A 144,179-nucleotide genomic window follows, 5' to 3' on the forward strand; every position below is an offset into this window, starting at 1 on the left:
CTGAAAATAATGGAGTGCGGGCACTACTGCCTGTAAAGTATGCAACCTCCCACTCTGGAGGATCAACAAACCGTGGCGGTCTATTTAAATACCATTGAAAGCGTTGTTTCGATGCAGGATTTATTTATTTGCCATTGTTTATTTTAAGACACTTTTGGCGTCATTAGTGGTCCAAAAACGCTAACGAATGACGACTTTCCAAATTTGGCATTTTAAAAATCGCAAAAAAGTTACAGGCGTTTGTCGCTTGACGATGAAAATTATAATAAAATGAAAATATCTGCAGATTAGACAAATAAATAATAATAGTGCTTTGTATTTTAAAAGAATAAGCTTTTATCTTCGTTAATTTTAGAAGAAAGAATTTGAAAATGATAAATTTTCCACGAGTTTTTGAATAAAGTGAACTTTTCCTTGCTGTTGGACGTTTTTGATTTTCAAATAAGTTGCTCAGAATACACTCTACAAAATTTCAACTTAAAATTCTTATTTCGATTTTCTTTAAATATTAAAATTTTTAAATTCGATCATTAATTATTGATAATGAAATATTATTATTTTGTTCATTTCAGTTGAATAAATGATTTTGTTTATTTTTTAGATCGCATAAAATTATACTTAATGGGAACTCAAAATTTAAAGTTGAAAGTGGTTCAAAATTGTGTAAGAGAGCATGGACAACATTGTACATATGTACTAAGAAATTCATGGCTCATTTTGGTTCGCCAATTCTTATTATACTATGTGTTACTGCTTAAAAGAACTGTATGTGCTAAAATAAAATTGGAAATTTTTCATTTAAAGACTCGTCATTTAGTATAAATGAATTTAAAATTCGATTCTAAGCAACTTGTCTTACAATAATACCTAACTTTAAATACATGTATTGCAAAGTTGCAAGTTGCATATAAATATTCCTAAAAAGAAACATTACAATTTTATCAAAATTTAACTTAATATGCCAAAAATTATAAGAGATACCTGTGGCGTTATTAATTGAAGCCACGATGAGAGATAAATAAAAGTAACGTAAGTTTGTTAAAGAACTGTATTTACAACTATCTTATGACGTAAGATGTGTGGTCGACTGATTAGATGTGTGGTTTACAGCAGACTGGTGGTTCGAGGGTGTCGAACCGCCCATGTCGTAAATCCTGGGCGAACCCAGGGCGAACATAAGGGAAGAGGGGAAATAAGTTCGAACATCCTCCCCCGCGAACAAATGTGAAATAAAATGTTTCATGTAGCATGCAAATGATATAAACGAATGATAAATAACTACAAATAGCAAGAAATGTTTGAAAGGAAAAACTTAATACATATGTACCATGCATATGCTTAAACTAACGTAAATAATTCCAATAATAATTGCATAAATCAAAAAAGCAAAAAAACAACTTAAATCTAACATAATAACAATGAGAAATTACGTTATAATTAATAACATCATATTATTTTGTTTCCTGATTTTCGTCCTTATTGTCAATTGGTAGCACACACACCCGGTTTACCGCACGTTTTGTGATGCCCGCATTACGTCATCCTTTCCGGGGTGACCTTTCACGACGCGGCCAAGTCTCCACTGCAGAGGCGGAAGGTTCTCATCGCACAAAACGACCATCGTGCCGATTTTCACGGGCTCCTGGTGTCGTTGCCTCCATTTCTTTCATGGTTGCAGGGACGCAAGATATTCCTTTGCAAAGCGCTGCCAAAAATGTTGGCGCATTTGCTCAACCCTTTGCCATCTCGACAGTCTGCCTTCCTTGATATCACATAATGACGGTTCGGGGGGAGCCGGTAGTGGCGCTCCAATTAAAGTGTCCTGGAGTCAGGGCCTCTAAATCGTTGGGGTCATCATTCAGCGGAGTTAGGGGACGGGAGTTCAGGCAGGATTCTATTAAAACTAGAATTGTGTTCATTTCATCCAATGACAGAATTGAAACTCCCGCAGTTTTCTTAAATTCAGCGTACACTGATGTATAATAACTCAAGTTTACTTGGAAAAAATAAGCGAGATGTCGATATCGGAGGTGGCACGGTTTTAGTCATGAATTTTCGCGAAAATTGCGTTTTCTATGTAGGTAATATACCTATTTGACGAACATTTTAATAACCACGGAAACCTTTCATAAACGCAACAACACTCTGGCGAATCTCAGAGTGTTAATCACACTACTCTGACGTCACACGCTCCAATAGACAGACGTCTGACTTTATGAACGCACTCCAGTGTAAGTACATCAATAATAATAAAATTTCTACACGATATTACCGTTGACTACATCAAAAGAACTAAGATATAAAAATATTTTGAATATTATGCTTCAATGTGTACTAATACATTTTTAATTTATTTTTTAACAACGTTAATTTCGGTTTCAAGTCTTTGGGCTAATGATTTTCACACTCCATAAAACCGTTTCCTTATTTTAAGTTGTAGTCTATTGTTATAGATTCTTTATAAATAATATTCGCACTAATGTGAGAAGCTATGCGTACGACAACCCCGAAATTCTTTGTTTACTGACGATAAGTGGCGGTTTGTGTTCATTTTGTTTAGAGAGGCAACGTTTTTTGTTCAAAAAGACATGTTATTATTATGAATTAATTATGAATTATTATGAAAGAAATTCTTCAATATATCATTTCGTTTAGACATTAATAAAACCAGTTCTTTAAAATTCTTTTTATTCAATGATTCTCAACTTTCGTTGTCTCCGCGAAACGATAGTTCCTGATTAGAAAGAAAGATACAAATGTCAACAAGTATTTTTTCAATTTCTCTATTTTTTTTAACTGAATTATTAAATTTTAGTATCTCGTTCTGACAGGCTGTGTCTATCAGAGTTGATATGTTGTGTGTACATATCTGCAAGTACAAGCGATGTGCTCTTGGCTTTTTGCATGCTTTTCTAAAGAAGGACCCAAATTTTTTATATTATTGTAACCCAATTTTGACCAAATAAAAATGTTTTGGCAATGTAAAAATACCAGTTAATAATTTACACTTATCGTAGCACGAATTTACGACACTGTGTGACGGTAAAAAATAAATAAACATGGTAATACTTAAATATTATATTAAAAAAAAGAAAATTAACAAAATGAATATAAATGTTACAACTTCTTGCAGTAAAATAAAAATGCATATACAGTGGAACTTCTATAAGTCGAATCTCAAGGGACCAGTAAAAAAATTCGACTTAGGGAAATTTCGAGTTGGACAAAATAACAAAAAATAATGATATACAAAATTATGTGTCTATTTTAAACTATTCAGTATTTTTTTTTTGAGTTGTGTTACACCATTTTTCCTTCTCTACAAAATCTTCGAGTAAATTTAAGGAATTATGTACAGAGTCTGGAACATGTTCTCTAAATTCCATAAAAGTACGGAACTTCTGAAGAGATGCATTAACTTGGTCGAGTGTGGGCATGGCAATACATTGGTATATTTCGCCTTCGTCACTATCATCATCGGATTCTAAAAAGTCTTTGTAAAAATAATCTAAGATGACTCAACGTGTCTAAATTATTACCGTCTGCAGTAGGAATACGACTATCTAAGACGCTGGCTAATATATCTTCGTCTGTTGGATAATCCATGGTAGATACATCATTATCTACGTTTGACATAATCTTCAAATGTTACGTCCATGTTGATAGCAGTGCTATATGAAGACCAAAAAACATTTAAATCGGACAGTGGCAAAAGGTCTTCGTCATCCCAGTCTCCATCGCAATCTTGTGGCAATTCGTCTTTGGTAAATCCTGCTTTCCGGAAACAATTAACAATTGTTTGCTCTTTTACATCAATACTCCACGTTTTACTAAGGTCTCTTATCGCGTCGATCAATGTTATAATAGTAGGGGTTTCTTCCTCCATATTCGCCAAAACTTTTTGCACAATCCTTTTCCGGTATAGTTGCTTTAAATTTTTTATTATAACCTGGTCCATGGGCTGTAGCACTGAAGTCATGTTTGGTGGGAAATACGCAAGTTTAATATTTTTCAGTTGATTTTCGATGTCCTTTGGGTGTGCAGGACAGTTGTCAACAAAAAGTAAAATGTTTCTTTTTTGAGACGAAAATTTCTTATCTAGCTTTAGCAACCATTGCTTGTAAATTTCACTTGTCATCCATGCTTTTTTGTTATGTTCATAATCCACGTCTAGTGATTTGATTCCTTTGAAACAACGTGGATTTCTTGATTTGCCAATAACAAGCAGTTTTAATTTATCGGTCCCCGTCATATTACAAGCAACCTTCACAGTTATTCTTTCTTTGCTGTTTTTGCCGCCAAAACATTTTTCATTTTTAAAAGTTAGTGTTTTGGTCGGTAAACACTTAAAAAAAGCCCTGTCTCGTCAGCATTAAAAATATCATTTTTATGATATTGTCTTATTTTATTAGATTAGGTAATGCATTGTCAAGCCAATCATCACGAGTTTGCAAATTTACTGCTGCACTTTCTCCACATAACACTTTATGCACAATATTATGCCTTTTTTTAAACTTATCTAACCATCCCACGCTAGATACAAAAGCTTCATGTCCCAAAGCCTCTGCGAATTCTTTAGCTTTTTCTCTAATTATTATTGTTCCCGAAAGGGGTAAGTTTTTAGCCCGTGCCGTAGTCACCCATTGAATCATAGCTTCGTCTATATCGTCGTAGACACAAGTTTTTAGTCTTTTCCGTTTACCTGCGTCATCAAACTCGCTGGCTTTCTTTAAGATTGTATCTTTGTTTTTTAAGATGGTAGATAACGTACTGGCGGGAATACCGAACTTGGCAGCAATGTCCTTTTTCTTCTTGCCACTTTTTTCTATTTCATTAATTAATGAAATCTTCTCTTCAAGTGTTAAGATTTTTAAGGTACGTTTCGCCATTTCATAGCCGCTTATATTACACTTTATACTACGGAGAAATCGACTTAACCTATGCAAGTGCTCGACTACACTGCAACTAAGACAAAGAATAATTTCTGTTGTAGGTATTTAGGTTTTTCCCCGAGAAATTCGAGTTGTAGAAATATTCGGGCAAAACTTTAGTTCGAGTTACAGAAATATTCGAGTTATAGAAATTCGACTTAGAGGGACAAAAATACATTACATATTGAATGAAATGTTACTGTGTAGGATAAAAATTCGAGTTAGAGAATAATTCGAGTTACGGAAGTTCGACTTAGAGAAGTTCCACTATATAATATTAATTTAATTTAATTGTTTTAATCGATTCTTTCCAGAAACAAAAAATGTAACAATTGATTTATTGATTTCTAGATTGGAGGGTGTAGAGGCCGATAGAGTAAACACGGTTTTTAGTTAGTAATGTTTAATGTAATATAAGTAGGATAATACAAAAAGTAAATCGAAGACCACGTGAACTTATGTTGTTCATCAAGAAGGAACGGTACGACTCGTTGTGGCGTGAGTGAAGCGCGTGGTGTCGCTCCAGTCGCTCCCGGGTTTCGGCGCCAACTTCAACACTCCCCCTCCAATGGAGCGTTATTTAGAGAAGAGACACCTAACTCCCTCAGGCATCTCTGGTGCTTTTCCTTTGATAGTCCCTTGGTCAGCACGTCAGCCGGCATTTTTTCTGATTCCAAATGCGTCAACTTGATGGTTTCTTCTTTGAGGACTTCTCTGATAAAATGATGTCTTATGTCGATGTGCTTTGTTCTGGCGTGGTGTACCGAGTTTTTGGACAGAAGTTGAGCTCCTCGGTTGTCGTTGTATATTCTAGTAGGTTGATGAACCGCTAAACCCACTTCTTGCAAGAATTTCCTCAGATAAATAGCTTCGCGTGTGGCCTCAGTTAGGCCCATGTATTCCGCTTCTGTTGAAGATAGGGCTACGGTGCGTTGTTTTCGAGATTCCCATGTTATAGCTGCTCCGGCCAATAAGAAAGCGTAGCCAGTGTATGACCTCCTGTCTACGTGACAGCCTGCCCAATCGGCATCGACATAACCTCTTAGTTCTTCTGTTGTCTTCTTATACCCAATTCCGAAATTGGCTGTTTCTTTTAAGTACCTTAAGACACGTTTTGCTGCGATCCAGTGTGTCTTATTGTAGCACGTGTTAAATTGGCTAAGGTGGCTCACAGCATATGAAATGTCTGGTCTTGTTGCCACTGCAATGTAGTTTAGTGCGCCTATGAGTTCTCTATAAGGCAGGTTCTCAGTATCTGTCGAATCTTCAGAACTCTTTGTTAACTTGGCACTTGTGTCAACAGGCGTAGAAACGGGATTACAATCCATCATGCCAAAACGTTTCAATACTTCATTGATGTAGCCCTTTTGTGACATGGAGTAACCGTCGTCGCCTTTCTTAATTTCTATTCCTAAACAATAGTTTACGTTTCCCAGGTTTTTCAGGTCGAAGTCTTTTCTCAGTTCATGGTGTATAAACTCTAAGTCTTCAGGGTCGTTGTAAGCCACCAAGATGTCGTCCACGTAAATCAACAGAACAATTTTTCCTTTGCGTTCGGTGAAATAAACGCATGGGTCTGCGTTTAAAGCTTTCATCCCCATGCTCTTCAGTTTATCGTCGAAGCGTTTGTTCCAGCAATTTCCGGCCTGTTTCAAACCGTAGAGAGACTTATTCAAATGGCAAACTTTATTCGGCTTCTTAATCTCTTCCAACATCTTCTTCGCCTTAATTATGATGGAAACGTTGGCTCTTCTGGAATCAATTATGTCGCGGAGGGATTCCGCTAACAATTTTGGTTGGTTCATGTAGATTTCTTCTTCTAAAGTGCCATTTAAATATGCTGTTGTGACGTCAAATTGATTTATTTTCAAATTCAGTTCCGTAGAAAGTGCGAGTAACAGTCTAACCGAACTTAGTCGAGCCACAGGTGCAAATGTGTCGTGGTAGTCTATGTCTGGACGTTGTGAAAAACCTCTTGCTACTACTCGTGCTTTTCTTCTTTGTATGGTCCCGTCCGGGTTGTATTTGTTTCTGAGAACCGTTCTACAGTCGATAATTCTTCTATCTTTGGGACGATCGACAATGTTCCAAGTGTCGTTTTCGATCAAACACTTTATTTCATCGGAGATGGCTTCATGCCTTCTTGTGAATCTGGTCCTTCCGTCGCCTCGCGCCAAGAGATTTCACCCATTAAAGCAAAATTGACTTCGTCTTCTGGTGTTTTTCTTTCGGTTAAAGATGGTTCGTTTACAGATTCTTCCGGTTCTGATTGGGACTCTTCATCTTCGGTAACGCTACTTTCGTTACATGTCGACCTCAAATTGTAGACTTTCTTTGGTCTGCCTCGCTCACCAGTCTTCAATTTCTTTGGTCTACCGGGCCCCCTTTTTGTTGTTTCTTGTGATGGACCCGGTGCATTTTCGTCTTCGGTTGGATCCGCATCAGTAGCAATTTCTGTTGGATCTGGATCAGGCAACGTTGTGACTGTCTTCGTCGTGGGGTTGAAGATGAATTCTATGACAGGTTCGCGTATTTCTTCGTCATCAGATGTTGGTTCTTTATACAAATTTCTAGGGGGTACATCTGACTTTTGCTGGTTCTTTGGCTCCCCCTTGAACATTCCCAAAAATTTAGTATCTCGTGAGATGATTACCTTGTTTGTCTCTGGCATCCATAGACGATAGCCCTTCGAACTTGCATCTACGCCGAGGAACCTTCCTTTCGTAGCTCGTGAATCAAATTTTCTTTTCCCTGGCTGCTTGTTTAACGAATAAACTTCTTCCCCGAATATTCTCAAGTGACTCAGGGATGGTCGTTCTCCGTGCCACAGTTCATAAGGTGTCTTCCCGTTCAAAGAAGTTGAGATGCATCGATTTCGGATATAATTCGCGTGGGCCACTGCTTCAGCCCAAAATTGTTCAGGAAGTTTTGACTGTCGTAGCATACATCTTGCCATTTCGACGAGTGTGCGGTTCTTCCTTTCGGCGACGCCGTTTTGTTGGGGGGTATATGCTACAGTGAGCCTTCGATGAATGCCCTCGTTCTTCAAAAACTTCTCGAAACTGTCGCTTTTGAATTCGGTACCATTATCTGATTGCAGCCGTTTCAATTTGCCTCCAGTCTGTCGCTCGACAGAGCGCAAATATTCCTTGAACGCTGCAAACACGTCTGATTTTCGTCGTAGAAATTTTACTTCCGTATACCTAGAATAATCGTCCGTAAATGTGACAAAATATTTTGCCTTTCCTTTCGATTCAGTTCGCATTGGCCCGCAAATGTCTGTGTGGACAATGTTTAACAACTCATCGCTTCTTCTTGAATTCTTTGGAAAAGGTTGCACGCTCAATTTATTCTCAAGACAGATTTCACATGAGGGCATATTCTCTTGGGTACCGAAGTCTAAACCTAAAACCGCTTCTTTTCTTCTCATTTCCAGAAGGTCTGATTTATTGAGATGACCCATACGCTGGTGCCAGACAGAAAGTTTCGACTGTTCTGGTGTTTTGTTGGTTGCGCCTGCAAACTCTTCTGTACATTCTTCCACGTAGTACAAGTTGCCTACCCTATCGGCCACCAGCAAAACATCCCCGTTTCTGTTCTTCACTGTTGCTCGTTTCTTCTCGAAGATGACGCTGTTGCCAGAGTCAACAATCTTCGATACCGACAGTAGGTTGGTTCTGAGATCAGGTACGTAGAGAGTGTTGTCCAATTTTACACGGCGATTTTTTGTTCCGTCGAACGCAACTATCTTTATGGTACCTTTCGCGCTGACTACGGTCGAAGCACTATTCGCCATGTTCACTTTGGTGTTTTTGGAAAGTTCTAACTGTTCAAATTTCGCGCGCTTGCCGCATAGGTGTGAAGTGCAACCGCTGTCCAAACACCATCTATCTTTTTCGCCACTGGTTTTGCTGACCCTGTTGGCTTCTTCATTCGTTGAAGCGAAAAACGAGATTTCTCCGACGTCTTCTTCTTCGGCTAACGCCGTCCTCTGCTTCTCTGTTAATTTTACACGGCATTCCGCTGCTTTGTGGCCGACCCGCTTACAACGATGACATTTGAACTTAAATGTCGACTCTTCAGTTCTTCGCAAGGGTTTCTTCTTCATGTTTTTCGCGAACATCGCGTTGTCACCATTTTGAACTCTCTGCTGTCGCGTGTTGTTTTCGTCGATAATCTTGACCTTTAGAGTCTCGGGATCTGGCAAAACGTCCCTGGATTCTATGGCACACCGGAAGTTATCATAGCTTTCTGGTAAACTATGTAGCAGCATTATTGATTGCAGGTCGTCGCATACTTCGATTTTTAATTCGGACACATCGACATTATTGATCACATCGAAAAATTCATTTATGTGTCGGTTCACTTCCCCGTGTTCTTCTAGTCGAAGACTCATTAGTTTCTTCTATAGCGACGCCTTTCGGGCAGGCCCCTTTGACTCAAAAATGCTTTCTAACTTCAGCCAAATTTCATTCGACGTCTCGCAATTCCTTACTTGTTTGAGTTCGGCGTCGTTGATGACCAGATACAAGTCTGCCTTCGCATTGTCGTCTTTTTCGCGCCATGATGAAAGCGCAGCCACTTGATTTGCGTCTTCTGGGTTCCTTATTTCTGGTCTGGGGGTTCGTCCAACCGCGTACGCCCATGTTTGGTTCTTGGTCATGACGGCTTGCATTCTCAGCTTCCACGTATCGTAGTTATCCCGGGATAACAGTGGAATGCGGGCCATGCTTCCCGACGCCGACGACGTACAGCCTCTAAAAATTAGAAACAAAAGTTTAAATTGCGTTAAAAAAATTACATATAATTTACCTTTAAGCACAGTGCTTAAATTTAATGCGTTAAAGGATTCTTTACCTCCTCTACCAGCAGCGCTAAACAGCAATGTTGCCTGTGGTGTAACGATTCTTTTTAATATTTCGTAAACCGTTCTGTGAATGTTTTCTCCGCCTATAAGAACCATGAAATTCAGCTAAAACAAATAATAAAGTAAACTCAAATAATAAAGTAAGTAGTAAGTAGTAAGTAAACATGCGATGGTCATTTTATATTAAGCTTGCTGACCTTAAACCAATTTTGAAGCCTAGAAAATAAATTCGTCAAACGCCCATATACGATTTTAAAAACATCTTTTCTCTATTTCGATTTTTATTTCTACAAACGCATTTGTAGGACTTTTCGATGACTGCCTGCTGAAGTTGTTTCTTTACAGTTATTACAAGCTGATCAGTACAGGCGCAAACTGTTTCATGAGAAAAACTGCGACCGACAGTGATATAAAATAAATTCAAAATTAAAAATATAAAATGCTTATTCTGTCAGAAAATTATAAAACTAATATAAAAAAACACAATTCTAAAAAATACTTCAAAAATTTGAGTTCATTAAAAATATATAAAAAAAATAATTAATTAAACAACAGAAAATAATAGTAGATTATGTAATAAGTTTTATAAACGCCACTTTAGTCACGAGTTTGTTTAAGCACAAGCGGAGCGAGTGTTTAATAAACGAGTGACTAAAGAAGTTTATAAACGTGTTGCTTACTATATTTTTTCTACGACCTCAAATTTTTCACCACAATAAATAGGTACTGAAGCAAAAATATGAAATACATACTAACTTTCCCAAAATTTAAAATATTTATTTCTCTATTGTTACATTAATAGTGATATTAGACACATTTGAGCAGTTATTGAACTGAATAATAGGCTTGCTTGAGTTATTAAGGCTCAACTCTGTATTATTGTTAAGTTGACAATGAATGTTGCTTCCGTTATTTTCACTTTGGATCATCTCTTGTATTTCATCACCCATCTCGTTTACGCTATTCCCATAATTATTAATTGACTGTACTGTAGTGTTTACGCTATGCCCATCATCATTAATTGACCCTACTGTATTTAATTTTGTTATTTAAGGAATGGTCGATATATCCTTCTGCAACTGTGGTGCTACGCCATCCTCCATGTCGTTTAAGAGCTGTTATATCAGCCTCAGAGTCCACCAGAAGTGTCGCGGAAGAACGACGAAAGCAGTGCCCCGTGTAACAATTTGCATCTGGTAGTTGTAGAAATTTAGCAATATTACATGCGAGACTACCAAACTTATTGATTCCAATGGGTTGTCTAGTACACGTACCACGTTGATAATTCAAAAAGAATCGTGAAATAGTTACATCGGGAGGACGTAATTCCATGCATTTTTTACATATATTGTAGAAGGTTCCTCCAACCACGAACTGGCGTTCGGTTTTTGTCTTAGTATCAGGAATATGAATTAACAGGGCTGTTCCCATATCTTCAACATGAGATGTTTGTATTTTCATTAATTCTTCTCTTCTACATGCCCCCATAATACCAAAAATTAAGCCAACCTACAATATTATTTTTAGAAATTTCTGCAAATGGATAATTTTTACCCACCTTCGTAAATAAATAAATTTCATCTGGTGCTGTTGTAATGAATTGCCTAATTTGTTCCGGAGTTAAAATTTTGGACTTCTTGGGCTTATAACCATCAGATGTTCGCTTCAGGAATGCAATTAATTTGGGATATTTTTTTATGTCAATGTTGTTTTTGAGGTTAAGTGTCATCTTTAGCATCGAATAAGTTGCCCATAAAGACGATGGTTTCATTCGTTCACATAAATTTTAAAAATATGCCAGTAAAACATTCTCCGAAAATGAATGCGCCTTCTTAACAGAACACCACTCCATGAAGAGTTTGTAAGCTCTCTCGTACTGGCATTTTGACTTTTTCGGCAATAAATTTCCTCTTGCATTGCGAAGGGGAATGAACTAATCTTGAATCACCTGAATCACCGAAATTTTTCGCAAACTGTCAACTGTCAAACTGTAGCTAACTTCAACTCGTAACTAAAATACAACGCTATCTTCAGTCTGTGACTATAGAGCTACTTTAGTTACGGGTGGCTCGATGTATTTAAAATGTCACTTAGCATCACTTAAGATGGCCATTTAAAACGGCATTTTAGATACGGTCGTAGAAAAATAATTTTACTCTTGGTCCCCTATAAACCTTTTGAATTTCAGTTTTTCGGAGCTTTGGTTGGGGACTTAATCTCCTTTTTCAGGTGTCTTTTCTAAGGAGGTCCACATCAGACGTCTAGCCAACGATTCTGTTAAAAGTTTTTTTCTAACACTAATATGTTATACTGTTTCTATGGTGCATAAGAACTCACCCTTTATATTGCTCTTAAAATACGCTTTTTTTTATAAAGTACGTCGTCAATGGCAACGTATCTTATAGAGTTATAAAATACGATTCAAAAATTCACTTTATTCATTGTGCTTACATTTTTCATAAAAGTTAAAAGTACAGTAATTGAAATTGTTAGAACTAGCACATTTCTCCCGTAACATCGTTAATGTGTTTTCAGCTTCTTCTGCAAATATTTCATTCACAGTTGCTCTTGTAATAGCCGTTTCATTGTTAAACTCTCTTCCAGCATATTCTTCTACTTCGACTACTTCATTCCCAATGGCGCTCGTAGTATTAGATGTTCCATTCCCAAAAACTTGTCTAGCGATCTTTAATCTTTCTCCCAGCGACTCTTCAATATAAGATTCTGCTACTTTTGCAGATTCCCATCCTCCATGTCTTTTCAAGGACGTAATATCTCCCCCTACATTGTAAATTTTATTATATGTTCTGAATAATAAACTGACTACTCACCAGCATTAACAAAAAGAGTCGCCGAAGTGCGGCGAAAACAATGCCCAGTGTAACTCGATGGATTTTCTAGTTTAAGATATGTTGCGATTTTCTTAGGAATTGCCCCAAAGGTGTTGATTCCCACACATTGGCAGCTGCACTTTCCCTTATTGTAATGTAAGAAAAATCTTGTAGGTGATTTTCTTGGGCGCAAAACAATATAACGTCTATATGATTCGATGGGACTAACCCCAAAACCTTCACTAACAATGGTGAATCGTCGTTCCTTATGGGTTTTAGAATCCGGAATAGTGACATTTATTGTGTCACCACAATCATGTACGTCACTGAATTCCATAGCGGCCAATTCGGCTTTTCTACAGGCTCCAGCAACTCCGAAGATCAGTGCAACCTGAAAAATTTCATAAAATTTATGTCTAAGTATAATTTATTCCTTACTTTGACAAATAAATATTCCCCTTCATCCGCTTGTTGTAAAAATGTTCTAATTTCCTCTTGTGTCAAGGCCTTGGACTTTTTACTGCGATAACCAACATTTAAATTTTTTAAGAAAGGAATAACAGCACCAAACTTGTCAATTTGTATGTTGTCTTTGGCTTTTAGTGTAGCCTTGAGCATGGAATACTCTGGCCACAATGAGGCTGGTGACAACTTTTGCGACTAAAAAGTAAATGTATTAGTTTTTCAAAAATGTTCCATTTCTATTTACGCACTTACCCTCATATCCAGGAATGCCAAAATGACATCTTCCGTTACTTCCGTGATGCCATTCTTATTTTTCCAGTCATGAAATGAATGATACACTTTCTCGTAGGCGGGTTTTGATTTTGCTGGTAACAAATTGCCCCGTATTTCCTTACCTTTTTCCTTAATTTTTTGAGGAACACTCTCGCACATTTTAACCGATGCAAATTGTTTTTTTCACAATTTGTTTACTGTTACTATAGGAAACCTACCACCGCACCCTTTACCCACCACAGTTTGACACATTTTGCTACAACTAAGAATTTTTTAATCAAAGAAGATTTTTCATAACACAAGCATTAGTGTTAGAAAAAAATCTTGAAGACAACTCGTGTTTTATAGTTAAAAAATCTCGTTCTATAAAATCCTCGCTCGCCCCGCTCGCTCGGATTTTAACTACGAACTCGATTTTTAAACTCTCTATAAAACACTAGTTGTCTTAATAGCTATAATTAATATATATAAATATTTAATTCCTTGCATACTTACTGCGCACTTTTTCAAGGTTAACCACTGCACTGGACCCTATTTTACCCTGAAAGGGAAAAAGTTTAAAAAACCCTAACTTTATAAAATTCTTGTTGAAGACTGTGGATTTTAAACGTGCTCGCGCATCCCACTTAATAAATAATTAATTGGATTATAAAAAATATAATGTAATTTTGAATTCTTGACGGCGAATGTGTTGAATACGTTTTAAGGGCACTAAATTAATATCTAAGTTTGTTCAGTTTAAAGTTTTTTAATGAGAATATTTATGCTTCCCTGCCCTGCATGTGTTAAGATTTTAATTAAACATAAGTACATATTATGTTTTTGTGGCGAGAAGTTTGGCTAATGAGAATGATAGGCAGACGATACTTTTAACAATTTTATTATATATTATTACATATTTTTATACGAAAGGATATTGATCAATTAAACACAGTAAAAATTGCCCGAAAATATTCGTTTTTTTAAATTTGTTTTTTCACATAAATTCATGCATATAAGAGGCGAAAAAGGCGGGAGGTGCCAAACTGTCGCCGCAACTTCATTTTCGCCCTCATCCACATGTTCTCTGCGTTTTGAGTGTGGACATCAGGATCTTGAGGATCCACAAAGTGGTGCCCTCCATCCATCAGACACTATCAGACACTCCTGGCAATATCATCCTAAAGAATTTTGAATTATAAATAATCATAAATTGATAACATAAAAAATAAAAATTATCTTTAAAAAACATACAATCCAATTTTGTTGCAAAAACAAGGGAAGTGTAATCTATTTCGTATGCCAAAATTTGGGCTCTTGTTAGAATTTCGGCCGGCTCAACAATGAATTGTGGGGCAAACCTTCTTCCAGCTAAAAATAATCCATTTAAAAATAAACAAAACTAAATAAAAATAAATAACATACCTGCCATTTTAAAAATTGTCTGAAAAATATAAAGAGCGGGGGAAAAGAAACAATAAAACAAGCACTAAACTACACAAAAGTGGTGAAAAAGCAGGCAAGCAAGAAAGCAATGAAGAGTTATTAAAACTAAATTTTTAATAAAACTATGAGTATACAAGTACCTAACTTAAAAAATATAATATAAACTAAAAATACTAAAACATACTCTAACTATAACACTAATAAACTTAAACCAGACAACACACTAAAACTACTTTAAAGATAAACTAAAGGCTACTAAAACTACAACGAAAAAAGCACTAAAAAATATCCGAGATTCTGTAAATTGTGTTAGAAAGGAAATTACAAATTACTATTTGGATCAATAGTTACGACTATAACGCACAGTTTGATATAAATAGCAATGACAAATCGTAATTTATCATTAAATTGCATATTCGTAACAACATTAAGACAAAAATGTGATTTTTCAGAGTACCTATTGTGCTAATTTTCTCATTACAATGATTTGTGGATTTAAGCTTCTATTCATACTTATACTGAAGTACCGCTGTATGAAAATACAAATTGGAAAGCTTGGGTCAATAAAATGCAAAAAGTGCCGAAATGTACGGAAGGTTCGCGTATTCTTTATCCCTAATCACTTTTCCATCTTTACCCAGTTGGGTTTTATTGCACTCCCTCGCCAACCAGTCATTCCGAGAAGCGCCCATTCAACACTCCAACTTCATTAAAGGAGATTTGGAAAAACCGGCCAATTCTCTAGTCTTTACTAAACCCCGGTTGTTTGGTACAATTATTTAAACTGAAAAGATAACCCATTTTACATAAACTCGCAATTTGTCTCTGAATTGCATTTTCAAAACAAAATATGCAAAAAGTGACTTTTTAAAATGTCTGTTTTGTTAATATTTTTAGCGCGAGCCAAGGACTGTCAACATAATTTGTCAAAGTAATGGCATTAACGAAATCCCCAATTTATGAGATGCAAAATTATTTTGTAAAAAACATTTGCTCAAGAAAACAAATTTACGCTTAAACATTTTTTTCCTATCGAATTACACGACGAGTGGAAGAACACTACTAATTGCAGATGTAATGTGTAACTGTAGTATTTAAAAGAATCAAACGAAAAAATTTATTAACGTTCAGAATAATTTTGTAATAATTTGCTGCCACTCTTCCATTCTTTCATTTTTGTTAAATTTGAATTAAAACTTATTTTTGAAAGTCTGTTTTAAACTTTAAAAACTGGATACACGAAAAAATAGCAGTAAATAGTAGTAAGAAAAGTGTTTTCCAGCTCGTGAAAAGTTAATTAACTCGCTGCACCCGTTAATTCAACCCCTTTGCACTCATTCGAAAACCAGCATTTTTCATTACTTGTAGAACAGTCTACTATTAATTCATAAGGACTCCATTTATTCCAATAATTAACGAATTTTAAAAATAAGAGTTAAATTCGAATCATAATAATCCTATTTTTATTTATAAATAGCTATTTAATAGCATGGTTGTCTTTGTTATGTGGACTATTGGTTTTTGTCTTTACTAATTTAAGAACATGTTATTGTCTTTCCTTTTTTATGGATTTGCTAAAAATTAAAACAAAACACAAATATAATATACATAAATGTATATGAAAAAGCAGTAAATGCAATAACATGTACTTGAAACAATTGAGTTATGTAACTGTGTTAACCCTTTCAAGTTTTGAATATTGTAATTCATGATTCATACAATAATGGTGAAGTCGAAATGTGATCATTAATCAATTAATTACTCAAAACGTTTTCACACCAAATTTCGTCAAAAAATGCTGACGCGCGTTCCGATAGCAATGCTACAATGCTACGTTCCGATAGCAATCAGAGCGATGATTAAACTATAGTATTGTAGATGTTCTTAAAATGCGACTAACCTTTAGTGCATAGTAATAAATAACAACATTTACTAAAATATTCATAAATGCTGGAACATTATCATGAACATAACATTATTATGAAAAGGACAAAATAGTGGCAAAGGATCTGGTATGTCATCCAAATTCAACAATTGTTTTCTTAGTTTATACTTTATGACCAAATAAGGTAAATGATTTAAACAAATTCTCGCTGTATTCCTAACATATTGGGTAAATTGAGTATTAGGTTGCACAAGGTTTTGTAGTCCATAATGTCTTCTGTGGCAGTTGGTTTTCCGTTTCATGAATTTTAAGACATTCAGAACATTTAGGCAATTGCTTGCGATTTTTTTTGGCTATTGCACCTGCCACATAAGCAGTCGCAAAGTCCAAATCCCTTGCCTCATCCACTACAGGAGCATGGGTGGCTAAAATTGGAGTAGCCAGGCGATTAACAATTATTTACTAGGCAAATTTAACGTGGGCAGAGAAAAATTCTTTAGTGTGTCTTCATAGAAACATCTGCTAGCGAAATGACCCAAGCAAATTGTATAATTTTTGGTGGACTCGCCAATCTTAGGATTATTTATCCGCTTCGGCCAAACATTCCTAATATTTTTGTTAACTTGTATGTGTACTCTGAAAAATTTAGACATATATCTTTAACTATTAAAATAATATTGATTCTTACTTTTTGGATATAGTATCACCACATCCAGGAATACAATACCCTCTTCCTCCTGGAGTCATGTTTTAATAAAATAATATAATGTCTGTTTTAACTATGTGATTAAATTAGGTACTAACACTTTTCTAGACACTATAATAAAACACTTAACTATGTCCACAACTAACACGAAATTTAGAAAATACACAAAACTTAAAACGAAACGAAGAAACAGGAAACACACTAAATAAAAGACAAAACCAAAATGAATCTGATAGTTTGCAGACTCTGCACAAATTTCAATTCCTACAGTCTGTCAACGACTGCGCTTGCTTAAAATAAAAATACCTAGCGCCACCTAGATCAGAATCCGCAAGTAGTGATTTTTGTAAAGGGGATCTTCGCAGTCGAACAGTATTCAGATTTTTTGTGTGTAATTTGGCAGAAATAACTTAAGTTGAAAATAAGCAATGGTGCAACCAGTATGTAAGAAAGAGAAAGTAATACAAACATTTAGAGAACTAAAATTCGACACTTTCAAGTTCCCTGTTATTGGTCGAAAAATGGTTCTGACCTGACCATAACAAATTAACCGGATGAGCTTTGAAGGATGAATGGGAGTTTACGATGCTGGTGTGTCGGTTTATGGTAAATAGAATTAATAAGCATAAAAAATACATATATTGAACAAAATTATTCTTTTCCCTCCTGTGAATTTACAAATTATTGCATTGAAACATTCAGCAGCATTATTTTTCATATTCAAAATTAAGCTGTGGGCATTTTGAATCAGTCTTTTTCCGCATGCTTCTATGTCTTCGAAGATTTCAGACTCTTCATCTGTGGAACTAAATTTGCTTCATTGTCTTCCTTTCTTTGACAAAAGTAACTATCACAACAATCGTGTAATCCAAAAACATGTTTTGGACTATTGATGATGTCTTTTGTCAGAAGAGCCAAAGATGTCTTCCAAACAAATTTTTTCTGTTCTTCTATACGAAATTGCCTTCTTTACAGCGTTATTAGTCTGAATATGTTATTATTGAGACATTTACACAGAGTCGAAGGTACTAAAGTCTTTTTCGAACTGAATCTTAGCTTACCCAGGTCTCTAAGTTTAGAGCAGTAATTTCTGAGTAAATGGTTAACACACTCGCAACACAAAGTTTTTTAAAAACGCTACTGTCTTCGTCTCCCACAAGCTGTGTATACATAAGTCCATGCATTGCCATACTTTGTCTGTTTGCGTTTCAGAAGCAATTATCGTAAATTAAAAATATTTTTAAGAATTATTAAATATCTCGCTACATCTTTAATTCACATTTTATTTTCATTTTCGTGCTTTTGGCGATAAAAGAAACAGGTTGCCACCGATTTGTCAATTTTTATTTTCGAAAAACGTCGTTTTTGGCGTTTAAATTACATATAGTTAGCACTAGATTAAAACTGTTTACCTGAATTTAAAGCGCCAAAAAATAATCGAGTTAAGACAAAAAACCGGTAGCCAATCCGGAAGCTGAACAGAATTTGAAAATCTGTAACTATGGACACATACTATCGTCTATTGGTCAGACTCGTTGCCTAGGAAATTGGGATGGCCTTTTACTCCATATCTAGAATAAGCTTTCGGGATTGGTTGTGAATTTTTTATGTTTTCTCGAATACTATTAAACTTAAGCAATTTTTGTTTTGAAATTTACCATCTGTATTGCTGTCGGCACTCTCCCTTGCTCTGTGGGTCACGAATTTTGGGACACCCTGTATAGAACAGATATAAACCCTTCCTGTCGAAGACATGTATGGAGCGCAATTAAGACCAAAACATACAATTGTATTCGTATAAAGCCCCATTACACTAAAAACGCAAAAAATGTTTCTTTCAATAGAAATGAGAAAATATGCATCTTTTAGATCGATTGTTGCAAAAAACATTTTTCATTGATTAGTCTTGCTACAGTCCTAGTGTCTTCAAGTTTGAAGTGTTTAGTTTTTAAATGTTGGTTGAGACTCTTTAGATTTAGAATTAGACCTTTAGTTCCGTCTGGTTTTGGACCCAAAAAACATTAGAAATAAGTTGGTCTCTACAAACTGCAACTCTACTAATAGCTCCCATTTTTGTTAATTTGTTTATTGAAACCTGTAAGTCTTTTGCCTCAGAAACCGACCATTTGGGTTCCTTTGGAGTAAATACTTGCAAAGGTTTTGTAAAAGTTCCAAACTTATACGACTGAATGTGAGATAAGATTTTTCTGTCACATGTGATAGCTTCCCACTTATGTTTATAAAGAGCTAATCTCCCTACCGGTGTAGTTATTGTCGCATTTGTGGGCGACGATGTGGATTGGTTCTCTGAGTTTTCTTTTAATTTCGGATTAGGCTTGGGTCTTAGGGCAATTCCAGACTGTTCGATTGATTTTGTTGCTTTTGCGCGAGTATCCAAATCGCTCCCAAAAAAACAGCCATCCACTGTGGCTTCCTGGAGAGTTGGTTTGATGTTGAGCAAAACAAGTTTTCTCCTGGCTACAGATTCTCTGAAATGCAAGTCGGCTAACATTCGTCCTGCATCGCTCAATGACTCCAGAATGGTAAGATCTTCTCCTCCTCCCCCCTTGTTTGTTCAAAACTAATATAAGGGCAGAGATACTTGCACCAATTTTGGATTGTAAATCTTGCAGTTTCTTGTCTTTACGACGGTTGGATTCAGCAAGAGCTACTGAGACCTCTTTGTTCAATTTTGGCGGTTGAATAAGAGGGCAGTTGCTGGGAGTTGGATATTTATCCATCAATGATTGTAGGTGTTCAGTGGCTAACCCATCTGTCAAAATGGCGGACCAATGTTTAGCAATTCCGGGTTGGATGGATTTATTGTGTAAATCGTCGTCTAAGCGGCAACATGCTCAATGTCAATTGTGAAAATATGTTGTTACTACTTTTTCTCAAATGTTTTTTTTTTGCGAAAATCTTACTGGTGGGGATTATCTTTTGTATTACTGACTAGGTCTAATCTTAAGCTAAAATTTGATACCAAATAATAATTGAGAAAAATTACTTACACTGGCAAAAAACGGTTTTTGTAAAAATTGGGATTGCGCATGTTGCCGCTTTTAGATGGACGAAATATTCACGGTTACATTTATTAAAGCTTTACAAATTTACAAAGAATTTACAAAGAACGACGTTATTTTTGGCTGAACTTTTTTTTATTGATAATACATAGATAAAACAGTCTTTTCTTGCATAAACTGTAGGCTTAAAATATGGTTCACTTCTATTCGATTTTGTTGGGTCCACTTCATTGCAATATTTAAATTTTCCTTATGTTCACGTAAGCGAGTGCTTCCACTGTTCACACTATACGGCGTTCAATATAAAAATTGTCATGTTCACACTATCGCATCGTTCATATGACAGGAAATTCATGTTATCGAGCTTCTACTGTATCTACATTTTTGCTCATATTTTAAGTTTGGAGCAACATGAACAAGTCCATGCTTGAGCTACTTGCGTAGGTTTTTACGTAATTATAAGGACTGTTCAAAAAATGGTACAAATTTGTTTGATATTTTTAAATTAAATTACTAAAAGTGAAATTCACCGGCTGATGAATAATTCTCACTTTCTCTCGTATAAATGATTAAAATTTTATTTCCGACATATGGCATTTAAATCATTCTTATTGTTATTATTAACGATCATAGATATCTGTTTTTTAGACAATACATATTCTAACAGTGTCAACTGAAGGATTTTGGCACGCGTGTTCTTTAAAGACACCTTACAAAAGTGATCTTTGCCTATGCAATCATTGTGAAAAATCGGTTCCAATCGTGGTATGTTCGTTCGTTGTTGGTATCCCTTGTCAAAAGTTTAGGAATTTATTTTTGATTTTAGAGCAAACACTTGGATTCCTCTTCATTGGACACAAACAATTTTGTAAAATTATCCATGAAATGTGAATTTTGTGTAGCATTTAATTGTCAAGCTCGTCATCTTACCTGAATAACCCTGTATACACATTAATTTCTAATTATATTTCAGTGGTTCTAAACTTGTTTGTTGATGCAATGTACAAAGTGAGTCACAAAATTGCAACACAAAATACACGTTTCACTTTGCAAATTTTATTTCTACGCAACTTGCAAACCTAGTTAGTGGATAAATTTGACATTAGCAATAAATCTGTTAAATAAACGAAGCAAATTGTTGCAAGTATTTGTGTTATGTGGATAGGATCCTCATGTTCAGTAAATGCTCAATAAATGCTGTTGCAGCCGCCAGTCCCTATGCACGACGATAGCCTGGTAGCACCATGTACAGCAAAATGTTAGGTTATGTTTTGTTGGATCTGCAATATTTCTAGTACTGAATTAGCCCCGTCAACAAATCGTCCATGTAGAAATGTTTACATATAACTCGACTTCGGAAATTGGGCGCTTTTGATTCTTTAGATTGAATCTTTAAATTGATCTCTTTAGATTTTGTTGGAGATTTTTGCGCCAAACATCTTTGCGAGGTTTGGGTTCAGCACAAATTGAAAAGTTCTGAAACCGATTAATACCGTGAATAGATCTGATTGCGATTCTGCCATAAACTTGTCGTTGAAACTTCGGCCGTTTGTAGTTTTTGAATATACGTGAAAAATCGTGCATATTGTAAAGTCCGTTTTTTTTTAAACCACCAAGACCGCAATTTTCCCCTGAATTACAACCGGCAACGTTGGCTAGGGAGATTTTTGGTGAGAAAATAATTGTCAAATTTTTGACATTTCTGATAATTAGGCAGTGTTTCCGTTAAAAACGTTTCTTATACTCCTCATTTATTTTGAATACCGCATTTCAAGGTCACAATTTGTGACAGTTGTGGAGCTTTACGACAAATTTAAGAGGATTTATGTATTGAAAACAATCACGAACAGGTCTTTGGGTGTTCCAGTACTCGTTTATGTTCAATTCAATGGATAAATCTTCTCAAATTTATCGTAGAGCTCCACAATTTTCACAAATTATGACCTTGAAATGCGGTATTCAAAATAAATGAGGAGTACAGCCTGTTGGATTTCACATCAAAGGATTTAATAATAAAAAGACTCAGCACAGCCGAAAAGCCGTTTTGTGTAATCAAATTGTCAATTAGGCAGCTAACCTATTTGATTTTATCACCAAAAAGTCACCATCGACGGTGACGTAACTGACGTGACCTGAGCAAGTCCGTTATTCGCAGTTATCGTTGAGTTCTTCTGTCTTTTATTGTGTTGTATTGGTTATAAGAAGTCTTCATTTTTAACAATTGAATAAATTTTAAACATTTTGAAACGTATTGCTATCATAATGCCTCCGAAAAAAGCAGCAGCAGCAGCAGCGACGAAGGCGGTTAAACGGACAAAAAAAGAAATGGCAGTTGAAGCAGAGGAGCTCCAAGAGAAACCACTACCCAAACGCTGAGCAGCCAAAAAGGAAGAAGAGGTCTCTGAGGAGCCCCCCGAGAAACAAGCAAAAGGTAGAGCAAAGAAAGAAGAATCTGTGGAGCCCCAGAAGAAACCAGTTAAAGGCAAAACCCAGAAAGAATAGTCTGAGGAGCCGGCAGAAGGGATGAAGAAACCGACTAAAAGCATAGCCAAAAAAGAACAGTCTGTGGAGCCAGCTGAGCCTGTGAAGAAGCAGCCCAAAAGAGGAGCTAAAATAGAAGAGGCCGAGGAGTTCGAAGAACTATTTCTCACCTTAAGATTAAACGTTTTTTTATTGAGGTACAGTTTTCGTTTCCGCTGCAGAACAGGAGGACCTGACCTGACCTGACGTTTTTTTTTTCTGTGGAGGGGAAATCCATCATGGACACCCGGAACTTTGGTTCAAACGCTCCGTATAGTGCCGGACTCTTACCGGCTAAAACCCCTCCGTGTAACCGTTCCATGCACCGGAAACACCTTTCGGCATGGCTTCAGTGCACGACACTCCCTACTATATGATTGCTAACTCGACTTTCTTTCCTCTTCCTCTTTCGCTTTCAGTATGTCCACCACGTACCTCTACAGCTTTCCAGTTCGTGGCGCTTTGAAGCGTTGTCTCCACAATGTTTTCCGCTTCCAGGTGTACGGATGTTGTCTTCCTGGCTTCTCTCAGTTTACTCATCCATTGCCTACATCTGAAAAATGTAAGGCCATCCTTTTCAGATAGCTACAAAGTTCCCGTGGCCGCTCAGGAATTTCCTCATGTTTCCTCTCAAGCCAAGGGCGGACCTTGGGTATGATTTTTTTCGTCCATTTTGCGGCGTCTGTCCGTGTCCATTCCTCTTCCCATTTCCTGATAGTCTCATTTCGTGCTGCAATCTTGCTCTCGGGCCGGTTTTCTTCGTTTCCATACCTACGCTCCCTCGCTAACAAATGTATCGAGATTGCGCCTGCAATTACCTGTATTGCCGCTGTGCTAGCAGTCCTATAGGCACTAGCGATTTTTCTTTGGGGTTTTTCAAGCACGGTGCTGTACCTCGCTACGCTCATCCATTCACTCCATATAGGAGCTGCATATAGTATAGTTGAAATCACCACGGAGCCGAACACCCTTCGCCTGGATGCACGAGTTCCACCTTTATTTGGCATAATTCTTTGCAGGTTCTTAACAACTTTCATCCTCCTATCCGCAGCGCTTCTAATGTGACATTTGCCCTGCCGCCCACTCAATAGTCTCTTCAATAATTTCTCTGGTTTTTCCGCAGACAATCTCGAGTCTGTGTTTCGGAAATTCCCCCTTTCTGAGGAAGTTGACTAGCAGTTGCCGTAGAATTTCCGGCTCTCGCACTGCGATTAGTTTGATAATTTCTTTACTTTAAATTATTATCTCAATTAAGACAATATTTCTATTTTTAAAGTCGTATTAATACATTTAAGGTCACTAGATCAAAGTGTCTGTTTTATAAGGTACGGCTATTAGTGACAAAAAGAAAGACAACGATATCTTCTGTCTATCTCTACATGCGCACTAAATTTTGTGTTGTTTGTGTGGACACATTGCTTTATGAACTGTCAATTCTTGTCAAATATCGTTTGTAATAAAATGGTTTGAATGTGCGATTTCTCAACTCGAATCGTTATGGTGTATTTGTTTCCTCCGCCGTAAGTGAATACTATTTGACGTTTTATGTACGACGACTTTCCACAAATTTCTGAAAACTCCAAATAGAAGGTAGATGGAAGTCCTATCGTAGCCGACAATCATTGTGACATTGGTTAAGCAGTACGTATTGGGGGAATACTAAAGTTGGTTTTTCTATATGAACCCTTGAGTACCATCGGTGCCCTTTAAAAATGGTACGAATTGACAACTGATTAGTGTCAAAAATTGAAAATTTGTATCGTGTTAATCTGGGTTTTGTGAGAATTATTAAATTAGGTTATAACTGCCATGACGTTAGATTACAACTTGTCAAATTGTTTTTCTGAATAAATAATTGTAAAACACAGAGTAATTCGAAAAATAACAAATTAAGCATTTATGAGTATTTAAAGGAACTGAACTAATATTTGGTCATAGCGCCGTTGCTGTCTATTACACTCTGGAGACGGCGGGGCATAGAAGAAACTAGGTGCGCTGTAAATTGGGGAGTAATGCTTTCCCAAGACTGAACAATACTCTGACGAAGTTCGTCTGCATTTCTTGGACGAAAATCGTTGGTATAAATGACCTTTCTCATACGTGCCCAAACATTTTCGATAACGTTCAGATCAGGGCTTTAGGCCGCCCAAGGTAAAACATTTACGCCTTGTTCTTCTAAATATTCATTTACTATCCGAGCTTTGTGGACCGGACAGTTGTCCTACAATAACACATTGAAAAAATATATTTTAAAATAGTAAATCAACACCAACGTGCTGGAATATAAAATTTTCAACATTATCAAATACTGGTAGCACCGATGGGAGCATTACATCTCGCAAAATGTTTCGGTAAACAGCCGCATTAAGTCGTTCTTCTATTATTAGGCAGACTCCAGGACCCATGCCACTAATCCAACCCCATACGTTAACGGAAAATCGACCTGATTTACTGTAGTCGTGCACATATCTCTCATTATATCTCATCCCATCAGGTCTATAAACCCTGATGTGTCCATTATTACACGATTGAAAAGTTTTTTCATCAGAAAATATTACTCTGTCCCACATGTCTTGCGGTTCATTAACATATTGTTGAGCAAACAGTATTCTTTGTGCTTTATTTTCTTCCGTTAAAAATATTTTGTTTGCCGCACATCGATTCCGTAGTTCAGTTTCACGCACTCGTTTACGGGCGGTTTTCAAAGATGCCGGAAAAAGAGTTGCTTGTCTAGCAGATATGACGCTTTCAAAAGAATTTTCTCTTAGATAATTCGTTAGCTGCAGATCGTCCTGGGGAGTGGTAACTCGCGGTCTTGCGGAACCTGCTTTTCTGACGATGCTCCCGTACTCATTAATTTTTTTTTTTGCAAGCAAAACAGTACTCTTACTCACACCTAATTCATTGCTAATTTGACGAATTGAAACCCCATCCCTTAAACGCACTGCGATTGTCTCTTTTTGAATGTTATTTAGTCTCGGCATGCTGACATTTACTGGATCTGACAAATCAACCGACGCTGACAAATAAATTGACAATAATTGTAAAGCAACATTTACAGCAAACAAATTTTTGCTGTACCAGTTTTTAAAGGGCACCGATGGTACTTATAAGGTTATGGAATTTTGTACCTGTTAGTTTACGAATTCCGTGAACTAAATTTAAATAATGTTCTCCCAATTTGTCTTCAATCGCTTTTGTGTTTCAATAGCCCCAACACCAACATGAAGTTCTTGCATTCAGACGAATAACTCGTTCATCTTATTGTTAATATGAGTTGAAAATCAAATCTATGGGCAAGAAAATGGAAGAAGGAAGACCACTCACATGTGGTACATCACAAAACCTGCGTTATGGACAGAAATATTATTTCAAATGCATAAAACACAAGCAATGATATTGTAAAGTGTAAGTATATCGGCCTCAACGGTAAACGTTCTCAAATGTGTTGTAGGACCAACTGACTGCTATCCTTAATGTAACAGCGGGGCCTCTCATAAACTAGCAGGTGGACAAGACACAATACTTGCACTCATCACTTGAACAGTGCAGATACACAGTCTCATGAGAAAGACACACCATCGCTTTCAACATCAGCGGCAGAAGATGGTTGGTTTGAAGCCGCTGCTACTTCCTCATAATGAATGTAAAAACTGAAAATGCAATGGGACATGAAATATACATAAGATATGCAAAACTGGTTCTATAGTTTAATGTGGCGTACGAAGGTCCTTAAACTTTGATGTCTCTTAACTACTGCTACCCCAGTTCTTAGTGAATACATATATTTCTCACCTACTTAGCAGTTACTCTACACCATCTTATTGTTTTACTCACAATTATGACTAATATCAGTCTCATTATTCATTTATAAACTTGCACTTGGTTCTTGTTACTTTATATGAAAATTTCAAGGTTTCATTGCAACAATCTGCATACAGTGTTGTTCATCCTTAAGTTCTTGAATTTCTTTCCACATTCTTTACTTCTTCTTGATTGCATTTGTGGTTGTTGTTTCAGAATTCTTCTTTTGACTATTTCATATACTGCTCATTTATTTCCTCACTATATGTGCCCCTTCTATTTTCCATGTTCCATTGCTCTCAGTTCTTCTTTAGATATGATAATTCTACATTCTCGCTAAAGTACACAATATATAAAGTATTTATAACAAATTACATTTATGCTCTTACTGTATACACGTCGAATCGTTGAAACACTGCCAAATACAACGCTGGAGGCTCAAGAACTCGAACAAAGCACTAAAATACATTATTCGCACTTCAATGGAATTGATCGAAATGTTAATTTACTCCTTACGTATTCAAATGGTCTCCTGTAGTGTTAAAAATAGATGTAATTTTGTATTTCAGGGTGATTTAAGTAAATAATTTAACATAACCTTAATATTTGTTCTTGATATTCATTTTGTTGCAGTTGTTTTGCATAAACTCATTCAAAATCTTAAACATGTCTACTTCTTCAAACTTGTAAATTCTTTCTTCTTAATAGCCCCTTTAAAATATCTCATGTACTTCATTTTCTGCTCATGTATTTGCTACTTCCATTTGTGCAATGCTTTCTCTCAGTTACTTTAACATCTCATCATTGTTACTACATCGTCGGGAGAAGCTACAATATAATAATTGCTAATAACATATTCTAATTAGGGCGTTACTGCATACAAGTCGTTGGAGATTAGAAAAGACAGTGCTTGAAGTCCGAGACCGTTTCTGAGTGTTGCACCTCCTTAACGTGCTAAAATGGAATCGGTTCTAATGTCGGTTCGCTCACCTCTTACGTATTCACATAGTCATGTTGGAACCAATTTTCTTTTTGTACCCACGGTTTATTTAAGTGTATTTTAAACAAATAAATTTAAGATAACCTTAAATTTTGTCAATGACAAATTTTACGTCAACAATTTTATGACAATTCCCTAGAATCTTGCGTCTCGTTCTAACCCATTGCTTTATGGACTATGTCTGTCTCTCTTGAATTGCGCACTGAAAACTAACAGCGGTACCTTATAAAACAGACACTTTGATCTAGTGACCTTAAATACATTTTTTATACAGTGCCATCTTATGTACTTTTTGTGCACCAACTACAAAATTGACAGAATTGACAGATGATCAAATTTCAGTTGAAAGAACACAAATAGTTAGGCAGTTTCTGTGGCCTAAACTACAAACTTATCAGGATTAATTTAGTTTACAGATCCAATTACTCGAAGTATTACTGCAAACCTTTTTATTAACTCTTCATCAATGCCCGTGATTTCTGAGGAAACTTTTTGAGTTTGAAAAAATTTCCGAGCAGTATTTCCATCATTTGTAGTGCCTTCTGCTTGCCTGACTTGATCAACCCTTGACGTTCACGAAATTTTTCTTGAATACTTTGTTTTGATGCAGATTGTACAATTTTGTGTTCTTGAGATTTGACTGACCACTTTTTAAAATCCAAATTGTACGCTATATGCAGAAGACATTCATTCAAAAAAACGAATTTTGGCATGCAAAGGGGATAAACCAAAGTTGTAAAATTTTTCATTACAGTTTTTCTTTTCTATATTTGACAAATCATTCAAGTCTTTGGGGCTTGCAGAACAAATGTAGCAAGGCATAGCTGAAGACGTTTGCGAAAGCACATTACAAAATTTTCCATCTACCATTGTCATAATCAAAGTGTGCTTCACCTGAGCAGGTCCAGTGCCAAAGTTTGTAGGAACAAGTGACTATATTTGGTTTGTGACTCTATTAACTTCACTTGTTATAACTTCTGGTGTCTCCTTGCAGAAACATCTAATTGGAAGACAAAAGTTAGTTGAAGAAGTTTTTTTATTTTTCCATATTACTTTTGAATTGTTAAGTAAATCAAATATTTTGATGGGTACTAAAGAAGCCACAAATACAGAAGAATCATCCCAACCATTCTAATCCATTTCTTGTTCCACAGCTTGCTTCTATAAGCTCTGCCCCGAAGCTCCATCACACCCCATTTGGTTACCATTTGGTAACCATTGTTAAATTTTAAACACTTGCTTCATCAAAGTTTATTGATTTTAAAATTCTTTTAGACGTGTGGTCAAGTAAATGTTGTAAAGTTATTTGAGTTTATATTTTTTTTTGTTATGATCGCGTCTGCAGGGTGAAGTGTGGCGGCTACTGCTTGACACTTCATCTCAATGATGGCGTTCTTGTCAATTAAACCATCAGAACTGGCGGTTAAAACGCATTTGTCTTCATAGACGAATAATCCACATATTTCTACGCACAAATTATATATTTTTTTCAAATTGCTTTATACAAGTGTGTTCATAAATGTTTCTAGCATCAAGGGTGGCTATGAAATGTCAAATAAATTTGCCACTCGTTACTAATATGGGTTTAGATTTTTCAACTGACATTTGTAGTTAACCTCAATCATTGAACAAAGTTAGTTTTGAAAACAAACTGTTCAAGTTGTGGTCTGAAGCCTGAAAATCTAAAATTTTGACACAAAACCGTAACTGAAAAGTCATAGACGTAAAGTGACATTTGAAATAATTGTGAACATAGTTATATTCAATATGAAAGCAAAGCGGCAAAATAGCGCATGACAGAAATTCTAAAGCCTCCCTTGATGCTAGAAACATTTATAAACACCTTGTAGCAAATACTTTATTGTCTTGCCCATACTTCGTATTTTTGTTTCCAGTGAAATGTAAATATAATATATTTTAATTTTCTTAACAGGGGAAGTGGTTTTTCGCATTTTACAAATTTCACCAAAATGGGATGCTGTTAACCGAATAGACCTTTCTTTTCATAGAGGATTTGATACCTGACCTCTAGTCCTTATTTTTTCCTTCGTTTTCATAACATAAAAGGTCTTTTTTTTCTTCGTATATATGGACCATAATCTTTATCTGCCGTAGCACCCTTTCTGGTTTTATTTTTTAAAATTGATTTTTTCAAGGACCATAGTTTTTTCTAAAATTCTTCTGTTAACTCTCTCAATATATTTTTTTTAAATCTAGATGGGCTTTTCGAGACATTTTATGGATTGTATAATGATAGTTACCTCAGTGATGTTTTTAATTGATGCTTAAATTCTATAATTAAAATTAATTCTCATTGAAATATCTGTTTATAACATTAGTGCGGGCTTGATGGCCTTCTTGGAGAAGATTATTGTTGGCACCATCCTCGATATTTCTGTTATGTTCATCATCCGGCAGTGGATCGTTCGCGTTTCTATATAAAGGGACCCCTTGCAAACATACATTGTGCAATGTTGCACTGTCACGAAACTACCAACGATGTGTGGCTTCTACCTTGCTGTCCTCTCTTTTAACATGCATCGAAACCTCATTTTGAGGAGACAAAACAACGTTCAATTGTGTTCCTCGGTGCTTTATGGGCAACGCTGAATACTGCCTCTGGGGTACCTGGTCGATCATGTACAGGTGTTAATAAATATGGCGGCAGGGGATATCCTGAATCACCGTAATTAGCATTAACATTAGTAATTACTAAATTATGTGTGCAAACCATTTGCATATTTAATGAGGGGTATCCCTTGCGGTTTATAAAATTGTGTTCTTCATAGGCCGGCTTAACAATTGCAACGTGCGTACAATCAATGGCTCCAATTACTCTTGGAAAACTCCAACTGTCCTTAAAAACGACTTTAATTTGTTGACGTTTTCCCCTAGTATCAGGAAATGTAATATACAGTGTCCCAGAACACTCGCACTTCCTTTTAATGGGAACTTCTCCATCAAATTCTGAGTTGACAATCAAGAAATACACATCGCATGGCTTTCCCCTTCTGTGTTTTCAAATGACTTCCATTAACACTATCAAAAAGTTTGTCAAAAAATAACAAAAGGTCGCTAGTTGTCAGAAGCTGCAGGATCTAAGTAATTTGGATTTTCTTTAGGTAAATACTTATCAAAATTACAATTTATTCCCAAACACCAAATTTTGTCAAAAAAGGCTGAGATAGAAAAGCTGGAAAATTTTTCCCGTCCCTTTGTCACTGAAGGTGAGTAATGACAAAAGAAGTCTTCTCAGGTGTTTTCTGAAAAGTAGAACATTCATTGACCAATTTCTTAAATCTAAATTTTTCAAATATTTTATCAACAATGTTGGGATCGAAACCGTTACACCTGGCAGCATCATTAACTAATTTTAATTCTTTTGAGAATTTAAATTTGTTTAATGGAAAATTCAAAAGCCTGTAAACAAGAAAATTTAGACTTGCCATCTTATGTTGAGGACAATGATGGGAGTCTGCATTGATGTAGTGAAGAGTACTGGTTTCCTTCCTATAAACATCAAACTTTAGTCTGTTCTTATTTTTAATTACAATTACAATGTCTGAAAATGGAAGTTTTCCGTTTTTCTCTATTTCGCAAGTAAATTTTATCGTTGGATAACGGTTATTTATTTTTATTAAAAAGTCAACAATATTGAGATGAATGTTTTTCAACAATATCAATGGCCTTCATAGGAAAACTTTTTCTTGAAATTTGTGTTTTGAGGATTTGAAGTTTCTTCTTATGAGAGAAGATCTTCTTTTTCAGTTTACAATCAATTGAAATGAACATTTTCCTTTGAAAGTCAGGCCAGTGTTGAAATTCTAAATTATTGAGACCTAATGTTAGTTTTTTCCAAAGTTCGTAAGCTTGAATTTCAAGCTATTACAGGCTATACAGATATTGAATTTCTGAAAAAAGCCACTTCCGTTTAGCAAGAGAAATTATTCTCTTACAATTTTTACAATTACTGGAAACACTGACTTTAATGAAATTTGGAAAAACAACGTGGTGTTTGCAGCTTTTTAGAAATTTAATATCTGCACCAATTAACTTAATTCTAGCACTTACCCTAAGGTGTACGTTAAGATCCTTGGACCGGGAAGCCATTTCTTCAATGAAAATTTATTGGATCAGTTCTTAGTGTTGACAAAAATTATCAAAATTACAATTTATTCCCAAACACTAAATTTTGTCAAAAAAATGCTGACGCGCGTTTCGATAGCAATGCTATCATCATCAGAGCGATGATTAAACTAAAAACTAACAAATAATTCGTCCTTATATACTAAAAGCGTGTCGGAGCCGTCCCTTTTGGCGCTGGTAGAAGGGAGTAGAGGGGGGAGGAGGGGATGGGGCGGTTGTCTGAGTTCATTATTACAATTTTGTTCCTAAATATTTCTAGACTTTCATAAATGTCAAGAAATTTATGTAAATAATTGCAAATTTCGGTCGTAATGTCGCAAAACTACTTATTGGCAGGTTAATTTTTGTTGTCGGACCTTTTAGTTGGTTTGCTAATTCTTTGGTCATCAAATTAAACTGTGATTCACAATCGAGCAGGGCTCGACACTCCATTAACTCGTTATCAGCTTTGGCGATTGGGACTATTGCAGTGGCAACTAAAATTGTATTATTGGAATTATTGCGTGATGATAATTAAATATTGTTGACAACGCTATTAAATTCATGTAACAATGTCTAACACTCATTTTTCGGATTTTGTTTGTCAAAACATGCTCATTAGTTAAACAAATATACTGACTGTATTTTTCCTGGGCTTCAGATTTATGGATTTTTTAAAACTTAAACAAAAAGCAAACGTGCAACATTTAAGTATAATGGATTAATCAAAGAATTTTTTTTATTAATAACGGGTGTTGCCACCATTAGCCCTAAGAACCTCTTCCATACGGTTAGGCATAGATCTAATGAAAATAACTTTTTCTGGAGGAATATGGTTCCACTCCTCGCAACTTTCAGATCATGAAGTGGCTGCGTCGCAGGATTTCTGCCTCGAATCCTATTTTTTAAATGATCCCATATGTGTTCTATCGGGTTCAAATCGGGGCTCCGTGCTGGCCACTTCATAACTGGGATTTCAACAGTATCAAGATATTGTGTAACGACTGCTGCAGTATGTGATGTTGCATTGTCGTGCATATACAGGAAATTTTCCCCGACAAATCCAGCATAAGGTATCACATGTTCTTGCAGAATCTCCTCGATGTACCTTTGGACTGTTAAACCTCTTCTGCGTTCACCAATTCGAGGACCAGTCACAAAAACAAGTTCTGTTTTTCCTTCACTCGAAATACCGCCCCAGATCATACATGAACCGCCACCATAACTGATCTGTTCGTTTATGCAGCATTGTGCAAATCGCTCTGTACACTGTACACTCTGTACACTGTACACGGTCTTCTGTACACTTTTACTCGTCCATCATTTCCGTGTAGACAGATTTTGGTTTTATCTGTGAACATAACTTTACACCATTGCTCAAAAGTCCAGTCCAAATGATCTCTAGCAAATTGCAATCGAGATTGTCGGTGAGCTGCAGTTAATTTTGGACCAGTTGCAGGTTTGTGAGGTGTCAGGTTCCTTTCCTTCAATCTTCGCCTCACAGTGACGTTGTGGCAATAAATCGATCATCTCTTTGAGATGTAGCACGAGGTCTTCCTGTTTTTGGCCTAGTTGTAAAGGCACCAGTTGCCAAGTACCTCTGGTGAAGTCTTTGAATAGTTGCACGACTCAAATTTAAGCGGCGAGACACATCTCGCTGACTGAGTCCTGTTTCAAGCAAAGCAACTGCCTGTGCTGTTTGTACAGCCGAAGTATACATTTTTTTTAACTCTAATTGTTTTTTGCTTGTTTGATATGTCAAACACGTCAAATAGAAGTTACCAGCAAATGGTTTGCTAAGCATTCTTAACCTAGGAAAAGCATTAAATTAGATCTGTAACAGTGAGAAAATATGAACATTTTTACTTTAAAAGTTGTTAATGTGGTTATTTAAACAATAAGTTTTGCAATGATGCCCTTTTTGTTCAAAACTGACATATAGGATTGGAACATTTTCCAGTTGAAGTGAAATTTTCAAGGTGGCCTGATACATTTGCACGCAAGTGTATATTGTCGGTACTCCGGCAGCAAGGGTTTGTAAATACATTCAGTTCTCGCTGTGGTGAAAAACCTCATCATCTGAAGGGTCACCACGAAGTCACGACCAGTTTCAGTTTTCCTTTGGAAGGGATTCCCGATCTCTTCTTCCAAGTCTTCCCTGTATTCGGGCGGGTAAAAGAATGCTTGGAACTCTCTCGTCCCATGTGCGGAGTCTGTCTTTGTTGTTACGGTGCCAGAGAATTGCTTGGTTTCGCAACAGCATGAAATGAGTTTTCCCGGTTTCGGAATCATGATAGTGTTTGCTAATTTCCACGCGGTTGGAAAGTAAAGATTTGTTAAGCAATTGTTAAAAATAGCGGTTACTGCAAGAAAGCCTGAGTCTGGTAAATTTGTCAAAATGATAAGTTTAATCTGATCGGGGCCCGGAGCTTTGGTAGTTTTTAAATTAAAAATGATTGATTTTACTTCGTGAACTGTAACTGGGTCGGTTAAGTGCTCATCGTTGTGGGGATATGGGAGAGGTTCGATTGGTGGAATATCGCGTATGGTTTTAATGTTGGCAGAGACTTTTTCGAAAAAGGGTTGATTGAAATGTGGGTCGTCGGGGACTTGATGAATTTGTTCAAGAAGATTGGCAACGCACTCGGCTTTGTCTTGGGGAGAGTGGTAAACGTTGGGGCCTTCGATTAGATTTTGATTGGGTTTAGAAAGTTGACCAGAAATTGCTTTGAATTTTGACCAAAATGCTTTACCGTCTCGGTAATCTAAGGATTCGCAGGTTTTGATCCAAGTTTCCTCTTTGAATTGATTGATGTCGCGTCGGATTTTGGCACTGAGTTTGTTGATGAGGGTTTTGAGAAAGGGGTCACGAGTACTGACAAAGTCGCGGTAGATTTTAAGTTTTTCCTTAATTAGTCTTAGAATACGCGCAGGTAGAGGGGTTTTGTCCTTTGGGATGGATTTAATCTTAATGGCTTTAAGTTTAGCTGAAGTTAATGACTCTACTTGCTGGTCGATTTCTACCTGAGAATTGACTGCGCTAATGAGTGGAAGGGTATTTATGAATTCTTCTCGGAAAAGTTCCCAATTCGTGTTTTTGTAATTGAAGACTCTGGTAATATCCGGAGCCGGCTGAGAGCCATTAGATAAGAATTTAGAATTAGTGGAAAAAGATCTGAAGTTGCGGTGGTTAATGGTTTTGGTTAATGCGGGTTTTGGTGCGGAGGACGGTTTTTGACGCAGACTCGACAAGTTCTGCGACTTTGGAGCGTTGATGGGGGAAGAGGTCCTACAACATTTTGGTGACGAAAGTGATCGTCTGTCGCACAGAAATGCACTGAGATTCAGGGTCTGCAAACTCGGGTGGGGGCAACAAGATGGAAGTTGGAGCAACGGGAGTGTCGCAGGTGACGACTGCGTCTTTAATTTTGGGACATTTTTTGGACCATGCAGGATGGTCTCCTTTGCAGAGAAGACAGGTAATTGTGTCAGAAGGATGGCTTTCGGGGCATTTGGGGCAGGCCAACTTGTTGTGGCAGGAAGAAGCGGCGTGCCCAAGTTTGAAGCACTTGGTGCACTGGAGAGGAGCGGGTTTTTGAGGGGCTTTGGATGGCTTACACTGGTAGCGCTTGCCAAAAAGAATGATTCCTTCCTTGAGGAGGAAGTCGACGGCCGAGGTGGAGGTCGTTAAAAACCGGAGGAGATTGCAGAAGTTGCCCGTTTGTCTGGAACGGATGCGCCAGACATTCGAGAATTGCAGGTCGAGATCGCGAATGGCTATGGCATTTAGGACTTCGTCGATGTCGTCCTGGACGTCTTTAACTACAGTTGACATTTGTGGTGCCTAAGGGGCATTTGGGGGAACGGGTTGAGCGGAAGCTTTACGGTGCACTTGCACGATCGAAATGATCGGGCAGGCGGAGGAAGTGCACAGGCGAGATTGGAAATTTGAGGGGAGAGCTTTAGTGGTAACTAGAAGAGCGGTGCGGTTCCAGTTAACCACAAGTTTGGAGATGTCCTTGAGAAGCAAGGACGTTGTCAAGAGGCCGTAGAGGGATTTTTGCGTGGAAAAGGCTTGGGGAAGATTTCGGATTGTGTACCGGAAGGGATACACATTTTGACCGATTTGTTGGATTTTAAGGATGAGAAAGAGAATGCTCTCTCACGTGGAGGAGAGCGAGGTGGAGATTGAGTTTTGCTTGAAACGGACTTACCCGTAGACGTTTTGGATTGCTCTGACGAGCTCGCACCACTGGCACTCACACATGAACTTGCACTTTTCACGGCGCGATGGCGAAGGTTGTGAGTACTCATCAACGGAGCGCGATGTTGAGTACTCAGAGAACACTTCAAGAATGTGTGTGACTGCTCCGCTGTTCGTCGCGGGTTTATATAGCCGCCGGGCAGCCGATGACGTCACAGCGGTGGGTGGGACGGCGTCAGGTGTTCTCGCGCGATTTCGGAAAACTTCGAGAAGCTTCGTTACAGTTTGTCGCTTTATTCTAGTAAGTTATTGATATACAATTTTTTTAAATGTTGAACCATGATATGCTCATAATAATTTAGAATTATTTTTTTTTAAATATTACCTTTTATCATAAATACCAATGCATGATCGGCAAATGCTGGTCTCCTGTTTCCATTTCCAAAATCGACAATTCCCTGCATAGAATCTATTTTGCAAATAGAATGCATTAAAATCCATACAAGTATCTATATATTAAATTTGCCAGGGAGATAAAGAGTTGGTAATGAGTACCGCTTCAGTTTGTGATTATCCAAACAAAATCTATGAAAGTGACGAGCAAAAACTCGATAATTGCTCAGCAGATCCTCGTCGCGATTTTGCAATTTTGTTTTTTTTTTTATGCGATCGAGCCAAATTTTACGTATGTCCATACATTTACATTTGTGGCAAAACCGAATCTACAATACATATAATTTTAATATAATGAAATAATTACTAACATGTTTATTATTGTTATTGGTTCAGATTCGGCCATTTTGTGGCCGACCAAGAATATTCATATGAATAAATAAATTATATTGCTAATATAATATGAAGATACAACAAATAACTTGTACATAACTTGGAAGATTTTTGTTGTCACATCCAGAACACAACATGGTCTCAGTTGTTGTCCTAAGATCATTTTTGTAATTATAAAAATAGTTCAATTTTACCCACAAAACACGATTTGTAAGTTACTATAATAACTGAATGAATTACAAATCCATAACATTCAAATGTAAACACAAAAAAGTCAAAGAAAGAATTCAAAAAGTAAAAAACACTGCCAGCAATAAATTGCGCAATATTCAGTAAAGCACGCTTTACTTTTTCTGCTGACTATAATAAATTTTTGTTCGTGTCGACATGGACCTTCCATAAGAAAGCATTGAATGGCTTGGAGTATCAATTTTATTGTAAAAGTGATTTTAATAAATTTAATTTTTATTAATAATCTCGTTTCCTTTTTTTATATAAATCTAGTGTTTTTAACTATAATTATAATTATAAAAATACTAATTTTTCCAAGGTCACAGACAAAAAATATTGTTTTCAGGCCGTTTAAATTTTCTTTAATTGTTATTAAATCCTAGTTTGGGGTTTAATAATCAATCTAACAAAACGGAAGGTTAGCCCGCTAATAAAATCCCGGCAAAAATTAAACTCGAAGTGAAATAAATATGAAAAATTTCACAAATATTTGTGGCTTTGACAACGAAATGTATAAATTATTTTGTGTATCATTTTCTTCGTATTTTTTCCATAAAAAATTATAATCAATTTTGTTTAAAAATTTATTTAAAATAGAAGAAATAGAACGTTATACTTTTCTAAAACAAAATTGTAGTTAATTGTTTTCACATTATCTTCTGACGATCCCTGATGGAAGGAGTATACAATGAGCCCAATCATTTATGAATAAATATTTTATTTAAAATAACAAAAAAATAAAAACAAACAAAAAAAAATTCTATAAAACAAAAAACTAAAAAAAAACTATTACAATTATATACAAATTAATTGTTGTAAATATACAACGTGCCACCACCATTAATGGTGACATAGAAAATAGAAAAGACATGTAAATAAATCAAAATTACACTTAACATAATAGTTTACGAAAATGTTTGTTCAATTAGGTACTCTATATATCTTCCCTTTTAAATTATATGTACCGGGTGTTCCAGCGATTGCTGAACATAGGGAAATAACATGGGAAAATTAATTTTATTTTTTTCCTGCTCTCTCGAACTCCCAAATGAAATTCGGTCAATGGTGAATTATTCTTTGAATGATTCTCAATCAGACCGTAATTTTTTATTTCGATACTTTTACAGCATTATTAAAAAAAACAAATTAAACACTGTTAATTTTAAACTTCCCGCTGAAATGTCGGTATAATTGAAATTTGATATTTGTCGTTGTGACAGCAGATCACCGTGAGTCCAAACTAACCTCACTTTTTAAAGATTTGAAGATTTCTTTTGGAGGACTAACCCTAGATGAAGAAGCTAATAGTCCACCTGAGGTGCTACATCAGTTTTACTGCAGTTTTGCACTACAAAATAGGTAGCATTCATGCTACAACTGAAATGCATCTCATTTGTCAAGATGCTCTGTTAACGGATTATTTGCTTCACAAAGAGTCCAGAGCATTTTAGAAACGACAAAAAATATATGGCAGGGAATGTCGAATAGAAGAACACAGCTAAGCATTGGTGTTTTTGTTTTTATTAAAAGTTCAAAGGTTCAAAGTTCTCGCAACATTTTGTTAAATTTTAACCACATTTTTGCACAGACTGAAGTTACCTATGTTGGAAACCAACAATTTGGGCTTAGAACAAGAATTTTGAAACGTTAGACATCGTTGTTAGTCCTCCAAAAGAAATCTCCAAATCTTTAAAAAGTGAGGTTAGTTTGGACTCACGGTGATCTGCTGTCACAATGACAAATATCAAATTTCAATTGTACCGACATTTCGGCGGAAAGTTTGAAATTAACCATTTTCAATTTGTTTTTTTTAATAATGTGGTAAAAGCATCGAATTAAAAAAATTACGGTTTGATTGAGAATCATTCAAAGAATAATTCACAAGCACATGTATAAAAAAACAAAGTAGTACAATTAACTACTAATATGGCCCCTTGAGAACACAGCTACTTTTTAAGGAAAACACCCCAATTTTCAAGGGTTAACAGAAAAGCAGAAAAATCGTGAAAAGACTACCGTTTTCAAGGTATATTTTAAAATTAACACTTTTTAAAGAATTTGACCGGTTTTTCAAGGTACCTTTGATAAAAGTAAAAATTTTAAGAAATATATCCTGTTTTATCAAACGTGAATACGGTTTCGGCCAAGAAAAGTTACCATTTAAAAAACACTAAAAATTCGTCTTTTGTAATGTTTTTCTGTTGTGCTACTTCAGAACAAAAATGAATACGGTTTTGGCCAAGCAAATTCGAACAAGCCCTCATGAGAAATCTGAATTCACCGTCCTGTGAAATTTTATAAGGATGACGACTTTAAAAGAAAATTGATGTAAAAACTGTATTTGTTATAGTTGCTTCATTACCTACCTGCTAACTTCTTCAATTCCCCTAATAAAAAATGTTTTTTTTTATTTTTAAATGCGACTTATGAGTTAAAGGTGAAATTACTTACGTTTTTAGACATTTTATCATTTGTTTTCAAGTACTTAATAGACAAATAACAACAACATTAATTCATACATTTATTTATTTGATATTCCTTTGTAATATGTATCACATTTCTATACTTAGGTACTTTTCAAAGTTCTTTTTCGGGACTCGGTGTCCACTCTGCAGAACTGTAAAAAGAAAATTAAAAGTGAATTGGTTGCTTTAACATACATACATTCTGCTCCAAAAGTCATCTTTTAATGCTCGTGTTTCAAATAATAAATCCATCTCAACAAGTCCATAAAGAATCAAAAAAAATTTTGACCCTCTATCAATTTCCTGGTTTCTTAATAAAACGTGAGTGTGTCCATATATAGTCACTTCATTATTTAGTACGAAAATAGTAGCTTGGCGCCTGCCAACAGGGCCTTCAATTGTTACGTTAAAATTCATTTTCCGTTTCTTCATTAACAGTAACTGAAATAACCTCAGTTCATTTAGAAGGCTGGTTTTTACACCGAAACGTTTTTCTTCCATTTTTTGCTATCTGTAATTGATAAACAGCCGATATACTGAAAAAATTAGGTAGAAAAAAATAGATCCCTAGATCGCTATATTTATGATAACGTGAGTGCAAAAAAAATACTATTTAAAATATTACGCACTTACGCTTAAATAAAATCAAGAACTGTATCGTATTCAAAATAGAGATTAACTCGAAGTAAACAAAGTTTTATACAATTTGGGAGGCTATGACCGGCTCTTAGCCAATAACCCTGCGATTGCAGTAACACGTGTCCTCATATAACCATGGAAATTTGACAAATATTTTTTTGTTTAGCAGTTTCTTATATTGAATCAGGTATAGAAACTACATAGAACGTTTTGTGCATAGAACGCTTCACAACTAACACAACTGCCATTTTACATTCGCCCTTGCGCATTAAGCATTATTAGCCGCATATGTGAGATGGATAATCCAATCCCAGAGTAGATCCAATTAACACAATGAAATACAATTTGTGTATAAAATAACTCTAATAATAATTATTATCACAATGTTATGTGATGAAACAAAACCATAAATAAATCACTCAATAGAACAAGTTAGTCCAGAGGCGATGTTAAATCCCATTTATTTTTTTAAGTATTCCATTTACATGTTCTCAATTAATTTATTATTAATTAACAACAAAAAGAATTATTAAAATCCATACGGTATTGTATCAAAATTTTCCAGAATAACTCTTGTATTGTCGTGTATCTGGCTTTTAATGATACACTTGCTTAAGTTGTATTACTTTATTGAATTTTGTGTTTATCCGAAGACGAGAACTGTCTTCTTCGGATGTCGAAATTGGAATGTGAATGCTTATACTAAAACTAACTATCTACAGTAATGGCTATTTACAACAGGGTCGGGGCAGGTAAAACCCTAAAATCCTAAAAATATGTTGGTACACCCAACATAGCTCGGGCGCCTTGAAAACCCTAGTTTTTAATATAATTCATGAGCAATGAACATACTTATACATATAATACAACATAAGATAACGAAAGCTATTTATTTGGCAAATATAATTGATGAGATAAAGAATGTTATGAATAATATAGACTAAGAACTAGATTACATAGATTTTTGAGCTTTTAATTGACTTAACATACGAGATAAACATAAAGGTGAGAAAGTGTTAGACTAAAAGCGACTTATGGTGCACTGTCACACGTATGTGGATGACGCACTATTGTTTTGATACGCACTCGCGAAATTGATTTTTGTACACACGGCACTTTTAACTGTCTATGGGAAGAAGGCACACCTTCGTAATGGGCCTCTTAAGTGTTCCTGATAAGGTCCCAATGGTCACCACCCTCACCTGGTTGTCTTTCCCAGGGTGTAACTGGAGAATACGTCCTAATTTCCACATCAGCGGAGGGCAGTTGTCTTCTTTAATGATGACCATGTCATCCACCTTTGGCACGATTGACTTCTTAACACACCATTTGTTTCGTTGTTGGAGATTGTTAAGATACTCCAAGGACCAACGCTTCCAAAACTGCTGTTGCAGTTGCGTCACTCGCTGCCATTTTGAGAGACGATTGGTCTTTATATCGATGATGCTTGGCTCTGGATATGCGGTGAGTGGGGCTCCAATAATAAAATGGCCGGGAGTTAGGGGATTAAGGTCATTTGGATCAGATGATAGAGGTGATAGGGGACGCGAGTTGAGACATGCTTCAATTTGCGTTAGAAGCGTATACATTTGTTCTGGAGTCAACAAGGCATTGCCCACAACACGTTTTAGATGAATCTTTGCTGATTTAACAGCAGACTCCCAGAGACCTCCCATGTGTGGAGCACCAGGAGGAATAAATTTAAACTTTATTGAGTTATTGGCTAAATTGTCAATGACTTGTTCATTAAAGGCTTGCAACTCTCGACCAGCACCGACAAAGGTGGTAGCATTGTCTGAGAATATTTGACGTGGTTTACCTCGCCGCGAGATAAACCTTTTTAATGCATTTAAAAAAGATTCAGTTGAGCAGTCCAAAATCAACTCTAAGTGCACAGCTTTTGTCACCATGCATATGAACACTCCGATGTAAAATTTTGAGATTTTTGGCTTGCCTCTGCCTCGATTTTCATTAATTAGTATCGGACCTGCGTAATCAACGCCTGTATGGTGAAACGCACGAGCTGGTTCAATTCTGCATTTTGGTAAATCTCCCATGATCTGATTTAGCGTATGTGGATGAGCGCGGAAGCAGTGTACGCATTTATGAAGTATGTTTCTAACGGTGCTTCTTCCCGAAATTATCCAAAACATCTGTCGCAATGCTGCGAAAGTGGCCTGGGGGCCGGCGTGTAAATGATCTAAATGTACCTTTTTTACTATCAATAATGTGAAGTGGTGATTTTTTGGAAGAATGGCTGGATGTTTTTGTGATTTACTAATTAATGTGCTGTTTTGGATTCTGCCACCTACTCTTAATATCCCTTGATCGTCTAAAAATGGATTTAAACATAGAAGTTTGCTTTTGCGATGAATGGGTTTTCCCTTTTGCAGACGATCTATTTCTGCCGCAAATTCCGTTAATTGCACAATTTTTGTGATAGTTGTTAACGCGCCTTCTAATTCGAAAACAGACAATTTACCAGATAACTTGCTCGTTGGATGTGAGGTGTTGGCAATAAAACGCAGAATCCATGCCATTGTGCGAATGAGGTCAGTGTAGTTCGAATATTTTGTTATGATGTCACAAGTTTGCTGATTTGTGGTGACTAGTGTGACTGATGATTTTTTGATTTCAGGAATTTCATTTCCCAAATTGCTTGACATAATTGGCCACTGATCGCTATGCTCTTGCAGCCATGATGGCCCGTGCCACCAAAGGCTTGAATTAACTATTTGATTGGGCATCATGCCCCTTGAAATTATATCAGATGGATTATCTTTAGACGGTACGTGGCGCCATTCATCATTTTTAGTAACTGATTGAATTTCGGCTACTCTGTTGGCAACGAAAGTTTTTAAGGAGCTGGGGACGGTTGCAATCCAGGACAATACAATCATAGAATCTGACCAGAAGTACCGCTTGCTAAAATTTAAATCTGGGTTTTTTGATAACGATTGGATTATTGTTTGTGCTAATCGTGCCCCCAATAATGCCTATTGCTTTGAGTGGCGCTACACGAGACTTGGCGCATAGCAGATTTACTTTTGTTGACCCTTCTGTACATATTGTTCGCAGGTAGGCGGCACGCCCGTACCCCTTTTCTGAACTGTCGCAAAATACGTGTAGCTCTGTTAATTTGTTTGGTACCGTAATGTGTCTGGGAATTTGCATAGCATTAATAAACTGTAATTGTTGAAGTAAAGTAGTCCAGGTAGAATGTATTGACATTGGGACGCTTTCATCCCAATCGCACTTTAAAACCCACAATGACTGGATTAAGAATTTTGCCAGGGCTATAACTGGTCCCAATAAACCCAAGGGGTCGTAGATTTGAGCTGTTGCCGACACAATTGACCGCTTTGTAACCCTCTTTTGAAAAACCGGCAATTTTATTTCATATTACAGGGAATCCCTGTTTGTGTCCCACAGTAAACCGAGGGTTTTGGATTTTCCGCTCTTAATGTCTACTTCAATAGGATGGTCATCGCGGTTTATGGTGTTTTTGGGTAAAATTTTAGTGGTATTGGCAGCCCATTTAGCTAGTCCGAAACATCCTTTAGACAGCACGTCTTGTATTTCCTGTCGTAAATTTATTGTGCTCTCAATTGTGTTGGCACCCGTTAACACGTCATCGACGAAAAAATCTTCGCAAATTGATTTACATGCTCTTGGGTGATTTTTGTTTTCAGTTTCTGCTAATTCGCGTAAGCACCTGATAGCTAAGTAAGGAGCACATGATGTCCCGTATGTAACTGCATTGAGTGTAAATACTTGTAGTGATTGAGTTTGATCATCCCGCCAAATGATTCGTTGGTATTTGCGATCATCTGGATCGACCATGATCTGGCGGTACATTTTGGTAATGTCCGCTGAAAAGGCGTACTTGTATGTCCTAAATCTTAAGACAATGTCAAATAATTCGTTTTGAATTTTAGGCCCGGTTAACAGAATCTCATTTAGGCAAATACCATTTTCCGATCTCGCGGACGCGTCAAAAACTACCCGTATTTTATTTGTTTCTCCGTCATCCTTGAATACTGCGTGATGCGGAAGAAAGAATTGCGGCGCTGATAATAAATTTAGATCTGCTAAAAACCCTGCTAATGTCATGTGGTGCGACTCTTTGTACTCGGACAGGAAATTTGAATATAGAATCTTAAGCTCCTTGTTTTGGAGAAACCGTTTCTCCAAGGAATACAATCTTTTAATCGCCACTTTTAAACAATTACCGACCGTGGATGTATTTGATTTGAATGGTAGTTTGACCTGAAATCAGCCAGTCGTTGCACCGTGTCGCAGAAATGATCTTCGCATTGCAATTCTTCTTCTGTGTAAACTATGGACCTTGAAGGATTACAGGCTTCTAGTTCCCAAAATTTTTGAAGTTCGCTATTTAATTTGGCATTTGAAATGTTTAGAAGATTACAACTGCTGGATGATTGATACGGTATGACTGATCTTGGAAGGGAAATGCTTCCTCCAACAATCCAACCTAACTGGGTTTTTTGGAAGATTGGCGATTCTTTTGATGTTTGAATTTGACCGACGCATAAAAGTTTCCAAAATTGTTCGGCATCAAGTAGTATGTCTACGGGCTGCGACACATTGAAATTTTCGTCAGTTAATCTTATGTTGGGCGGTATTTGAATCAGAGACTTTGCAATGGCCGTTGTTGGAAGATTGCCTGTGATTTTAGGCAAAACAAGACATTCCAACTTTGCTGCAAAATTCGTATGACGCGATTTGAAATGGATGTCTACCTTGTGGGTGATGACCGATTGACTCATGCCCATGATTGGTATTTTGATTGGTTTTAAGTGAAGTTTCAATTTCGTACCAGTTTCGTATGTAATGAGGTTTGACTGTGAACCCGCGTCTAATAGGACTTTGCAATTTTGAAAATCACCCGTTGAATCGGCGACTGCCACGACAGCCGTTGAGAGCAAAACATGTGTTGTTTGCGAGATTGAACAAAAGTTGGCCGATGTTGATGCAATTGGTTGAAGCACTTCGTCTTTATGCAAAAGTGTATTATGCAGTTTATTACAAAGAGAGCAATGGTGACCCTTGCATTGAACAGCAACGTGTGATGGCTTAAGACAATTTGTACACAATTTTAATCTGTTGATTTCGGCTTCACGAACATCTACTGCGAGCTTTAGAAATTCGCGACAATAAAAAATAGGATGTAGACCCTTGCACAAAAAACATGTAGGATTTTGTCTTTGCTTATTAACCGACACAAGTGACGAGACCGGTTGTGTGTTTTTGTGATATTGAAAAGGCTGCTTTTGATCAGACTTCTGATTGTATTTAAGGTTGGAGCTTGCAGTTGACGCATGATTGAATTTATTTGTCGTTTTGTTAATCTCTAGGGCCTCTAGAAGATGACACCTTTGAGTTAAGTGATTTTTTTCAAAACTCTTAAACTTTATCAATGATTATAATATGTTAATAAGATATGTTTTGGATAGTATTGCTTTCCTACTAATTTACCGCACTTGCATAATATTTTTTTACCTCTATATGGTTTATTCCAACATATGTTACACAAAGTTGAATAACCACCTTTGCTTTTTGTATTTGGATAAAAATTGTCCAAATCTTTTTCAGTATTGCAGTTTTTACAAACTTTTTTATCCATTTATTAGGAAGATATTATTTCATAATAAATGACTCATAATACCAAAAGGGAACAGTCAGCTAAACAAAAGTTAAACATAATAATTAAAAAAGATTACACATTAACAGAGTCTAGTATTCCGTCAGTGAAGAATTTAAATAATATCCGATCAAGACAATTAGCATTAAATTTTTTAGCACAAAAAGGAGACCCTACTTCTAAAAATATTACTTTAAAAGAGTTTGCTAAACAGAATAAAATTGGTGAAAATGCAATTAGGAATCAAATAAAATTTCTCACTGGTGAAACATTAATTAAACATAACAAAATATCAAACAATATAGAACAATATAACAAAAAACAGAAACAAATTAAATCTAAACACAAATCAAACACATCCCAATCAGATTACAAAGCGTCCCTGAAAGCTGGCAGTACAAAAGAAGCTGAAGAAGAATTTTAATAAGACTATGAATTCCTTGACTCTGTCAACGTCTTTGACTAGTGCTTCGCATGCTCATGAATCTTAGGAGAATTCCCTATCTAATAAATAATGGCACTAGTTGATGTTGCTGACAAAAATCAGGTAAAAATTATTCAAAATAGAATAAAAAAAAACTGCATTGAGTTTAATAATTTATCTGTTGGCAATAAAGTTAAAGCATTTAATCAACTGTATATGGAAAACAGAATTTTAAAAGAATTAGGAAATGCTGCAGTTGAAACAATAGAAAAGATGGATGAAGAAATCGAGCATAAAGATAACAAAATTAATGTATTGGAACAAGAATTAAAAGATGTAAATAGTTATGATGAAGAAAAAATAAATGCATTACTGAATAAACGTCCTGTTATTAGGTATAACAATAAAGAGCAAAAAGACGTTTAGCAAACACTCTTTCTCTAGTTAATAAATGAATACAGCGAATTTATTAATCAAGGCAAACTTAAAGATTGTTGAATTAAAAAAAGAATAGAAAAAAATTATATTTATTTCTATTTGTATTATTTCAATAATTCTTATAATAATGTTAGTTGCATTTCTGTTTCGTATATACACTCTTTAATTTTTCCACCATTAAGATCAGAAACTAAATAAATCCAAACATTATACACCCGTTTTTCTACAACTGTAAATATTTCTTCTGTCCAATTTGTTTTTAATTTGTTACGATATACGTCAACCATATTAGATAATCTAATTCTATCGCCAACTTCAAATTTTGGTTTTTTATTTGTTAAAGTAATCATTATACGGTTTCTAACAATTTTCTTTCATTTCTTTTATTTACATCTTTTGGTTTCATTTTAATAGTAGTATGATAAGAATTGTTATAGGATTTTATAATTTTTGGAAGTGGTGAAATCCAATCAAAACTGTCATATAATATTGGCTTGAATTTATTTCCTAAAGAACGGTTGAACCTCTTAACAAAGAAAGCTTTATTTTTTGTTCCTGTGCTGTAAAGATTGATATTGTATTTATTTAAAACGATCCTCATATCTTTATTATAAAACTCTTTTCTTTTATCAGCATGTACATTTTTTGGTGGATTATGTTTATCTTTAATCGCTTGTTGTATGATTTTTACAAATGCATTAGCTACTTCTAATCCTGATTTAGTTTTTAAAGGTTCTACCCATACAAATTTAGAAAAGGTGTCTTCAGCAACTAGAATATAGATAAATCCCTTGTTAATCTTTTTAAATTTATTAAAATCATTCGTCTTAGGCTTTGCCTCTTTTGGTTCTTAAATTATAACTTGGATCTTCTGATTTACCTTTTGGTCTATAGAAAACATAAATATCTATTTGCCAAGTATCATCAATACCTTTGTGCTGGAATGCTCGTGTTTCATCATGACCAACTGCATTTATTACGCTTGACGCGTAATATGGCCGTGCCATTTGAACAAGAATGGTGTTCCTGCATAGTAGGCCGTCGATACGATGAGTGGCGCCGCTAGTTATAATTTTGTCCGTATCATGCTACTCGAGTTTAATCGAGGCGGGGAAGGCGACTTTCAAATTTTTATTCCAACTTCAAGTTGGCTTTGGCGTATTAATGTCATTATTGTCATCATTTATTGCCTGTCAATAGAATTTTGCTGCTTTTTTTGAGTTCTTGTTGTTTTTATTGTTGAGTTTAGTTATTAGGTGTTGTTTTCTCGTTTTTGTTATCCTTGTTTCTTGTTCTACGTTACTTTTAAACACTGAGCTCTAAGACTTTCACTTTTAAAATGGTTAGGAAGTGTTTCATTTGTGGAAACCCCGAGAAGCCACTTTTTGAGTTACCGGCTAACGAAATTGCGCGAAGCAAATGGTTTGAAGTGCTCGCAGATTTTTGTGGTAGTTTTGTACCATTCATTTCTTATTTCAAATAATGTCTAAATTATTTTAGATTTGTCTAAAATTTCCGACCGTTCCGTTATATGCTCCAAACACTTCAGTGCGGAATGTTTGATAACAACGTCGAAGAAAACATGCCTTAGTAAAAATGCTGTTCCATTTATGTTGTCTGTAGGTAAAACACACTTCTTTCAAACAAACCTTAACTTCTTTCCTAACTCTAGGATCCTTCTCCTACTCCTAATCTTCGTGTAAATTTGGAAGAAGATATTCCGATCTATTCCACCCCAATCATAAGCACCGAATCGCCAAAAGATAAAGTAATTAAGGATCTTCAATATCAGTGTAAAGTTCTGAAACAACAGTTGAAAAGAACCAAAAGCAAGTATTCTCAGTGTTCATCAAAAATGAAAGATTTAGAAGAAAAATTACACCACTTCGAAACATTCAAATTTAATAAAATTGTAAAAGATGCGAACAATTCTGACGAAAGATCAATATTTCTTCTAGATCTAATTAGAAATCATTATAAGAAAAAGCCCCGATGGTCAGAAATTTCAATCCGGTTGTGTACTGTATGGAGGTTCTGTTCTCCAAAAGGCTACATCTTTTGTCATCAGAATTTGCTAAAATTACCATCGAAAACGACAATTCGTAGATATCTGGGTGAATTTCAAGGTCGCAATGAATTAATAAAGCAACGTTTATCTATGGAAATATCTCAGTTAAAGAAACCGATCGAGAGAATCTGCTCAATAATAATTGACGATATGGCCATAAAGGAGAAAGTCCATTACAGTCGCCCAGAAGATGAAATTTACGGACTTGATACAACAACACCGCACAATATTGGAAGTGGGCCTAAAGTAGCAAACAAAATGCTTTGTTTCGTCGTACACGGTTTATGTACAAAATACACCATCCCTGCAGGCTATTTTTTCCATGGTTCCCTTACCACTCAAGAGCTATATGTTTTAACTAAAAATGTTCTGCAACTTTTAACAGACTGTGGCTATATTGTAATCAGGATGGTGACCGACAATATGTCATCAAACGTAGCTCTTTTTCGGAAGTTCGGTAATGGTACCCTTCAGAACACTATTAAGCATCCAATTTTAGAGCACATCCCACTCTTCCTAAGTTTTGACTTTTGCCATGCTCTGAAGAACGCTAGAAATTTGTTTTTGGACCACGACATGCAGTCTTCTAAAGGAAGAATAACTTCAAGTTATTTAAAAGAACTATATGAATTGCAGAAAGGTCTACCTGTAAAACCTGTCAGGTACTTGACAAAAAAACATTTGTTTCCATCGAATTTTGAAAAAATGAATGTGCTGAGGGCCATTCAAGTATTTTCGCCCGCTGTGACTGCATCTTTGAAATTTTTGAATGAGGCTGGAGATGAAAGGTTTTCCAACGTTGAAGGCACGGTGCAATACATGGAAAATATGTATCACTTTTTCCAGGTGCATAATGTTTCCAGTAGACGACACTACATACATTCTATTGATGACTCGGTGGCTCCCTATGTGGATGTATCAGACGAACGTCTTTCATGGTTAAATATTACTTTCCCAAAATTTGTTGACGACATTCAGGCGAACTCTGCAAAAGCAGGTCTAAAAGGATTGAGTAAAGAGACTGCTCACGCATTACAATTTACGGCAAAAAGCACTGCCTTGTGCATTCAATTCTTGCTGAGTCAAGTAGGATTTTACTATGTTCTCACAAGATCATTTAGTTCAGATGCAATAGAAGGGATGTTTTCGCATGTACGATTAAGAGGGGGGTCCAATGATGCAACAGATGCAAGAACAGCAGATTATGCCATTCGACAAATACTTCGTTGTGGAATTGTCAAAGCATCGCAATCTTCGAATACTGCTGAACGGATCAATTTTGTTAGTTCTGCAAGCGTTTTAACATCTGACAAAATCGTAACAAATTCAAGAGTTACCCAAGATCTAATTTTACCGATTGAAGTAAAAAACAAAATTGAAAATCTTCAAAATAACATTGTACCTGAAAACAACATATTTTCCGCATCAATAGCATTTTTGTCAGGATATATTATTAAGAAGCTTAACGACGAATTTCACTGTGATGAATGTCTGACACCATTGCTATCAACAACCATCCCAGGACCTCTGATGCAACTAATTGCTCTTCAAGATCGTGGTGGATTGATATACCCCAACGATACTTTTGTGGGTATCATTCAAAGAATCGCGGAGCTTGTTCAAGAGATTTTGCCATTTCTACAACCAGAGAAGCCTTGTGAATATTGTCTTGAACAACTATGTCCATACCTGATTCGAAACCCCATTTTCTCCTGTGAAACTCATAAGGCTTCAGTATGCAAATTAATTGTTAAAGCTACTACCAAACCAGTCGTCAGTAATATTTGTGTAGAAAGGACTGATTCCATCAAACGTCTTCCTCTGAATTATAAACCGCAGAGCCGGAAAGTACTGAAGCTGTAATAATTATTGTAACCTACTGTTCCAATGTTTGAACAGTTTACCTGCTGTTAGTTTTCTTTGAATTCAGTGAAAGTAAAGTGTTTTTGTTAACTGTTTCTTCTCTGGTTTCTTATTTAACTCAATTTAACTTTGATCTAACATGTCTAGCTGAAGCTCTCTGTCAGTTTGACAGGAGATTGATACCTTAACGGTTGTGTAGAGGGCCCTACTAACCGTATGCCAAACGGAAACATTTTTGCCAAGAGTAAATGGCACGGCCATATTACTTGTAATAAATGCAGTTGGTCATGGTTTCATAGTTTTTCCTAGCAGGTTTGAATAATTCAATAATTAAAATATCTTCAGGTGATTTTGAAAAATTATTTTTCACTGATTGACAATTTCTGCAAGTTGATATTCTTCTCCAGCGTTTATATTTTACAATAAATTCCCTTCGGTCATGAGCGCTTCGCACGAATTCTGGTTCTCCAGTGGATTTAGTTTTCGTTTTGCATATTTTACAATAATCCATTTATTTGATTCTATTTCATGAACGTCCCTGAAAGGGACCACGGCTCCGCAGGCCGATTCTTTTATATGTACTTTTCTTTTTATCGCATGCAAGACATACTGATGAGTAATAATTCTTACCCATTTTATCTTCTTTAACAATTATATTTTTATTACCTGTGTTTGTTTTACATTTAACACAATAAGTATTCATTTATAATTATGAAAATTATAAAGAGTTTAAAAATGTTTCCAAAGTTCTTTCCGAGGTTCTTTCATTTCTTCATAAGGTAATTTTGTTAATAATATAATAGCAATTTTTCGTAAAATTTCAACTTCTTTATATTCTGTCAGGGTAAGTTCAATTTCTTCACCATTTACTATACAACAGACAGTAGAGATACCATTTTCATTTAAATTGATTACTATATTGTTTTTCATTTATATATATTTTATTTTGTAAATAATTCAGGCGAAGCCCTCATGAGCGAAGCGATTGTGCGTAGGTCAAAGGCGTTATACAGAAAACTTGACTAACATATAAAAGAAAATTGGAATACTTAATAGATATGGTTTATTATGGTTATAACCACCGACCTTTTCATCCGTGTTTACTTTTTCTTTTTTTATCATAAAAGATAGATCAGATTCTTTAACAATAAAGGGTTTAGAAACATCTATTGTTCCTTTATTATTACTGATATTCAAATCTTTCAAATTAGCCGTTGAGTAGAATTTTACAACTTCCACATCCATTGGCAATCTAATAAATCCTTCACCATTAAAATAAATGAAAAGCGAAGTAATAGCCTTTTGTCCTTCATGTTCTTTAATAAAACGAATTTTTCCTACAAACTGTAAAAAAGAATAATGTCCATAATTGGTTAAGGTATCATCTAATTGCCCTTTATTAACAACATCATACTTATTAATTGCATTAGCAGTTTTAACTAATCTTCTATTACCAATATCAATATATCCTCCTGTAGCGGTTAGATTCAATGAATCTTTTGTAATCATATTACTGAGTTCAGGTTTAACAATTTTTAAAATACTTTGAGAGTCATCTTTTTTTATCATATTATCCATCTCTGGTTTAACAATTTTTAAAATACTTTGAGAGTCATCTTTTTTAATTAAGTTATTATGGACTTCGTCCACTTGTAACCGAAACGAGTCAAGTCGCAGACCTAAATATTGTAAATTGACAGCATCACCTTGATTTTCAGGTTGCTTTACATTAACTAATTTGTGTCCTGAAATATCATAATCACCATTTTCTGTTAGATTAAATCCTATACCAGGTGGCCCTCTTGTTGATTTACCTCCTTTTTTTCTATTTTTTCTAAGAACGTATTCAGGCGAAGCCTTCATGATCGGAGCGTATTCAGAGGTCATTTATGGGCGTAAAATTCTTCCTATATTTCATTTCAGGAGATTTAAAATCAACAGTTAAGCAATCAAAACTTTTGATGTTATTTTCATAATATTCCCTAAGTTTCTCATCCAATCCCTTTTCTCTAAATATTAAACTTATATCATTACCATCACAGGAAGGAAATATTGAAATATAATTACATTGTAAACGAATTGATTTTGGTACTCTATACCAATCCTGCGTTATATAAATCATTGAAGCATTCATTTTTCTTCCGCGTATAGCTTAATCTATCAGTTTCTTTTGATCTTTTTCCGTTACGAAATCATCAACGACAATCAAATTTTGTTTATCTCTATCTATCGTGTGATTCATTAAATTTCCATTCTAGGTAGGCCGTGTATTTTGGACGTGCGTTAACTTCTTGTTTGATAACTAGCAAATCTCACAAATATTAAGTCGAAACTACTGTAATGGTGTTAGTTACGACATGAATTTTTTTCTCAAAGCCAATTGCGAATGGAAATTTAATGAATCACATAATAGTTCGCCTACATCGACAATGTCTTCTATATCTGATGAAAAGTACGATTGTCCACGAATTTTTTCATCATCAAATACATTTTGTAATAATTGATAATACGGTTCTTCTAAATCTTTTGCATACAAATAAAAAGTATGAAAAAATAAATATTTTAAAAGATTGACAACAGTATTTGTTTTACCAGAACCACTTCGTCCTATAATTATTAATATAAAAGGCCATTTTGGCGCTAATTTATTAATGTTATAATATTCTTTTTCGTCTGCTTTAATAAAATGAATAGGCAAAGAATCCATTTATTTATTTAACACAAATAATGCAAACCGTGGACACTTATCGCTAAACCGCGTTAGCGCAAAAGTTAAAGCGTCGTGTTCTGAACATGTGCACACGCTTTCGCAGCGTGTTCGAATCCCGATTAAATAAGACACCGATGCGAAATTCTCGCAAAGCGCTTATGACCGAAGGGAATTACAGCGAAACGTTTTTTTAAAATAAAAATTTCAAAACGAATCAATAAATTCAAAACGTATCCAAAAATTCAAAAAAAATTTGAAGGGCCTTATGATTAGTAGCAGACAGATTTCTATAAATAGTTGATGCAAATAATTTAAGATGGCGCTGGTGTTTACTAACTTACATAGAAAAAATAAAGGTTATAGAACGCCAACTTCCCGTAATTTTTTCGATCCCGTTCAACTCCATCGATTGAGTTGAGTGAGGTGCAAAATGACTGAAGCCTTCTATGACCTTAGGTTTTGTCGCTTTCACACTTTTTTAAAGTTATTCATGCCAAAAAAACTAAAAAGTGCGAAGTAAGTTTTATTTATACCTTTTTAATCTCTTTCTGTACATATTGATGGCCTTATCATAAATTTTATCGCTATGTTGCACTAAACGAGTGTCTTTTCCACTTAAAATTAAATTTACCCCCTTAACATAAACATAACTACTAAGATGGCCCCTTGAGAACACAGCTACTTTTTAAGGAAAACACCCCGATTTTCAAGGGTTAACAGAAAAGCAGAAAAATCGTGAAGACTCTCGTTTTTAAGATATATTTTAAAATTAACATTTTTTAAAGAATTTGCTCGGTTTTTCGAAGTCACCCTTTGTAAAAAAAGTCAAAATTCGGACAAAGTCCTCATGAGCGAAGCGAATTTTAAAAAATATAGCCTGTTTTATCAAAAGTGAATACGGTTTCGTACAAACAAAAATGTCCCTTTTAAAAACATTTAAAATTAGGAATTTTACCTTGTTTTCAAAGATTTTACCCTGTTTTGAATTTTGTACTAGTAGGCCCCCTCAGAGCACAACACATTTTTAATGCTTTTAGCCTGGTTTTCAAAATAACTTTTAAAAAGTTAAAATTTTTAAAGAATTTGCTCGGTTTTTCGAAGTCACCCTTTTTTAAAAAAATCAAAATTCGGACAAAGTCCTCATGAGCGAAGCGAATTTTAAGAAATATATCCTGTTTTATCAAACGTGAATATGGTTTTGGTCAAGAAAAGTTATCATTTAAAAATACTTAAAATTAGGAATTTCACCTTGTTTTCAAATATTTTACCCTGTTTTGAATTTTGTACTAGTAGACCCTCTCAGAACACTTTGTTTTTTTGATGATTTTACCCTGTTTTTATAAGGTAGAAGGCATGCTATAGAAACTCATGTAAATGGGTCTGTTCAGCACAACAGTTCAAATTTAATGACTCTAGAAATCAACCCATTGAACAAATTTCGGGCAAAGCCCTCATGAGCGTCCACACAGTGAACTAGTGCGTAGCATGCAAAGCGAATTTTAATAAAACATTAAGCATATAAGCCCCCCTTAGCACACTTTGTTTTTTTTTTAATCATTTTGACTTTGTTTAGCACATGCCAATTTTTTATCAAATCTACCCCGTTTGTTAAAAATTTAAATTTGCTTAATTCCTTATAGATTTAGAGTTTAGGCAAAAAACGATATAGTTAAATACCTACTCGTCTATTGATCAAATACATATTAAAAATATAGCGTTGTTAATTGAATCTTAAATCTGTGGATTCAGACGTGTCCTGTGGGTTCTGCTGTGCCTGTGGGTTCTGCTGTGCCTGTGGGTTCTGATGTGTCTGTGGAGCCCGACGAGGATATAGATTCCGATAAGTCTGTGGACTCATCCCTGCAAAAACACAAATATTAATTATGCAATTTTCATTTGAACTATGTACACAGTAACTATTTAAATCAAAAATTAAAAAACGGATTAGAATGTTTTCTTACCCTATCAAGATTCGAATTTTTCTCAAGACAAGATTGCGAACCTTGGCCGACTGTAAAAAAATGCTTTCCGAATCTTCGTGTAAGTTTGATCCCTGTTGCCCTAATTTCTTTTGCACCTCTAAGGTGCGATTCAATAAACACATGTCCGTCTCTCCTCTTATCGCACGGGACAATTATCAAATGCGTCTTATTAATTGTTACCTCGGCATAAAATGTAGAACCCTGAAATTAAAATTGATTAAATATAAATTTATATATAATAATATTAAATTACCTCCAATTTAACTCTCCCATTAAATTTTGTCATTTTGTCAAGGCGACCCTGCTGTATCTCAATCCAACTACTTAAAAGTTCTTCTATCTTACCTGAAAATTTAAAAAAAACAGGTTTTTTTCACTTTTTTACAATTCAAGAATAGATGTGTTCTATGGATTAAATTTACACCACACAACACTTAAAATTCTTCTTCTTCTTCTGTTTTTTTAGGGTCTCCAGGTCCTCAGACCTATATCACCAATACCGATAATCAGCACTTTACCACTTAAAATTATTACACTTTTACACTTATTTACATTATTGATATTGACACTATTGACAGGAGTGAGTTGACAGCACAGACGGTTGACAGTCAGTGTCCCCACTCGCCAGCAAGTTAAAATCTAAAATACCAATACCTATTTGGACGATCTGTATATTGTGTTGCATATATCTATTATTAATTGATTCATTAATTTTAATTAACAACTAATAAAAGAATTAAAATCCAAATGGTATTGTATCAAAGTTTTCTAGAATAACTCTCTTGTCATAAACAAAACCAAATTCCTTTGTTTCTATTTTATTTAAAAGTTCTTTAGTTTTAGTATCTCTGATAATTCGATTATATTGTGTACTGATTTTATTGTCTTTGTTCGTCTTTGACTCTGGACCAACCTGCGGAGCAATAGTCCCTTGCAGGGACGCTCTGCTGGACTTTTCTAAAATATTGTTTATACTATCGGAGTTAATCTTTTTGGACGTTTCATAGTTTAATGTAAATCCTTTAATTTTGCAAACAACTTTACCTGTATTAGTTTTATAACAATAACTTTTTGGACCTGTTGATACCCAATCAGCAATCCATACGTCCTTACCTAATTCATCGGTCCAATCTCCCAATAGACAACCTGTTTTAACAGTGTTTTTACAATTATCAATATATACAATGCTATCTGTATCATAATATATTACACTCTCTCCTAATATGTCTAACATTTCGTACAATCTTAGTCTAGCATTTGCGGTTGTAAAAGCCGCTATGAATATATTGGTATTGAAATCATTTTCTACATAGCAACCTTTATACTTGTAATCAATTTGTAACATATTTTCGTTTAATTCATTGATATGTATATTATCAAGTCTGTCGTCTAATAAGATCTCATAAAATTTCTTAATATCTGTAACATACTCTGTTGCCCCCATATTTTGTCTTTGACCAAATTTACCCCATAAGGAATTTAAACAGATTTTTGCAACAGCCCTCTTTCCAGGATTATTTTCTATTTTACCCAATTCAATACCTAGATTTTCTTTTACGGCTTTTCTATATTCTTCTTCTGATTCAAAATCATTTCTCCATTCACTTGTCTCTAACTTTATTTTCATAAATGCTTTTAGATATCCTTTAAACAAATAACTCGATTTTTGTTCAAAATGCCAAACTTCATTAATAGTTATTATTTTGTATCCTTTTTCAATTGCTTTTTTTACTTCGTTTGTACACCAGGTTCCTCTGACAATTCTTTGAGATTCCGTATGAGTATATTTATCTTTTTGAATATATAATTTTGCACACAATTGACTTAATGGAAATGTTAGTTTTTCATCGCCAGATTTCCTTTTATTTTTAACAGGTAAAACAGGGTGATACAAACCTCTTGGTGGTAAAATTGCACATTTTATTAAACCATACCATTTTGAATTATATGTAGGAGGTTTGAATATTTTAGTAGGATGTCCAACTGGATAATCATCATAACATTGTACTGTTGGATATAAACTACAAATATCTATATATTTCATTTTCTTTCCATTAACTTTTAGTTTCGTAGCATTAGTTCTTCCTCCGAAGAACGCATTTCTAGGATTAAGTTCTTTAATTTCTTTATATTTGCTTTTAGTTTGTTTCATTTCTTCTTTATATTCTTTAGATTTATTCCAATTGCATTCCCACATTTCTATTAAATTATAGCCAGCTTTTTTATTTGCTCGCTTCTTTCTATTGTTTGTTCATAAAGATCTTCCATAGTTGTTTTATTTTTATTATTAATAAAATCTGAACCATAACATTCTGTACAACCATGCCAAAAACAACCGTGATATTGATAGACTGTATTAGTTTTTTCATCAAAGCCATCAACTTTTGATCCACATATTCTCACTTCACCATCGTTTAATGCATGTTTTATATTTGGATTATGAAAACTATTCAACCAAGAAATTGATTGTTGAGAATATTGATCTTTTTTTAGATTATCAACAACTGCAATTGTATCTTTCTTAATATATTTCGATCTATATATAGCCATACAAACACCTGCAATTGTAATGTATCTAAAAGGATCTATGTTAGCTATTTCTAGAAATTGTTTTCTTAATTCAAGACATCCTCTTCTTAATATATCCACATCAGAATTACAGTAATCATAAACTCCATTTTTAAAATCAAATAAATAATTTTCTTTTCTTTTTTGTTTATGCCATTCTAAAAACTCTTGCCTATCTTTTATTTTCATAGAATTAATACCATAGTATTTTGTATTTGGTATTTTTCCAATATAGTTCTGATTTTCTGTTTGTATTGTATTGAAAAAATGTGGAAAATAACCTTTTTTAAGTTCGTTTAGGCCGAATGTTTTGGGGAAGTTTTTTAAAGGTCCTTGAACAAAATTACTACTATCAATAATTCTTAAATTAATTGATTTTATTTCCATAAACATTATTTTAGATCCATTATATATGCAGAAAGGTTTAATACCGTTTTCAACGCAATATTTTAGAATAAAGTAAGAATCATAACCTTTGCCATAATGTGCAATAGCTGTGTATCCTTTATGATCTCTAGAAACTAACCATTTACAGAAATCTTTGTTAGTCTCAAAAGAATCAACATTACCGAAAAAATCGTGAGCTATAACTAAATTAGGTACGTGTTTGCCCGTTTCTTGCATCGCCTCATAATCAAAGAATAAATATTTTTGTGTGTAAGAGCATTTAGTTGTATTAAATGAACATCCGCAATTAAGACATTGATAACCGTTTTCGTTCTTTCTTGGTATTTTAACACAATTTTTACATTCTTTACATTGATAAATGTGAGATTTTACTCTTATGTTTGTTTTATCAGGAAAAGTTCGGTACAACCTATTTTACTGCAGTTTCGGCATCCTTTTACTTTGTATTCTTCACCACCGTCTTCGGCTTTGCCTCTGGGCTGGCCCTGCCAGTCTTTTATTTTTGTGTGACAGATTCCACCTTTTTGCCGCTTCCATTGCATGTAACATTTATGTTTACGTATTTCAACCTCTTTATAACAATTTCTACATTTTTCCCAGCCACATTTGTGTTCTTTACTACCCTCTTCTATTATTTTATTACCTCTTTCAATAATTTTATTACATTTTTGGACCATTTTCGGTTTTGTACAAATTAATCTATTTCCTTCTTCAATCATTTTTTTACCTTCGTCAACCATTTTATCACCTCTTTTGAGTATTTTATTACACTTTAAGCATTTATGAAATCTTTCACAAACTTCAGAATGATTTTCTAAACATTCTTGATTAAAACAGTATCTATTGCATTTTTCGCACTATATTCTTTTAGCAGAGTCTTCTTTGTGATTAGATTTGAAACACATTATGCATGTTTTATCCTTTGTTTTGCATTTATGTCTATCTTTGTTTTGATATGGTTTATCACATTTTTTACAATAATAAGATTGACCATAGAAAGCTGTCATACTACCAATTGTATCAAAATGATTTCCATTTTTATATAAATATATTTTTATATCTTTTTCGGGCCCCGAATATAATATGGAATTAAAGCATTCCGCTGCTACGACTTTTATTTGAATATTTAATACTTTTTCTATACTTGCAATATAATGTAAGGTAAAATACTCTTCATTATATTCTTCAAGCTGATTACATAGCTCTTGAGCTAAAGTTGTTTGTAAATTTCTTCCCATTCTTATATATTTTAATTCATTATCATTATATTCCTTACCGAGTATAATGTTTGTATGATAAGTTAATCCAACAATAACGGCTCTTGGACAACATAATCTATCTTTATTTTTTATTTGTGTTATACTTTTCTTTGTTCTTGAGTCTTCTGCTATATTTAACAATCTTTTAGCGTTAGTAGCACCTCTAGGCATATTAACAACTTCTACATGAAATGTACAACCGTATATATCTAAATCTTGATTTGAAGTTAAGATACTTTGAATTTTGTTTAATAAATTATCAATTTCAGAAGTTCTTGATAACCCTGTGGAAATAGGGGACCAAAGATCATTGTGATTAACTACTATGTTTAATAAATCTCCTTCTTTGAAATTTGTTTTCTCTTTTACTATTTCAATCATTTCACTTAAACCCTCTCTAATGACAGTAATTTTTTTCATAATTATGTCTGAAAGATCAGATTCGGATCCTCGCCTGTCTTTCAATAATATAACTTTATAGTAAACTTTATGTTTCTTCCATTTTTTGCTGTATTCAGCTTTTGTTTCTATTATTTTAATTTTAGGTTTTTTTGAAAACTCTATAAAATAACTATCTTCGAATGCAAAAGATTGCTCACCAATTTTTTGTAATAATTCTGCCTTTTTCATTTTTGAGTAACCTTTAATATTTCTTTCTTTAGAAATTTTTCTTAGTTCTTTTAACGTTTGATACAGATTTGTCTTCGCCTTTGGCACTGGGCTGGCTCTGCCACTCTTCGGTTGTTCTTTCAATAATTCTTTTAAACTAGGCGATTTGATTTCGTTGAGAAGAATGTTTATATTATCATTGTTTACATTATCTGAAATTTGATTCAATAGATCTATTTTTTACTATTTCTCTTTATGTTTAAGTTTAGTTTGCTAGCAATTGATTTTAATTTTTTAATACTAATCCTGCTTAGTTTGTTATGCCAATCTCCAGCATTGAGTTCTTCTTTTTAAATTAATTTTACAAGATCTGATTTAGTTTTTGAGTTATATTTTGAGTAGTTCTTTAAACCTTGCCTTCTTGCAATGGTTTTTAATTTTTTCAAATTTAGTTTATTTAGTACAATTTCATTATCTGATGTTGGTGTTAAAAAATATTTATTCATCAATGACGATTCATTGTGAGACTTCGCTGAACTCTGCAAAGCTTCGTGAGCGTCCCTAAAAGGGACTACTGCTCCGCTGGCCAAAGGTGAACTCGAGGACGGGATATCTTTATTAATTTGTTCAATTATCTCACCCACTTTTTTTAAATCCCCTTTAGTAAGTTTTACAATTTTCTCAAAACTCATTTTAAGAAGTTGATCTTTCTGTATCTCCATTTATAAGAAAAAAGTTTTTGCAAAATATTTTTTTCAAAACTCTTAAACTTTATCAATGATTATAATATGTTAGTAAGATATGTTTTGGATAGTATTGCTTTCCTACTAATTTACCGCACTTACATAATACTTTTTTACCTCTATATTGTTTATTCCAACATATGTTACACAAAGTTGAATAACCACCTTTGGTTTTTTTATTTGGATAAAAATTGTCCAAATCTTTTTCAGTATTGCAGTTTTTACAAACTTTTTTATCCATTTATTAGGAAGATATTATTTCATAATAAATGACTCATAATACCAAAAGGGAACAGTCAGCTAAACAAAAGATAAACATAATAATTAAAAAAGATTACACATTAACAGAGTCAAGTATTCCGTCAGTGAAGAATTTAAATAATATGCGATCAAGACAATTAGCATTAAATTTTTTAGCACAAAAAGGAGACCCTACTTCTAAAACTATTACCTTAAAAGAGTTTGCTAAACAGAATAAAATTGGTGAAAATACAATTAGGAATCAAATAAAATTTCTCACTGGTGAAACATTAATTAAACATAACAAAAAATCAAACAATATAGAACAATATAACAAAAAACAGAAGCAAATTAAATCTAAACACAAATCAAACACATCCCAATCAGATTACAAAGCGTCCCTGAAAGCTGGCAGTACAAAAGAAGCTGAAGAAGAATTTGATAAAAATTTTAATAAGACTATGAATTCCCTATCTAATAAATAATGGCACTAATTGATGTTGCAGACAAAAATCAGGTAAAAATTATTCAAAATAGAATAAAAAAAGACTGCATTGAGTTTAATAATTTATCTGTTGGCAATAAAGTTAAAGCATCTAATGGAAAACAGAATTTTAAAAGAATTAGGAAATGCTGCAGTTGAAACAATAGAAAAGATGGATGAAGAAATAGAACATAAAGATAACAAAATTAATGTATTGGAACAAGAATTAAAAGATGTAAATAGTTATGATGAAGAAAAAATAAATGCATTACTGAATAAACATCCTGTTATTGGGTATAACAATAAAGAACGAGCAAAAAGACGTTTAGCAAACACTCTTTCTCTAGTTAATAAATGAATACAGCGAATTTATTAATCAAGGCAAACTTAAAGATTGTTGAATTAAAAAAAGAAAAGAAAAAAATTAAATTTATTTTTATTTGTAATATTTCAATAATTCTTATAATAATGTTAGTTGCATTTCTGCTTCGTATATACCCTGTTTAATTTTTTCACCATTAAGATCAGAAACAAAATAAATCCAAACATTATATACACGTTTTTCTACAACTGTAAATATTTCTTCTGTCCAATTTGTTTTTAATTTGTTACGATATACGTTGTCACACCTTTCAAAAAAAAGGTCGGTAGGTGACACCGCACCGGTGCTCTTATAGCCTTTGGTGAGCTGGTGTCGTGGGTCAGAGAGTCTGGGCGCCAAGAACTTAGTTTGATTTAAAAGTAGCCAAGTCGCTCAATGCCACGCGGAAGTAAAATAAATGGTTTAAAAAATTAGGCTTTAATAAAAAATATGAAATTAACAATTGGTGAAAATTGAGGTGATGTTGGTTAGTTAAATTTAAATGACAGGTTCGATACCGTGTCACAGCTGCGATTGGTTTACAGAATGACTATGTTAAAAAAAGGTTAAATATTAAAAATAATAATGATCAGTTAAATTGGACTCAGGAAATAAATTAAATCAGATTACAGGCAAGCGAGACTCTCGATGGAGTCGATAAAAGCACGCTGTCGGCGACGTCGATAGTACGACTCAGGCGGTGACGCAATGAAACAATAATATCGCAAAAAAAGGTACTTATCGCCGTCGGGAACGCTCCAGGTGCCTCTGTCGTCTGGTCCGGGCGGTATGTGGCCGCTCGGGGTGGTTGTTAGCGGGCGAGAAAGTCTCGGCTACTCCACGAGGTCGATCGGGGACTCAAGGCGACGGGCAAGGGTGTTGTAGGCGTACCGGCGAGAATCGGGTAGTCGTTGATAGACTTACGGGCGAGAATTGTTGGCGTATGTGCGAGAGTTGTAGGCGTGCGTGCGAGAGTTGTAGGCGTCCGTGCGAGAGTTGTAGGCGTCCGTGCGACCCTAATTTTCTAAATTAGTATATCGTCAAGAAAAAACGTGAAATATTACCTCTCTGAGGGTGAAGGATACCTAATGCGGTTCTGGGGTTCTTAACCGCAAATACGGGACTTCAAATAGTACTAGGAAGTGCTTAGACGGTAAAGATACGGTACTTTAAGGTAAGATACTACGTCTACTTCCTTCGAAGCCCAAAACGGAAAAGAGAGTTAAAATACCACGAGGAATCGTAGGTGGCACTACCTGTGATTTCGGGGATGATAAGAAGATTCCGACCTCTGCGCGAGTACCGCGGGCGCTCTCAATGTCGCACTTGTCAAAGAGTCGTGATTGACAGGTTATGTTAGTTTGTTGTTGTTGGTGAATGTCCGCAATAAACGTAGGTTGGTAAGTGATACTGTTATCTAACATAGTAGTCGTGAGAGGGTTGATCTTGAAAACTAAAATGGTTGTTGTAGGGATTTAGAGAAAGGTACGGGAACCAGTCATGACGAATTCCTGGACTGGACAACATAAAGGGGCTTTAAACCACACCGAGTCGCCCTTGGTTCGGTGCGACGATACAAGAAGGAACGTGGGCACTTAAATTCACTGGAAGGGTGCCAACACCTTCCAGAGGGACAGTCGAAAACGCTCAGGGGTGGTCTGCGCCTCACCAACCCCTTCCTGGCGAACACACGAAATTTTTGGGGCAAAGGCTTGATCCAACTTCCCCTAGGATTGGAGCCGAAGAAAAGGTAAAGAAGATAAACGCGATAATAGTAAGTTTTGAACTGTGGAGACTTACTAGACTATTATTCATTTTAGGTTGAACACTGATGTTGTCGTGTCAACGGTGGAAAAGTACCCAGGCATTTATGGGACTCTTAAATCGCCTCCCATACCAGCGGTGTCTCGCGTTTATTCCCTAATTCATAAAAATCTTAATAAATGACCTTGTTCTCATTTTAGAAACGTTACAACGTCAACCATATTAGATAATCTAATTCTATCGCCAACTTCAAATTTTGGTTTTTTATTTGTTAATGTAATCATATATACGGTTTCTAACAATTTTCTTTTATTTCTTTTATTTACATCTTTTGGTTTCATTTTAATAGTAGTATGATAAGAATTGTTATAGGATTTTATAATTTTTGGAAGTGGTGAAATCCAATCAAAACTGTCATATAATATTGGCTTGAATTTATTTCCTAAAGTACGGTTGAACCTCTCAACAAAGAAAGCTTTATTTTTTGTTCGTGTACTGTAAAGATTGATATTGTATTTATTTAAAACGATCCTCATATCTTTATTATAAAACTCTTTTCCTTTATCAGCATGTAAATTTTTTGGCGGATTGTGTTTATCTTTAATCGCTTGTTGTATGATTTTTACAAATGCATTAGCTACTTCTAATCCTGATTTAGTTTTTAAAGGTTCTACCCATACAAATTTAGAAAAGGTGTCTTCAGCAACTAGAATATAGATAAATTCCTTGTTAATCTTTTTAAATTTATTAAAATCATTCGTCTTCGCCTTTGGCTCTGAGCTGGCTCTGCCAGTCTTAGGTTTTGCCTCTTTTGTTCTTAAATTATAACTTGGATCCTCTGATTTACCTTTTGGTCTATAGAAAACATAAATATCTATTTGCCAAGAATCATCAATACCTTTGTGTTGGAATGCTCGTGTTTCATAGTTTTTCCTAGCAGGTTTGAATAATTCAATAATTAAAATATCTTCAGGTGATTTTGAAAAATTATTTTTCACTGATTGACAATTTCTGCAAGTTGATATTCTTCTCCAGCGTTTATATTTTACAATAAATTCCCTTCGGTCATGAGCGCTTCGCACGAATTCTGGTTCTCCAGTGGATTTAGTTTTCGTTTTGCATATTTTACAATAATCCATTTATTTGATTCTAATTCATGAGCGTCCCTGAAAGGGACCACGGCTCCGCAGGCCGATTCTTTTATATGTACTTTTCTTTTACCGCATGCAAGACATACTGATGAGTAATAATTCTTACCCATTTTATCTTCTTTAACAATTATATTTTTGTTACCTGTGTTTGTTTTACATTTAACACAATAAGTATTCATTTATAATTATGAAAATTATAAAGAGTTTAAAAATGTTTTCAAAAGTTCTTTCCGAGATTCTTTCATTTCTTCATAAGGTAATTTTGTTAATAATATAATAGCAATTTTTATTGGCCTTTTTTAATAGCCTTTTTTAATAGCCTTTTGTCCTTCATGTTCTTTAATAAAACGATTTTTTCCTACAAACTGTAAAAAAGAATAATGTCCATAATTGGTTAAGGTATCATCTAGTTGCCCTTTATTAACAACATCATACTTATCAATTGCATTAGCTGTTTTAACTAATCTTCTATTACCAATATCAATATATCCTCTTGTAGCGGTTAGATTCAATGAATCTTTTGTAATCATAGTACTCAGTTCAGGTTTAACAATTTTTAAAACGCTTTCTGAATCATCTTTTTTTATCATATTATCCATTTCTGGTTTAACAATTTTTAAAACGCTGTCTGAATCATCTTTTTTTATCATATTTTCTAATTCGGGTTTAACAATTTTTAAAACGCTTTCTGAATCATCTTTTGTAATTAAGTTATTATGGACTTTATGATCGGAGCGTATTCAGATGTCATTTATAGGCGTAAAATTCTTCCTATATTTCATTTCAGGAGTTTTAAAATCAACAGTTAAGCAATCAAAACTTTTGATGTTATTTTCATAATATTCCCTAAGTTTCTTATCCAATCCCTTTTCTCTAAATATTAAACTTATATCATTACCGTCACAGGAAGGAAATATTGAAATATAATTACATTGTAAACGAATTGATTTTGGTACTCTATACCAATCCTGCTTTATATAAATCATTGAAGCATTCATTTTTCTTCCGCGTATAGCTTAATCTATCAGTTTCTTTTGATCTTTTTCCGTTACGAAATCATCAACAACAATCAAATTTTGTTTATCTCTATCTAGTTCGTCTACATCGACAATGTCTTCTATATCTGATGAAAAGTACGATTGTCCACGAATTTTTTCATCATCAAATACATTTTGTAATAATTGATAATACGGTTCTTCTAAATCTTTTGCATACAAATAAAAAGTATCAAAAAATAATTATTTTAAATACTCGGAAAACTAAAACTAAAAGATTGACAACAGTATTTGTTTTACCAGAACCACTTCGTCCTATAATTATTAATATAAAAGGCCATTTTGGCGCTAATTCATTAATGTTATAATATTCTTTATCATCTGCTTTAATAAAATGAATAGGCAAAGAATCCATTTATTTATTTAACACAAATAATGCAAACCGCGGACACTTATCGCTAAACCGCGTTAGCGCAAAAGTTAAAGCGTCGCTCTCTGAACATGTGCACACGCTTTCGCAACGTGTTCGAATCCCGATTAAATAAGACACCAGTGCGAAATTCTCGCAAAGCGCTCATGACCGAAGGGAATTACAGCGAAATGTTTTTTAAAATAAAAATTTCAAAACGAATCAATAAATTCAAAACGTATCCAAAAATTCAAAAAAATTTTGAATGGCCTTATGATTAGTAGCAGACAGGTTTCTATAAATAGTCGATGCAAATAATTCAAGATGGCGCTGGTGTTTACTAACTTATATTGACAATATGCAACAGATAAAATAAAAACCATATAATGAGGTTTTATTTTCACTGTATATAAATGACTAGCACTGATAGTAAAACGTCTACAAAGCCTGGCAAAGCGTCCCCAAAGCGGACTAGTGCTTCGCATGCTGAAATAATTGACGCTATTTTAAAAAATCGTAAAATAATAAAAAACAGGATCCATTTAAAGCAATTTAAAGATCATTTAACAAAGGAAGAAATTTAAAAACTACAGAAGCCTATAACTGACAAACTTGATAATATTACTGAATTAGCTTCGCTCATTCATAATTCGGGCGAAGCGAATTTGGACAAAAACAATGTTTTAGCAATCGAGGAAAATGTATCAAAGAACGGTCCGCAGGCCAAAGGCTGGCAGGGCCAACCCAGAGGCAAAACCGAAGGCGATGATGTAAGCGTCCCTGAAAGGGACTACGGCTCCGCAGGCGAATCAGATCAATTATTATCATTACCGAAATCACCTTCTGTGCATACCGCAATTCTGAGTTTAGATCCGGATAAAGATTTAAATTTTGATATTATTGAAAAAAAATTTAAATTTGAAAAACCTTCACATTTATTATCGTTAGACATTAGAAATCGAAATACAAAAATTGATACAACTATACCCGAAATATCAACTAAATTATAATCATTAAATGCACGCATTACAAACGCAAAGAAATCACAAGAGCAAGAAAAATTGATAATTTACAATATGTGTATTCACAGTTGAAAAAATATAAACGTGCTTTAGAAGATATTCGAAAAATTCCTTTCTATGAAAGACAGCAAACAGGAAGCGGTCAGCCTTTGGCCTTCATGCGCACTGCGCGTATTTTTTCAGATCCGAATGAAATGGTAGATCGTCTTGATCTATTAATTGCGTCAAAAAATGCTGGAAATGATTCAGTTGAAGTATATAATGAATGCGTAGAAATACTTGATAAATTGTTTAAAATGAAACTTATAAAAAAGTCAGATCACAAAAAGATATTCGCGACACTTGGCATGCTTTTTTAAACTGAATAAATGAGCCTAATACACATCAGATCTAAAGAAAATGATTTTGAAATAAGTTATTCTGAAAATCCTATTAATTTATCTGGATTAAAAGGTGAAATTGCTTTAAAAACAGCAAGTCTCTGGTATAGTTGGGATAACATTACTGAAGAGTATAAAAATAATGAAATAAAATACAGGTCGTCCCTAAAGGGACTAGTGCAGCGCATGTCTAAAGACCCTCGTGAGCATAAACAAAATGAAATTAGAAAAGATGGGGTTCGGGTTGAACAGGATTGGAAAATATTAAACTTACCAAACGGTCTATACGATGAAAATGAATTAAATAATTATATCCAAGAATATTTTGGAACGTTTGAAACACCTCCGTTTTATTTTGATGTAAATTATGCAACTAATCGTTTTATGCTAATTATACGCGACATAGATTGTGAAATTGACTTTTCCCACGGAAAGATTCATGAGCTTTTAGGATTTGATAAAAAAATATATAAACAAGGAATAAACTATGCAACAAAAATTGGTAATATCACCAAAGATATTGATCAAATTTTGATTCACTGTTCCTTAATTTCATCTAGTTATCAAAACAATCTTAAAAGTGATGTTATATACGCTTTTACTCCAAATATTTCACCTAGATCTTTAATTAATATTGAACCAACGCATCCAAAATATTTACCAATTAATCGTACGGATTATATATTTCATATTCGCATTTCTGTTACAAATCAGCTAAATCAATTGATAAATTTTAATGGAGAGTGCTTAAATTTTGTTCTAGATATTCAGTAATTGTCTTCGGCTTCGCCTCTGGGCTGGCACTGCCAGTCTTTGCCTTTCGGGACGTCTTACCTGATTCTTTCTTGTAGAATAAATGGTACTTGTCGTTCATAGAAAACAATTATTTCCGAAACAATATGGGTTTGGTCTTAAATATCACAGAGATATTAGAGGTGGAAATATTTTTCAATCTATAAAAAAATTTGCTATACCAGCTTTAGGCTTTTTATATCGCAATATACTAAAACCTTTTTGGAAAAATAATAAAGAGGATATCATTCAAGGTGTAACTTCAGGGCTGAAAAATATAGCGTCTACATACGTAAAATCACCGCCGTTTTCTACATATAAAGAGGAAATTATAAATCCCATTCTAAACAAAATGAAAGAAAAATCGTTGAATGAACATTTACGAGGCGACGGATTAAAAACGGTTAGGTCAAAAAATCGACTAACTAAAAAATCAAAGGATACTATTAAAAATCTGATAAAGCCACAGAAAACAATAAGAACAACGGATTATACGTGGTATGAAAATGTAATTACAGATATACTCAAAAATAATCAATTTGAATATGAGATAAAAAAGAATAGAAAAAACTCTATGGATATTTTTATAAAAAATTATGATGAAGAAATATTTAAATATGGAGTAAACGAAGCTCTAGAAGATATACCAAACTGTGATGGTGATGGTGTGCAAATTAATAATCCACGGCATATTAGAGATATACATTTTTCGAATCCTGATATGACGTTTAGCTTTTACTAGTTTAGTTTACTAGGTCTTTGACTAGTGCTCCGCACGCTTCACATGCCTAATTCATTTTAAAAGAATGTAAGCCGGGCATGCCCTTTTTTATTTAAATAAATGGAAAACGTTGTAGACAATTTATGGCGTATTGATGAAATGCCTGTAATTGATGAATCAACAAAAAGTTATACTTACAATGAAATAAGTGAAAGTAATATCAATGTGATAGAACTTGAACAGTATACGCTCGAAACTAACATAAACGGATGGAAACATTTATCAGGTGCTTATATTTTTGTCAAATCTAAAATTAAAACGATCCAAATAATTATGCAACTATATCAAACAATGGAATCAATGATTTTGACTATGTGAGGCTATTCTATGAAGAGGTATTAATAGAAGAAACAAATTATGTGGGTGTTGCTACGTTAATTTCAAATCTGATTGAATTTTCAGGAGATGTATCTGATACTTCAGCATCACAATTATGTTGGTATCCAGACACAGCAGATTCAGCAGATACATCTCAATATTAATATGATGCGCAAAATAAATCTGAAAAATTTAAAGATTTAGATGTTGATATAAAAACTATTATTTCAAAAATCACAAATAATTCTGCATTCAATAAAGGATATTTAGAGAGATGGTTGTTAACAAAAGATGAAAAAACTATTACAAAATTTATTCCTTTATCTAAAATTTTCCGATTTGTACGAGACTATAACAAAGTTTTGAATGGAAAAATTTGCATTGAATTACGTAAAAATCGAGTGAAAAATATATTACATGCTAAAGTTGATGGAAATTATGATTATGAAATATCTGATATTAGTTTGTGGATCCCAATAGCAAAACCCTCACTAGAAACTGAAAAAATATTATCTTCGTTATTAGTTAGCAATTCTAACTTTCTTTGTGGATGGAATGCGCTGAACTGTTACCGTAGTAATTTGTGGTCTTCTGGTGGAAACTGGCGCGTTGTAAATAATCAAAATAAAATATCTAGAGTTTTTATAGTTTTTTCTAGAGCTGACCGAAATGATATTTTTACCAAGACAATGATGGTTTTTGATAATATGAATTTAGAAAGAATAAATATTAAAATCAATGGTACCCAACATCCTACTTATGAATATCTGGTGAATAATAAGGTTTTACAACGTTTGTATGCCGCATTCCTTTCATGTAATTATAAAAAAGATTTGGATGAAGGTACGTGTGTTAGCTATAAAGATTTTTGTAACCGATATTTAGTTGTTGCTTTTGATGTAACAAAAGAAAATGATGAAAATTTGTTTAGTAAAACAAAATCTTCTGAACTAGAAGTTAATTGGACATTAAAAGATTATCAAAATGTTAATTACTATATATATTGTAGCGTTTTTCGTGTTCGTTAGATTATTTATTAAACCCAAAAACCACTTTATAACAACTTTTCAACAACTCTTGCACTATTTTCAATTCTCTCCTATTTTTCTAATGTCAATCTCCCCTCGCCGCCTCCGTTGTTGTTCTCCCTACTTGATTTCGCTCTATCTGATCCGTTACATTGCCCCCTTCTTAAATACTCTTCGTCCCGAAGTGTTTTTCCGGTCAGCCTGTGAGCAAACTTGCATTTAGATCCTCTCTTGCATCGAGAGGTCTCGAAAAAGTAGCAGGGAACAGTCTTTTCAGGTGGCGATAAAGTTCTAACCACGCCTTCTTCTTCCCCAAAGTATGGTGATAACCGATTGAAATGGATCACTTTCATTTTGCCATTAGGAAGCTTCTTGATAGCATAGATGACGTCATTGATGCGGTTGACAACCCGATATGGCCCTTCCCACGAGGTTTGTAACTTTGGAGACAACCCTCGACGACGACGAGGGTTGTAAAACCAGACCAAATCCTCGGGCTGGTAACCACCACGGTCTGCGTTGACGTCGTATGCTTCCTTCATCCGATCGCTAGCTATCTGGATGTTATGACGCACCCGGTGGTGAATATCGTCCATTTTCCTGCGTAGCCCACTGACGTAGTCTTCACCTGCGATATCTTGTCCAGGCGGACATCCAAACATTAAATCGCAAGGCAGACGTAACTCACGACCCATTAAAATACTTGCAGGCGTTTGTCCGGTGGTCTCATGAACCGAAGAACGATATGACAACAAAAAGAATGGAAGATGACGATCCCAGTCTCTTTGATGGTCAGAGACAACTTTCGTCAGGTACCGATTCATTGTCCTATTCATTCGCTCCACCATCCCGTCAGATTGCGGATGTAACGGAGTTGTTCTCGTTTTGCGAATTTTTAGAACGCGACACATCTCCTGGAATAACGCGGACTCGAAATTTCTTCCTTGGTCTGAGTGTAGTTCAAGCGGCACTCCAAATCGGCAAACGAGCTCTCTTACTAAAACATCCGCCACAGTTACAGCTTCCTGATTAGGCAAAGCGTATGCTTCGACCCACTTGCTAAAATAATCCATAACCACGGCAATATACTTGTTTCCGTCGTCAGTCTCTGGAAATGGACCAGCAATGTCCACGGCCATTCGCTCAAAAGGACTACCAACATTGTATTGAAGCATGGGTGCTTTTCGACGTCTAGGCGGCCCATTACTTGCCGCACAGGTCACACATTTCTTTGTCCATTCCTGCACATCTGCCTTGCAGTTTGTAGCGTTTCAAAATTTGCCGGTGAAGAAGGGCATAATTAATAACGAAATACTTTAGGGACTTCTTCAGATGCTTGGGTTCATAACATCACGGCGTTAACATCGAACCCAGAGTAGAGCTATCATCTCAAAACTGAAACATTAGTTTTGTCAGTATGAGATACATTTTGTTTAATTACCGCTTGTTCCGTTTATCTGACCTTACATCCGTGTTAGGAATTATTTTTCTATTGTGGCCGCCTTGAGGCAGCGGATCAACCACGTGTTACCGCCTCAGAGTTTCAGCTAGTGGAAGTGCTACAACTTTCCACCCGAACTTCACGTTGGGTTCGGTAATCCCGTTTCAACTTTCCTATCTTCTCTTATCTCTTCACAACGTTTATGTTTCGGTCCCATTCGAGTACAATGGTCCGAACTTCTTCTTCTTCTTCTCCTTTTCTATCTCCATCTAAAATTTTATAATTTCATTATCTCCCGTTAGCGCATTTAGTTACCATCTCTTAATATCGGTCCAGTCGCACCTTACAAAATCTAACCTCAAATGTAAACAAGGTACCGGCTTGTCACCTGTCAGGTCATAGGTTAGAGTATCTTGGTACTTTCTTCGATGAGTGTTGGCGACAAGCGTCGAGAGTGCGCATAACCGATTGTGACTTTCGATATCGTACCACGAGGTGCGAAGAGTCATCCTCATTTCTATCGTCGATCCGCCAGTGGATGTCAATATAATCGTAGCGTACCGAATAGAAGTTTCTCTAGATTAGAGGTAATTATTGAATTTTTCGCAATACCCGTGTTAATTTTAAATTCCCGTTAGAAACTTCTTTGGGAGAGTCCCAATCACCGTCATTCTTTGGGAGAGTCCCAATATTAGCTAGCCACAATACCGCTTGAAACCACCTTGAGCACCATGAGGACGTAGGACAATCGTCCACCTTTTCGGGCGTCCCGTTCCTTTTTGCGGATGCCGTCGTCCTCGGCCCATTGCCAGCGATCCAGATAAGTGATACCCCTTAGTTTTTTGTTCAAGAACCTCGAGTCGAGTTAAGTTGCACCGACGCCTCTTGAGATTTAATTACCTGTATCTGTAAGTTCCTATCGACTTAGAAGGGCGAGTTGGTAGGCAGTTTCAATGCCCTTACCGACATGTGAGTGAGCGACACATGCCGTAGCGTTAAGCTCGTGTCTTTTGTGTATTTTCTTTTTATTTTCATTTTGTAAAAGAAACAGATCTGAGTCTTTAGTTAATAGATAAATTGTTCGATCAGGACCTGCTTCACAGATGTCCTGACTTAGCAATTTCACATTATCTTGAATTAGTCAAATTTAACCAAATATGTAGAGTTCATTAATAGACAGTTTTTGTATTAGTAATTTTCCTTTTATTCAGTCTTATTTCAGTGACCTTCTGCGGGGGTTGCTGATAGTGTTAAACCGCAGTGGCGCCCATTATCTTTATCGGCCTGTTTTGGAAATTTATAAGAGTCCTTACTTCGACCTGACTGCTCTCCGGCGAAAAGCTGCCGTTTGCTTTGTGTTTGCACAGTTCTGATTAAGAAGATGCTACCCAATAAAATCGCTCTCGCAGTTTACCGAGCATCTTGGCTACCCCCAAGTGCCCCCCTGTAGTACCACTATGGACCTCTCCTAGCACTTCGGATATTCGATTCTTCGGAACTATAAATTGCTTTCTGTCTTCCTGACTCTCCGATGTCCGCAATACCCTTTTCAACAATCCATTGTCGACGACAATGGAGTTCCATTGAGCCCAGTAGGATTTCACGACAGGTGAAAACCGCGCGACTTCCTCCCATGTCGGACGGCGGTCCGTTTTTTTCCATTGAAGCATCAGCCCCAGGTCAGGATCATTTTCTTGATCCCTTTGAAGCTTCTCATTCTCCCAACGGTCGTTCACTACTCTAATTCTGCGAGCAGATTCATCTTTCTCCTCCGCTCGCTGACAATGTTTACAATCCTCTTCGCAAGGTCTTCTTGATAAGACGTCGGCATTTTGATGGATTTTTCCAGCTCGGTGCTCGGTGTCGTAATCAAATTCCTGGAGCCTCTCAATCCATCTGGCCACCTGGCCCTCAGGATTCTTAAATTGCAAAAGCCATTTTAATGCAGCATGGTCTGTTCTCAGCAGAAATCTCCTTCCATACAAGTACTTGTAGAAGTGCTCAACAGCTTTAACGACCGCCAATAACTCTCGTCTAGTGACACAATAGTTCTTTTCAGGTTTCGACAAGGTCTTACTGAAATAACCGATGACCTTTTCTTGTCCGTCTTGTTCTTGAGACAGTACTGCTCCTATTCCCACATTACTTGCGTCGGTGTCCAGTATAAACTTCCCATCAGTCATCGGATAACTGAGCACCGGGGCACTAGTCAAAGCCTCTTTCAGCCTCCCGAAGGCTTCCTCACTTTCTTCGTCCCACTGGTATTTTCGTTCTTCTTCAGTTAGTCGTGTCAGTGGCTTAGCAATGTTAGCGAATCCCGGCACGTAACGGCGGTAATATGTGCACAAACCCAAGAAACTACGAAGCTCATATTTATTGGTGGGTCTTGGCCATTTCTTCACAGCGCTGATCTTCTGTTCATCGACGGCGACTCCGTAACTCGAAACAATATGTCCCAAGTACTGGACTTCTTTCTTAAACAGATGACACTTTTTGGGACTAAGTTTCAAACCGGAACTTCGTAATCGATGGAAAACTTCTTCTAAGTTTTTCATGTGGTCTTCGAACTGCTTTCCTACCACGATGATATCGTCGGGGTATACCAAACATGTCTTCCACGATAACCCTTTCAGCACTGTCTCCATTAATCTCTCAAAGGTGGCGGGAGCATTACACAATCCAAATGGCATCACTGTGAATTGCCACAATCCAGAACCGACGGTGAATGCCGTTTTCTCGCGATCTTCAACTGCTAACTCAACTTGCCAATAACCACTTTTTAAATCCAGGGTTGAAAAAATTGCAGATCCAGCCAAAGTGTCTAATGTATCGTCGATTCGAGGTAAAGGGTAGCTGTCTTTCTTTGTAACATTGTTCAACTGGCGGTAGTCGACACAAAATCTAGTTGAGCCGTCCTTCTTCACCAAGACTACTGGAGAAGCCCACGGACTATTCGAAGGTTCAATTACGCCTTCCTGCTCCATTTCTCGAACAATGTTTTCAGCTTCTTCCCTTTTGGCAAATGGTAACCTCCTTGCCGTTTGCCTAATTGGACGCGCATTTCCAATGTCGATCTGGTGTCGAACAATTTTTGTTCTTCCCTTCTTCCCATCTCCAACGTCAAAGATGTCTTGATACGAGCTGACCAATTTTCTCAGCTTTTTCTGCTGGAAAGTACTTAAATCCTGAGAAGATGTTGTAATCAGTGAGTTGAGCTGGACAGGTAGCCTTTCTGATGTTTCCTCCACAAGGCTTAATTGTTGGACAATTGAAGATACAAGAGAACAGTTTCCCAGAAAGGTGCCTTTCTTCAGTGACATAGAGTAATAATTCACATTCATTACCCTCACGGGCACCACCTTGCCTGCACAGAGCAAATTTTTCCCAATCGCTAGCCCCCGTCCAACTTCGTTGTCGTGGCACCTGGGTTCAAAAAGTAAAATACTGCCGTCACGTGTTTTTCCTTCCAGACGTGCACTTAAGATAACCTCGCTTCTTTCTGGAACCGAGGTATCTTCTGCTAGGACTACGCGAACCGCTTTTTCTCCAGCCCGGTGAAGTACAACCTCTTCGCCATTTATTTTTAGTGTTCCCTTTTCAAAGTTTAACTTGCAACCTTTTCCATTCAAAATGTCCATGCCTAGTATAACTTCGTCTTCGATGCCGGCTACTAGAACCTTATGTTTAAACGACGTACTTCCAATTGTGATGGTAGCTTCAACTTCTCCATGGATTACAGCTGCTTCCCCGGTGGCAGTACGTAATCTCCAATTGGTGGGCGATACTTTCTTGCCAGTCTTGATAACATCCGATCTTACAATTGTCTTTGTCGCACCTGTATCTAGCAGCAGCACGTGTAACTTTCCGTCAATAAGGCCATCCACGAAAGCGCTGTTCGGTTGGTGTTTAAGCGATGCAATTTGTGCTCTTGGGGCTTGCTGGCGATAGGTCGACGGTTGCCCCCTTTCCTCGACCCGCCTTAGTTTTCCGACACCGACGAAGTCGACGCCTCCTTGAGCTTTTCTTTGCAGTAACTACGTATATGCCCCTCTTTTCCGCAGTTCCAACATCTTATCGGACGTTTTTTTTTCATGACCTCATTCAAGATTTGCTTCACGGCAGCCTCCAGATCTTCTCCCTTACATTCCAACTCTTCGCTCTCAACCATTCGAATCTTTTGATGGCTTCTTGATGTCATCTTCGTTGTTTCAAATTCTAAAGCACGAGCAAGCGCATCCATTAATTTCGCGGGATGAGCCATCAGTAAAGAGTGTCTCGTATCGCTGTCACGAAGGCCGTCTATGAACGCGTCCACCGCTAGCCGTTCCAGCACGTTCTCTGGAGTTGCGGGGTATGCTAGACGCGTCAAACGAGCCACGTCGGCCTCGAATTCTTGTAAACTCTCATTTAGCTTCTGGGACCGGTTCTTTAACTGGCAGTGGTATACACGTTCCAGATGAGCTTGTCCATAGCGCATTTCTAGGTGTTTCACCAGTTGCTGATAATCGTGTTGTTGTTCTGGAGGAAGAGCTTGTAAAACCTGAGTTGGATCACCGCGCAGGGCCACAATCAATGCTGTTGCTTTCTCCGCTGGAGTCCATCCATTCGTTGCTGCCACTGCTTCGAACTGAAGAACGTATGTGGCCCATGAGGACTTTCCATCGAACGGCGGAGGTTTTAGACGTAGTTTTGATGTTTCAAATATAGGCAACGTTGCTTGAATATTCTTCTCTTCTATCTTTTCCTCTAATGCCAGCAATCGACGTTCTAAGTCTGATAGATCATCCAGCATGTTTTGCTCCAACTCAGTTGTTCTATCAAGCAGTTTTTTTCCAAACCCTCAAAACTTTCTAAAATTTCTTTTTTTACGTTTTTCTGTTGTTCTACATTTTCTCGAATGCTCTTGTCCATCATCTGAAGCATCGTAGTCACGTCGCTTGGAATTTGAAATAAAAATACTTCTGGATCTTCTCCTGAATTTCGTATTGCCTCTTGCAGCCGCTGTTGGAGTATGGTCTTTTTACCCTCGGCGTCCAACTCGCGTTCCTCTAGCTCCCGCCGTAGGTCTGCTACCTTCAGATCCTTTAACAAGACTTTCCTCATAGCCATTTTATGTCTCTTAATTCACAACCCCACACCTGACACCATGTAACGTGACAATTTCGAGTTAAAAGGGAAGGCGTTAGAAAGGGTTGATTTTCGTGACCTTTTGACGCCTGTAAATTATTGGTTGCCTATTTTAGTGTAACCGCATGGCGAGTTACATTGTCCGTTACGAATTCTGTTCAATTATGTTAATAGTTACCAGTTTGTTAGGTACCAGTTCGGAGGTGACTGGAGGAATACGTTTGAGCCTCAGAATTTTAGCTGGAGGACTCTGCTACAAGTTCCTCGGGGTGGTCTAGGTTGCAACTCTTTAGTTTTCATCTTTGCTTCAACTTTTCTAACTTCTATTTTCTTCCTTTTCACAACCACGTTAGCCTGCTTGGTGTTGATCGTGTCGTGGGTCGTTCTTCTTTTTGACCGCAACATCAACGGTGCTACTCTTGCTATTTTTTTCCTTCTTGCGATTGTTTATTTTGTTCATAGTGTGCGTTGAGGTCTACGATTGGTTGATGAATAATTTTCCAGCTGTTTACTTACCGTTGGCTTCGTTTTGCTACTCTTTACGATCACTTTCATTCTTTGTTTTGATTCAAATAACCCCAAATTTTCACCTGTCAAGGGGTCACCTTCTCAATGACGAAATGTGACGTAGAGCCGAAGAAGCGATAGCAGCCATTCTGGTTCCGTGGTTCTCTTGCGTTTTAGATCTCGAGGCGTACGGTGCTCCAGAGTGTTTCGGTATTTTGGAATTTGGAGTGTGACTTAGTGGCCTTTTTGGTTTGATTGGTACATTGGTATCGGGATTGGGTCACTAAGGTTCCTGGAGGCAACCGGAATTTGTCGGGTCTCGAGATCGAGTAAATCCACCTCGACGTGAACCACGTGGAAAACTTTAAGGCCGATTTCCATCGTAGTAAGTAAAGTATTCCAGTGTATTCATCTTCCTAAGGGTATTTTCCACCCCAGGGCCTTCTATTTTGGTTCTAGTCTGTTCTATTCGGTGCTGTTCGCTGTTTCGTTTTTTTTCCCTTTTGGTTGGGGGTGCGAACTGGAAGTTCGAAACTGGATTGCGGCTGACCGTTTTGGCCGAGCCGTACAACCTCTTCTCTGTTGGATTCGGGAAGGCTCACCAGACGGGAGCACCTAGAGGAGAGTCGGTAGGAGGAGCTGTAGGAGTCAAGGTCAGATCGTTTTATCCACGTTTTTGTTCGAGCCATCGTGTCACCGTTTTGTTAACTAGTTCCTGTAGGAGTTTACGGCTTCACCGTAACCGTCCTTGTTAATTGTTACTTGTAATTAGTAGTTGGGAGATTACAGCTTCACTGTAATCAACCGTTTCACACTTAGTCATTTCTTTTTCTGTTTCTGTTTTTTTTTTTTTTTTTTTAGTTGTACAGACGTCCTTAATTGTTGCGCGGATTTTCGGTGTGCCGTCGGCTTGCGCAAGCGTTCGGTCTACAGCGAATCGTCGTAAATCTAACAGCAACGATTGCCGGTGTAGAGACGACGTCTTTGTTTTTCCTGTATTTTTTATTTAGGTTTTATTAGTGTGTTTTTTTTTAATATATTCGTTCCTGGTTAGTATTCACTTCGTTTTCTTTTTTTTTCCGTTCGGGTAAGCTACACCGAGTACTTTGGATCCGGGTACTCGCAAGTCGTAGCCGGAGGATCCTGGCGCCCTCAAGATTGTCGGGTCGGTGAGTTTTAACGAACCCACCCCGACTGAGCTACCGGCGTAATTTTGTCACCAGCCGGCCCGAGCGACTTTAGTCGGTCAGTTTGTTTTTTTTTTGCGTGACAATTTTGGCGCCCAACGTGGGGCATTCAATAAAAATAATAATAGTCGGAATCATAGTTAGAGTCAGTTTGGACGATTTGGTAATTGATTTTCTTTGTTGTTTTATTTGCGAGTTTGGGAAGTAATTTTGTTAGTAATCAGTTTTCTTGGTGGTTTGAAATGGCTCAGTTAGTGAGCATGAATGTGCATCATCTGCGCAAAGATGAAATTCAGTTTGAGTTGAGGAGTAGAGGCGTCCAAGACGTTGAGACTGAGGGTAAACACGTGGCGGAGTTGAGGGAGGAAGGTTTTAAGAAATTATATGCGGACATAAAGGAACGGTTAAAGACGGCGTTTGAAAGGTACAAGAAAACGTATAACTTGCGGCACCGGGATGTTCGTTTTATGGTAGGCCAGGAGGTTTTTAAACGGAATTTCGCTCAGTCAAAAGGCGGTGAATACATAGCGGCCAAGTTTTTGCCCAAGTATACGGGACCGTTTGTTGTTTCGAAATGTCTCAACCCTTGGACGTACGAACTCAAGGATAGTAACGGGAAATCAGCTGGAACATGGAGCGCAAAAGATTTGAAACCAATTCCTCCAAAGGATGGTACAACGGTTATGGATTAGTTGTTTTTCCCAATGATTGGTCGGTAGGTCTGGGCCGATTTGTTGAGGGTTTCAGCCAGACCAATGGTCGCAGTGATCGGAAGGTTTGAGGGCCGGAAGTGAGCGTTTTCTCCTCACGTGGCGATGATTTGAGGGTTGGAGGGCCCAAATTGAGCTTTTTGCCTCACGTGATTTATGGGTAGTTTTGTAACGCTAATAGTAATTTTGGGTAATTTTTCTTTTCGTGTTTCTACACTTTGATGTCATTTCGTGTTGTTAGGTTATTGTTCGTTAGGTATAGGGTTAGTAAGGATTTCTTTTTAGACTGGGAAAGCGACACGAGTGTTTTTCCTGTTTTCTAGGTACTTGGAGTACTTGCTGTTATCCAATAGAGGTTTGTAAGGTTTGTTATAGGACTGGGTTCCTGGAACTGTTTGGTTTGGCTTCTTTTGGATTCGCTTTGCGGATTTTTTTTGCGAGTTCTCGACCATCTCGACTAAGTGCTGTGTTGGTGGAATGGATCGTAAGGCTGTGTGTCCTTGGTCATCACCACTCCTTCGTGGATTTGTTCAGCTTTCGATGATTCTTCTTTGACTGTGGGATTTCTCTAATCCTCCGTTTTCGGGTTTTGTTGTCATTTAAGTTTCATCATAGTCGGCCTGAGTTATCAATCCGGTGTTGTTGCTACTTATTTTGGTACGGAAGTAGAACTCCTTTTATGGATTTGACCAGATTTGATTTCTCTGTTCAAGGAATTATTAATGTGTTGCGTTAACCAGTTACGAATCCTTTGGTATTAGTTTTGTTCGGGCAGAAAAATTAGAAAATTGTATAAAAAGGGACTTTGCAATTTGCATTTTTATTATCAACGTTCTACAGTTTTTGGTGTAGAAATTTTTAAGTAAAAATTTCGTCCAGGAAAGGGTGGGATTTGTAACGTGACAATTTCGAGTTAGAAGGGAAGGCGTTAGAAAGGGTTGATTTTCGTGACCTTTTGACGCCTGTAAATTATTGGTTGCCTATTTTAGTGTAACCGCATGGCGAGTTACATTGTCCGTTACGAATTCTGTTCAATTATGTTAATAGTTACCAGTTTGTTAGGTACCAGTTCGGAGGTGACTGGAGGAATACGTTTGAGCCTCAGAATTTTAGCTGGAGGACTCTGCTACAAGTTCCTCGGGGTGGTCTAGGTTGCAACTCTTTAGTTTTCATCTTTGCTTCAACTTTTCTAACTTCTATTTTCTTCCTTTTCACAACCACGTTAGCCTGCTTGGTGTTGATCGTGTCGTGGGTCGTTCTTCTTTTTGACCGCAACATCAACGGTGCTACTCTTGCTATTTTTTTCCTTCTTGCGATTGTTTATTTTGTTCATAGTGTGCGTTGAGGTCTACGATTGGTTGATGAATAATTTTCCAGCTGTTTACTTACCGTTGGCTTCGTTTTGCTACTCTTTACGATCACTTTCATTCTTTGTTTTGATTCAAATAACCCCAAATTTTCACCTGTCAAGGGGTCACCTTCTCAATGACGAAATGTGACGTAGAGCCGAAGAAGCGATAGCAGCCATTCTGGTTCCGTGGTTCTCTTGCGTTTTAGATCTCGAGGCGTACGGTGCTCCAGAGTGTTTCGGTATTTTGGAATTTGGAGTGTGACTTAGTGGCCTTTTTGGTTTGATTGGTACATTGGTATCGGGATTGGGTCACTAAGGTTCCTGGAGGCAACCGGAATTTGTCGGGTCTCGAGATCGAGTAAATCCACCTCGACGTGAACCACGTGGAAAACTTTAAGGCCGATTTCCATCGTAGTAAGTAAAGTATTCCAGTGTATTCATCTTCCTAAGGGTATTTTCCACCCCAGGGCCTTCTATTTTGGTTCTAGTCTGTTCTATTCGGTGCTGTTCGCTGTTTCGTTTTTTTTCCCTTTTGGTTGGGGGTGCGAACTGGAAGTTCGAAACTGGATTGCGGCTGACCGTTTTGGCCGAGCCGTACAACCTCTTCCCTGTTGGATTCGGGAAGGCTCACCAGACGGGAGCACCTAGAGGAGAGTCGGTAGGAGGAGCTGTAGGAGTCAAGGTCAGATCGTTTTATCCACGTTTTTGTTCGAGCCATCGTGTCACCGTTTTGTTAACTAGTTCCTGTAGGAGTTTACGGCTTCACCGTAACCGTCCTTGTTAATTGTTACTTGTAATTAGTAGTTGGGAGATTACAGCTTCACTGTAATCAACCGTTTCACACTTAGTCATTTCTTTTTCTGTTTCTGTTTTTTTTTTTTTTTTTTAGTTGTACAGACGTCCTTAATTGTTGCGCGGATTTTCGGTGTGCCGTCGGCTTGCGCAAGCGTTCGGTCTTCAGCGAATCGTCGTAAATCTAACAGCAACGATTGCCGGTGTAGAGACGACGTCTTTCTTTTTCCTGTATTTTTTATTTAGGTTTTATTAGTGTGTTTTTTTTTAATATATTCGTTCCTGGTTAGTATTCACTTCGTTTTCTTTTTTTTTCCGTTCGGGTAAGCTACACCGAGTACTTTGGATCCGGGTACTCGCAAGTCGTAGCCGGAGGATCCTGGCGCCCTCAAGATTGTCGGGTCGGTGAGTTTTAACGAACCCACCCCGACTGAGCTACCGGCGTAATTTTGTCACCAGCCGGCCCGAGCGACTTTAGTCGGTCAGTTTGTTTTTTTTTGCGTGACAACCAATTGTAGCGTTTTTCGTGTTCGTTAGATTATTTATTAAACCCAAAAACGACTTTATAACAACTTTTCAACAACTCTTGCACTATTTTCAATTCTCTCCTATTTTTCTAATGTCAATCTCCCCTCGCCGCCTCCGTTGTTGTTCTCCCTACTTGATTTCGCTCTATCTGATCCGTTACAATATGCTGTAGTTGAATCTCAAAGAATTGCAAATATGAATATCATAGATGAAAAGATTTATTTGGAAATGAAGTAGCCTGCCTCACGCTTCGCTGAGTTCGCCTTTGGCCAGCGGAGCAGTAGTCCCTTTTAGGGACGCTCACGAGGTTGTGCCGAGTTTTTAATTAAATAAATGACTGATTATAAAGTAAATTTATCACCTAATCAAATAAAAAAACTCCAAAGTTGCAAAGATAAAAGAATAGATTGTAATATAAGATTTGATTTAACAGAAAGAGCTAATAAAACAATTAAATTGAGAGAAAAACAGATTGATGAAATTAAAAAATGTAAAATAGACAAGAAGAAATACTGTGATATCAAATTTTCTCCAACACAGATAGGTGGATTTTTGCCTGCTTTAATTCCTGCAGCAATAGCTGCAGCCAAAGCATTGGGATTAGGTGCAGCCGGATATGCATTTACTAAATTAGCACAAAAAGCCTTCGGAGATGGTTTAAAAAAGAATAAAAAAAAACCGAAGACGTCGGAGACATATGGACAAGGAATAAAATTGATAGGAAATACGGCTTAAGTAATATAGAAATATCTGATATTATGAAAAATGAGAAAAATCATGAAGCTACGCGAAATTTTCGAGGTGTTTTTGCAATTGTGTTACCAAAAAAAAATAGAAAAGATGAATCAGGCATAATTAATTTTCAACCCTCTAATCGTTACGGCTCACACTGGGTATGTTATGTAAACAAACCATATTTAAGAAATATTTTATATTTTGACAGTTTTGGTATTTCTCCACCAGAAAAAATTAAAACATATTTATTAAGTAGCGGAAAAAATATTGCGTGGAACAGCACACAATTGCAAATGAATTCTTCTATTTTATGTGGCCATTACTGTATATACGTAATAATTAATGTAAACAGAGGCAAAGATTTTTATGATATATTATATTCTTTTAAACAGATACCGTGTAGCTTCAATGAGAAAAAATTCGTGGACATAGTCCACTCATGAGCGTCCCTTCGGGACTATTCAATGAAATGCTATTTCAATATTCGGTTATGCCTTCATGATGAATCTTTGATTCAGAATATTTGTATGTTATAAATGGAAAAATATCTACAAAAACGCTTGTATGTATACAGAAAAAGTTACATATATTTTTATAAAATTGGAATCGGATTATCTATTAGTAAATTATTATTTAGTGCATCGGGATTATCTTCGTTAGCCCTTCCTCCACTTGTTTGTTTATCTCTTGGTGCAGGGGTTATAGAAATATTAGATAAGAGGTTAAAAATATCAGAAAGAATTGAAGAATATAAGTTGATTTATAAATTTTATAGACAGTTATCACATTTGTATAAAGCTGGTAAAATAAACGAACAAGAAATAAATATACGTGAAGAGGAATTTGTCAGTAATTTTAATTATTTTCCCAGAGAGAAATACCTAGAAAAAGTTCACTTAAACGGTATTTGATTTTTTATTGTAATAAATGACAGAACCAAAAGAAATTAAATTATTTGATTTAAAGGCTAATAAGAAGTATGATGTTATTGCTGTAAGTAAATCAGATGATGTTGGTCCAGCTAATGGATTATTCTTTATTTTAGAAGGAAGGTTGAAGTTATATTTATCCGTTGTTGACTTATTTTCAGAGTCATAAAAATTAGTAAGTTATATGAGTTATATGACGCTGTTTCATATTTTCTTGATAAAAACCAAAGAGTGTCTCTACAAAGAGATAATATGATCTTCAAGTCTAAAGATTATGAAGATTGTTTTTGTAATATAATTATTTCTGAAGATATTCCATTTTTTTAATTTGATATTTAAATTTACTCTAATAAATGAAATATATTATTTTTTTCTTATTTCTCACTACTGTAAAAAGTTCAGATGAAGTTAATATTACAACTTCAGTAAAACCTTACGATGAATCAAAGATTCAAAGTTATTTAGAACAATTTGGGTATTCAGATAGTAATGAATCATCATTAACAGAAACGTTCTTGACTAGTGCTTCGCATACCAATGAAGCATTAATAAGGTTTCAAGAATATTACAATTTACCTGTTGATGGAACATTAAATCAACAAACACTTGATTTGATTAAACTACCGAGATGTGGAAATAAAGATAATCCAACAGCATATAGAGATTATTATCAAAAATGGAATAAAACAAGTCTTAAATGGTATTTTCCTTTAGCAACAGTTGATATGAAAGAATTGACACAAAAAGCATTTAATCAATGGCAGTCTGTTTCTAATTTAAAATTTTCCTATAATAGCAATAAACCAGATATAGTCATTTCTTTTGCTAAAACACCATTTCAACACTATAATAATGCTCGCTGTCAAAAAGGAATATGTAACAATAAATTTGATGGAAAAGGAAATATATTAGCACACGGTTTCTTTCCAAATAATGATGAATGTCGAGGAATTCATTTTGATAAATCAGAAAACTGGTATTTTGGTGAACCAAGTGATACACCAGACGGACAATCAAATTTTTTTACTGTATTATTACATGAGATTGGACATACATTAGGTATTGAACATTCTGCCAATAATAAATCAATTATGTATACCTATTATACTGGAGATATTTTTGAGTTATCACAAGATGATGTGTGGGCAATTCAATATTTGTATGGAAGACCTGAACGATTAAAATATGAATTAATACCAACAACAACAACAGTTAAACCTACTGTAGGGCAAAGCGTCCCTGCAGATCAGCCTAGAGGTATATTCAGTAATTTATGTGATTTTAATAAAGAAATTGATACATTCTTAATTGCAAATCATCATATGTATATTTTTTATAAGAAATATATTTGGTTAGTCAATTTAAAAGACATGACTTATGATAAAGAACCAAAATTAATTAAAGATTATTTATATTTTTTACCAAATGATTTTAAAGAAATTTCACATATTTATCAAAGACCTTTAGGCGATGTTTTAATGGTTGTTAAAAATTTATATTATTTAATTGATTTTCCAAGTTTTAATGTTAAAAGTGGATATAACGGTCAATCTATTGAAAATTTAGGAATACCAAAAGGAAAAAGAATTGATGCAATATTTAGAACTTATTCTGGAAAAACATATATATTTTATGATAAAGTCTTGTAAATTGAGTTTGATGAGTGTTTGTTTAGATCAAAGAAAAATGGCCTTATTTCAGAATTATTTGCTGGAATACCTCCAAATATAAGCAGAGCATTCAGATATAGAAATTTATATTTCTTTAAAGATAAAATGTATTATGAATTTGATGATATTTCAAATACACTAGTTAAATCTGATAAATTTGACAATTTTTGGATTTAAATGTGGTCTTATCGATCAAATAATAAAACTAATTAATCGTCTGTGATCTATCACATATTTTTAACATCTTCATTTCTTTTTATTGCTCTCTTATTATCGTCAAATTCTACGACTCCGCAGGTCTAAAAGTCACGAACTTCTCTTATAAAATCTTCTGATAATTTTTGGTACTTTAATACCCTTTCCCAATCAACTTTATAAAAGAATTCAAGAATAAAGTCTTCCGATAATTTTGGGTGCTTTGATATCTTTTTCCAATCTATTTTATCTTCAAATTGTTTGTTTTTCAATAATTCGAGCTGCCCCAATTATTATAAAAAATATTTAATCTTAGAATCAAAATATAAGTTGAAAAAAAACTTGTCTAAAAGCCTTGGAAATCAACATTTTTCTAACCGTCTTGAAAACTGGTGTAAATTCTATTGAATTTTATGGGGGGTGATCTATCACTCCCCATTGTTTGCTGAAGTGACTCCATCATAGAAAAACTGAGCAAAAAAGGCAAATTTTAACTTTTTAAGTAGAGAGTTACAATAGGGGTAAAGTGCTTAAAAAACAAAGTATTTCGAAGGGCTTGTGGCCCAATACATTTTTGTTGTGAAGCAGCCCAACAGAAAAAACAGGGTTAAAAGACGAATTTTAAGTGTTTTTAAAAGGGGAATTCGCTTCGCTCAGGAGGACTTTGTCCGAATTTTAACTTTTTAAAAGTTTCGTTGAAAACCAGACTGAAATCATTAAAAATGTGTTGTGTTCTGAGGGGGCTACTAGTACAAAATTCAAAACAGGGTAAAACCTTTGAAAATGGGAGTCTTTTCACGATTTTTTTGCTTTTCTGTTAACCCTTGAAAAGTAGCTGTGTTCTCAAGAGGCCTAACAGGAAAAAAGTCCTAATTTTGAGTGTTTTTAAAAGGGGAATTTGTTTGGCCCAAATCATGATCATTTTGGTCTGAAGTAGCCCAACAGAAAAAAACAGTAAAAAAGCGAATTTTAAGTGTTTTTAAATGGTAACTTTTCTTGGCCGAAACCGTATTCACGTTTGATAAAACAGGATATATTTCTTAAAATTTTGACTTTTTTAAAAAAGGGTGAGTTCGAAAACTCGGGCAAATTCTTTAAAAATTTTAACTTTTCACAAGTTACTTTGAAAACCAGGCTAAAAGCATTAAAAATGTGTTGTGTTCTCAAGGGGCCATCTTAGTAGTAACATATATTGTTAAATTTACAATTTTAGTTATTATTTCGTTTTCAATTTTTGCTTTATGAGAACATTTAAAAGAAAAGTTAACATGATAAGGAATTATCTTTAAAATTTGGAATCTGATGTTTGTATGAGAAGTTAAATTACCTAATACAATTTTGGAAATATTATAAATTCTGTTAATATTTTGAATAAAATTTAAATTGCAATATTGTAATTTTCTTTGGAGAATATCGTAGTCTCTTTCGGTAATTAAATTATGTTCATGTCCATTAGCAACTTCGGTGTTAATAATTGCCGATTTACATTCATTGCACATTATATTTTTAATTTTTTTGACTAACCACCCAGAAACATAACCAATAATGTTCCTGTGTAGATTTTTTTCTAATTCATAATTTGGTAATTTTGAAATATATTTACATACATTAAAAATTTCTACATCAGTTTCGGTCCGGTCGTAGCAAAAATTATTCATTTTGTTTATTAATCCTCGAATATTAAACAAATCTGGAACATTGGTAGCTTCGCAGTTTGTTCCTATCGATTTTGAACCAAAAAAATCTCTTATTAACAGGGATTTAAACGTATCTCTAAATTGTTGGATTAATTGCGCGAGAACGATAATTTCTAACTCTTCCAAAATAATTTTCTAAAACGTCCTGATTAAACGCCCTAGGTAAGAAAAACTTGCACTTGCCACTTTCTACTAAAATTTCATACAAGTCCAAAAATCCTTCTAAAGGCTTCACCCAGTTTTTCAACGTTGGAGGTATTGGCGTAGCACCATTTGCATTAATGAAGTACATGTTGTTTAAATTTTCTATTGCTTCTTTCCAAAAATTTTTGTGGCCAGAATTTTTCGAAACACCATTGCGAAGAGGTTTCCCGTTATGTCTTCGAAGTGAACTACCATTAACACTGTCAAACAGTTTGTCGAAGAATTTTATTATTCTTGCTGTTCCAAATGCAGACTGAGGAAGATTACTATCACCTGTAAAATTATTTGTTGTTTATCAAGAACGATTGCCCTAATGGTACTTACTATTTTTTATCATGAGGGAAAGAGTTGCGCTTATAGAGTGACTTAAAACTTGAGTAGCGTACGAAACTTTCATTTTTCTAATTTTGTTAGGTTTCACATGAAAATCGGTAATTTTTGGCAGCGCACGAAGTTCACCAGAAGGCTGATCATTCATATATGCTTGCATTATGTGTTCCCATTCTGCTTGCAGTTTGTGCCCGTTTGTGTCCCATACCAAATGTTTTGTTATTAAATTATTTCTGATTCCCTTGATTAAATGAGGTGGATCATAGAGTGGCACAATTTCCTGATTTTGTACAACTATCCTTCTTTTAACTTTCAATTTTTTGTCGATTCCTTTAAAAGAAGATTCATAGCCGCTTGATTGTTTTGGCCCTGGTCACATATTATTGCCATAACATTTAATCCACAATTTTGTACTTCTGTTAACAAAAGTTTTAAAGTTTTAGCGATAACAACCGATTTTGTAGCAGAAGAAGAAAATCAAAAATACACTGGTTGTTTCCATTTCTTAAACAATCAGCAAAGATAAAAAACAAGAGCGTGGGCAGCAATTTCCAAAGTATTATTATCATCAGAATTTTGAAAACCAAAAATTTGATCTGTATTTTTGTCATAATCCAAATGAGGCATGATTGAAATTTCATCAAAGACTAGTGTGCATATCTTATCTCGCTGGTTCAATTTCAATGTGGCATCTTTTAAATTTTCGAATAGGGAATTTTATTTAACATCGCCATACGTGTTTGTCGATTTTTGATTGCAAAAAGTTGTCTTAACTTTGAATAAGCTCTTCCTGATTGCTTATATAACGCTAATGCCAACAACTTTTCGTCAGTCGTGTATCTCCGTCCCTTTGGTTTAATATTCCGTTTTCGTAATTGGGATAGGCAAAAGTGGACTGCATCATTGCCCAACACTTTACGAGTACTTTCCAACTTGAGATTAAAACTCTGAGCAAGTTTTAAACGTTTTCGGTATAAAGAAGCTCGAATTTTGTTAGCACGTGCCAGTTTCTTATATTTCTGTACATACTTTGAATTTTGTTTTCTAACTGGTGACAGATTTCGTTTATACTTTTTGCATTGTGGTTGTTCGAAAAGATCTCGTGCAGAGCTTCTTTTTCGACTACAGATTTTGTCACCTGGTTCAGTGGTTGGGTTATCGTTTACAGTAACTTCTAAAGTACTTGTTTCTTGAATTTTTGACACACAATCATCTAGAAAAAATGATTGTGAGTAGTTTTTAACTTACATTACCTAATAGAGTACCGAAGGGAATTAATTGACTGGGAACTGCTGAATTTAAAAGCCTTCCGTTTGTTCCAAATTCGGAAAAATTAAAATGTCGTGAACAAACAGTGTGCTGCATGTACACTTTGCCTGAATCTAAAGCTTCTAAATTTCTGTTGCCTGTTCTCTTCACCCATTCTTTAAACCTCTCAAAATATTTGTCAGGATTTGGAAATCGGTGGAATTTAGGGCCAGGTTTGAAACACGTTTGAACACTGCACAGCTTCATATGATTACTTTTTGTGAAAAAACTTGTTATGCAATGACAATTTTTTGATAAGTGGTAATTTAGAATAATCGTTGTACTATAATTTTATTGCTAGGTTTCAATTTAAAATTTTAAAATTTCGTTGGGAAGGCCATCTATTGACTTGAGTGAGGTGCAAATAAGAAAAAAACCACAAAAAAACAGTGACTTGGCATTCCATTTCTTATTTTTTCTATGCTAACTTATATTGACAATATGCAACAGATAAAATAAAAACCTTCATAGCTCAATTTATAAAATGTCGTCTACTTCTGGTGAACGTGTTACAAACTTTCTTCAAGAAATTCATCAATCTTCAGATAATAATGAAATTGATCTTCAAATTATGCGAATAAAACTAAGAATAAGTAAATTACAAGATAACAAAATAAAGTATCTGAAAAAACGTACAAGACAATTAATTGAAAAAATAAGATTAACTGAACAGTAAGTAGCCAACATGTACAAAGACATACAATATTTAGAAAGTATTAAAGTCCAAAACAATTCAATAACCAACGAAGAGTCCCTGGCGCAAGATTAAATTCTTCGTAAACTCCAAAAATAAAGTTGGTATGGATTGATAAAAAGGGGTGAAAGATTAAATTCTTTGTAAACCTAAAAAAACTTTTTGATCAGTCCAAGGTTCGAATCCATATCCGGGAATATTTTTTTCACCAAATATAAATGATTAACACTGATAGTAAAATGTCCACAAAGCCTGGCAAAGCGTCCCCAAAGAGGACTAGTGCTTCGCATGCTGAAATAATTGACGCTATTTTAAAAAATCGTAAAATAATAAAAAAACAGGATCCATTTAAAGCAGTTTAAAGATCATTTAACAAAGGAAGAAATTAAAAAACTACAGAAGCCTATAACTGACAAACTTGATAATGTGTAGTACCATGCGGGGTCTAAACCATACGTTTTATGCATAACTCAACGGAAATTTTCAAAAACATCGGCCAATAGTAAAATATCAATTTTCAAATACAAATCAAGTATTCGCCCAAGTTGTTAATTTTGAATTTAGTCCAAACGTTTTTACCATGTTGATAATTTTCTTCAGAAAATCATTTTGTTTACTGTAAAATTTTTCAATTGGTGCCAAACATGTTTCTGGTAGTTTTTCAATTGAGTCGAGGTAGTCGTATGGAAATACACATTTACGTGTGAGTAATTTGAAGGAATCCTCATCTAAGTCTATAAATTCGCGTTTTAAATGTTGTAATTTATCTGCTTCTAAAGTAGATACCAATTCATCCAAGGATGCATTCATAAATCTGAGAGAATCAATGTACCTAAATTTCATCAGTATTTTAATCTTTCAGCGTGAATGCAATGTACTTTTCTAGATTGATTGGCAAAAGTGTGATTTTTCCTAATTTTGAAATATCTTCAATGGAGAAATATTGATGTGATCTCTTACAATGTTTTTTTGTTGTCTATCTTCTTCGGTAAAACATTCCCCACATATGTGACATAAAACAGCTGATTTAAAGCTTGGACTTGAACCCGTAGCTTCGATTATTTTTTCAGAGACATTTCTTGCAATTTGTTTAAGCTTATGTGTAAACCACACAGCAACATTCTCATCACGACAGAAATCATAAAAGGACAGATTATCATCATAGTTACATTTCAGGAATAGCTCAACACTGCACGCTTTATGATGTTAATATTTTCGGATATTTGAACGTATGGTCTTATCAATGTTTGCGGTTTTTCCAAAAAACAAATTACGCGGAAATCAGACTATAAGCAAAATAACGGACAATTTTAACTTTTGGTCTCAGTACTTGATTGATTTTTGTATAGACAGCGAAATAAATAATAACAAATCGATTTAATTACAACTATCTGTCAATTCAAATTTCCGCCATCTCCCAAATTCAAAATTTAAAGGCGCCATCTTGACCTGCAAAATTTAATGTCCAAATTCAAAGTTCCCGCTATTCCGTATGTCAAATGTCCTGCCGACATCTGCCAAAATTCCCGCCGCCAGCTATCAAATTCCCACCGTCATCAAACAAAAGTTACTGTCAAGTTTAAAATTTTTAAATCTCCCGCCATTTAGGCGCGCCCGCACATGTCACGGACTAACGGCAGCGCTTCCAACCGGCGACACTTTTAAATTTCCCGCCGCTATTTGTGCGCCTGATTGGCAGATGACCAGAAATACCGGCTTTGTATCACTACTGTTTCTCTCTGCAATTATTTTTGCTTGATTTTCGTTAATACCACTTCTTGAATTTTATATATTCTGTGGTTGGATGCACCCTTCTTTTTCTGTTATTGTTTTTTGATTTGCAGTTCCTGGTATTTTAATGGATTCTTAATTCATGTATGTCGTTGTCTAGTGTTGCCATATCCAAAGTATGTGGACTAACATTTGTAGGTGCCATTTGTTCACGAAACAGAAATTTTGTGGTTCCTCTTCCAGTTTTCCATTTGAGATCTTTCACAGATTTGTATGTACGCAAGTGATTTGGTCACTTTTGTTTGCAAGAAACTTTAGAATGCTGAAATGTACTGCTTAATTAATTTGAATTAGGTTTTAGTAATGTGATGCTTACTTCAATTTTTTGACTCCACAGTTCGTTACTCACGATGCTCCTAAACTGTTTTCGGTTTTCATTTCTTCGTCGTGTGCATCAATTACACTTATTAATGCCAGGGTATGCCGAATCAGTCGGAAATTTTGTTTCAGTTTCTGTGTTGGTATCAGTCTCTGTAGTAGTTTCAGTCGCTGTATTAGAATTAGCAGGTTTTTTTTCTGTTTTTCTCATTGTTATCTTCGAGAAATAAGAATTGCACTGTTTCTGTAATAATGAACATCAATAATCAAATATTTATGTACCCCAAGGATCATTACCTTCTTTCACACTTTGTTGCAATATTGTCTCATTTTGGTCATTAAATTTTATTAAATTAAATTATTTTGTGATCCAGATGTTGCTGTGATTATTTGTGATCCAGAACGCAGAAGTAGTTGTTACGTTACGACCTTACGTACCATCGTTCAGTATTTGTAACAAAAGAAAAAGTAAGGTACAACTTCTATTGTGCATTTTGTTTATTCACCAAGTTATTTAAAACATTCAGAATGGCCAGATTTGTGTCCGCCAACGGTTCCAGAGCAACCGTCTGACGCTCTACCATCGTTACCAGGTGTGCTTTGAGCCGGTTTATTTCTTCTTCGGTTCTTTTTGAAGGATTGCACCTGGAACTTGTGGATGGCAAAGGTTGATAATTTAAACTGTTCTGTTGTGGGTGTTTGTGGAGATGGTGAGAGTGCAAGTAATGATTCTAATTCAGGCTAAAGGTCATGCTCATGCACAGGCTTAGGAGAGATCTAAAAGGAATACTGTCATTTAAGGAAGAAGTTCGTATAAAACATTATGTGGTGTGTTTTACAGTAAAACACATTGGTAGTTGTAACTTGTTTATTTAAGTGTCTGGACAAGTCGGTGGTCTGTTAAGGAGCGATTCCACTTGCTTGGTCTAGCCCAGACCAGACCAGACATCCAAGATTTTGAGAGACGTTTTTACAATTTTTCAGTCCCTTTCTGCGTAGTCAGGGGTGGAATTGCATCTTAATGTTTTATCTTATGTTTTAAACACAGAAAGGGGCAAGCATTTCTTTGAACAAAATTTAAGTTTAAATGACATTAAAACATTAAAAAAATACAGTGCAAAAAAGAATTGTTGGTTGCTTTCTTCAGACTAATACAATTTCTCGCAACTTGCACAAGCGCAATAAAAATAATTATTCCATCCATCATGTGTGAGGTTGCTTTTGAAAGAAAACGAAATTGTTGGTAAGTTTTTATTTATTAACAAATTTTGTAAATAGATCTAAAAATGTTTCACTTGTTTTGGTCAATCTTTCGAGAGCATCAGCTTGGCGTTCCCCTATTTTGACCAGGAGGCTGCGAAGACGGTTCGCCTCATCTTCTGTTTTCAGCAACTTTTGACCCACGGTGTCTTCGGGCTTCGTCTTTGTTTGAGGCCCTCCTGGCCACAGGACTAGCCCTACTTGTGGATGGTAATTGGGAAGGATTCTACAAGAAACGAATGTTATTGAGGGAAGGAATATTTTCTATAAAACAATTACAGTAGGATGTTCTTCGCCGGCACAACTTGGAAGTGCGGAGTGTTGAGAGACAGGTTCAACAAGGATTTTCTATAATACATAGGTAAATGTAAACAAAAATTAAACTCATCTTAATTATTACATGAATCTATTTAAGTAACCTAAAATGTTATTTTAACTGAAATATAATAAATGTTAATTGGTCCATTTCTTGGTTTTGCAAAAATGGAACTTTAATGTGAAGACTTACCTGAGAACCAAGCTCTACGGTCTCATCGCTAGCATAGTGTGGCCTCAGAATTTGCAAGATCTTCAGATCTAGCTGATTTACTAAAACTAAATCTGGATCCTCACTGGGGCCGGCACCTCCTGTTTGTTCCTGCTTTTTCCAAAAGGCCAGGTCAGGTCGAGGATTTCTAATCCCGCCAGCACTAAAATTTATACAAAATTATTATGGATTTAAGAGGTAACCATACTAACCCGCTGCCACTACTTTTTGTCCTTCCGGACTCTGTCAGACGCATTCAGCTTTTGGGTTAGTTCTTCCCAAAAGTTGAACACTTTGGCGGGGTCAGAGATCTGATGGCGAGCGAACGCTAGATGTTTTAGCATAAAGTCCACCATCAGGCTCTTTTGCTGAGGCAGTGGCTTTCCGGCACGTTGTTTTCCTTTACCTTTGTCCATCTAAATTAACACTTCAAACATTGTAGAATTGTTGATATGTTGTAATTTCATACGATTTTTACCTTTCTTTGTTTACGTAGGCGAAGGGGCGGCAAAACTGGTGGATGAAACTCCCACAATGCACAAAACTACTATAACAGCTTCTTCAGCACACTTTGTTTTTTCAGCATTTTATCTTCGATTTTTAACGGTCTTTTAAGAAGTTAAAATTTTATGGCATCTATCCCATTTTTTTAAAGTATCTTTAAAAAGTTTAAAATTTTAAGGCAGGCACCTACCTTGTTTTTTGTTGGGTCACTCTAGAACACATGAATACAATTTCGTCCAAACAAATTTTGCTTTTATAAAGGTATATTATAAAAGCAAAACACTGTTTTTTTATCATTTTGCTCCGTTTTTAAGATATATTTAAAATTTAAGATTTTTCGAAGATTTTCCCCTAATTTTAAACGTATATTTAAAAAGCAGATATTTCAATGATTCTGTCCTGTTTTTAAGGTATAAGGCATATTATACAAACCTATGTGGATAACGATTTTAAAAGAAAATTGATAGATTTTTCCGCCGGGATAAAACACCTTGTCTGTAAAATTGATATAAAACTGTATTTTTCGAATTTGCCGCTTTAATAGGTCCATTAGAGTACTCAATTTGGAGTTGTTTATAGGTATCTATAAAAGAACTCACAGTGGGAATTTTTTTTTAAGAATTGGCAGAACTAATTAGTCACCTGTTTCTTGTCAAGTTCTTGGTCAATTTGGATTTTACGATTCGTGTTTAATAAATTGATGCGTGAACAAAAAATGTATCAATATAATTGAATTGTCCTTTGCGGCCAACAATAACTGTACCTAAATATAATAAATGTGAATACTGGCTGTAAGGTTAAGTTGCGTTATATCAAAATTCAGTGACAGTGAAACTCAATAAATGTTAAATTTTAAATTAAATTTGAAAATCAAGTGGCAAGTCGTGGTTACAAAACCATTACCAATCGTGTAAAACGAAAAGTCTTAAGAATTGGAAAATTTAATTTTTTTATTAAAAAAGGGTGCAAATTCGAAAAAATAATATAAAGGACTTGTTTTATAATGGCATTGGTGCACTTGTAACATTACAAAACTCGCCTACGGCTCGTTTTGTACATCGGGAACTCGTGCACCAAATTGGCCATTATAAAACACGTTCTGTAATATACTTTTATTAATGAATTATGATTATAATATTATATGGACCTATTCAGTACAGAGATGAATACGGTTTCAATCAAAAAATTCTCCTGTTGAAAAGCAAATATGTCAAGGATTTAAAAAAGTAAATTGTTTTTAAAATTAGTGAAAATATAAACTAATTAAAAGTATATACAAAATTTTATTTGCAATGATAAACACACTTCAATTGAAGGAATATAAAAAGTAAACAAAAAACAGGTTAAAATACTGATACTGAGGGCATTTTTTTAATTACACTCCTCCGATACCCATAAGTTATTTATTTTGTCAATCAGATAAAAATTTGAGGGAGTGCAATTGCAATGTAGATAAATTGAAACTCTAAAATTCTCCTCATTATAAAATTTGATAGAATACTTTTTTATATTGATTTTAAATGCAACTTTGTGTTTTTCAATCTCATGGTGTAGGAGCTCTTCTTTTCAAAAGAGGTTGCCTTGATTTTCCTTAATCAATCGATTTTTATGATCGATCTTGCAGGAGCATCACATCTCATATCCACAAGGTTTACTAATTGAAGTTAATCGTTTAATATCTACAATTTTCACGTTAACTGGCGAAAAACAATTTTGGGCGAAGACATGCATTAATTCTGTTTAAAAAAGATAGTTTAATGCTCTACAGTGTTGTGACAGCTTTTGCACTTCTGACGTGTTCTGTTTTTTTAAATCTTCCACATTTAATGTTGGTGTGTCATACACCCTTTGATTAATAATCCTCCATAGAAAAAAATCTAATGGTGTCAAATCGGGACTTTGAGGTGGCCACATATTCTCAGACCCTCGACCTATCCATCGATTTCTAAACCTTTGATCTAAATATTCAAGGACAATTCTATGGTAATGCGGTGAAGCGACATCTTGTTGCAGCTACAAATTTCCTCAGGTATTTAGATCAAGATCCTCCAACAGTTCAGGCTACTCAGATAGTAAAAAATTCAAGCATTTTACACCATTAGGATACCCATCAAAAAAGTAGGGACCAATAATGTGATTATTTATATTGCCAGCCCAAACATTAACTGAGAATACATTTTAAAAGTGTGTTTCACGAATCCAGTGCGGATTTTCTTGGGCATAATATTGGCAGTTGTGGCGATTTACTTCTCCGTTATTATTGAATTTGGCCTCTTCACTGAATAGTACTTGATCGAGGAAATTAGGATATTCATTTAGTTTTCTTCGCGCTCAAATTTTGTCTTTGACCAAATTTACCCCATAAGGAATTTAAGCATATTTTTGCAACAGGTCTCTTTCTAGGATTATTTTCTATTTTACCCAATTCAATACCTAAATTTTCTTTTACAGCTTTTCTATATTCTTCTTCTGATTCAAAATCATTTCTCCATTCATTTTCTCTAACTTTATTTTCATAAATGCTTTTACATATCCTTTAAACATATAACTCGATTTTTTTTCAAAATGCCAAACTTCATCAATAGTTATTATTTTGTATTCTTTTTCAATTTTTTACTTCTTTTGTACACCAGGTTCCTTTAATAATTCTTTTGAGATTTCGTATGAGTACATTTATCTATTTGATTCGGCCTTCGGTCTTCATGAGTTAATTTGCACACAATTGACATAATGGAAATGTTAGTTTTTCACCGCCAGATTTGGATTTATTTTTAACAGGTAAAACGGGGTGATACAAAACTCTTGGAGGTAAAATTGCACATTTGATTAAACCATACCGATTTGAATTATACAAAGGAGGTTTGAATATTTTAGTAGGATGTCCAACTGGATAATCATCATAACATTGTACTACTGGATATAAACTACAATTATCTATATATTTTATTTTCTTTCCCTTAACTTTCAGTTTTGTTGCATTAGTTCTTCCTCCGAAGAATGCATTTCTAGGATTAAGTTCTTCAATTTCTTTATATTTGTTTTAACTTTGTTTCATTTCTTCTTTATATTTTTTAGACTTAATCCAATATCATTCCCAAATTTGTATTAAATTATAGCCTTTGTTTATTTGCTCGCTTCTTTCTCTTGTTTGTTTATAAAGATCTTCCATAGTTGTTTTGTTCTTATTATTAATAAAATTTGAACTATAACATTTTGTACAACCATGCCAAAAACAATCGTGATATTGATAGACTGTATTAGTTTTTTATCAAAGCCATCAACTTTTGATCCACATATTTTCACTTCATTATCATTTAATGCATGTTTTATATTTGGAATATCAAAACTATTCAACCAAGAAATTAATTGTGGAGAATATTGATCTTTTTTTAGATTATCAACAACTGCTTTCTTAATATAATTTTGATCTATATCTAGCCATACACACACCAGCAATTGTAATGTATCTAAGAGGATCTATGTTAGCTATTTCTAGAAATTGTTTTTTTAATTGAAGACATTCTCTTTGTAATACAGGGTGAACCCGAATAAAGTACAAAAATTTTAACTACAATATCAGAGACCGCTGTAGATAATAATTCTGCAAAAAAAATCAAAATTTGAATGGAGCAAAACCCTCCTGGATTACCCGTTGTGGTGACTTTATTCACGGATTTGAAGATATGAGGACTAAATTCGAATCTACTTGACCACGCTGTGGATTATCTTGGTTTGATATATTCGAAGGACCAGAATTGAAATTGAATTCGATTTTTGTAGGTATTTACTGTTTGACGGCTTACAGACTATTTAAAACTAACTGACTAAAATCTAAAAGGCCCCACCCGTCAAGGGTTTTACCACCAATGGGGTGGAATGGAATATTTCACACGCCGCCTCCTTGAAGTTAAAACTTCAACATAAAGAGGCTGATTAATAAATAAATATTTCGAATAAACAATGAAATTACATTTTATAGAATAATGCATTATTATACACAAGTTAGGCATGTCTTATGACTACACTGAAAAAAATGAAAAACACTTTAAAAATGAAACAAAACACACCTAAAACTAAAATATCTGTACATAAAAACAGTGACCATGCATGAACATAATGAAAAAAAATCAGAAAAAACTAAGGGTTAATGAACTTGATCAATAACTCCTAACTAATTATTGTCTATTGGTAAAACGCACACTTTTTTTACCGAACGTTTAATTACGCCACTTGCTGTTTTGATTGACACTATGCGCACACAACCGTCACTACCTGGGTGCACCTCTACTACTCGCCCCAGCTTCCATCGTAGACGTAGTAAATTGTCTTCGAATTCTACACTATGTCGTCTTTGGCGAGGTTCGTCGCGTTTGCAATTACTCTTTTCATTTGGTTTTTCATGTTTTTAACTCGTTTACCAAAGTTCTCCAAAATGGGGCGAATGGGCGGGAATGAAATTAAATTTTACACCCTTTGATACGAATGGGTCGGATATTTTTTCTTGAAAGTTTTGTGACCGGAGTAATTCCCTTTCGGCACCTACAAAATTGGCATCGTTGTCGCAAAAAATTTCGGCAACATTTCCTCTGCGGGACATAAATCGTTTGATTACGCCTAAAAAGGAGTCTGACGTTAAATTTCCGAGCAGCTCGAGATGGATAGCTTTGGTAGCTGAAAAGATTAAAAGAGCTACGTACTCTTCGACCTTTCTTGAGCTTCTTCTTTCTGGCAGTCTTCCCAATTCCTAAGGCAGCGACCGCTGGCCCGTTGCAATCCGGTCAGATGCCCCGAGCGCCCAGGATCAAGGGGGGTGAATGTGAGCTCGGTCCCCTGGCACAACCTTTTTGCTGCCTCCCTAAACTTGGGGTTGTTGTACATCACTCGCTTGACCTCCCAGATGGCGAACATGTTGGGCCCGACTTCCCAGCTGACCTGGACATCGGCCACCACCGCACTCCCCATTCCATTCGAGATTACCAAGTCGGGTTTATACAGCGTGCCATCCGGATGTCTGACGTGGGGCTCCTCCAAAACCTATAGGCCGTTGCGACGGCAGTGAGTGGCCACCTTGGATGCCACAGCATTGTGGCGGCGAAGACGCTCATCTTTAGCTACGGGACAAGCTTGCGGTATATGACAGATTGTTTCTTCCTCCCGACATCCCCCACGGCATCTGCGGGCCTCGGGAGGGTTGGAGGTGTATGCCCACCATTTTTTTAAATATTGATAATAAACTTTTTTCGATTTTCTTTTGCAGGAATGATTTCAAAAAACATTACAATAACACATACAAAATTACAGATGCCCACTACAATTGATCGCTTCATATGAAGCACACACGCTTTTCAGAATCCAATAGAACTCTTCCATAATTACTAAATTGGATTAGAATAGAACTTTTTAAACTTATTTAAAGCCAATTCCACAATTTCAACGAATACTTTCGGGAAAGCTTGGCTCCAAGATGTGTTGCCTCGTTTACAATTATGTGTTCAACAAGATGGTGGCCATTTTGAACATCTATTGTAGTGTTGCTTTATTGTCTGTTTTTTGAATAAAATTCTATTGGTCAGCTTTAATGCCTTGTAGCTTTTTAACTAAAACGAAAAAAATAAAATTAATTGCGGATTCCAAGACAGTTTGCCTTCCTTAATTACCCCATTAGTCTATGGCCGTAACGTTACCTAACACCCTATATAATTGCAATATCTTCCTCTAACTATAATTAAAAAAACCTTGAGATTTCAACAGACATAAGTCATACATTACTTACATTGAAATGATCCTGACAACAGCATCTACTGCCTTTATTCGACACAAAATCACTTCGCCGCATAGCTCGTTGCCAAGCCATTCTTGTTTGTTCGTCTTGAGGAAGACTAATAAACAGTTTATCTGGTGCTGTTATTGAGATATTTCTACATTGGGGAACAACACACGTTTTGTATGATTTGTTTCAAGCTCATACTTTTATGCAAAATACGCTAGCGGCTCAAATATTTAAAAACAACTGGCTCAGTAAGCTAAAATGACCCATCTTCATTTGTCGGTGGGTCATTTTTGTGGTCTTCACGATTTTCGTGTTCTTCCACAGTCTTGGGTCCTTTTCTTCGGTGGTGGTTTTTTTCTTTCTTGTTGTCTTCTTCGGTGGTTTTCTTCTTTCATCTTCGGTGGGCTTTGTGCTTCCAGTGTGGGACCTTTTCGTCTTCTTCTTTCTTCTATCCTTCTTCCATCGCGAGTCTTGGTCTTTTGAATCGTTTCGTGGTGGTTTCCTCTGTTTGCTTCCGAATTGTTGGGTTGTCATGTTTTGCTGCCTTCTCGAAGTGCCTCCTGGCGATTTTCTGGATGACATCTTCAATGGGTGAAATCTTCAGGTCATTGTGGATTTGTTCGTTGATCATGATTGAGGAGTGGGTAGAGTTCCTGATTGATCCTTTTTGCCTTGATTTCTGCTTCATTGATGTGTTTCTGGAAGTCAAGTTTTTGGTCCAGGGTGATTTCAAGATACTTGATTTCCGTCTTCCATGGGATTGGTTTTCGTCACTGAACTTGATGCTTCTTTCTGGTTTGTGCTTCTTTGGTCGCTTCGTGAAAATGAATCCGTTGCTCTTCTTCCCCTTGACTCCATTTTTCTGTCCATTTTTCAACTTCCTTCAGGTGGGTGTTGATCTTCTTGGCGAGTCCTGCCGTGTGTCTTCCTTGGGCCAGAATGGCCTTGTTGTCCGCGAACGTCGCGATGACGGTGTCCTCCGTTGTTGGAACGTCCGCGGTGTAGAGCAAGTACAGGAGCGGCCCTAGGACAGAACCCTGAGGGACTCCTGCTTTGCTCCACCTCTTGGTGGATTCCTCTTCATTGACTTTGACCTGAAAACAGCGATTAGTAAGGTACGAGTGGATTAACTTACCGTAGGCCAGCGGGATCCGGAAGTCTATGAGTTTCCGGACGAGCCCTTGGTGCCAGACTATGTCGAAGGCCTTTTCAATGTCCAAAAAGACTCCTGTTGTCATTTTTGATACGTTGAATCCTTGGATGATGAAGTCTGTGATCCTTGTTGTTTGGTGTCTTCCTCTGAATCCGTGTTGTTCTTCCGGGACGATTTTTCTTTTCTTTGGATGACTCGTTCGGCTACCTTGCTCAGACTGGAGAGCAGACTGATGGGTCGGTAGCTGGCGGGGTCCTTCTTCTTCTTTCTTGGGTTGTAGATCATAATGATTCTTGCTTCCTTCCACGCTTCCGGAAACTTCCGGAGACCTAAAATTGCATTGATTATTCTCAGTAGTGCTTGTTTACCTACCTGTGGCAATTTTTGGATTGCCGTGTTGGTGATTCCGTCCTTTCCCGGAGCTTTCTTCTGGTTGAAGTCCTTGATGATTCTTTCGATTTCTTCTTCGGTTGCTTCATCCATCCTGTACCATTCCGGTATCTGGAGGTGATGTTGGACGTTGTGGTCGGTTTCCATTTTTGTCCTTCGAGGGGTTGTTGGTCAATTGTTTTTCCATCTTCTCCGCGAAAACTTCTGCCTTCTCCCTGTCTTCGATTTCTTCTCTTTTCTTCCTCAGTGCTCTTGCCATTCTTCATGGTGGATGATCTTCTTCGTTGAGTTCTTCCATTTTCCTTTCCCACTTCCGATTTTCTTCTTCCCTGAGAATCCGGCTGAGTTCGTGGTTCCATCTGTTGAGTTCACTCTTGTCCTGCGGTGCGAGAGTTCTCTTAAACACGCTAAAATGACTCAAATACAGCATTAATATATGGAGCGCGGAGGTGGTGCGCCACTTTCTGGACAGCCTGTATATTCCATGTACACAATAGAACTGTCCACGTCAGCAAAACTGAATCGCCCTTAACACATTCATTTTTTCAAGGTTGGGGGGATAAAGGTGTTTATATGACAAGTATCTCACCGGTTTTACAGGCATGTCTAATCATTTCTTACTAAAAGTTTTTAATTTCGCTCACAATGTCTCCTCTATATTGCTTAAATTCTTTAAGCATATCCTGCAGGAGCAAGTTTTGGTGTCTGAGAGCAGTGTTTTGCTCCCAGAGCAAAGAATTTTGCTCCCGAATCACCAGGAGCAGCTCCGTGGTTTTCAGCATTTGTTCTGTTGCAATTATGTTGGTGCTTTTCTTCTTTTTTGGTCCTGCAACTTGTAGAGGCGGTAATTTCTTGGTAGGGATAGGTGAATGAGCAACTGATTCTACATAATAGTAAAAATAAAATAGGATACATTGTTGTTTGTGCAACAGAAAAATTAATCAACCAGCTATTGTCAATGAATTTGATTCAAAATATAAAAGTGGTTAAAATCTATGATTTTGATTTTATTAGATATTTTTGCAACGTATTTTGTACTTCAAACATTAACTGGCCGTGACTAGGGCTTGGAGAATGGTGGATAGGTTCATTTTTGAAGGTGGAGGCAATAGGTTCGTTAATAACTAAAAACAAATTAAAATAATTACATCAACAAAACTGAAAGTTTTCAAATTTTTACTATGGTTTTAAATGGATTATAGTCACTAGGCCATTGTGATGGTAGTCGAGATTTATGCATCTGAAGCAAAAAGTATGTTAAAAGTACTATCTTACCATGGTCTCGGAATGTATCAATGCCTCCTTGAATCCCTTCAATGCTTTCTGTGCCTATAAACGCGAGCAGCTTTTGATCTATTTCTGTCATCGGAGGGGCCTCGTTCTCCCCTCCTCCCGTTTTTCTAATCTTGCGTTTATAGGCACTAGCTTTCTGTTTAGTACGGGATTTCAAACCCCGTATTTTTTTTTTCAATTCCTCCACCGTCCTATGAGTTGGAGCCACTGCATTTACATGCTCCACCACGCTGCTCCAAGCCCTGTCGCGATGGAAATGAGTGAGTTTGGGTCCCTTCAGTGGGCCTCACGAAATATTTCTTTTTTCCACAATTTCGTCCACCTAAACCGAATATTCGGTCTACGTAAATTTTTTTGAACGAGTTTTGTTTTTAAAACATAAAAATATAGTTAATTTTTACATTCACACACTCATTACTTAAGAGGAGTCTTCACATAGTAGGTGACAATTTAAAAGCACATACAGAGAAAATACAAACGTAAAAATGCCGTAAAACACTTTCTTAGGGGAAAGATTTGTAAGCCGCAAATGGACATTTTATTTCAACAATCGTGTTTTTATCTACGAGCCCGTCTGTTGAAACACCCAAAAAACACATATTTTTGCCTATGAATAGACCACATGGTTGTATAGAAATGAAGTTTTCTTTTTTTGTAAATCTGCCTTCGCAATTTTTTCAAGTATTTTGTCATGGTTTATCGATTTGGCATTTAAATTTAAAGACTTGTATAGAATAGAGTCAACAAGTTCTGACGTGTTTCCAGTTCTATGTTTACAAATTTTTGCAAAATTTGATGTTGTTCATCATCGTTAACCAAATTAGGGCCCGATTTCATGTTGACTTGCGGCATTCCAAATCAGAGTTGCGCCTTAGCAACCCCAATCAAAGTGATGCTACCTTAGCAACTGTGTCAACGCAATTTTGCGTCACTGACTTGAAATCGAGCTCTTAGTGCACTTCGGTAAAACTGCGATTAGACACGCCAATAGATCTTAAATCTGCCCAAATTCGAATTCATTTTGTGGTCTAAATTGTCACTAACAGTTATTTTCATATGATTGGCGCAAATTGTGTCAAGACTATAAAAATGATGACATACCAACGACCAAAATTACTTGTATAAAAATTTCTGTTGTGCTAGTTGTAAAACTAAATGATTTTACAAATATAAATTCAAAAGTTCCGCAATTAAAATTAAAAGTTGACTTGTTTTGCATTTTTTACAATAGGATTGGTTTTTGTGAAATTACTGATTTAATACACGAAGTAATTTTCCTGGTGTATAAAATTTTGACTGTTACTTGTGACTTCATCACCAATCAAGCTTTTATCAAAATCAAACTGTAGCTAAAAAGCTCTAATTCAAACAAGGGAATGGAGGGTTGGTAACAAACGCAGGTACCTACAAAATGACCCATGGAACTTGTAAATCTTTCGACAATTTACTGCTTCCATTACTTGCGGTTTAAGGTAATAAATCGTTTTTTGCTCACAGAATAAGACCGAACTTTTAATAATGAAATTGAACGGAATCATATCTCCTTTATTTATAAAGCAAAATGAACCAATTTTGTAAGATGTTGTTTTGATACATAGTTCTACGTAATGCTTTTTTCAAAATAATAAAATAACGTCAAATATAGTGTGAAATGGAAAACTGTTAAATTGTGCATCAAATAACTTCAATTTCAAGAAAATTCCGAAGTTTTTTTTAAAATCTAAATAACAGTCTTTTAGTAATAACAGTAACAAATTTATACTCAAAAACTGAAGTCGTTATCTTTTTTAATAAAGAAGTTATTTACCCGTCAATTTACATGGGATCTCCCATAAGAGAAATGGGTGAAGACTCCTCTTAAATTAAATTCTATCAAATTTTATACAAAACCTGTACTTACGACTTATTTTCCATCGGAAGTTCTAGTTGGCGCAATTGATGTTATAAATTTAAAGTTTTTATCGAAACATGAACATTAAGATGTATCTAATACGTTTCTATGCTTACATGTAAAGTACATCATAATAGTGAAGATACAAATAATTTATAATAACATAGTTACTGTTTCATAATAGCATAGTTACCGTTTCATAATAGCATAGTTGCTCTTAATCCATAATATTCAATGTATTTTTGAAAATGAAAGCAACTGCGAAGACAAAAATCTGAAGATTTACATTTATTTATATTAATTGTAACTCAAAATATCTTGGAAAATGCTTTTCTAGCTGTTTCGTCGCGTTCAAAAATTAAGTTAAAAGTTGGAAATTTGCAGAACTGTTGGGTGGTAGCATTGCCTAATTCGTACATGTTTCGATAAAGCTTTGTATTTACTACGGATATTAACTAATTCATAAAAAACTCGGACGTTAACAAGTAACGTCCTCGTTCATTATGAATTACTTAATATCCTTCTCAAATAAATAGCTATATTGCTATTGGCATATGCCCTTTCTTTCTGGGCCACTCTGTATTTGCTACAACGACCATGCACTACAAAACAAAGCATCTTATTCGCGATGTTAGGTTCATCTTCGACACGTGTGTTCCTGCAGTTTCCAATCCTTAAATTTTATCGTCATTCCGACTGCACTGCATGTCGTTCATAATCAGAGAGCATAATCTCTCTACAGGCTTTTTAAAGAGGGCCACTTCGGCTAACAGTCGCTCTTTAATTAAGTTATCTTATAGTCTTTTATATTCTCCTACAAATCTTGAAATTGTAGTCCTTAATGGTAGTGTCACTCGGTATTAATTTTGAAGCTTTAAAAATTTTTTTTTTTGTACATGAAGAGGAAACGGAGCGCTACAAACTGATGTGGTCGGTTTTCCTCTAGTTTAACCATATGTGTAATAAACGCAAAAAATCAAAATGAAGACAATGGTGGGAAACCCAACCTGTCTTGTTCCATTTTTAACCAAATGGACGAAAATGATATTCAAATTTGAATTAAAATGTGTGGTACCGAAATATTAAATAATTCTTAAAAATCCTTTTAACTCTTAGGGGTTGATTTCAAGTCACTGCGTTAACGCAAATTTGCAACCGTTGCCAAGGTATGAGCAATGTGATTGGCATTGCTATGTTGCAAATGGGAAACGACAATTAAACCCCCAACCGCACCGCACCATCGTAAAAACCGTAAAAGTCAAGTCATCTGTGCAGGTCAGCGCTACATTATCTTGACGGTTGCTATACAGAATTGGAATAGAACAAAAATTATCGAAAAAAAACAACATTTAATAGTAGAAAAAACAAAATTTATTTCAGAAACAACATGGTTTAAAATTATTTACAGAATTTAGAGGAAAAAAATCACATAGCTAAGAAATAACAGAATTTAAAGAAAAAAATCACAAAACTAAAACAACACAAAATATAAATCTAATCACATTAAATGTTCAAAATGATGGCCCTCCGCGTCTAGGCACATTTGTACTCGACGTTCAAAAGAGTTTGATCACTTGCCGCCCGATTTTCTTCATTGAACATTTGGAAGACATCTCTTATTCTTTGTCTCATGTCCTCTGGTGGTGTCAAATCCGATTAACGCGCTGGCCAAGGGAAGGGGCCACCTCTTCCGATCCACCGATGTCCAAATTGTTCGTTGACATCATCCCGGGCAACTTCGGCAAAATGTGGAGGAGCGCCATCTTGTTGGAACCACAAATTTTGATGAACGTTAAGTGGCAAATTTTCCAAATTGTTGTGCAAAACGTAACGAGCACCATTCAAATGTTCCATGTAAAAGAAAGGACCAATTAGACGATTGTTAATTATACCACCCCAAGCATTGACCGTTCAATGATTTTGGTGGTTTTGCTGTAACATCCAATGAGGATTCACAGGTGCCCACTAATGCATGTTATGTCTGCTCGTCAGAAAACAGAACATTTTGGAAAAAGTTTCTATTTACCCTTAAATTCGCTTGAGCCCATAAGCAAAATTCTCGTCGGTTTTCAAAATCCTTTCCATGGAGTTCTTGATGCAGTTCGATGTGGTAAGGATAATAGGTATTCTGAAGATTTCCTTAACGCTCACTTGAGGGTTGTTATCAGCAATGTTTAAAACCACTGCTTGGTTTAATTCGTGAGTAATGGTCCGATTGACCACCATCTTTTTCCTTGGCTTTAAACTCGCAGTCTCCTTTAAAACAACCATAATTCTGTTGAAAATCTTCCTGTTAGGATGAATCCGTTCTGCAGCTTTGTTGGGATTTTAGCAACATTCACCAAAAATTAAAAACATGTCTACTTTCTCTTCAAAAGTGAAAACGAAAGACATCTTGTTTGAGACTTCACCACACAATAAAACAGTTTAGAGTAATTTGCTCTTCACAGTTAAATTTTACTACCAAAATTCCCCCAATCCCCACCCCCTAATTACTGATGAGTAATCATTTTATAAACAGTGCGTATTTACCTGACCCAACCCTGGTACAGTTTATCAAACGCTCTAGTACGGTTATGGCTTTGACTTTTTAAACCGTTTATAGCCACCTAACCGCAAACCCCCACAATCATAATAACCCTCAAGTGGTTGGGTCTCATCTGGCTTGAAATGGACCGCAATAAATATTCTCAATCTCTTTTCAAATATACAATTTAAAAGCGAATTGCGAGTTATTGATGATTATTTATTTCAAATCGCGCGTAATAGTCGTAAGTCGCACACTTGGTTCCTTATGCTTCTAAGAAAAATTAGATTATCTGGACCTAAGTCCCGTTTAATAAGTGAAACTTTAAAAAATAATGTTTTTACAAAAAAAAACGTAATACATTATTAGAAATAATGGCTAACGAAGATATATTAATTAACCCAAATTCAGCAACTTCTATGGACTATTTAACCTTAAATAAAACTCCCACAAATTTCGTTCTTGTGACACCAAAAATGTCGAAATTAATGCGCGTTCAATTTTTTTGTAATTTTTTTTAGCTGCTCCAAATAAAAAATTTCTACAAATTCTCTTTTTCGGTCTAAATTTTTCTAATTCGCCACTCTTAATAAGACAGTCGAGAATGATAATCTCCACAAATGTCGTTAAAATCGTATAAAAAGTAAAGAAATTACTAAATCTTAAAAAAAATTGGTGGAATTTTTTTGGTCTAAAAATTCGACTTTTTGATCTAAATTTTTGCAAATTAGTGATATTACTAAAACAAACAAAAGAAACAACATGCATAAATTTTGTTCCTGTCGCACTAGAAATAACGAAATTACAGTGTTGAAAAAATTGATATTTTCAGTTGTCCGAATAAAAATTTATAAATATACTCGTTTTTGGTTTAAATTTTTCTAAATTGGTACTATAAATAAGACAGTCAAGACTTATAAACTCCACAAATTTCCAAATGTTCCAATACACGTATTTTTTTTTTTTAGTATTCCCAATTAATATAGTTGCGTTTATCATCAATTTGAGTAAGTTTAGGTCAGTTGAGTAACAAAGTCACCTCGATATGTAGACCTGTAAGGAGTTGATTTATATGACTGACCAGCTGGGAAATAATATTTATTAGATGAGACCCAACCATTTGAGCGTTGTTATGTTTATGAGGGTTTGCGGTAAGGTGGCTGTAAACGATTTAAAAAGTCAAAGCCATAACCGCACTAGAGCGTTTGTTAAGGGCCCCACAAACCTCGTTCTTGCACGACGGTTTTGAACAACGGTTTCAACGTTTCGTGTTGAACCGACAGTTTTACCCACAGACCTCGGTTTTTCCGACCGTTTCGTTCCAACCGTCGAAACCGCCGTTCAAAAACGTCGTGCAAGAACGAGGTTTGTGGGGGCCCTTTAAACTGTAATCTCGTAGGTATAGTTCAGCCAAGTTGGTCTGAGCTACCATAAAAGCATAAAAATTTGCGGGCTACCGCAACGGGACAGCTTCAAAAGATCCTCAAGTGCTCATAATGAGGGGTTTATTTGCTCAAGTTTGCACCCTGCGATAAGAACAGCATCCCTAAACAGGCCAGATGTCTGTCCGGTTGCGGTTGCCGTCTAATTTTTATGTTTTTATGGTAGCTCAGACCAACTTGGCTGAACTATACTTGAGTGCTTCTTATTCTAACGAGAGTCAAAATATTGCCCATTATAAATCACTTAGGGGACAGTTTGAGGCTGGGAAGCAGGTCATAAATCATATAAAGGTATAGTAGGCAGCTTTTACCATGGCGTACCTGACTTTTAGAGTCGAATATTATCTTATTGCACTCATAATGTGGAGGGTGTAAACAGGTTATTGTGTCCGAAAATTAAAATTTACGACATCTTCAAGTAGGTAGAAAAAGGTGGACCCATGCCTCTTCCAGGTATTAGCTCGAGATGATTAATTATTATTGATCCCTTCAATGTTTTCTTTTAAAAACATTATTAAATTTTTAATTTTTGTTTATTAATTTGAAAAAACCGAGAGACATTAATTTTTCAAACTTCTTCATTAGATTGATCTAACCAAGGTTGCCATGAAATAGGTTGTAAAGAGAACAAAGTGAACAAAATTCGCCAAACAGTTAACATCAAAACGATTTTTCATACTTACCGGTCGTCTTTATACATATTATCACTCCAAATAGATTGTTTAAAAAAACCTTTTAGTTTAACGACATTTTAATGTTCGACTTAAAGTCCCCACTTTTTCTAAAAATTAAAGAATTAAGAACAAATAGTTAAACAGACTTCTTACAAAAGATTCTGGAAAGTACCTATTTGTGGATTAATTAAACAGCAAAATTGGATTGCGATAGAAATATAATTTTGCGTATGTCAAATACGAGTGCAAATGGTACCGTTCTGGGAGAAAACAATGAGAAGGAAACGAATGTTTATAATTTATTTCGCAAATTCAGAAACATATTGTTGATATTAAATTTTGAATTACTATAGCGAAATTAAAATTTTGCACATCAAATTGATTGATGTTTAAAAATTGTAAACTGTCTTTATAACCTTAAAATTTATAAACGGCACAGCAATTGTCAAAAATTTACTTTGTATGTCAGTCACAATGACAATAAAGGTTGCTTTATGCCATGTCAAAAAGTGATTCGAAAATTCTTTATGTTATGTAAAATACACGTTCCAACATTAAAATGATGCTAATTTTTTCGTTCTCATTGTAAAATTGTGAAAACTTGATAGCCCTCGATTTTTTTAACTTGTTTAAAATTTAAATTAATAAACAAAAATTAAAAGCTTATCAACGTCATTAAAAAATACACGGTGAAGGGATGAACAATCATCTTAAGCCCCCGCGCTACTACTTAGAAGAGGCACGGCTCCACCTTTTTCTACCTACTTGAAGATGTCGTAAATTTTAATTTTCGGACATAATAGCCTGTTTACACCCTCCACATTATGAGTGCAATAAGATAATATTCGACTCTAAAAGTCAGGTACGCCATGGTAAAAGCTGCCTACTATAGTTAAAACGATTTTTAAGAATTATTTAATATCTCGGTACCACACATTTTAATTCAAATTTGAATATCATTATCGTCCGTTTGGCGAAAAATGGAACAAGACAGGTTGGGTTTCCCACCATTATCTTCATTTTGATCTTGAAAAACGCAGTTTTTTGCGTTTATTTCACATATGGTTAACACTAGAGGAAAACTGACCACATCAGTTTGTAGCGTTTCTTTTCCTCTTTATGTACAAAAAATATCTTTTCCTAATTTGTATTGTAACTTTCCCAAGTTGCTATGGAAACAAAGCTATTCTAACATTCCGTATCGAAATGGATATTCTAGCACTGAAAACGAATGCAAAAATAGCGAAAATAGCTCTGTTACAAGAACAAATTAGGAAAAATAATATAAAAACTTCGTTTATAAGGCCATTTAGGCACTCATCCATTATAAAACTCGCGGCTTTGCCGCTCGTTTTAGAAACTTGGATTCGTGCCTAAAAATTTGTCTTATGAAACTCGGTGTTTTAATATACTACTTTATAGCTTCAAAATTAATATCGATTTTGGGCCGGGACCATAGTGTTGGCAGACCCTGTATAGCATCCATGGGTTATTAGAGATTACCTACTATTATACAGAGTGTTCCAGAACTTATGACCCAAGGTGGGAGGGTGCTGAGAGCAATACAGATGGTAAATTTCAAAACAAAAATTAATTAGGTTTAATAGTTTCGAGAAAGGATAAAAAATTAACAATTAATCCCGAAAGCTTATTCTAGAGGTGGAGAAGAGGCCAGCCTAATTTCGTCACCGACGACAGTGTACTGTTCACCTGTCCAATGGATGTTAGTATGTGTCCACAGTTACCGATTTCAAATTCTCTTCAGTTTCGGAATTGACTACCGTTTTTTCGTCTTAACTCTGTTTTGAGCGGCTTCGAAATTTTGGTTGAGAATTGTGGCCTCCGTAAGCCTCTTTTTAATAATCTAATTTAATCAGAGTTCTGGGATAGAATGTATTATACCTTCTTCAAAATACACATTATAAAGAACTATTATTCATGGTAATTTATTATTAGGGCGTAATTTTACATCGGCGGTCATTGTTGTGTTAAGTTGGGAGTCATTTGGCGGACTGAATATGAAAAGATAAAAATAAAAACAAGGTGTTTATAAATGTTTCTAGCATCAAAGGTGGCTAAAATTTGTCGCTCATTGTAAATGTGGGTTTAGATTTTTCAACTGGCATTTGTAGTTCACCTCAATCAGAGAGTTTTGAGAAAAAAAACTGTTCTAGTTGTGGTTTGAAACTTGAAAATCAAAAATTTGGGCACAAAACATTATAAATAATTTTCAAAATAGTTATAATTACTATGTAGACAAAGCGGCAAAGTAGTGCACGACAGGAATTCCAAAGCCACCCTTGATGATACAAACATTTATAAACACCTTGTACAATTTATGGTGGTAATGTAAAACCAATTTTTACGACACGATTGACCCACTAATTGATGGGTCGTATCGAAATTACACAACCGATGACTTAACTTTTATCGTCTTTAAGCTATAATGTGGTAGAACTTTTAATCATTTTCTAACTGCAACAGACTTTTTATTTTTCCCCAATATTGCCATTCTAGAGCAGAATGTCGCTCAAACTGAACCTCATTTTTTCGTTGTCATACATTTGTAATATTTTGTGTGTTTTAAACACCAAGTCAACAGTTTTATACTACAAAATTACATACTCGGAACCATCGTATAAGATTAAGACAGAATTGCATAGTTCACCAATTATTTCTTTTCCACCTACTAATCGTAGTTACACATCATTGAAAGTTCTAAATCGGAATATTCCCAAACATTTTTGCAACGTTTTAAATATTACTCGCCATTTTGAAGTTTTGTTACTGTCAAACTGTGGAATTTCCATGTTAGAAGAAAATTGCTTGTCTGAAAAATTACGAAAAGTTTCCAAAAGACTTGACATGAGTTCTAATAAATTGACAGTGATTAAAAAGGGGACATTTACAAATCTAAAATTAGAACATTTATACCTCGAAAAGAATTTCATTTCGAGGATCGAAGATGCTGCATTTGTCAATTTAACGAATCTAGTTTGGATAAGCCTTGGTTTCAACCGGCTGGTCACTTTTAATTCGGCGGCTTTCATCAACATTGTACACCTCAGCGTCTTGTCTTTGCAAAATAACTATATTTCTACTTTATCCAAAGGTTTCTTTGGCCATGTGCAATTTCGATCTCCGCTTCTTGAGTTGTTGTGTAACAACATTTCTTTAGTTGATAAAAATGTGTTTAATGAGTTTACAGTTGATGGTGTTATTCGTTTACAATTACAAGGTAACAACATCGAGGAATTACCAGACAAGTTTTTTGATAACTACAATTTTTCCGATGTTAATTTAATTTACAATCCGTTGAAGCGGATTCCTGTTTGTAGTCATAACTGTTCTGTGCAACGTGTATTTCACGATTGCAATTGCACGATGGCAACATTGCAAAATGATGTTGGTCAGAATGGAAAAGTTTTTTTTGTAAAACGTGTTAGTAAAAGTATTTGCACAAACAGACAAAATGGTCAAGGAGTCATGTTGGAACATAGCGCTGTTATACATTTAGTTCTACTCGTTAACACTTTTAACATTTTCTTGTATTTTTTTTAGGTGTTATTGCACGTGTATCTCAGGACTGAGCAATGAAATAAGCGACTTTAATGCAAACTTAAAACAAAAAATTAACAGCTACATTCGAATATTAGAAATCTGTTTTTGTATTAGGGGAAAGTCCGCTTATTTGGACTGGTTGCACTTTTTTCTAAATACAACTAACTAAAACTAAAAGACTTTTAATACAACTAATGCGGATTAACGATATTTCATTGATTTTCAATGTTGGGTAATTTTTCCACACTTTTTTAAAGCACCAAAGTTACTTTAATTTTGAAAAAGATCGTTTTTTTTTGCATATTTGGATAATCTACACGTTTAAAAATAACATACAAAAATTTCAAATAAATATTTTTAATGGTTTTTCAGTTACCGCTGCTTATTTTAAATGGAGTACCCTAAATTTTATTGCATTTTTGAATTCTTTATGCAAATTGAAGATCACTTTCTGTATAATGTGCTATACCTAAATTGTATCATTTCTGAAATATCTCGATTTAAAAAAAAATTAAATTTTAGTGTGGCGATTTTGAAATAGATTAGGGGAAAGGGTGGCAAGATGGGGTACTTAAGCTTAAATGGTCAATAATATAAAAAATTACATAGTGAAATAATCATATTTATTTTTTAAGTAACAACTAATTATTACTATTCTAATATTCTATAATTCTAATATTTGGTGTCATTAGGAACTTCTAGTTACACATTTAAGAGACAAAAATCAAAATAAAAAAAAGGTGTTTTGCCCCGTCTTGCCCCATGGTGCTGGTAAGATGGGGTACCCCCCCTGAGTAAGATGGGGTGATGAGAATGATCACAGAGAAAGATAATTATTTGCACTGGCAGAACTCGCAGACGTGGATGGCTTCGTCATCATCATCATCTATTCCTGCGCAGCTATTATGAGACCATCTATCACATATTTAGCATGATATCCGCCCTTTAATGGAAACAGAATATACTTCCGAACAATACATACATGGTGTCCCCCCCCTCTTCATCACACAAGAACCACATTTTTCTCATTGGGGGACAAGATGGGGTACCCGGGGTATGCGTTACCCCGTTTGTTTAAGCGTCAATCACAGTAACACTTCACCTAGCTAGCGTTATTTAACAAACCACAGTCATGTGTCTAACTTGAAGAAAATATGATAAACAATTTGCAGTAAGACACTTTTTTAAAATTTTTTCGACATGTGTGCACTTGCGAACCATTTACCGCTGGGCGACTGACAAGTATTATGGCGGCGCATCGAACAATGAACGAACGAGCGTGATTGGTCAGTTTGAACTGTGAATTTCGCTGGGTACCCCGTCTTACCTCCTTTTCCCCTATAGGGTTATCTTGGCAAGAAAATTTCACTTCCGTTGTGCAATTTTTTTTTATAAAAATCAAGATATCTCTGAAATGGTTCAATTTAAGTATAGCACATTATTCATGCAGTCACCCTTCATTTGGATGTAGAATCTGAAAATGCAATAATAAATATACAGGGTGTGTCGTAAGTCGTGGATAAACTCTCCACTACCATCGCTGGAAAGTTAAATATAAAGTATTGTTGAAAAAATTATTTTTGTAAATATCATCTTTCTTGAGATATTGAGTAGTATTACTGTGCTAATTTGGCAACACTGTTACTACCTGTGTACCTATAAAGGTAGATTTTAATGAATCTTGTTACTTAGAAACTTGCAGTTTTGAATTCCGACTTAATAAATGATTCATGATTTCCATCGCACTTGCCAAGCACTAGGTACATTGCACAAGACTCGTTTGCAGAAAATTGTACCATGTGAATGTATGCAAACAAGAAAATAAAAACCTAACAAAAGTCAAAGTCAATTCCATTGACTATTGTAAATCAAATTTTGCAATTTCCGTAGTTTCATATGCTTTTAACAAAGATATGATTATACGGTGTTGGCATGTTGTACACACAACCTTTTTTTTTTGAAATTTAACACTTTCAATACGCAATACTTAATGACGTTTTGATTATTAAAATTGGTTGCATTCGTTGCAAATGCTTTAAAACTTCATTATTATGGTTACAGCCTTCTTCAAAGTTTACTGAATTTCCTACAACTTGTTACAACTGCTTCTATCTTAAGAAGTGAAACTGATATAAGAACAAAAACCACGTTTTTATGCTTTTTTTGAGACCGGCCTTTATGAATTCGTCAGGTTTATCCGCGACTTACGACACAGCCTGTATAGGTGTTCCATTTTAAATAAGCAAGTTGACTACTACGAACACATGAATTTTGTCATTCGGTTTGTCTTATTCCCGTATATTTGTTCGCTAAATTTCAAATAGTTTAACAAATACGTACCAACAAAAAAATCGAATTCCAATTTTTGGTCATCTATGTATACTAGAGCTCATGACAGTCAGTCCACTCTTTAAAAAGCTAAGTTGGTAGCGGCACCTAACAATTTTAATCGATAACCGTTGGCAACAAAAACGTTTGACATTTATTTTACCGCAAAATGTCACCACATGATACGCCTTTGGGCTACAACTTCACTGTCGCGGATCTGTCAACTGTCAAGTCAGGTGTAAGTGCTAGATTTGCGGATTGTGATTAATAGAACACGCATGAACACTTTTTGTGAGCTTATTTCATTGTTATGCCTGGTGGCAAATAACAAAATAACGTTCACGGGTGAAAAGCACACAGTTTCTTCTAACTTGAGCAAAATCGTCTGCTGTCCAAAAAATGTCAAATAATATTACAGTCAACTCCCTCTAAGTCGAATTGTCATTTGCCACTGAAAAAAGTTCGACTTACAGAAAGTTCGAGTTTAAGGGAGTGAGAATAAAAGAGGAGATTTATATGTTTTTTTAAATTATTATTATCTAAACGTATGTTAATTAATTGTTTATTTATGCGTTTTTAAAAAAATCTGAAATTCTAGTTTTTTTACACTGTTTTTGGTGGTATCCTTGCTCAAAATATTTTTCAATATCGTGTAATTTGGAAAAATATGGTTCAGTATTTTGGTTCATTTCCAAAGCTATTCTTAATATATTTAATCAGTTTTGAATGTCTTTATACGGTGGTTTTGAAATTTCAACTGTACTTTCGTTGTCACTTGAATCTTCCGAATCGTTAGTTGTATTAGTCACATGTTCAATGATTGCTTCCTCGCTGAACTGAACTTCGATGAAATCTTGAATGGTTTCGTTACCGATGTTGACCCCAAGAGCTTGAAGTCATTCCCACAAGGGTTCTAACTCTTCAGCATCGGTATCTCTAAAACTTCTTAGATCGGCTAGAAGCACAAGATCTTCTTCATCCTAGATGGAGTTACGTCCGAAACCAGCTTTTTTAAAGCAATTGCTTATGGTTTCTTCTGTCACTAAGCTTTTGTAAGATACCGAATGCACTTCCATTGACTCGATAGTTTTTAATAAAATGCTTTTTGTATAGTAAACTTTAGACTTGTTATTATGCCCACATCCATTGGCTGCAGTTTAGAAGTTGTACTTGGCGGAAAAAACTGAATAGTGATGAATTTCAATGAAGGTTGAATGTCGGGAGGATGACTGGTGCAATTATCTAAAAATAATAGAATTTTGCAATTTTGAGCACCAAATTTTTTGTCTAGATTTAGTAGCCATTTGCTTCTTTGAATTTTTTGAGTATTAAAAAGTCAAAGCAAATAAATATTGTTTTGTCTGCTGAATAAAGATTTAATGATATTTGTTATGTTCGACTTAGAGGAAGTAATTAACACAAAATTATGTTCGAGTTAAAGAGAGTTCGACTTACGACATTCGAGTTATGTTCGAGTTATAGGATGATTTTTGCATGTAAAATGCCATGCAAGTGCTTTTGCCATCCTAATAATTCGAGTTAGAGGAAAATTCGACTTAGAGGAGTGTCGACTTAGAGAGAGTCGACTGTACTAAGAATCACCCTGTACTATTGAAAGCCTGATTCATGTGGAAATCATTATCGGACATATCATTAAGTTACATTTGATGACAACATGTGCTGGTAATGAAAATTCAATTAACAAATAATTTATTAACCGATTGATTAAAAAACTTCAACCTGGGTGGATACAAAGCGCACTATTAAAAAACTAGTCCAATAAAGCAAACGTGTCAAGTTCCTAACTTCGTAGACCATGGACTACAAGGTCAAGACTTTAATGAAAGGCAAAATAAATGAAACCTGATGCATTTTTCTTCAATTTGAGTTTTAGACGATTATTTGAAGATTGTTAAGCTTTTAGCTTCGGATCTCTTCAAGTTCAGAATTGTCAGAGTTTTATTATGGATTACATTACTAGTGCAAAGTGCTGCAACTTTCATGACGGCCTACTATATGATTTATGAACTAAATCGTAACGAAATTCTTCAATACAGCATGTTTTTTTTTGGCACTTCTCAAGTAGCTACAATTGTAAGGATAACCAACTTTTTTATAACTTATTTGTAGCCGATTTACGCACTTTTAATGAAACTGAGAAAAACGTCAGTCATTGACAATATTAGGAGTGAACTTAGCATTTGGACAATCGACACTGCTGGTAAAAAAGTTCAGTCCAGACTTCAAAAAGAAATTATGGCCGTTAAGGGATACGCCGTAACTGCGATTCTAATAGTCTTAATTGCAGCTTGTTTTCTAGCGGTAAATTTCAGTCATGATGAAAATTTATTTTTTATTACATTTTTGGGTACGACACATTTTCCCATTTGTGCCGTTATTTACAAAATGACTTTTCCTATTCTTGGTTACTTAATAATCGCTGTATGCCTCGAATTTGTTTATTATACACAGCATCTAAAGTATCAGATGCTGTTGTCTAAAGAGTATTTAAGAAATTTTGCGAAACCGGTTAGGCCCATCGAAGAAAAGAACGCGTTTTATAGCCAAGAGTATCAGAATGAAGTCCGCAAGAGGGTAATATTTTGCATTCAAAGAGCCAACGAGCTCATAAAGTGTGTAAAGATTTCTCCTCTAAATTTTGCGATTGTAATGAATGTTGCAGCGTTTACTCTACAAAACTGAAAACAGTGCAACGTGATATAATTTTTTTTGTTCTTGGGAGTTGGCCCATGGGCATTGCTGTCATATTTCACGTTCTTCATAACGTAAGTAATGTCTCTAATATCATTCCAAAACTGTAATGTAAACTGTTAATTAGGATTACATATGGACTCCAGAATATTTTCCTCGATTGTTTTTTGTAGTCTCTGCAAATTGCTTGGTCTTTTGTGGCACTTTTTCTGCCGGTCAGACGTTGGAGGAACAGTCGTCGGTCTGTATACAGGGTGTTAGGTAACGTTACGGTCATAGCGACTTAAGTGATGAAAGCAACCGTGAAAAGTATTGTTCGAAGTTTTTTTCGGTTTTCTCTATTTGCTTCATTTGCAACCAATCAGAGAACAATTTGCACCAAACTTTGTAAAGAAGGTTTTTGTTTAATATCAAACCAGTGTATTTATAACCAACAAGTAATTACTAGATTCTTTCTACACATCCATACTTTTACACATTTCATTACTACACATCCATACTTGTCATTACTGCATGGCCACGGGATCGAAGGCCTTGTGTAACCTACATTTTGAAGAGATAAAATTTTTTGTTAAATATTGGTTAAAGTCGTAGATAAAATAGTGTTCTTTAATCGCATGTAAAAGGCTCATTATTACACTTGATTTTTTTTTATTTTCATCCTGTATTAATAACCTTAATTATTAGAATATAGAATACAGGGTGAACCCGAATAAATTGCAAAGATTTTAACCCCAATATTAAACAAGGCAGTTTGACATAATGACCAAATTTCGCGTTCCTAAACGTCACCGTTCCCGAAAAAACAATAATTAAAGTTTTTTGAAGAAATTAGTGCATTGATCAAAAATGATTGGTTGATTGAAAGTGACTCTGAAAAGAACCTATGAAAACATAAATCGGTCAATATTTCGTTTCTTTGTAAAGCAAACTCAACTTATTGACGCTCATTGAACGCAGAATTTTACGCAAAATTCAAAGCTGGGTGAACGTTTCACGTACGTCAACAAATAACCATATTAGCGGCGATTAAATTTTCGGAAAGTTAATTTCCAGTTTCAAAATATCAAAGTCTTCAATCTCCGAAACTGAGATAGAGAGATAAGTTATTTTTTCTACTCCTGTTATAGTAATCTACAAATTACAAACGGTTGTCCTTCAAAGTAAATCCATGGTTACACACACTGCAATGTAATGACCAGTGGGTAATATATATAATTACATAATAGTGCAGAGGAATAGCAGTTGCTGTGGATGTCATAAAAATTTGTCAAAATTGACATTTGCAATTTGTATTGGTGTGTTTCATCATGATCAGTGACTCTGAGTGTGAACTGCAAGCTACACCCTCAAAATTGCGGCACAAGCAGTTAGTGCAACTGATAATCTTATGTCGAAAATGTCAAAAGAGCGGTTTGAGTCGGTGTATAGCAAGTTCATGACATGACGTGCGGGCGGCGGAGTGCAGTCCTTCTCCAAGAGTGTTTTACTAGCGTATTTTGGCAAGTTAAAACAAGATTTCAAACCTGCTTCGTCCCTATGGGCTTTTTATTCAATGTTGAGACTGCGTTAACCTTCAAACACGTCGTTACTATTGCAAATTACGAGAAATTACGGGGATACTTGATGAGACAATCGGATGGATTCAAGTAATTCATAGTTTACTGTAACAGGAGTTGAAAAACATTGTGAAATTGTTCATAATTTGTGAAAATGGTTCTTTGTTCTTGTTGAGTTGTTCCTTATAATAATGTTTGAATTATCAATGTCTTAATAAAAATCATGTAAAATTCAACTTTTGTTGTAATTTATCAAAAATAATCGAAAAAAATTTCACCGCTGTGGGAAAGCAAGTCGTAGAAAAAGTATAGTACGCAACTCGGGGGTAAGGCCAATTACGCTCTCGTGGAATTATAGCGCTTGGCTTCGCCTCGCGCACAATTTTTCCCCTCGTGCGTAATTGGCTTCTTACCCCACACGTTGCGTAATATACTATTAAACACTTATTGAAAATTTGTTTTCTTCTGTTTTTTTTTTTAACAAAATAGCACTACTGTTTCTTTCTCTCATTGACATTATCAAAAATGCAATTTATTCCCAAATTAAACTCATCGCTCTGATGATGGTAGCATTGCTATCGAAACGCGCGTCAGCATTTTTTGACGAAATTTGGTGTTTGGGAATGAATTGTATTGTAACGTTTTCTCTTTATTATTTTTACAACTATCCAAAAACAAAAGTTATTATTATTTCAAACTAGCCTACTCTTCCCATACTAGCCTACTATCGTCACACTCTCCCCCTCTTAATTTTCAACGTCCTCGGAGAATACTTCTTCTCTACCTCTATATGGAAACAAACGATCACTGTGAACTACCTTCGGTTTACCATTGCGGCCCATGCGGATTCTGAATACTACATCATTCAAACATTTCAAAATCTCATACTGCCCTTCCCAGTCTTTCTGGAGCTTTGGACATCTTCCTTTTTTTCTTTTAGGATTGAAAAACCAAACTTTGTCGCCTTCTTTATACCTGGACCCCGTAGCTCGAAGATCGTATCTCGCCTTCATTCTGTTGCTCGCCGTACTGATGTTATTTCTGGCATCTTCATGAAAATTCCATAAGTCTTTCTGCATTTTGTTAACCCATTCTGGCAAAGTTTGTTCCGATTCTTCAGGTAATTGACCAACAACTAAATCTATAGGTAACCGAAGCTCTCTTCCAAACATCAATTTTGCTAGTGTGAATCGCGTAGTCTCATTTACGGCAGTTCTATACGCCATCATGCAAAGACTGATTTTCTTGTCCCAGTCACCTTGGTTCTTATCGACGAATTTTGAAAGATAATCCAAAATTGTTCTGTTGAACCTCTCAACCATTCCATCTGACTGTGGGTGAAGTGCAGTCGTTCTTGTTTTATTTATGCCCAGGATTTTCATTACTGAAGAAAATAACCCTGATTCAAAATTTCGCCCTTGATCTGAATGAATTTCCATTAGAACCCCAAATCTTGAAATTACGTTTTCAATCAGTGCTCCAGCCACAGTCTCAGCTTCTTGATTCGGTAGAGGAAGAACTTCTGGCCACTTTGTAAAGTAATCCATTATAACAGCTAGATACTTGTTTCCACGAATTGTCATCGGCAGTGGTCCGAGAATATCGATAGCTATTCTCTCAAACGGAGACCCGACGTTAAACTGTTGCATCTTCGAACGCTGTCTTGTATTGGGACCTTTTCTACCATTTCAAGCATCGCAGGTTTTGCAATAGTTTTCAACATCTTCTCGGCAACTAATCCAATAAAACCGTTCCCTAACTTTTTCCAACGTCTTCTTGATGCCAAAGTGACCACCAGAAGAGCTATCGTGAAGATGTTTTAAGACTTCGATTATTAACGCTGCTGGTAAAACCAGTTTTTCTTTCGTTTTTTCTACCATCTGCACTTTCCCACAGCCTGTAGAGCAAACCATCCAACAATTTCAGACTTTTCCATTGTGCCAAATACGCTTTCAAGATTGGGTCTGACCCAGAAACTTCTTGAAATTCTGGTCTTCTTTCCATTTCTAACCATTCAATGATTCTTTTCAACGACGAATCCTCTCGCTGTTTCTTCTTCAAATCTTCTGCAGAAATTGAAGAACCATTTATTTCGATCTCTTCCAGCTTTGTGACATTGACAGAGACTTCTCTTTCTTCTTGTCGACAACAATTTTTACAATTTCCATCACATGGTCTTCGTGATAAAGCGTCAGCATTTCCGTGACTTCTTCCAGGACGATGACGAATTTCAAAGTCGTAAGTTTGCAAAACCTCTAACCATCTTGCTGTTTGACCTTCTGGATTCTTAAACTTCATCAACCATTGTAACGCAGAATGGTCTGTGCGAATCACAAACTTTCTTCCATAAAGCAAATTGTGAAAGTTCTCGATGGACTTAACAACGGCATAAAGTTCTTTTCTTGTGATGCACCAGTTTTTCTGTGCTTTATGAAGAGTTTTGCTGTAATAACCAATAACTTTCTCGCAACCATCTTGTTCTTGCGACAGAACAGCACCAATACCAAACGAGCTTGCATCAGTGTCTAAGAAGAATTTTCCTTCTTCTTGTGGATGAGCCAAAATCGGAGCAGAAGTCATCAACACTTTCAAATTCTCGAACGACCTTTGACATTCTTTTGTCCACTCAAATTTCTTGTTCTTCTCAGTGATGACAAAAAGGGGTTTGGCAACATCAGAGAAATTCTTCACAAACCGACGGTAGTAACTACAAAGTCCGAGAAAACTTCTTGTTTCATGGGCGTTAGTGGGAATCTTCCAGCTTTTTACGGCTTCTGTCTTCTCAGGGTCAGTCTGCACGCCCTCACCAGACAACACATGCCCCAGATACTTGACCTGTTTTTGGAACAAGTAACATTTCTTGGGGTTTAATTTTAAATTAGCGTCCTTTAGTCTACTAAATACTTGGCGCAAACGAATCAGTTCTTCATTGAAATCTCCAGCGTGAACAATAACATCGTCCAAATAAACTAACGCAGTATTCCAAGATAAACCGCTTAATATGCGTTCCATTAATCTTTCAAATGTACTCGGCGCATTACAAAGTCCGAACGGCATAACATTAAACTGCCACAAACCCGCACATGAAGTAAACGCAGTCTTTTCTTTATCTGTCTCGTCCATTTCGACCTGCCAATAACCACTTTGCAAATCTAAAGTGGAAAACCATGACGAACTACCGACAGCATCCAAAGTGTCATCAATTCTAGGAAGTGGATAAGAATCTTTCTTGGTAACTTCATTTAATTTACTATAATCAACGCAAAATCTTGTTGAACCATCCTTTTTTTTAACCAACACGATCGGTGAGGTCCATGGACTCGTCGAAGGCTCTATTACACCTCTTTGGTGCATGTCCTTTACCATCTCATTAACCTCACCAACTCGGGACAGTGGAACCCTACGTGGGGCCTGTTTAATTGGTCTAGAATCTCCTACGTCTATCTTGTGCTTGACTAAATGTGTACGTCCAAAATCACCTGAATTTTTAGCAAAAATGTTTTGAAATTCCAATAACAAATCAAAAACTTTCTTCTTTTGTTCAGAACTTAAATCTTGAGTACTTCTTCTATAAAGATCTTCTAGACAATCTGACAGTTTTCGTAAAGACTTTTCTTTGTAAATGTTACTTGACTCTACTGCTTTAATGCTTTGAACATGTTCAACTCGTCCTAGAGGTGTGCCTTTCTTGATTTTAATGGCTTCTGTTGAGGTGTTTAAAATTCTAATTGGTAATCTTGAACTTTGTGCGATAATTCTTGCCAAAACTACAGGCTTATTATGACTGATGAACTTTTCAGGCTCAAAGATGTATAAAGCATTGTTGTTTAATTCGGAAATTTCAATTGGAATAACACACTCTGATGTAGCTGGTACAGTAAAATTACATGGAGACATGATGACACGTGTTTCCAATTTGATATTTTTGCAATACAAGGACACTTCTTCATTGTTGTTGATTTTCAGAACATTATGCTTCAGATCTACGATGCACCCATTGTTGCGCAAAAACTCAGCACCCAGGATACCAGCATTTTACAGGATACACTATTTACAAAACCTTCTAATATCGGACTATTTTCTAATCTGCAAACATGAAGATTAACAACTTTATCTTCACTGCAATCAGAAGAGTTGGTTGAAGAATTGTGGACAAATTTAAGGCGTTTTTGAAGATGCCCAGCCAATCCCTGCCTCTTGAAATTGGCAAAATCTAGTTTTCCAACGTTGGTGCCCTGGTCGACTGATCTTGTCACTCTAGGTCTTGATTTACATTGGCTACGAACGTGCCCCTCCACTCCACAATTCCAACAAATAATTTTCTTAGAGTAATTAGGATTAACCGCTGACGAACCAGGTTTTCTAGGGAATCTTGGAGAAGACCTAACAGCAGCAATCTTCTCGATGTCATCACTAAGGACATCGATGCATCGAACACTCTTACACTGTCGAGTCGCCTTTGTTGCAGCCTCAATTTCAAGCGCTTTCACTAGAGCTTCCTGGAGTGAACGAGGATTTGACAACCGCACTATTCGCTGGACGTCAAGATCTGCAATTCCTTCAATGAACTGTCTCACTGCGACGTATTCCTGCGTCTCTAGCGGACACTTAGAAAACGCTTTACCTGCCAATCTCTGGATCTCATAAGCAAAGGAAGTTAACTCTTCGCGCGGCAACTGACTTCTATTATGTAGTTGGCCATATAACAGCTCTGACAGATGTTCATCACCAAATCGAAGTTTTAAGGCAGATGTTAGTTTTGAATAATCCAAACGATCGGAAACCGGTAAACTTTGCAAAACTCCTAACGCAGTTTCGCGTAACATGGCGGCTAGCATATTCGCCTTTTCGTTAATAGACCAATTATTTATTTTACTAACAATCTCGAATTGAGTGTAATATTCATCCCAAGAATCTTTGCCTGTGAATGGACTTGGTTTAACAGTAAACCCGAAGAAACAGTCGCCTCTCCTAGTCTTCTACGAAGCACTCCTTCAATTGCTTACATTTTTCTATTAATCTCCTCTTCGATGGTGGCCTCCATTATGTCTTGCATTTTCGTCACCTTTTTCTCTACTTGCGCTAACATCTCTTCCACCTTACAAACTCTTTCACTATTTTCTTGTTTTAATGTTTCTTCCACTTTTCTAATTTCCTCGACGGTATTGTTCTTGGTTTTTTCTGTGTTTTTCCTCATCATTTGCATAATAGCAGCTAACTGTGCCTGCAACTCTACCGACGTCATGCTTCTGGTCATGGGCATTAACAACTACGAGACAACGACGAACTCGAACAAATCCCACTTCTGACACCAAATTGTAACGTTTTCTCTTTATTATTTTTACAACTGTTAGACGATAAAAATGTGGTATTTGTAATAATGGTGATGACGTAACTGGGAGTCATTAATGTTGTAATTAAGAGCCCTTGGATTGGCTCAGTAACTTGTGCACACCCCGGGTTGGGGTGAATGACGTCAGAATGTGTGGCTTAAGGCAGTGAAGAATTGGCCGTTGGAGAAGAAGGTGGAGGTTAAGTGTTGTGCGCGGTGCGGGGCCTGGATGGCTGATTTCCAGGATGCCTGGATGGCTGATTTCCAGGAAGTGTTCTGGATGGTAGATTTTCAGAATGCGCTGAGTGAGGGACATGTGGTGTCTGGATGGTTGACTTCCAGACGGCCTGGATGGCTGACTTCCAGGAAGTGTTCTGGATGGTAGATTTCCAGAAGGCGAGGGGCTACATGTCGGGCTGGATGGCTTACTTCCAGAGAGCTGGATGGCTGACTTCCAGAGGGCCTGGATGGTTTACTTCCTGAAGGCCTGGATGGTTGACTTCCAGGTAGCGTGCTGGATGGTTAATTTCCAGTACGCGGGTGGGTACGGTAATGGTTGACTTTGCCGTACTCGAAGAAAGAAAAAGATGCCGAGATGCTGCCAAGACGTGGGTGCCGACCAGCCGTTCGAGTAACTCTCCAGGGTCGGAGTGAGAACATGGGTGTCCTTCAGTTGCAGAAAAAGGAGTCAATGCCAGTAATCCGAGCCGCTATCCAGCGATGGGGCAGGGGGCGGAGCTCCCCCGGTAAGTTATTTCATTAATAAATGATTAAGGCCGATAAGGCAGGTGGCAATATGTTTTGTTGCGAGAATTCCGTGACTTCCCAGTCGAGCTAAGCCCGGACCTGACTAAATAAGGGTGTTCCTTAAGGGGTGAGTCAAGTAGCATTGTGTTGGTAGTTAGAAGTACCCTTTCAAGGAAAGAAAATGAGTACAACCCTGTAATGAGGGTTGGTTTCGTAAATTCAGCATTTAAGCGTAAAAAAAAAACCGATTTACAATTCAGAAGTGGGATCTGAATTTGCGTGTCATTGAATAAAATAATGGGTACTCTAAACCAACTGTGTACTACTTGACTTGTAAGGTTTTGTCTTACGGTTTTACCTGACGTAAATGTAACGCTGCGAATCGTTTTTATGTGTAAAAATCTCTAATAATACCAAATTGCCATTGCATGATCTGCATGTGTGTAGAATTTTTAGTGCACGCCGTATCTAATCGCCAGGTCTCCCATGTTAGCCGACCACTTCGTTTTAGAGTGTTTTAGAAAACGAAACATAAACGTCAGTCTCACTCCTTAAGAGCAGACGATAAGTTATTGGTATTGGGAGAATTAATGTGAAAAATACCATGAGACGGTTTTTAACTTGAGGGTAAAGTGAGAAAGTCTTAATGGTCATGACAGAGAGGGCAACATAGAAAATAGTAAAACAGTAACTTGACAAGCAAAAATTAATTGGTACCACAATGGGTGATGTAATTTTTATGCTGTTAAGATTTGGTTTTGTTGCATCAGTCTAGCTAATTAGGGTGTAAGACATGAATATGAATTTCATGTAAAAAGATTACGACGATAAGGTTCTGGTACGATTGAGCTGGATCGAGATCGAACTCTTCAGCTGAAGGACAAGTGTTGGGTCGTGACACATTAATGGCCTACTCCCCCAACAAACAGCTGTGAGCACGATGACCCGGAAAAGGGATGCGAACCATTTTTGGTTGACCGTGAATTGAGAACAATAACTGTAATCGTTTTTGTACAACGAAACATTGGGTAAATCATGAGGCTATCGGTGTTTCAAATTAATTGATTTGATTGCGATAAAACACTGGAAGGAAGTACCGAATCAAGAACTAAAAGGGCGCGTAATCTTCAAGGGCAACAAAGTACGTAACATCACGATTGTCTCCGTGATGAATGATGGGTGCCGAACGATGAGATCAGTAAGGGTACTACAATTTATGTGATTGATGTCACGCTAATAAGGGTCCAGAATAAACAACACTCAACACGAATATTAACAACGAGACCAGTGGAGGTAATCAAGGTATTGCCAAATGAAGCAATCAGGAAACAAACTGTTTTTGTGATTACCTCAAGCAGTAAAAGAAGAAGACTGTCCGAATAATCTGAGGTAAACAATGAGAAAGGGTTATGGTCAGGAATCCTGTGCAAAATTAAACGCTTTGAGTTTTGCAAATTGCCGACTGTAAAAATTGGCGAATTTAACGTGGAGTGTATTTTTGGCACAACAATTGACGATTAATTGGATTCATCGTCCACCAAAAATCACCAATCGTCATCAGCGAACGAAAGCAGAACTGCGAAATCCGACACCTTGAAGAGGGACGTTGCAAATGGTGTAAAAGGTTAATCTACGATCAACCGAAATTGAAGAAATGGAGAGAATGTAAAATTTCGTACAATTATACCGCAGAGCTAAGTTTCCAAGCGGTGATGACATCAAAAGCACTTTCTTCAAATTTAAGGGAAGATGAAACGATAATCGAGAAGCTGGGGCGCATCAACGAGATTCAAGTTGCATCGATGTGCGATTTAACTACCCGCCGAATAATGTCGATGGTGATATCGAAACGTGCGAAGTCCAAAATCTGTCTTCATCTTCAACCCTTTGATTAACACCGGAGCGGATTGACACATAATGGCCTACTTAACGTTTGGTGCGGTCAATCGCTAAATTCGAAGAAAAGAAAGCACCGAGAAATTGCGTAAAGTAACAGAGACAATGGTAGCGCTTCGAAAGCATAATTTCGGAGTCTGCAAGACATCAGCGCAATAAGGGTCGATCAGCTGACGGGGCGGAACGAAGCAAGTACCGAATGGGAATCGACCAGATGTTGGATGTGCGAATATGCGAACATCAGCTGGACCAATTCTTATTGGAAAAAGGAAACAACCCAAGCCAAAGGTCAAAAGGGTTAACCGACACGAATTGAAGATAGAGAAGTTTGAAGAAGACGCTCCACAATTCGAAAAGAAGGTTTAAAGTTGATTGGCAAGCAATGAAAAATCATTGCTGACATTTTAATGCTTTAGATGAGAATGTTGACCATACTACATCAACGACGACAGTGACCACTCATAATACTGAACGAAATTGCAAGTTGATTGCAAAGTACTCATGGATGCAAAATTAGTCGTCATTGCGCGAAGAAAATCACATTCAAAATGTAATCGGAGGCTCAAAGGAGCGACGACATCGAAGTACCTGAAGGAACATGTGTTCGTTGGAAACCGATGTGAAGCGAATTAGGGTGCTTTGAGGGCATTGCACCGAAGTTCGAAGACAACAAACCGTAAAGTGCGAGAAGGGTAGGAAATGGTGATAACGTCTTCTCCAGTGGCGTATCATCTAGGTACTACATGGAAATCAGTAACAAGGGATGTCAATAATACATTAATATCAAGCAAGTCGAAGGTGATTAAATTCAAGAACTGAATTGAGATGATTAAGAAGACGAATCAAATAAAACAAAGCGTTCTCTGCAATTGTTAACTGATGAAGAGCATACGCTTTTAACCTAGATTCAGATGGAATCAGTTGAGACGTCATTTCTGCATAATGCGCGACGGCGTCGTTTGATAATGAGTTTTGGTTACCTTGATCGGAAAATCAGTTTCCACAAGAAAAGAGGAAACACCTGTTCTAAACATCATTGGACGTTCAAACTTGAACGCGCGACAGTCCAGGAGTATTGGCGGATCGTTAATCAAGATCATCAAAATGCGATTGATAAATTTATCAGTGTTGGAGTAAATTGTTTGACTGATACTGTCTGATGATAACCGGTTCAACTACGACAGCCTAATTTACTTCAGTAAAACAAAGTACGCAACAACAAAGAACAACATTTTGGCGAAATAGTGGAGGTGCCGCACCCGTTTCAAGGGCAATGGGCGAAATCATCAAGGTGAAATTAATTAATGGAATCAGCAAAATTGATTGAAGATGTGTGTACGTCAGGGAAGTTCGAAAAGAGAAAAACGTCACAAGACCGACAAGAAATTGAACAAATAAAAGTGTACAAAATTAAGCAGCCGATTCTTCTTGGAGATCGAATCGCTAGAGCAAGACAGAGACGTACGTGTGACCCATGGTCGTACCGGAAGAAAAGCACGATCCAAAATGAAAAAGGCTTGTAAAGGACAGAATGCGAAATTGATACACTACTAATTGTGTACCGCCTTTGATTGAAAGTAATTCAACTGGAACTGGGGATTTTCGGATCTCACGAACTGGCAGTAATTTAAATTGTAACGAAATTACTGAAATCTCCAAATAGTTAAAGTGAAAGAAAAATACTTTTTGGAGTGAAAGAGGAACACCCTTTGAAGTTGAAAAATGACATTCTTTGCAAACAGAATGTTTAGATAAATTCATCCGCTAATTTCGAAAACTGTATTAGCAGACGTTACCAATGGATGGTGGAACCAGTACATCAGCATGCGATTAAGTTTTTACCTTCAACAGAACTTTGTTAAACGTCAGAGTCTGAGAAGTTTCTTTTCTGGCAACATTAAAACTGCTGAGTGACAGTACTCATCCTTCTGATGAAGATACCCCAAAAAAGGGATGACAGATACGCAGAAATTCCAAATTTCTATGGAACGATCCAATCTGACCATGAAAATCTAGAAGTCAACAAAGTGTTGTTAAAGTTGGTGGGCAATGTCAAAAGGATTGCCGTGTCGAAAAGCTGTGAAGACGCATGAGACCATAACAAGAAAAGGTTACCGCAAGAAAAGCAAATTGTGGTAAATGTTGGATGGAATTTGGGAACTCAAAAAAAAATTGAAGTCATCAGGAGGTTTGCAGAAGCTTACGACAAGTGGTTCAAAAATGATGGTGGAAAGTTTCTAATAAAAGTTTGCACTTTGGAAATTGGAAATGTGGACTTTGGAAAAGGCTGGAACTCTTGAACATGGATGGATGAAGAGTAAAGGGCTGGAATGGTAATGGAATTACCAAAAGAATCGTTGAATCGGAACCTTAAGATCGAAACCTCAGGTTGTAGACATGAAATGTTGTAGAGAATATGGTTAGGAAAATTGAATATTTTCTAGTTTAGAACTCAAGGTTAGGTTATTTTACGTTAACTTAGGTTCATTTGGGGCAAAATTGATTAGCTTTGAATTTTTGTTTTAACAAAAAAGACAAAATCTTGAATTGCCCAAACAAAATGAAATAGGTGATCACCTCAAAAGTCGAAAATCTAGTACTAGTACGATGACAAAAACAAAGATCATGATCAATGTGGTTTTAAAGGTCGAGCTAAGGTTGACAGTGGCATGTGATGAAGGGAAAAGGCGATGGTAGACGACAAGGTAGCAAGCAGTGTGAGTTGCACCAAAGGGTGAGAGATAGACGCTAGTAGGAGCGTTAGCATGTTGAGCACTGGCAAAGTGTGTCTGAGCAGCGAGTTGAGAAGTAACCATCTCGAGGGCGAGATTTTTGTCAGGTTGGCCGAATGTAAGACGATAAAAATGTGGTATTTGTAATAATGGTGATGACGTAACTGGGAGTCATTAATGTTGTAATTAAGAGCCCTTGGATTGGCTCAGTAACTTGTGCGCACCCCGGGTTGGGGTGAATGACGTCAGAATGTGTGGCTTAAGGCAGTGAAGAATTGGCCGTTGGAGAAGAAGGTGGAGGTTAAGTGTTGTGCGCGGTGCGGGGCCTGGATGGCTGATTTCCAGGATGCCTGGATGGCTGATTTCCAGGAAGTGTTCTGGATGGTAGATTTTCAGAATGCGCTGAGTGAGGGACATGTGGTGTCTGGATGGTTGACTTCTAGACGGCCTGGATGGCTGACTTCCAGGAAGTGTTCTGGATGGTAGATTTCCAGAAGGCGAGGGGCTACATGTCGGGCTGGATGGCTTACTTCCAGAGAGCTGGATGGCTGACTTCCAGAGGGCCTGGATGGTTTACTTCCAGAAGGCCTGGATGGCTGACTTCCAGGTAGCGTGCTGGATGGTTAATTTCCAGTACGCGGGTGGGTACGGTAATGGTTGACTTTGCCGTACTCGAAGAAAGAAAAAGATGCCGAGATGCTGCCAAGACGTGGGTGCCGACCAGCCGTTCGAGTAACTCTCCAGGGTCGGAGTGAGAACATGGGTGTCCTTCAGTTGCAGAAAAAGGGGTCAATGCCAGTAATCCGAGCCGCTATCCAGCGATGGGGCAGGGGGCGGAGCTCCCCCGGTAAGGTATTTCATTAATAAATCATTAAGGCCGATAAGGCAGGTGGCAATATGTTTTGTTGCGAGAATTCCGTGACTTCCCAGTCGAGCTAAGCCCGGACCTGACTAAATAAGGGTGTTCCGGAAGGGGTGAGTCAAGTAGCATTGTGTTGGTACTTAGAAGTACCCTTTCAAGGAAAGAAAATGAGTACAACCCTGTAATGAGGGTTGGTTTCGTAAATTCAGCATTTAAGCGTAAAAAAAAACGATTTACACAACTGTCCAAAAACAAAACTTATTATTATTTAAAACTAGCCTACTCTTCCCATACTAGCCTACTATCGTCACAGTATTTTTGATCATTTTTCTCAACACCAAAATTTGATCCAATACATTTCTTATTGACATCACTGTTTCATTTATTTGGTCGAAAGACAACTTGCATTTTTGCAAAATATCAAATTGGATTGAATGAATCTGAGTGGACGATATTAAAACCTTGTAACTTTTCAAGTTAACCCAAAAAAAATAATTGCAAACTCTATGGCCGTAATATTAGCTAACACTTCCTTCCATTATTTTTGTACTAAAAAATTTGTGCAATTACAAAATTTCGTAGGGTGAAGGAATGGTAGACATTCTTACTGAGATCGCATGGTACAATTTCGACAAACGGAACAAACAACTATTTCTAATATTTTCAGAAAGTTTACTTAAAAAACGGAGAATTGAATTAATGGTGGTAAACCATGCAATCAACTACGAGTGCGGATTTGCAGTATGTACAACAGTTTATAACAGTTTTATAACTTAATTTTGTAGTTTGCGAAAGGAATTTGTTCAATAATTTCTATTCTGATATAAGTAAGTAGTGGAAACACTTTTTGTGGTTATTTCGTCACATGTTGAACAAATGTTTAAACATTTCTTGAAATCACTTACAAATAGAAAAAAAACTTCTTACATGCACTGCTTAAGATTAATAATCATGATCTATTCACAAAACATAAGTTTCATACATTTTTCATAAATCAGAGTGTGCATGACACTCTGGGTAAATCACATTCTCTTTGGGACGGCATTTTGAAGTTTGTTGTTAAAGCTAGAACGGAGTAGCGTTGTTATACATTTATTTCTACTTGTTAACACTTTTAACATTTTCTTGCATTTTTTTTTGGTGTTAATTCACGTGTATCTCTGTATTGCGCTAAGTACCAAAGTAATAAATATCGAAACTTTAACAAAAAATTAACAATATTGGTAATCTGTTTTTGTATTACAATTGGATTTTTAAAAACAATAAAAACGTCATGTTTTGTCCGAAAAATAAGTTTACTTTCACTTTTGTATGCTTACACGTTAAATATCGAGAGATCAAATAAATATTTTTATCCTCAGTTACTATCGATGACAGCGAAATGTGTATGGCAAAATTGTCTAGCGTAATTTTCACTTTAAATCATATGTGTACTTCTAATTGTCATTTATAGCAGTAGCTAATTAAAAATGCATAGACATTTAACTGTAGTCAAAAAGCCAAAAGTCAATGCAAAATTTAAAAAAAAAACTGGTCGCTAAGAGCAGTTACTGCTGATTAGCAAATGTTGTGTAGCTAAGATAAAATGTTTCGAAATGAATCAAAAGAACCCTTCTGCTCAGTCTGGTTCACATTATCGAATAGAAGAGAAAAAAAAATCGGTCACATTTCGGTGTCGTCATTGACATTTCAAATTAACTTAACTGAGAATTGACACAAGTGGAATTGAATTGTTTTGGTATATTGTGTTGTCGTTGCTGTTGTTGTTGTAATAGACTTGTTGTTGCTGTTGTGATAGACTTGTTGCTAAATAATACGGAAGCGTTGTGGAAAATAAATAACGTAAGTATATAATTTATAATTATAATACACAAAATTCTGTGCTTTTTTTTAGGAGCGTCAATATGTATTTAAAGTTGTCGGCAATTTTTTCGTTTTTAAAAGCATCTGTTACAAGCTGATGCTTTGTTGAAGGTGAAGCTGTTCTAGAAGGAGAAGACCGATGGCGCTTGGAATCTACTAGTTTTTTGCGTCCAATCCAATGCCATAAAGTCTGACCCATATGAAATTAACGTAGATTTGAAAATATCAGTTGATCAGAAAATAGCAGACATAATTGAATGTAGTTGACGCCACGGAAAAGCGAGATCCACAGATTTCCGAGGTTCACCTAGTAATATTCCTAATTTCCCAACTGTACAATTTAACTTATAATCGTATCATCGCGCCTAAAAACAAGGTAAATAAAGATAAGAAGAAAAAATAACTAATAATATATTAGCCATTTATATAATGTCAAATATGGCACTGACAACTACTAGTAACATGTAAAAAAAATCTGTCTCTTATTTTTCAAGATATAATAGAGAATGTGGTGGTAAGGGTTGTGTGCAATAATTTTACGTTTTGATGTATTTCTAATGTAATCATTGCCCAAAAAGGCGTTGTGCAAAAAATATAAAGAATCCTGAGAAAGACTTTCTTCAGAGTACATAATTAAAAGTTATCTGAAAAATATATATGATTTAAAAAGAGACATTACATTAGTTAACGAGTAATATGATGGCTAGCTGATTCCCATACTTACAAAAAAATATCCAATTTTTTATTTATCTCCGCTCATCGATTCGAACTGAATCACGACAGATAAGTAGGTGCACACCACTGCAGATATCTAAAAATATTAATTTAGAACGGATCATAAACAGATTATTATGAATTACGGAAAGTAACAGTTTACCGTCAATTGAGAGCAAATTAAAAACTGTAAACTGAATCGGTTAATGAGTAAACTAAGAAGAAACATGCAAAATCTAAAAGCTTAAATTAAGTAGGTATCCAACAAACCATCTCGCAAAATACTTTTAACATTGCAGTTGCCGTCGAAATATGGAATTTGAATAGAGCTTGACAGATTTTATGGGCGCCATGTTGCACACAAGAACACACAAAGACCAGCATGATGATTTCCAATAAGTCTTTGAGAAATGTTGACATCATAAGTACTTGGTCTCCAACTCCCTGCGCCCTCAAGACACTGTAGGTCACTATAATCAATCGAATGGAAGAATTCAGTGTTGTTATAAGCAGAGGTCCCGAAAATATAGAGTTTAGTTCTTCAGAGAGCAGCCCCAATTTGTGGCTCGTTATTCGGATAATCTCTAAAGTCTTAACTACGTTAGCGGTTGCCTGCTCGACGTCATGCGTCTTATGAATGCTGGTTTCTAATACGACGAGACGATTTTTAATATAGAGTATAAGTATGAAATACTGTAGAAAAAATAAATTGTTAATTATAATACCGAGGACTGTAATGGTGGTGTGTGTAAAATTTACTTCAAAACGTTCTTTCCACGATTGGTAAAACTGTGCTCCAAATTGCTGCAGGAGATGTCCACAGAGAAACAACAGGAGATTTTTTTTTGTCTGCGATCTACTTTATCTAGACTGGAGATGTTACATTGAAGGTGCAGAAAAACATCAAAATCGGTAACATTTTTCATGAGCACAATCATCTGCCATGTAAATATTAAAAATCGTTGTCGTTTTGTACATTCTGTACTTACTTACAGAGCGATATTTGAAGATTCCAAAAAACAACATTGTTACGATTTTAAAGAAAAACACAGAAACAGCACCATTAAAAAGACCACTCATAATTTGCGTAATGTTTGAGAAACCGTACGAACTCTGGGTGAAAAGCCATGTTGTGAAAAAACCCATGAGAACGATGCTCCATAGCAGACGTGGTACGCTCCTTGCGCACAAAGGGTAAAGTGTAAATGGTGCTAAACCAAAAACACTGAAGAGATAAAACACGTTTTTAAACGACCTGCAAAAAGAGTACGTTTGTGAGGGCATGTTTGAACAATAACAGAAAAATTGTTTTGTTGCAGGTAAATCGGTTTCATTGATCTTGCCGTTAAACGGAAATTAATACGTTTGCTTTATAAAATGGGGGAAAATAAATATGTTGTGAACATTCTAAATTGTTTTTTTTTGTTCTTAAGTGTTCTGTCTGAGGTACGGAACAGCATCACTTTATGAAAAATAGAACTATGATCAGTTCATATCAGTAAATGATTATTTACGATGTATTTTTTAAATACAATAAATATAACAAAGGAACTGGAAAATACACAAACTAAAACTCACAATTAAAATCACAAGAAGGAAAAAATAAATAAATAAGAAAAACAAATAATTTGCTAATTACAGAGAAAATATACATACTAAAAACTATGCCTACTCTAATTTATTCTATATCGGAATATTCAAGTTCATAATCGACATTTCCGGCTAGAATTAAAAGTTTCTTTGCTTTCTTTATCAAGTCCAGAGGAACATTCGACCATTGAGGACGTAGGCCGGAAATGAAGGGATCTGAAGATGTTAACAAGTTATTTATAATATCTTCATTGTTAGATGTTCGGGAACATTTTCGCGCGTGACGCAAAGAATTCGCAAAGAAGAGCTTGAAATCTACAAAACTACCAATTTTTATTAAGATTTAACGGCTGAATTGCAAGAAAACAGCAGAAATCTGCACGAAATCATCAAGATTTTTAGAGAAATCCGCTTATTTCGATGCAAAACAACGATTTTTCGCTGATTTTCACCATTTTCTTAATTGAATTCGCAAAGAAGACCTCAAAATCTACAAAATCACCAATTTTTATCATGATTCAACGGCTGAATTGCAAGAAAACAGCAGAAATTTGCACGAAATCATCAAGATTCTTAAAAAAATCCGCTTATTTCGATGCAAAACGACGATTTCTCTCTCATTTTCGGCGTTTTCTAGCTTGAATTCGCAAAGAAGAGCTCAACATTTACAAAATTACCAATTTTTATCAAGATTTATCGGCTGAATTGCAAGAAAACAGCAGAAATCTGCACGAAATCATCAAAATTCTTAGAGAAATCCGCTTATTTCGATGCAAAACCGACGATTTCTTGCTGATTTTCGCCGTTTTCTGGCTTAAATTTGCAAAGAGCTCGAAATCTACAAAACCACCAATTTTTATCAAGATTCAACGGCTGACTTGCAAGAAAACACCAGAAATCTGCTGCTCCATATTGCGGGCTTCTTGGACCTTTTCTGGCATCCATCCAATTGGCATAATAGTTGATTCAATAGGTGTATCCCATTAAACTTGCTCTGACATTTTTATTAGTAAAGATCTCATTTAATACCATGACAATAATGCATACAGGGTGTCCGGAAAGTGGCGCACCACCTTGAAAGGGGGTAATTGGGTGGTTTTCCAGAGTACCAAAAAAATGTTAAAAAAAATTCCAGACTCTCTATTTTCACAGGAAGGGCAAAAGAAAATTAGGAAAATGGCAACATTGCTGAACTTTTCCTCCAATAATTTAAATTTCTAGTATTCAAAGCCATAGTAACGTTGCTGTTGTATTGTTGCCGTTCAGGTCGGCTCATGAAGGAGTAATGTAACTATGGTTTCAAGTAAACGATGCCACTGATGGAGATTGTTGATTCAAAAACCTTGTTAACAGTTTTCAGGCATTTCTTGCAAGATTTTTCAGATTTTCTTTGCACCATGCCTTTGCGCAAAATGTCCTTTAGGTTACAAATGCATTTTAACGTAAAATTATTGCACAGAAATCGTTAATTTTTGCATAAAACTTTGCCTCTTTAATATATCATATCTCGAAAAATTGAAGACATAGATTTTTTTTTTAATTTTTCCGGTGATCTATGGCATTGTCCGATGATACAGTTTCACGGTGGTGCGCGACTTTCCGGACAACCTGTATTATTCTGTTTTGAATATAAAAAGTCACATTTCTTGTGCATATTTTTCATCAGGTACATCAAACAATGCTTAACAGATACTCACTTGCTTCCATGAAGAGTAAAAGCCAGCAAATGTTTCTCTTTAATAAGTAAACGCGCGCTCGTAAATTTGCTAGTTTCATTAGCAAATATGAGACTCAAATCGTTCCAAAAGCAAATTATGTACAATTCCAGTAGATTTTAAATAACATAATATGTAGTTTTTTCTTTCCACCGTATAAATTATTGTGGTTTAGGAATCTATTTGTCACGGCTGTAAAAGGAGGTAGAAAAAAGCCCATATTCGTGCAAACTTTTTGTTGTCCTACAAACCAGAAAGCCGATAAAAAATTTAGTTTTGAATCCAAACGAAACCACCAATAGTGTCGCTGCCTGGAGTTTTTTTAAAAATAACTTTTTTGGATTTCGGAAATGAGTTTAGTTTTTTAATAATATGTTTGAAATTACTGACTCCAGTGTTGATAGCTCGTTGGAAAGCTTATTTAATAGGCTTTCTAAAACAGTATTGCACAATTCCATCTTTAAAAAGAAACTGAGTTATGCAGCATAACCTAAAAAAATATGTTTTCAATAAAATCTCTTAATTCTAGACCTGATGGATCAAAACGGACTTCAGATTCAAAATTAGAAGGCAATTTTACGTTGAAAATGACTTTCTACTTTTCCAATTAACTAGTGTAACCACAAATTAAAGCAAAAAATAAGCCATGGGAGGGTAGCACTCTTTTTTTGTTTCTAAACTTGATAGTAAAAAGGAAGCACATAACAGTTTATCTTAGTGAGGGGAGTACGAATTTGATTACATTGGGTTTTAGTTAGCTTTATATTGGTGTATAAAGCTAAAGCTTCTTTCTTGCAAAATTTTGAAGGCACATAAATTTTTTGGCTAATGAAGCGAAGATCCAATGACGACAGCCACATCTTTGTTTCCTGACGCACGAAGATTATATTCATGCTTCTTAGCATATTTCAGTTCTTCTGTCGAATATTTTTCCTTGATGAGGTGAGCTCTCCTCCTTTTTGATCTTTCTGACAAAGATTCAAAATGTTTCGTTGGCCGGCCTCGGTTTGATTTTGAAACATCCTGAACCACGTTATAATTGTTTTCATCGGAGCAAGACTAGTTAAAGTAACAATCGGTTAACCAAAATTCATTTTTTTTTAAAACTTCGATTTAACTTTATGACTTTTCGTCCATTTTTTTTTAATTTTGACATAAAATTTTTCCCAATACTTTCAGCCAAAGATATTTCATAACCATCCGGAATATTAAACTTCCTGCGTAGATAATTTACCAAAACACCAATACTTCTTCTAATTCGCGGTTTCTAATTTTTCTCATGATAGAATCTGATTGACAGCCTAGCTTGAAATTGTTGATTTATAAAAATTCCATTGACATTTTTAATTTATGTGAATATTTTTAAAATGGATTTTTGACCGTTTTTCTATAACTTCAAACCACTGTGCGGTGATGGTGAGTTATTCCTGGTAAAAGTGGGAATAGTATGTGTGCTTACCTGTCATAATTGACACATTTCACTTCAAAAAATTTTGCAAAGTGCTTCAGACAAGTGGCAAGTTCAAAAAATCTGTATAATTTCGCATCAAAATTGGCGGCTAAAAAGTAATAGTTATTTACATAAAAGTCAGGAAAATGTCTCATTACTGAAGAGGAGCTATGTTGAAATACGAGGCACTTTGTGCCGAGTATTTTAAAGCTCCGAGTCAAGTAAGACATTTTACTGACGAGTTTTGTATTAAATTTTTCCGGAAATCGCAATAAATCGCTAAAAATTGAGATTTTCCAACAAGTTTTTTAATTAATTGCGCAAAAATCTAGTTTGTCAATTTGTTGAAAACGATGGTTACAAACAAAACAATTATAAAATTTTGTGCGTACGTCAGAGCTGTGTGTTTATTTCATTAATTAATTATGAATACAAGCGAAAACACTGGTGAGGATGTTCCTTTTGACCTAAGCAAAGCAGCCGCTGCTGCTACAGAAGAATTGTTACCGTCGAAATCTAAGGAGCGGTATGAAAAGCAGTTCCAAATCTTTGAAGATTGGCGCAGGCTTAAAAATGTTACTTCGCTAACGGAAGACGTATTTCTGGCTTATTTTGCGGAAAAATCAAGTTCTTATAAGGCTTCAAGCCTCTGGAGCACTTACTCTATGTTGAAAGCCGTGCTTTTATTGAAGGAAAATTTAGATATCAGCAAGTTTTGTAAGGTAACTGCTTACCTAAAACGAAAATCGACTGGTTACCAACCAAAAAAATCGAAATGTTTGTCTCGGGACCATATAGATAAATTTCTGCTTGAAGCTCCCGACAAGGAATTTTTATTAATGAAAGTAAGTTATTACATACATACATTACATTACATTACATATTACATACATACATACATTACATATTTAAGTTTTATTAAATTTGGTAATTTCAGGTGGCGCTTATATTTGGGGTGTCTGGAGCCTGTCGATGCGACGAATTATCAAGGATGTTAGTTGAGGACATTGAAGATCAAAATAACGTGCTCATAGTACACATTCCTGATTCTAAAACAAAAAAACCTCGACGTTTTGTAGTTGTTGATGAAAGAAATCTTGCTACATACAGACGTTATTTGGAATTACGTCCGCCTAGTACTCCACACAAGCGCTTATTTTTAAATTACAAGAAAAGGAAATGTACGGTCCAACCAGTGAGCTTGCATTCATTTGGTAAATTTCCTTCTCAAATTGCTACCTACCTTGGTCTACCAACACCTCTGGAATACACAGGACATTGTATGCGGCGCAGTTCCGCGACGTTACTAGTAGACGGAGGAGGAGATATTACCAACTTAAAAAGGCATGGAGGATGGCAAAGCAGTTCAGTAGCAGAAGGATACATAGAAGAGTCCATCGAAAATAAATTAGATATAGCTAATAAAATACAAGCTGGTCCGAAAAAAAGACCCTTCACTAATATCGAGACGTGTCCCTCTACAAGTAGTGATTCATCTGAAATCTGTTGCACCGAAATCTCGACTGAAATTTTTGATAAATAGGTTAAACTTGATCATAAATCTCTGTCTGGAATTAACATTGCAAATATATCGAATTCTACAATTAATGTTAATATCTGTTCATAGTGTAATTTACGAAATTTTGAATAAATTTTTCTTGTTTAAATAACTAATTATTTTGCGTCATTTTTGTAGTTTTTACAGTACTAGTCAGGGAAATCCAATTTTCCTGCGCCTAATGTCGCAAGGAAATGCTGTTTCAATGACGATTTCCGGAAAAATGATTTACATGGGATATTTTTTAATTTTTTTGCAAGTTTTGTGTTTTCTGATAAATTTTGAACTTTTATGGCCATAAATAGGTTAATATTATAAATAAACCTGAATAAATAAACTAAAATTCTAAAATATAACTCCCTGAAATTAAATTCCAGTTTTCTTTATTTAGACCGCAGCACAAGTAAATTTCGCTTTGGTTTGGTTCTATACGTTGACAACCAACTAAACGAAATATCACCAACATCAAGAGTGTAAAATAAAATACATACATCGAAACCGCAATCATCGATTTTTAATGATACATTGAAAATAAAAATATATGTATTAAAAATCGATGTTTTTTTGGCGAAATCGATATTAATAAAAAATCGATGTAAAAGTCCCAAATCTAGATCAAACTATGTCGGCGGTTGTTTTAGCGATTGGAATTTTGCAGACTAAATTGTAGGTTTTTTTTGTGCCATTGCACAACGGCACTTTTGGACCTAAGTGTCCATTTTATTAACTCTCTCTCACGCCTTTTCAAGGCAGCCATTTTATGTGATTCCATTCATTCTACTTCAATATAACCTTTTATTTATTATTAATAGTATTTTTGGGAATTCCCCAGGTAAGGGACTACGCGGGTAACTAGAGATACCCAAGACCAGCGAAAGATTCTGGCGCCCATAAACTCTTTCTTTTTTCTTGTCGGTTCAAGAAGGGTCATTCTTCTGAAGAACTCCGACCTCTGAGCCTAACCAACTTTTCGTTTCTTTTTTTAATGCAACTAACGGAAACCGTGTGGCAAATCATAAAAAAAGTTTCAACACAGATCTTCATGTATTATCACAAGTAATCCTGCAAAGTTAGAAATTGTATTATTTTTTTTGTAAACAAGAGTAAAACTAAATATGAATAAGCAATTGACAAAAAGACCAACTTTCCGGGAAAGACAAAATTATTTTAAGGCCAAAATGGAAATTTTTTTTTAAATATAACTATAATTTTGAGTACCCTTTTTGAAAGGTTTTTCTGGCTTGATTTCGCAAAAGAAGAGCTCGAAATCTACAAAACCATTACTTTTTATCAAGATTCAATGGAGCAGTTGTTGCAAATGTCATAAAAACCATCTACCACGATATAAATATTGGAAATTACGAGCAATCATTTATACATTATTTAAAATAAATTAATTCGCAACGTGAGAATTATAAGGTTCTAAGTGATTTTTTGTGGGAATATAAATTGTTTCTTTTGCGATTTTTTTAAACATTTTCTATCAAATATAAAAAAGAAGTAAGTTAATAGATTCTGTTTTTTTTTTAAATAAATACGTAATAAATTAAAGAGATATCACTGATATCGTGAACACTAATCAATTTAATGCAAATCTTACTTAGAACCTTCTAGTTCTCAGATCGCGAATTTCTCCATTTTATTAACTTAATTTCACATTATAATTCCAACTATCAAATTAACAATCAAAAACCCGTTTATAATTTCATGCCGTATAAATTCATGGCCACCTCTGTAATTGAGGACCGCTTTTGAGATGTCCTTGTGGTAAATTTAATATCTGTAATTGTGTAATTTTTTTGGGCTAGACTCATTCTAATAAAAGGACAACTTGAACTTATATCAATAAACAATTTTTTCAATGGTTCATCATTGCCAGACAATGGATAGATCAAATCCTTGCTGCTTTTACTTGTTTCAATGAAATCAGGAGTTTGATTTCTCAGTTTGTAACACACTCTCCAGGCACAAGACGTTTGGCAATTTCGGTATGACATATGGGGGTTGGTGCAATAACTTTTCCTTTCTTCCATGCTTTTTAAACTCAATAAGGTCAGTAGATGAAAATTTGTTCTGTTTATGAAAGACAAATTGATGTGACCACTTCTAAAAAGAACAAATTTTCATCTAGAGACCTTGTTCAATTTTCACCCAGTTACTTTAAAACTCAAAACTCAACAGCGCCCTCTCTCATGAAGCATGAAAATTAAATCGTTACAACTATTGTAAAAAATGTCGCTACTTTAATAAGTCGACTGGCTTTGCTGGAATTTTCAATCATTTTTTCATTTTCATTCAGTCTACTTTTATCAGTTTAGTTATTACTGTGAGATCTTAGGTTATGTTTACTTTAGTTGACAGCTGAAAGTGACCATCACAGAGAATTTTGATTGATCGATTGGTTATTTTTTTCCGTTGATATTTTCTGTTGTGTCAATTTAACCTGTGAGGGGAAGTTGATTTCTCTAGTGTTGGTGCTACAAGAAATTTAAGGCTATTTATTGTCTGATCGACGATTTTCTCCTGGTTCTTCGTTGGTTGATCGATCGTCTCCATTCAGCTTGTACCGTTGCTTCACTTAGGAAGAAAATCTTCATTTCTGTGAACCATCAACGTAAAAATCGTATCCGGAGATCAAGGTCAGACCTTTCCAAGTTTTAATTTTTGTCTTCGTGAGGAATGTATATGAAATTGTTAAAAATATAAAATACACCAAAATCATAAAAACCAGAGTCAATTCAGTACTTTCAAGAATATATTCGAAAACTATGATTTTGAAAACATAGAAATCCGCAGAGATATTCAGGGCAACAAAATAGTTATTTGTGTACCAAGGCCAAAAAGTGTTTCTTTTTTGCCCGAGCCATTTTTTAATGGCCGAGGACAAAAAGAAGGCGAGGGCAAAATGGCACATTAAATTTACAAGTCAATTAATTTTTATTTATGATTTATTGATTTAATCATTTATTGTAAATATTTTTTCCAGAGCTCATTACTATTAGTCCACTCATTAAAAAGTTAAGTTGTCAGCAGCCCCTAGCGATTTTTATCCGTAACAGTTGGTAGCGAATGCTCTTGACCTTGATCCAACTGTGACATGCGTAGGAGTTAATCCTCTTGCACAACATTGCCAAAACTTGTTAAATCTCTATTGAAATCTTTCTTTTGTAACAAATTTTTGATTAATTATTGATTAATACACTCAACTTTGACGACGTGTTAACCTCAAAAATCGCTACATTCAATTTTCCCCTAATTTTCTCCCTAAGCAATTGAAAGCCAGATTTACAACCAAGAATTTTCGAAAATTTACACAGGAGAGTGGAGTGATAGCAATGAGCTGGACCTTATAAATCCTTCAGAAAAGCTCATCTTTTCTTTATTTACATTTGCAGTTTCGGCATGTCTAGTTTCACAATTTGTATGAATTAGGTTTGATGTGCTTTTTGATGTTGTTGCAGCAGCACTGTTAGACAGGTTCATTTTCAATAATTCAACACGTTTTTGTTGCACTTTACAGCAGTTTGTCGATTTGATTTTACCCAAATAATTACAGGGTGTTTTTGAGATGCTTGACCAACTTTACCAGCACAATCTACCAGTCATACAGATTAAAAAAAAACAAAAAGGTTAAATTCAAAAATGTTTAATTTTCGAGTTATTAAAATCTTAAAATAGTAGAAAAATTTTCATGGAGTGTACTTTTAAATAAATGGCAAACCAAAATCAGTAGCGTATGATCCCATTTTAGTAAGTGTTTTATTTGTCATTCACAACTGTCAATGTGACATCAAATTAATCTTAATTCTAATTAACAAATGCTCAAAATGCCTTCCTTCAGCAGCAATACATCCATTACATCGTCTTATCATTAATTCACGAACACGTTCTAATACTCAGGAGTATTTCGAATTGACTGGAAAGTCTGTGTGATCCGTTGCTGAAGGATCTGACGAGTTGGTATTGGGGTACGA

The 144,179-nt window shown here is 35.6% G+C and overlaps 3 protein-coding genes, 1 long non-coding RNA gene and 2 pseudogenes across 4 annotated transcripts; 1 reads left to right on the top strand and 5 right to left on the bottom strand.

The window, feature by feature from the left end:
* Positions 1-41,298: 41,298 nt before the first annotated feature.
* LOC148166846 (uncharacterized) lies at positions 41,299-45,827 on the bottom strand. The gene is made up of 6 exons (XM_088048387.1): positions 45,672-45,827; positions 44,413-45,606; positions 43,618-44,368; positions 43,331-43,518; positions 43,156-43,289; positions 41,299-43,105 (listed from the first exon to the last, which is right to left on the bottom strand). The coding sequence occupies exons 1-6, from the start codon at positions 45,825-45,827 to the stop codon at positions 41,299-41,301; spliced, it is 4,230 nt and encodes a 1,409-aa protein (XP_087904513.1).
* A 5,816-nt stretch (positions 45,828-51,643) lies between these two features.
* Positions 51,644-56,774, bottom strand: LOC148166847 (uncharacterized). Its single transcript, XM_088048388.1, has 2 exons — positions 56,219-56,774; positions 51,644-52,491 (listed from the first exon to the last, which is right to left on the bottom strand). Exons 1-2 carry the CDS (start codon positions 56,772-56,774, stop codon positions 51,644-51,646), a joined length of 1,404 nt encoding a protein of 467 aa, XP_087904514.1.
* Positions 55,118-55,943, bottom strand: LOC148166848 (uncharacterized). The gene is made up of 3 exons (XR_015770928.1): positions 55,584-55,943; positions 55,310-55,531; positions 55,118-55,208 (listed from the first exon to the last, which is right to left on the bottom strand). It is a non-coding gene; the product is annotated as an uncharacterized LOC148166848 (long non-coding RNA).
* Positions 56,775-56,809: 35 nt separating the features above from the next.
* LOC148166849 (uncharacterized) lies at positions 56,810-60,896 on the bottom strand (annotated as a pseudogene).
* Positions 60,897-84,201: 23,305 nt separating this feature from the next.
* LOC148166850 (matrilysin-like) lies at positions 84,202-85,796 on the top strand. Its single transcript, XM_088048390.1, has 6 exons — positions 84,202-84,238; positions 84,352-85,215; positions 85,290-85,300; positions 85,417-85,421; positions 85,469-85,594; positions 85,625-85,796. Exons 1-6 carry the CDS (start codon positions 84,202-84,204, stop codon positions 85,794-85,796), a joined length of 1,215 nt encoding a protein of 404 aa, XP_087904516.1.
* Positions 85,797-102,805: 17,009 nt separating this feature from the next.
* Positions 102,806-103,428, bottom strand: LOC148166851 (uncharacterized; annotated as a pseudogene).
* Positions 103,429-144,179: the final 40,751 nt, after the last annotated feature.

Source organism: Gnatocerus cornutus, unplaced genomic scaffold (genome assembly GCF_029298725.1).
Source record: "Gnatocerus cornutus isolate USDA-ARS CGAHR unplaced genomic scaffold, icGnaCorn1.1 Chromosome12, whole genome shotgun sequence".
Classification (NCBI taxonomy): Eukaryota; Metazoa; Arthropoda; class Insecta; order Coleoptera; family Tenebrionidae; genus Gnatocerus; species Gnatocerus cornutus.

Bases quoted from the DNA above. Each gene is read 5' to 3' on its own strand.
- LOC148166850 (XM_088048390.1), top strand. From the start codon at position 84,202: ATGATCTTCAAGTCTAAAGATTATGAAGATTGTTTTT. The intron at 84,239-84,351 runs GTAATATAATTA...TAAAAAGTTCAG, and splicing joins AGATTATGAAGATTGTTTTT to ATGAAGTTAATATTACAACT. The intron at 85,595-85,624 runs GTAAATTGAGTT...GTGTTTGTTTAG, and splicing joins ATATTTTATGATAAAGTCTT to ATCAAAGAAAAATGGCCTTA.
- LOC148166846 (XM_088048387.1), bottom strand. From the start codon at position 45,827: ATGGATAAAAAAGTTTGTAAAAACTGCAATACTGAAAAAGATTTGGAC. The intron at 45,607-45,671 runs GTAGGAAAGCAA...ATAAAGTTTAAG, and splicing joins TATGCAAGTGCGGTAAATTA to AGTTTTGAAAAAAATCACTT. The intron at 43,519-43,617 runs GTTTACTGTGGG...TGTCGGCAACAG, and splicing joins CGGAAAATCCAAAACCCTCG to CTCAAATCTACGACCCCTTG.
- LOC148166847 (XM_088048388.1), bottom strand. From the start codon at position 56,774: ATGGGGGCAACAGAGTATGTTACAGATATTAAGAAATTTTATGAGATC. The intron at 52,492-56,218 runs AAGACAATAAAA...TCATGAAGGCTT, and splicing joins TCCAGAGTCAAAGACGAACA to CGCCTGAATACGTTCTTAGA.